At 37.0% G+C, this 144179-nt stretch overlaps 5 protein-coding genes, 1 long non-coding RNA gene and 1 pseudogene across 9 annotated transcripts; 4 read left to right on the forward strand and 3 right to left on the reverse strand.

Moving 5' to 3' along the window:
* The first annotated feature begins 24211 nt into the window (after positions 1 to 24211).
* LOC104243921 (phototropic-responsive NPH3 family protein NPY1) lies at positions 24212 to 31116 on the forward strand. Its single transcript, XM_009799202.2, has 4 exons — positions 24212 to 24537; positions 27027 to 27096; positions 28655 to 29821; positions 30349 to 31116. Exons 1-4 carry the CDS (start codon positions 24476 to 24478, stop codon positions 30892 to 30894), a joined length of 1845 nt encoding a protein of 614 aa, XP_009797504.1. The 5' UTR covers positions 24212 to 24475; the 3' UTR covers positions 30895 to 31116.
* Positions 31117 to 31915: 799 nt separating this feature from the next.
* LOC104223734 (ABC transporter C family member 2-like) lies at positions 31916 to 64276 on the reverse strand. Of its 4 annotated transcripts, none has more exons than XM_070165128.1 (29): positions 64191 to 64218; positions 63119 to 63208; positions 62377 to 62814; positions 61977 to 62155; positions 61245 to 61284; positions 58870 to 59026; positions 56914 to 57028; positions 56693 to 56773; positions 56545 to 56569; positions 55393 to 55449; positions 54295 to 54360; positions 53657 to 53731; positions 52678 to 52785; positions 50907 to 51041; positions 49673 to 49779; positions 49490 to 49583; positions 48968 to 49135; positions 47708 to 47848; positions 45700 to 45900; positions 45483 to 45581; positions 45223 to 45375; positions 44655 to 45037; positions 38302 to 38482; positions 37812 to 38135; positions 36575 to 37331; positions 34958 to 35079; positions 33474 to 33719; positions 32870 to 33290; positions 31916 to 32279 (listed from the first exon to the last, which is right to left on the reverse strand). In XM_070165128.1, the coding sequence occupies exons 3-29, from the start codon at positions 62707 to 62709 to the stop codon at positions 32182 to 32184; spliced, it is 4866 nt and encodes a 1621-aa protein (XP_070021229.1). In that variant the 5' UTR covers positions 62710 to 62814; positions 63119 to 63208; positions 64191 to 64218; the 3' UTR covers positions 31916 to 32181. The 4 variants fall into 4 exon arrangements, with proteins under 4 accessions (XP_070021229.1, XP_070021231.1, XP_070021232.1 ...); XM_070165130.1 differs by having other exon boundaries at positions 63074 to 63208; XM_070165131.1 differs by lacking the exon at positions 63119 to 63208 and having other exon boundaries at positions 64191 to 64276.
* Positions 51148 to 51541, forward strand: LOC138884164 (histone H4-like; annotated as a pseudogene).
* A 4799-nt stretch (positions 64277 to 69075) lies between the features above and the next one.
* On the forward strand, positions 69076 to 73911 carry LOC138882789 (uncharacterized). Its single transcript, XM_070163422.1, has 11 exons — positions 69076 to 69306; positions 70089 to 70916; positions 71022 to 71225; positions 71415 to 71546; positions 71629 to 71734; positions 71823 to 71903; positions 72020 to 72100; positions 72233 to 72569; positions 72677 to 72803; positions 73472 to 73845; positions 73905 to 73911. Exons 1-11 carry the CDS (start codon positions 69076 to 69078, stop codon positions 73909 to 73911), a joined length of 2508 nt encoding a protein of 835 aa, XP_070019523.1.
* Positions 73912 to 75258: 1347 nt separating this feature from the next.
* Positions 75259 to 77883, reverse strand: LOC138882790 (protein FAR1-RELATED SEQUENCE 5-like). Its single transcript, XM_070163423.1, has 5 exons — positions 77538 to 77883; positions 77161 to 77365; positions 76461 to 77011; positions 75675 to 76285; positions 75259 to 75471 (listed from the first exon to the last, which is right to left on the reverse strand). Exons 1-5 carry the CDS (start codon positions 77881 to 77883, stop codon positions 75259 to 75261), a joined length of 1926 nt encoding a protein of 641 aa, XP_070019524.1.
* A 5893-nt stretch (positions 77884 to 83776) lies between these two features.
* LOC104223732 (uncharacterized) lies at positions 83777 to 88141 on the reverse strand. The gene is made up of 3 exons (XR_710191.2): positions 88056 to 88141; positions 84949 to 85035; positions 83777 to 83878 (listed from the first exon to the last, which is right to left on the reverse strand). It is a non-coding gene; the product is annotated as an uncharacterized lncRNA (long non-coding RNA).
* Positions 88142 to 97431: 9290 nt separating this feature from the next.
* Positions 97432 to 99563, forward strand: LOC138882791 (uncharacterized). The gene is made up of 4 exons (XM_070163424.1): positions 97432 to 98140; positions 98252 to 98938; positions 99086 to 99316; positions 99442 to 99563. The coding sequence occupies exons 1-4, from the start codon at positions 97432 to 97434 to the stop codon at positions 99561 to 99563; spliced, it is 1749 nt and encodes a 582-aa protein (XP_070019525.1).
* Positions 99564 to 144179: the final 44616 nt, after the last annotated feature.

Consider the following 144179-nt stretch of genomic DNA (forward strand, 5'->3'; position numbering starts at 1 on the left):
AGTAGAATGAATATGTACAAGAGGGGATTTAGATGAATATACATAAGGGGGAATGAATATATACATCAGAAAGTAACTTTATTTACAGACCAAAGTTGCAAAGTACGAAAAGTGAACTAAAATGGTAAAATTATGTACATACCAAAAGTAAAAAGAAAGCACAATAAAAAGAAAGTAATGTCATATATACAACCCAATGTCATAAAAATAGGGCCTATCCCCTCAAATGAGAGCTAGCATTGTCCTCAATGCTAACCAACCAAAATAAGATCAATAAAATAAAGAGAGTAAAGAGAAACTCCCTATTGGCCCTCTGTCTGCATGGGATCATGAGCTTGGGCCCCTGGGTCCTCGGATTGCTCGGGAACCTATGACTGGATCCCTGTATCTCCACTGGGACCTGGGCCTATACTAGGTCCTAGGCCTGAGGCTAGCTAGAGGAACCTCCCTGCGGGTCCTCCAGCTCTATCACTGCATCATCAACTCGGGGGATCACCCTCTTCTCTTTGCTAGCCTCTCTGTCTCCTGCTCCGGCTCAGGCTGGGCTGTTGGAATCGGGTCATGAAATAAAAGGTCCAAAGGCAAGTGATCAGCCTTCAATTTGTTTACCTCCACCTTCAACTCTTTCACCGACTCCTTGGAAGCTCGAGTCTTTCTCAACTTCTTTGTCTTCTTTTCAAGCTCTTTCAGTGTTTTTCCATGTGTACCAACAGCGTCCAATATCAACTGCTGGTTCTGTAGGAGCTTCTTCTGGTTGTCCAGAAGCTCCTTGAGAGTGTCCTCCATTGACTGTGAGACCTGTGGCTGGGGGGTACCGACTGGGCTGCCACCAAGGTAGAAAGTACAGACAGCTTAGAAGTGGCTGTCTGCATCCAGTTATTGATACTAGCAAAGGTCTGGTTTAGATGGTGGGCAGTCAATGGGTAGGCTGAAGAGTAGGGGATATCTGTCGCAGCGGTAGTAGAGGGACCTGGGGCCATATCTGGGGTAGCTGAAGGAGGCTGAGTAGGAGCTACTACTTCTATTGGATCTTCAGACTGGCCAATAGAAGTAGTGTATTTTTTTAGGATCTTTGCCTTTGGATTTGTCATTACCCTGTAGGTTGTACCAGGAAAAGGGTGCCTTCGGTTTCACCTTCACATCGAATCTCTTTTTTTCTACATCATGATCCTCAAAGTACATAGTAAGGAAATTCGGGAAGGGGTAGGATCTATCACCTTCATTCACCACCCATGTAATCACCCTGGACATAACATTCCCGATATTGATCGGGTACCCCACCATGATAGATGCCACCAGTATATCCCGGGAGATAGGGAGAGAGTTCTCGTGAGTGGTGGGGTCTAGCATGCTGCACACAAATGTCTCCCACCCTTTCGCCTCGAAGTTCAGGGTTCTCCTCAAAATTTTGACCCCCGCTGTCAACCATGTTGTGGTGGTACCTGGGATTGTCAAGTACTCTGCTAACCAAGGACGAGAATCCTCCCCCAATGCTACATTTTCTAAGTATAAAGTCTCATCCTCCTCCGGGAAGCCCAGGTAGTCATTGAGTGTTTTTCCATCAAACTTAACTTTCAAATTTCGTACCTTGGTCACTGTAGTTCCCTTTTTGATGTGGGCAACATTAGTGTAAAACTCCTTCACCAAGTGCTTATTTGCATCCTCAACATTGCTTATAAAATAATCCTAGTTTGGCCTCTCTCTGAATTGCCTCTGCACATTTGGGTAGTGAGGCAGAAGATCCTTGTCAATAAATCTTCGTTCAGGTATTAACTTCCTCTCGAGCCACCATTCCCTGAACTTATGATATGCCACTTCACTGACAAACCTATCTTGCCAAGCCTCCGGTTTCCTTGTTCTCTCCACCCCTCCTACTTGGGGCTCACCCCCTCCTTTTTCTACGGGATCCTCGTCGGGTGTTGAAGCTGTAGGTGAGGTAGAATAAACATCATCACCGCTCTTAGCTGAGCCCTCAGACAACTCAGAAGAAATTTCCACTGAAGCTTGAGCAGTAGGAGTGCCCGGAGGTGTATCTCTCAATCTTTGCCTTTCCGGCCAATCAAGAACATACTCTGGCATGGAATCTGAGTTGAATGCCTCCTGGGAGGGCACATACTCATTTCCCGAATGGGAAGCAGCTCTATCCGCAACCCTTATAGATTTTATGGTGTCCTTAATTGCTTGTCGGACTTGTGGGGTCAATCTGATCATGCCTCATCCCTTACCCCGGGAGGACTCTCCTTTGCCTTTCTCTTTATCACTTCCGCCTCGTGATTTTACCATTATCTGCAAGGAACAGTCAGTTGAAGCTTGTTAGTATCACAAGAATCAGTGAATGACATAAATGCAGGAAACAGAAGAAAATAGATGTAGACAGCAGACGGCGGACCGCACAAAATGTAGTGCGGCCGCAAAAAGACCACCGCGGACCGCACAAAATAGAACCGCGGTCCGCATTGAGGTGGGGGTCAGACTACCCACTCTTTGATAAAGGCCACCGCGGACCGCACAAAATGGTACCGCGGTCTGCATTAAGGCACCGCGGACCACACAAAATCCACCGCGGCCATGGTCCTCAATATTTGACTTTCTAAAGTTTCACCACCGCGGTCCGCACAAATTGGCATTGCAGACCGCGGAGAAGCACCAGCGGACTGCAATAAATCCATTGCGAACCGCGGTAAGCCACAAGCAGTAATACCAATCTAGGGTTTTAGATTTTCCTCATTTTAAGTATAAAGGCACATATTGTGAACCCACTAGGTAGTTAATCATTGTATTTAACTAGTTAATCCTAATTTAAGCACATTATGTAACCCTAAACTAAAAATTTAAAGAGAAAGGGAAGAAGAAGACGTATAACTAATCAATTAAAAGAAAATAAACACAATTAAAGACTAAGGGAAGATTAAAAATACCAGTAATAGGATGCAACACAGATGAATGAGAGTGAATGATTGAATTCATGCAGTTAGGGCTTTAGTGAATAGTATTTTTTTTACTATTGAGAGCAAAGGATCGAAAAGTTTTAAATGAGGGCCTCAAGTCCTATTTATAGAAAAAGGACCTGGGGCCCGCTTCACCTACCTACCGCGAATCGCACAAAATTGCACCGCGGTCCGCGGTACTCACAATATTGAAGCACTGGGGAGACGTCCACTGCGGACCGCAAGAAATGCTCTGCAGCCGCAGTGGTCCATCGCGGACCGCACAAAATGCATTGCGGTTGCGGTGGCAAACTTCAGAGAACCCCATCCTTTACGAATCAACCTTGCAGACCGCATTGAAATGTTTCTCCCGCACTAAGGCCTTTGCGACCGCAAGAAATGCAATGCGGCCGCAGTGCAAACTTCAGAGAGTGTACATTTTTCCCAACTTTGTCCTACACTGCATCAAAACAATCCGACACACATCTCACAACCAGTTAGTCCAAAAGCAAATACTACACTACAAAGAAAATCAAAGAAAAACAAAAAGAAAGATACATGGGTTGCCTCCCAAGAAGCGCCTGATTTAACGTTGCGGCACGACGCAGGTTACCATCAAATCACTTTAGATGGAGTAGTGCCACCACGTGGTTGTCATCAATTTTGCTCAGGTAGTGTTTGACCCTGTGCCCGTTAACTCTGAAAACCTCCTCATTTTTTTCTTCAAGTCAAGTGCACCAAACGGAGTCACAAGTACCACCTCAAAAGGTCCACTCCATTTCGACTTAAGCTTTCCCGAAAACAGACGTAACCGAGAATTGAACAAGAGAACCAAATCACCCACTTTGAACTCCTTGCCACGAGCATATTTATTATGAATGTACTTCATCTTGTCCTTGTACAAGGACGAACTGGAGTAGTCATGGAATCGAAATTCTCAAGTTCATTAAGCTTCTCCACACGAAGATTTGCTGCCACATCCCATTCAAGATTCAGCTTCCTCAAAGCCCACATGGCCTTGTGCTCTAACTCAACCAGTAGATGGCAAGCTTTCCTAAACACCAACCGAACGGAGACATACCAATCGGAGTCTTGTAAGCAGTCATATAAGCCCATAGAGAATCATCCAACTTCTTTGACCAATCGGTCCTATTTGCATTGACCGTCTTTGACAATATACTCTTGATTTCCCTTTTTGAGACTTCAACTTGGCCACTCGCCTGAGGGTGATAAGGAGTAGAAACTTTGTGATTGACACCATACTTTGCAAGCAAAGTGTCAAAAGCTCTATTGCAAAAATGAGACCCCCCATCACTTATGATTGCACGAGGAGTGCCAAACCTAGTAAAAATGCTCTTCTTGAGAAATGCAACAACACTTTAGGCCTTATTGTTGGGTAAAGCCACGGCTTCAACCCATTTTGAAACATAGTCAACCGCCATAAGAATGTATGTGTTCCCACACAAGCTAATAAACAGGCCCATAAAATCAATGCCCCATACATCAAAAATATCAACTTCAAGAATGGTATTGAGAGGCATCTCATCTTTCTTCAAAATTCCACCCGCTCTTTGACATTCGTCGCATCTCTTCACAAGTTCACTTGCATCTTTGTACAAAGTTGGCCAATAAAACCCACAACTAAGAACTTTTGAAGCTGTCCTCGTCCTGCCATGATGGCCACCATAGGGAGAGGAATGACAAGCCTCTAAGATACTCAATTGCTCCTCCTTCGAGACACACCTTCGGATCATACCATCTGTGCAGATCTTGAACAAGTACGGCTCATCCCAATAGAAGTCTAAACTATCCCATTTGAGCTTCTTCCTTTTGTTAGACGAGAGCTCACACGGGATTATACCAGTCACCAGGAAATTAGCAACGTCCGCAAACCATAACATACCATTCACCGACACAGAAAGGAGTTTCTCATCGGGAAATAAATCATTGATCTCTAGGCCATCACGAGGCCTCCCCTCCTCCTCCAAGCGGGACAAGTAGTCCGCCACTTGGTTTTCACTACCCTTCCAGTCCACAATCTCCAAATCAAACTCTTGAAATAATAAGACCCATCGCATCAGTCTCGCTTTGGAATCTTTCTTCGTCATCAAGTACCGGAGTGAGGCGTGATCGGTATGAACTATGACCTTGGCACCCATGAGATACAGCCGAAATTTCTCCATTGCGAACACAATAGCCAAAAGCTCCTTCTCAGTCACCGTGTAGTTCACTTGAGCATCATTCATTGTCTTGCTCGCATAGTACACCGGATGAAACATTTTGTTCACTCTTTGGCCCAAGACCGCCCCAACTGCTACATCACTCGCGTCACACATGAGCTCAAAAGGTAACCTCCAATTGGGTGCGGTAATAATAGGAGTGGTGGTCAACTTGTGCTTGCGAAGTTCAAAGGCTTGCATACATCTCTCATCGAACACGAACTTCGCATCTTTTTCCAATAACTTGCATAAAGGATTTACTACTTTCGAAAAGTCTTTAATAAATCTCTGGTAGAACCTCGCATGCCCAAGAAAACTTCTAACTCCCTTGACAGAAGGGGGAGGGAGCCTTGAAATCACATCAATTTTTGCTTTGTCCACCTCTATACCATGCTTTGAAATTTTATGCCCAAGAACTATGCCCTCCTCAACCATGAAGTGGCACTTCTTCCAATTAAGAACAAGATTGGTTTCTTCACAACAGGCCAACACTCTATCAAGATTTTTCAAACATTCATCCAATCAGTCACCCACAACACTAAAGTCCTCCATGAACACCTCCAAAATATCTTCCACCATATCGGTGAAAATGGCCATCATACACCGTTGGAATGTAGCCGGTGCATTACACAACCCAAAAGGCATCATAGAAAAGGTAAAGGTGCCATATGGACAAGTGAAGGTCGTCTTCTCCTGATCTTCAAGAGCAATAAAAATTTTGTTGTACCCAGAATACTCATCCAAGAAACAACAAAAGGGACGCCCAGCAAGTCTATCTAACATCTGATCAAGAAAAGGCAATAGAAAGTGATCCTTGCGGGTCACTTTATTCAACTTGCGGTAGTCTATGCACACCCTCCACCCGGTGACAGTCCTTGTTAGAATCAACTCATTCTACGAATTTGTAACCACGGTCATACCACCCTTCTTCGACACACATTGCACCGGCGAAGTCCAAGAGCTATCAGAAATGGGGTACACAACCCTGACATCCAACCACTTGATTACCTCCTTTTTCACAACTTCTTGCATTGTTCAACCTCATTTGATGTTCCAAGGAGGGCTTTGCATCATCTTCCAGAATAATCTTGTGCATATAGAACGCGGGGCTTATCCCCCGAATATCAGCTAAGGTCCATCCAATTGCCTTTTTCTGCTTTTGAAGCACCTCCAATGTGGCATCAACCTGCATGTTAGTAAGACGAGAGAAAAGAATAACTTGCAAAGTTGAATAGGTCCTAAGAACTCATACCTGAGGTGTGGAGGCAATGGCTTCAACTCCAACATGGGAGGTTCCTCGATTGAAGGTTTTGTTGGTGGAGTCTTCCTATTCTCAAGATCCAAAGAGAGTTTCCTAGGCTCATAAGAGTAAGAGCCCATTTCATGCAAAGCATTCACACACTCCACTTGGCTTTCATCCTCATTTACATCAAGATTCAACAATACTGCCTCTAGAGGGTCCTCCACATTGATCATTGCACTAGTATCATCAACTATCACTATCATGACAAGGTCCACAAAAGAGCACACTTCAGAACTGTTGGGCTGCTTCATTAACTTGCACACATGAAAGACCACTTTCTCATCACCCACCCGAAAGGTGAGTTCCCCTGCTTCCACATCAACTAAGGCCTTCCCAGTAGAAGGGAAAGGTCTTCCCGATATGATCGGAACCTCATAATCTACCTCACAATCCAAGATCACAAAATCAGCTGGCAAGATAACTTTGTCCACCCAAACAAGAACATCATCAATAATACCCAATGGTCTCTTCATAGTTCTATCTGCCATTTGCAATCTCATGGAAGTCGGCCTTAGTTACCCAATACCCAAAGTCTTGAAAACTAAGTAAGGCATCAAGTTGATACTTGCCCCCAAATCACATAGAGTTTTTCCAAAGTCCGCACTCCCAATGGTGCAAGGGATGGTGAAAGCATCGGGATCTTCTAGCTTCGGGGCCATTGAGTGCACTATTGCACTAACTTGGTGGGTCATCTTGATAGTTTCACAATCCATGGATCTTTTCTTTGTCACCAAATCTTTCATGAATTTAGCATAACCTGGAATTTTCTCTAGAGCCTCCACCAAAGGCACATTAATGGATAAGCTCTTCATCATGTCAATAAACTTCTTAAATTGATTCTCATTTTTTTGCTTCGTGAGCCTTTGAGGATAAGGTGGAGGTGGCCTTGGCAAAGGAGCCTTGGCTTTAGGCACAACAGTTTCCGTCATGTCTATTACGTGTTCCATAGATGGGTTCACATCATTCTGAGTTTCCACCTCGGCATCTTGAATATCAATCCTCACTTCCTCATTCACGTTCTCATCAATCATATTTTCAACCACCAAAGGGATCTCATCCTCTTGCAACTCAACTTCATCACTCAAAATTTCTTTTTGTTTGGAGGCATTCACATCACCGCCTCATCCACTTCTTGTAGTTACCGCCATTACATGCCCGGAATTGTTCCCACCCTTCGGATTTACTACTGTATCACTTGATAGAGCCACCTTAGGGCGAGTATTCAAGGATTGTGAGATTTGGCCTAATTGAACCTCCAAGTTTCTGATTGAAGTATTGTGGGAAGCCAACTGAGCATCAGAGCCCACATTCTTTTTCATCATATGTTCAAACATCATTTCAATTCTCCCCATTTCATTATTGGAAGAACTAGGGCCTTAGGATGGAAATGGGGATGGATTGTTCGGTTTTTGATACATTGGGGTACTTTGAAAGCCTTGCCCCCGATTCCCTTGATTGCCATTGTTCAAACCACCCTAATTGTCGTTACCACCCCAGTTGTTGTTGTTGTTACCATTCCAATTACCCTGATTGTTCTTATTATTGTTCTGATTGCCCCAATTGGAATTTTGGTTGTTGTTCCCCCAATTACTATTACCTTGTTGTTGTTGATTGCCCCAATTGACTTGGGGTCTCCATTGTTGTTGGTTGGAAGAATTGCCCTGTTGGCCTTGATAGTTGTTCACGTATTGCACCTCTTCATTCTGCCCATTATAACCATCATCTTGGAATCCACCACAATCATTGTCATATTGATCCGAACTACCTTAGTTCTGTTGACCTCTTTGTCTTTTTTTGTTCACTAGCATGTTGACACCCTCCATAGCATTTACTTGGTGCGGATTTTGAACCTGCTGTAACTGTGCCTTTGATAGCTGGTTCATTATTGTTGTGAGCTCTGCTATTGCCTGCCCATGATTATGTAGCTCTTTGTGCAAATGAGTGACCGTGGGGTCACCATATGGCACATTGGCTCTACTTTGCCAAGCAGAGGATGTGTCAACCATTTCATCAAGAATGTCACAAGCCTCATCATAAGACAGCTTCGTGAAGTTTCCCCCGGCAAGTTGGTTCACTATGCACTGATTTGTTGTGTTAATGCCCCGGTAGAATGTCTATTGTACTATTGCCTCAGTCATATCATTGTTGGGACATTCCTTTACCATGGTTCTATATCTCTCCCATATCTCATGTAATGGTTCGGTGGGCTCCTGCTTGAAAGCTAATATCTCATCCCTCAATGTTGCCATGTGCCCCGGCGAGAAAAAATTTGCAATGAATTTATCCGCCAACTCATCCCAGTAGTGATGGAATGGTTGGAAAGTCGCTCAAGCCAATCCAATGCCTTCCCTCTAAGTGAGAAAGGGAATAATCTCAACCGAAGTGCATCCTCTGACACATTAGTTTGCTTGCTCCCCCAACAGGTATCCACGAAACTCTTGAGATGTTTGTAAGCATTCTGATGGGGAGCACCCGTGAAATACCCTCGCTACTCCATCAACGTCAGCATCACATTTGTAATTTGAAAATTCCCCGCCCGAATTCGGCGTGGGACAATTGCACTAGCATATCCTTGGTTGGGAAGCACTCAAGGAGCCACTCTTGGAGGTGGCGGGGGAGGCTCTGGAACATTATCATTGGCCTGGCGGCCTCTTTTTGTCCTTGAGGTACAATAGGAACCTCATCATCAATATTGTCATCTACCTCCTCCCCCGACGGAAGATCTCCAAGAGGTGCGTAGTTTGCTGCCATTTTGTACCTGAAGTTGCGACACACACAAATTAGTAATGCGGAAGGAAAGAAGAACAAAACACAAAACTATTTAAATAGATAGCTAAAACTGTTAGCTCCCCGGGAATGGTGCCAAAAAGTGATCAAAGCCAACCCTATACCATTACAAAGTGGCGAGAGCGGTTGAAAGCTTTTACCTGAGATGGTCGGGATCGAATCCACAGGGAGCTAGAAGTGAGAATTGGATTCCTATCTAAACAAGTAGTGCGTAGTACGCTTAATTACTCTTCCAATCATCTTTTGGTTGGTTATTACTTCTAATATTTATGCTAATGATAAGCTAAATTAAACTAAGAATGATTGTTTGTAAGGTTTTCTAAATAGTTAAAGAGGCACTAGGGAAGTGACTTTCTCCTAGGTGAATACTTGATGGGATCTAAAGCCTAAGGCAAAGACGTTATGTTGGAGATTGTGATATAGTCAATGCACAAAATTACTCACTCTATACCTCTCGGTAGCTTGAGTGACTTTGCCCTAATTGACTTTCTCAAGACCAATTGGGTGTCAAAATTATGCAAGCAATGTAGGCTCAAGTCGGGTATTACTATCTCTAGATTTAACCCTTTAATTAGGGCTATCAATCTCTTGATTACACCTCAATTCCTTGTTTGACTGATTTTTCTAGAATCAAGCTCTCTTTCTCAAGAAGAACCCAAGTCAAATAGGCACAAATTAGTGTTTGCAACCACTAATTCAACATGGAAAACACAAATCAGTCCAAATATCAACTACCCATAAATATCTAAGCCTTAAATCAAAAGACCCATCAAATACCCACACTAGGGTTGAGCCACAACCCTAGCTAATGGGTCTAGCTACTAATAATAATGAAAGAAAACTGATAAATAGATGAAGAATAACCCATATGATTTAATTACAAGCTAATAATTGAAGATTCAATGATAAACCCGCTATAAAATTACTCAAAATAGTCAATAACCATTGTTCACGTGCTCAGCTGAAAGTTAGATTACAAAAGATACCCTAAAAATGTGAAAAGAAAGTATTTATACTAGGACGAATTTTCTGGACAAAAATACCCTTGACGAGGTACTGCGGACCGCATAAAATGCACTGCGGACCGCAATGAGGCTTATTGGCTTGATTAATCATTCTCTAAATCTGGCCACCACCGGCCGCATAAAATGCACGGCGGCTGCGATGGCTTCAATTGCGGTCCGCACAAAAAGGACCGCGGACCGCATTGGACTTGATCTCCAAACTCCCAACTCTCTGAACCCCTATCTTTGCGGACCGCACAAAATGGGTTGTGGCCGCAAAGAGGCCACTGCGACCGCACAAACTCCTTCGCGGTCTGCATTACCTTAGACTCTAAAAGTGCACCTCTCTGAATCTCCTCACTACGGACCGCATTAAATGGCTTGCGGCCGCGGTGGGCCTGTTGCAGCAGTGCTTTGACTTGTTCTTGGTACTTATGCATGTTTCACTCCTTTTTGAGCTGGTTTTGACTAATTGTCACCTTTTTGACCAAACCCTGCAAACAAATACAACATGTAAGCCTTTGGGACTATTTTGTATACATTTTTAATCAAAACTCAAGTAAAAAGGAGTGTAAAATGAACTAGAATCCCTAGTTATCAGGAAGGACCTTCGATTTCTAAGATAAAGAGAGATAATAAAAGAAAAAGGTCCTCGGAGGACGAGGATCCCCACAACAAAGCAGGATCCACCCGGAGGCGCGAGGAGGATGTTGCCGCTGACGAAGGCTTCATTTTTATTGGTCACTCTGTGGATATCAATGCACCCAGAGAGGATGACTCTATATTGAAGGCCCAAACTAGGAGGCCTCTCGAAACTGTTGAGCCAGTTGGGCTCGAGGCCCCTAGTCTCGAGGGAGAGATTCCACAAGCGAAGAAGGGTGGAGGTCCTTCATTACCTGATTTGCCAACTGGTTCTCAGACATCGGGAAGTACTTCGAGAGGAATGGGCTTTGGCGTGTATCTGCCTAGTCAGAGCACCTCGGGTTACTCTATCGGGGCCTATGAGACCGAGCCGGTAGTGCGAAGTCGATCTTTGAGGAAGTTTAGCGGCTCTGCTCTATGGTGAGTTTTGAAGTTATTATAACTTTTTCAATCTTCATATTTTATCCTCTTTAACTAAACTTTTCTTTCTCATAGGCCTTCGATAAGCTCAATTCTAAGCTTCTTCGCTGTGAGACTAAGTTGCGTAAAGCCTTGAATGGGGAGAGATCTCTCAGGCTTCTTTGTGAAAAGAAAATAAGAGAGCTGATACATCTTTGATCGGAGTTGGACCGAAGCCGAGATTATGAAAGCAACCTCGAGAAATAGGTAGCTTCTATTTTGAGGGAATATAGGCTTCTTCTCCCATTTTCGGAAACTAATATTTCGGTATCCCAGTTGTAGAAAAGACGGAGACGATAGAATGCCTTCGAGGCGAAGTCAACCATGTCAATTTTGAATGCAATGATTTGAAGGCACATGTAGATGTTCATGTTACGACCAAAAAGAACGCTTTAGATAAGGCCTCCACCCTCGAGATACAACTTCGTAATGATCGAGAAGGTGACTCAGTCCAAACGAGCAAAATTGCTAAGCTTGAAATAGATCTTTTGAAGATGAAAGTTAAAGTCATTGACGCTCGAGCCGAAGCCGAGGAGGTCCAAGCAAAGGCTGATAAGAAGGTGGCCATCTACCTGAAAGATACTGCTGAAACTCGTATGAAGTTGAGGAGGGATTCCGATCGAGAGAGGAGAAGCAATAAATATGCTCGATGCAAATCTTGGAGGGAAACTCTCAAGGAGATTCATGGCAAGGGCTTCGATCTCTCGAAGGAGATAGAGCAGGCCAAGGCAGATGAGTTCGATGCCCAGTTCCTCATTTCCGATGCTGAAGACAATGAGGAGGGGCCGGTGAGGGAGCTGGTCCCGATGGAGCCGATAGTGACATAGTCCCCGAGGGGGGAAAAGCTAAGTTCCCGAGGGTAGACTAGGTTTTTCTTTCTTGTTCTTTGTATAGCGCTCCCTGCGGGGTTGTTTGTAAATGTATCTTTGTATCATTATTCATAATAATAATAAAGGAAACCTTTGGTTTTCCCTTCATATGAATTTCCACTAGCTTGTGCCTTTGTTTATGCTTCGAGCGTTGATGCTTGTCGGTAATTAGTCCGATATGTTGGACTTTTAAGATAGGAACCCTTAGGTTATGCTTGATGAGTAATTGATAATAGTTGACCGTTTAGGGCTCGGTCCTCCAATCAAGTTTTGACTCAAGCTTATTGACCCTTAGGTTTTCAAAATATTGGCCCTTAGGCTCTTACGTATTGGCCCTTAGGCTCTTTTAGGCTGGCCCTTAGGCTCTTACGTATTGGACCTTAGGCTCTTTAGGCTAGCCCTTAGGCACTTTTTAGATTGGGTCGATGCGACCTTTAATATGGTTGTAGTTTTTCCTATTTCGGCTGAAAACTTTGAAGTTTTGATTATGCCTTAATATGTTTTGTGTTCGTCCGACTCTTCGACGGCTCCAATAAGAACCTCAATTATGAGTCAATATGTGACGATAATTGAGTACCTCATGAGGTTCTCTTGAAGGTTGATTCTTTGAAGCCTTTTGTTGAAGGCTGATTGTCTCGAAGCCTTGTCATTGTTTGGAGCTGATATGATCGAAGCTCCTTTGCTTATGCCGGGGGTAGCCTGATTAACCGGTTCTGTTCGAAGTGTTTTCGAAGTATTTGGAGGCCTTTAGTTTTATGGTGGTAGTCGGACATCTCCAAGCTACATTAATTTGGCCAGAGCCTTTTGATATGACCGTAGTCGATAGTACCGTGAGATGACCTCGGCGTCTATATCGAGGGTATGCCTTTTTAGTGGTCTTACAATTTCGATATATAGCCTTGGTCTTAATATTGGGGTTATGCCTTTTTAAGGTCTTATAATTTTGGCATGCCTTGTTGAGGTCTTACAGATTTGGTGTTTCCTCACTAAGGGCTTACGAGCTCAAAGTTGCATGATCGAGGTCTTACAAATTCGAGTTTTCGATGGCTCGATGAGCTGACTGTGGATGACAGTCCTCGAGTGTTCCAGAGTTCTCTTTTGGCCCTCGAGCCGTCTTATGAGAAAGTAGTGGGCTTCTTCGAGGCACAAAGTGTTTTGGTAAGCAAAAGGGCTTCCTCAATTACTTGATATATACGTGCATATTTTTCGCTTTTGGAGATTCGATTATTATACATAGACACGGTTCATTTGACCATTTGGCCCAATACAACATTCTCCTATCGAGGTTCTCCTAGGCATAGTTCGATTTCTATGAAGAGGTGACCCCTCGGGGTGATGCCCCCCCAGTATTTGAGGTTGATCGAAGAAAAGCTTCGAATATTTGATAAGTTCTCCTTAGGTAGCATATGGATGTTACCTCGTTAAAAAACCTCACTGGAAAAACCTGTTTGGGATAAAACCCGATCTGAGGGAAAAAGAGCGCAACGCATGCTTTAAAACCCAAGGTCTTTGACCTGGAGGGTGCTTTGATTCCTCGTAATCGGACACCTGCAATAAGTTAGTACAAAACATAAATGAAAAGGGAGAAGGTTGTACCTTAACATTGATAGTGTTAGATCCTCTATTCGTTTTAATTATTTGCCCCGAGGACGTGGTACGGTCCTTTATTCACTCATTCGGGTGGAGCCAAGAATGTAGGTTGTGGTTGCTATTTGGCTGTTTTCTTATCTTTTGGCTTCTTCGATGTAGAGGGCATAGATGGCGGCATTACGTTATGCACCGCGAACATCTCTCTTGCTGCGTGCTGCTCCCCGTATACTGCTTTTACTCCATCCTTGGTTGGAAACTTTATCATTTGATAAAGGGTTGATGGCACTGCCCTCACACTGTGTATCCACGGCCTTCCAAGTAAGGCATTGTATCTCATGTCACCTTTGATGACATGAAACTTGGTATCTTGGATTGCACCGGCCACGTTAACCTGGAGGATGACCTCTCCTTTTGTTGTCTCGCTTGCCATGTTGAATCCATTGAGGACTCGAGAGGTGGGTACGACCTGGTCGAGCAATCCGAGCTGCTCCACCACTCTTGACCTGACTATGTTGGTCGAGCTACCTGGATTTATGAGCACACGTTTAATTTGAGACTTATTCAAAAGAAAAGAAATTACCAGTGCATCATTATGAGGCAGAGACAAGATCTCGATATCCTCTTCGCTGAATGTGAGAGTGTCCTCTGGTACGTGAATGTGAGTTCGCTTTTCCCTGGTGATTTATATTTTCGTTCGCTTGACAACTGATCCCTGTAGGGCGTCGGCCCCCAACGATCATGTGGATGACATGTTGTGGTTCTTCCGGTTCGCTCTTCATGTTAGCCTCTCTTTCCCGAAATTGATTTTTAGCTCGGTCGCTGAGGAACTCTCGAAGGTGCCCTTTGCTGATCAGTCGGTCTACCTCTTCTCGAAGCTATCTGCAATCCTCGGTTCTATGATCGTGAGTGCCATGATATTTTCATACCAAGTTAGGGTTTCTCTTTGAAGGGTCTGGCAATATAGGTTTTGACCACCTAGTATCTTTGATTTTACCTATGGCTGATACGATGTCCGAGGCATCGACGTTGAAGTTATACTCGGACAGCCGGGGTGCCTCTACAGGCCTAGTGTGCCTATCAAACCCGAATTTACTCATGATTCCTCGGGAGCTTTGACCTCAATCTGTCCTTCGATCACCTCGAGGTATATTACGCCTTGGGGCGTTTTTTCGATCTTCCATATATGGCTTGTATCTTTCCTTGCTTAGCCTCGACTCCCTTTCTGTAGGCCTTTGTTCCTTCGTTAAGAGCCTGCTAGGATATACTAAGCCCTAGGGGGCGCCTAATTGATCGTCTTCGACCCTGATCTTTGATTGATACTTGTTGTGCACACCCGCCCAGGTTGCTGCAGGATATTCGATCAAATTTTGCTTTAGTTGTTTCAAGGCAACCGAGCTTCGTTCATTCAAGCCTTAAGTGAAGTCCTGGACTGCCCAGTCATCAGAGACCGGTGGTAATTCCATTCGCTCCCTTCGAAAGTGAGATACAAATTCCCTTAGCATCTCATTTTCTCTTTGTTTGATTTTGAAGACATCGGACTTCCTGGTGGAGACCTTGATGGCACCAGCGTGCGCCCTCACAAAAGAGTCTGTCAACATGACGAATAAATCAATTGAATTTGGGGTTAGGTTATGATACCACATCATAGCCCCCTTTGACAGTGTTTTCCCAAATTTCTTCAACAAGACGGACTCAATTTCGTCGTCCTTCAAGTCGTTCCCTTTTACAACACAAGTATAAGCGGTAAAGTGATCATTAGGGTCTGTGGTCCCATTATACTTCAGGACATCGGGCATTCTGGATTTCTTCGGGATGAGCTTCAGAGCCGCACTTGATGGGAGTGGCCTCTGCACGAACTTCTTTGAATCTATACCCTTCAAAATCGGGGGTGCTGTTGATACCCAATTTTTCCCTATATATTTTATATGCAAATTACCTTTCAAATAGCATATGTATGCATATATAAGTATGTCCAACGGTTTTCTTATTTTTTAAAGATATTTTAGATCAATTTATTGCTCTATTTTATCAAGAAAAAACCAATAATTATTCCCAAAATTGTTATATTGGAAATTCACTTATTAGATTCTCATATTTATACTAATATATAGCTAACACAATTTTTGCATAATTTTACAAATTTATTTCGTATTTTTAAAAGCTAAATTGCATATAATTGCAATATTAGCCTATTTTAAGATTTAATTGTGTTTATAATTATAAAATTGATTCCAGTATTTTTATTTTTATAATTATATATTATTAATCATTTTATTACCTTTAAATTATTTTCAAAAATTATTTTACTATTTTTTATAAAATAAATAAGGGAAAATGTCTATTTAAATGTTAGCCCATTTGTATTTCAATTTTGGCCAGATTGGGCACCCCTAATTGAACCCAATTTTAGATCCCATTACCCGGCCCAAATCTTAAATTTACCCGACCCACAACCCTCTTAATAACCCGCCGGATCCCCCTTTCAATCCCATCCATTGATCATTTAGATCAATGGCTCATACTCACCCTTTCCTTTTTAATTTTCCAATACCCCCCAAAACCTAATCATTTATCACCGGTAGCCGCCCCCGGATTCACCCTCTCCCAAATTCTCTCTCAGAAACCCTAGCTGCCTCCCTCCACTTCCACCCTAAAACCACCGGAATCCATGGCTTCCAAGGCCATAGAAGTCCTATATCGGCCTCTTATTACTCCTACACGTTTGGTTACCGAAGTCTCATGACCTGACCATAAAGAAGTTGGGTCCAGACCTTGCTTGATTCAAGTTCCATGGCCATCTCCAGCCTTGCTCTGGCAAGCCATGTTTGTTCGAGCCTGGCCTCGACTCCTCCTACTTAGATCAACGACTATCCAAGCCTTTCTCACCATTTAGGTTCCTCTGAAAACCTAGCTTTTGAGGTTCTTCTGATTTCTTTAGATCTGTTCTAGATCCATGTTTTCCCTAAACTTTTAAACGATTTCTTGATATTTCTTTCAAAACTATGCCTTCAAAACCTTTATCTTTCCGATTTAGGGTTTTTGTTAAGTTATTTAGATGCTTCTCTGATTTTCTTTTTCTCTTGTGGGTTTATTCTACTATGTTTCTTATTAGTTTCTTCTACTGTGATTTATGTGTCTCTCCTAGTGTGTTCTTACGAGTTCTTCTAATGTGTCTTCCTATGTGTTTCTTCTACTATGTTCTTATGAGTTCTTCTACTATGTCTCGCATATTGTTCTTTTACTATGTTTCTCATGAGTTTCTTCTACTAAAAGATGCATGTTAAAGGTCTCAGTTCCTTTCTGAGACCTCTGAACCCGTCTCGATTAGTATCTTTTTCTTGATTACTTGTCCTCTCATCTCTGCACTCGATTGATGGCAAAAACCCTAGAATTTGGGGTTCATCCGAGTTTTGAGACCATTGGCTATATGATTTGCTTGAACTTGTTTGATTCCAGAAACCCTAACTCTTTTAGACCTATTTCGAGTCTCTGAACTGAGTCTTGAAATCTCTGTTTTTTTAAGCGATTCTGATTTTCTACTAAACTCTTCTAAGGTCCTTATACTGGACCCTTTGTATGTTATTTGATATTATCTCTTCTACATTGCTGACCTATATGACTACCATGATCTTACAGTCTATTACATACTGATTTTGCAATGGCGTGACATTTTTTTTTCTTTGCCCTAAATTCAGCCTAGCATATTTGTGTGCTCTTTATATGTGCTGAACTTCCCTCTAAAAATGGCTTTCAATTTTGATTGATTTCAGACTTCCTTTGTATAAGTTTGATTGATTTCTTTCCTTGTCTGCTGACTTCCCTATTACTCGATTTGAGTCAAAAACTTTCCTTAGCTTTTCTGACTTGGTTCATTCATGGACCAATGATTACAAAAATCTCTGACCCATTGATTTACTGTATGCTGATTGATCCTTACCTTATTTATTTTAACCGTGTATTTCAAAATTCTTCCCTTAATTAAACCCTTATGTATTTACCCTTAATTGCCTACTTTGCACAAGATGCTTATTTGATTTCTTTCCTTAAATAACTTTTACCGTTTAAGTCTGAATTCCTTAATTAAAGGAAGCCTTGTATTGATTGATTTTTAATTGATATCCAGTTCCTTAATTGTTTTCTTACCCTATTTCTGCCTATTTTTTCACACTATAAATACACGACTCTTTCATTAGCAAAAACATCCATCACTCGTAGTCTTTCTGAACTTACACTTACACTCAAAAGTATTCTCTCTTGTTGTTTGTATTGTGGCCTGTTCACAAGACCTACTGCCTGCCTTTCTTTATTTGCTTCTTTGAAACTGCAAAAACATCCATCACTCGTAGTCTTTTTGAACTTACACTTGCAATCAAAAGTATTCTCTCTTGTTGCTTGTACTGTGGCCTGTTCACAAGACCTACTGCCTGCCTTTCTTTATTTGCTTCTTTCAAACTGCAAAAACATCCATCACTCGTAGTCTTTCTGAACTTACACTTACACTCAAAAGTATTCTCTCTTGTTGCTTGTACTATGGCATGTTCACAAGACCTACTGCCTGCCTTTCTTTATTTGCTTCTTTAAAACCGGTATGTCCTGATTTAAGCTTTTTTAGCACCATAACAATGTATTTATTTACTGCTTCTGTATCCCTGTCTGCTTACTGCTTCTGTATGGTTCAACACTACTGATTTCTTTATGTCTGTCTGTTATGAATCCCAAACCCCTACCCCTATGTGTTCATGTTATGGTTTGAGGCACGGCAATACTGCAAATTATTGTCCATGAATCAAACTTGATCCCCTGGGATCCTAGCCTCTAATAATGTGTGTTCTAGCAGGCTTATAGGTATGTTAGCATTCTCCATTGCTGGGCATGCCTAAAGCCTGCCCTTGCTTAAGCAATAGGCTCTTCACAATTTCCCGTTCCCATGAACCCCCCTATGTGTGTTTATTAGTAGTTGCCTCCCTCTCCTTTTCCCCTTTAGCACTCTATTCTGCATTTGCACACTTTCTTAGTCTTTAAGATCTGCCCCCCTCTTGTGAGCCTTGCCTTGGGACCCTTTGAGTTCCCTCTGAACTTGGACACTTGAGGTTTGGCCCTTCCACACTACACTTGTCCTAATCTGATTATACATTTGGGTGTGAGCATTGCTCGGAGTCCTTTGAGGCTCTTAGGAAACTTTGACACACTCAAATGGGAGAAAGGCTTTGGATCATGATCTCATGGAGTTGGTTTACCTCATATTTCAGACATGAAGTCTGAATCAGGCTCTCCTTTGGTTGTACTTTTATTTATATTTTCTGATGTATTTTCTTACTTTATTCTGGGCTGTAATAATTTGTAATAAACTCTTGGAAATGGTTAGTGAAAAAGGTGCAGGCAACTATGTATGCAAAAGGGTAGATACCATGTCTATAGGAATTTTGAATCTACATAAAGAAATCATGCCTATAGGTGTTTGGAAATCTGCATATGTGAATAGAAATCATGCCTACAGGATTGTCTAAATTTGCACGATCAATTGTACCTAGATATCATGTCTATAGGTCTTAAACAAATTTCTGCACCTAGATATCATGTTCATAGGACTTAAACATCCAATTGCACATGGATATCATGTTCATTCAGCATCTAGATATCATGTTCATAGGTTTAAAAACGAGTCTTCTGCATTTTTATACCATGTCTACAAGGTTCAAAAATCAACTACGCGAGAAAGCATGTCTATAGGAATTCATAATCGAATCTGAATCACTTCATTCACGTATAGAGCTAAAACCAGTAATAACAGGTACCATCAGTTGCAGAACTTATAACCTTCGTTAAAACATGCCTTTCTTTTGATAATCTGACTACCACTTTTAACCAGTACGTATTCAGTTTATTTTGCTTTCTGAATTCAGTAGATACCATGCCTATAGGATCTTTGTCCAACACTTAGGCAAGTCTTAGGGTAAAGTTATAAACTGAATCTGTTCTATTAACTACAACCAACAGATCTGATTCGGGTTTCTTATCTGAACTATGTAATAAATCAGTCTGCCTCAACCTTTAAAGTTCTTTCAAGTCTAGTATTTAATCAGACCCTAAACAGTATATGTAAGTCATGCTAATTACATGCTTCTTTGTGTAAGGAGGTATATCTGAGTCTCTGCTTGTTATGTGCTTTCCTTAACTTGCAATACGTGTTTTGTATGTTGCCTTAGAATTTTTGCCTTTGAAACTACAAATAAGCCTAATATCCCTCCCCTTTAGGATTAGTAGTCCTAAATGCCTCCGGAACTGATTGGATTGAGACGGGTAATAGCATGCAATAAGTAATCGAGATCATCTCGCGCTTTAAATACCTTAATAGGGTGGGAATGGTAGATATGGATATGATGACCACGCGATAATGTCACGTGTAGCCCCTCATTGAAGAGTGATTACCGGATGTTGCATGGGGTGATCCATATTTTTAGTAAACCTAGGATCCCCCCCCCTTTCCTTTACTCTTATTTCTTTAACATTTTCCTAGAATCCGCTTCCTCAAATTGCTCTTTTAAACTTTGTCTATTTTCAAACCTTTATATGTGAATCCCCTCCTATTTGAGCTTTATTTATCCACATGTTAATTGTACCCTAAACTCACAATAATTGTCTGGCCGGGAACCACACTAGTGGATTCTGAGGGGTGCCTAACACCTTCCCCTTGGAATAATTTCAAGCCCTTACCTAATCTCTGGTTACCCAAATCAAACCCCTTTGGTGTCCTAATGCACCCTAATCATTAGGTGGCGACTCTTCAAATCAAACCCAATTACCAAAAGGAATGAGTTGTCCCTCCAAATGTCATAAACCCGTTTCTACGAGGAAAAAGGGGACGTGATAGGTGCTCCGGGGATCTGATCGACCCTCGAGTTATAAGTCTCTACTCTTTTATCGTTATCTTCTATATTTTTTCTCATGATTCAATTCTTTTGGTGAGATCCTCGAGTATCTTCATAATAGCGGGGTCTATTGCTGACTCGTTGTTGCTCGATCTCTTTGGTACCTGCTCGACTTGAGGAGCTGTTTCCGGTGCTACTTTGCTTGGGGTTTTTTGTTGACTTTGTAGCTGAGCAATAGCCACTTGTTGTGCTTGCAACATTTTAAAAATGACTTGGAGGCTGACTCCTCTTTGTTCCATTCCTCATGCTTCTTGGCCTCCAGCCTGGTCTTCCCTGCATCCGTTCCTTACGGGGTCTGTGCTTGCTTCTGTGTTTAGAACGTTGCTCAACTGGCTCCATATTTGGCACTCCCTCAGGGTTTACGGGTGGTACACCCAGCCCTATGCCGCTATTTTCTCCAAGTTCTTCACTGTTGTGAAGAGGTGCATTTTGTGTGCTAGACATGATTAAGCCTGAAATCAAAGAATCTTTGACAAGTATGAAGAGTAACATGTATTATTAGAAAACTAGCACCAAAACAATCACTATTATTTTTAACCCCATGGTGGGCGCCAAATTGTTTACCTTGAAAATGGTAACTACAATTATATTTGATTTTATGGTTCTAAAAATACGTGATTTATTTCAATGATAGCCGTTAGGCAGTAGATTCTAAGTGTAAGTAAAGAAAATGAGAAATACAAATCAATAGGGTCACATGGCTGAGCCTCGAGCTGGCTGGAGCAGAGCCTCGAGGTCTAGATGGGGCTAATAGCAATGAACAATTGATAAAGAATCAATGACAATGAGGGCCTCAAAGATGGCCTTTTGCGGTTAATAATGAGCAATAAATGAAGAACAATAAATGAATAATGAATGAGTAATCAATAAATGTGTAGAGCAATTGTTTAAGCAAAGAGCAGAGAATGTTGTCTTGTATTCAATATGTTATGTAATAATCTGAATCCCTTACAAAATGACAAAGGTCTCCTTTATATAGGAGGGGGAATCCCAACATAGTACATGTCTAATAATAACGAGGAAATGCTATTGGTACAGCTGTATAATGACTTGGTACAGATTCGTATTATTCTTGCAGACCTGGTCAGCTCTAAATACGTATATTTGGGAGTTTTCCCGCCTTCCCATGACGAACATCGATTGTACTGCCTCGAGATCGACCATAGTGGGCCCTCGATGTGCTCCCTCGAGGGACACATCTCGGGGCCATACCTCACGTTCTGCTTCGGGCTTCTCGAGGTTGGGCGTGGGGCGGCATAATAGCCCCAAAGTCGAACTCCCCAATTTTAACCGTATACAAATATCTTTTTCTTAAAGGTTGTTTTTAAGAAGCTTCCAATTTTTGTTCTAAAAACTGATTTGAGAAAAATGATTTTTCTAAACAAAAAAAAATGAAGAAGAAGGGAAAAAAAAAAAAAAAAGGAGATTATGTGGTCGTAAAAGTTGTCCCTTTCAGACGGGCGTGCATTAGCGGCATAAAGCTTCTGGAAAAGTTCTCCAACCCCATCCACAACCAGTTTTTGCAATTTACACCCCCAATATATGTGTTATTTGACATTTTGCCCGTTCTTTAATTTTTTTCCAATTAACCTTTACCTCTTTATATTGTTAATAAATATTTAAAATGTTAAGTTTTTCACTAGTATAATTCTCTTGACAAGAGGTCAAAATAAATTATCATCTCTTAGACAAAATCGATCAGTAATGACGTTACTATCTTTCTTTGCAAGTGAAGAGAAAAATATAAAGAGTGTATCTCGATTCATGATAAATTCATAAAGAAGTAATATCTAAACCTTTAGGATATATTCCATCATTCAGAAATTGATTGACCAGTAAATAAATATATACTTGATGTCTCGCCCAAGAAAGAGACCAGAATCTTAATATCCCTGCCAAATGTATATTTGAGAAATCATTTGGTTCGTGGGATAAAAAAATGTAATCCTCAAATAAAATATTTGTTACTTAAAAAATTAAGAAGACATCAATTACTCCATCTGATTCTGTTTACTTATATATTAGCCCTTTTCACATCTTAATAAATTTTTAATGATAACGTTATTTGGTTAATTTATGCTTATATATTTTTTGAGCTTTCACTATATTAATCTCTCTCCAATAAATGCTCACTCTACTAATTATAAGGGTAAAACGAAAAAAAAATCACTAATTCATTAAATTTTTATTAATTTTTTAAAATAACAAGTAATCGAACAATTATTTCTGGTAAACATAACTAGTAAATAGGAACAGAGGGATTTTTTTTTTTTTTTATATTCCAACTTACTATTCTAAGAAGATATATAATTATTAGTTACTCATTTAAGAAAGTGATAAAATTAATTATATCCAATACCACTTACAATTATTATTAAAAAATTTCCTTAAGAGTACGTTAAAACTCAACCCCATACGAAAATGACACGACGAGTCAATAACATGCTCTCCTATAATAGAGGGAGTATGGACGCATGAAAATACGAATTAGTAGATCTAGTGAACTTCCGATATTGAATGACTAAAAGAAAATTAAAATCAAAACTTATGAAGGAGGAGTTTTGGCGTAACATTAAGTTATTGCTGTTTTATCTGAAAATCAAGATTCTAGTCACAAAATCAGCCTCTTAAAAGAATATAAGGTAAAACAACCTTCACATGATTCAATATGATATTATCAGGAGCGGATTTATGAGGGCGCAAGGGTGTTCATCTGAATCCCTTCGCCTGAAAATTATATTGTATATATAAAGCAATTTTTTTTTATCTCTATATATTATATTTTAAATTTCCTTGATACAATCCAAAAGCATAGCTTAGTAGTTAAGGGGTTCAAAATATTTAGTAATTTTTTCCTTGTTTGAAATCGTGTCTCCACCACTGGTATGGTCTGTTTGAACCCCTCTTATTTGAAATCCTGTCTCCGTCACTAGTACCATTTATTTAACTCGCACTCATAATAATATATCGAACGGCATTTTATATAAGAAGGTTTCCTTGTTAAAAAATAAAAAATAAAAAAATTTCCTTTATTACCACACCATTCTCCTCACCCCTCTCCCCAACCAGGCTGGTTTCTGTCGAACACAGTCCCCTACTACTAATCTACAAACAAAGACACTTCTACTTTCTTTCTTCTGACACTTTTCTCTCTCATATTATCTCTTTTTTCCTGCAAACATTTCAAAGATTGGACGACAACTTCATCAGTGTATTCAGTATATACATACACACTACCTCCCCCCCCCCCAAGTATATATCTATATACAGAGAGAGAAAAAGCTGCAGAAGTCTTTGAGATTTGTGTCTATGGTTATAGAGTTACTCAGTGAGTAACTAAGAGGCTAGCATAGGGCCGAAGTTAATTCAAAGGCGGCTACAAATTTAAGACTCAACTAATTTTCTCTGCATGTGGGGTTGGTTTAATTTTTAGTTTTATTTTTTGCATAAAATGGTAGAGTATCAAAATTATGAATGTGATTATTATGGGAATTGAAATTGTGTTTATTGTTTTGGCTCAAGAGTCGAGGTAGTTGTGGGAACAAAATCAAGATTATGCTCTGTTAGTGATCAGTTTGTTTTTTTCTGCTTGTTTTGGTGTTTAGAATATGCTTCTTCTCTGCAAATATTCTTCTTCTTGAGTCATAAAAATGAAAGTTTTAGAATTTCTTGGATTAGTTAGTTGTGTCTAAAGTTGGAGTCTTTTAGCAGAGATTTTTGGTTTTATTTATTGAGGAGAAAAAAATATGAAGTTCATGAAGTTGGGATCAAAACCCGATACATTTCAAGATCAAGGAAAAGGTGTAAGGTACGTAAATTGTTTATTATTTTCTTGTTTTATTTTGTATATGCACTTGAATTTATGTTCCCTTCTACTGATCTACTGGTTAGGTTTTTTTTTTCTTGATAAATTCTTGTTGTATATCTATTCTTCTTCTCCATACAATTGCAGGGCTTTACTGACTTTTTTTTTCTCTTTTTTGCGTCTCTCTCTATGTATTTTCTCTCTCTAGTTGAACTTCTATATTCTAAGGGCTCGTCTGGTTTAATGGATAAGTGATAATTAATCTCGGAATTAAATTTGAGACGAGTTTATATAAAATAGTTGTATAACTAATTCTCGAATCATTAATCCTGGGATATCTTGTTTTTACACTATCGTCAAGTAAACTAAATACATTTAACTAACCATAAAAGTCTGATTAGTAACTTGGAAAATGAGAAAGATTACCTGTTACAAAACGTTAAAATATACACTACACAGTAATTTTTTACACTAACAGTGTATATAAGTTATAAACATAAATACGTACATTATTATGCATGACAGGAAGGTAACTCCTTTGGATTTCCGTACTCTTTTTTTGGAATTTCCTTAGGTTAATTTTTTTTATAGAAAACAAAAATAGTATTATTTGGGTTTATCTTTCATCTGTTATTTGGATATGAGCACCACATCTTATGCAGTGTGTCTTCCACTTCTTGCACATGTTACAGACCAATTTTTGATATTGCTTTGCAAAAAAATAGAGACATCTATTAAAAATACTGGATTCTTTTTTCTAATAAATATTTTAGAAGTTGTGGGTACAAGAATCTAATTTAATACTCCTACTATTGTTGCTAACCTTGAAAGCAGGCTTTTTTTTATTTATTTTATATATATATATATACATATACGGTGCCCCATTTGAAAGAAGTCTTGGCTTAACCGGTAAGGTTGCTGCCAGAAGGTCACGGATTGGAGCCGTGGAAATAGCCTCTTGCAGAAATGCAAGGTAAAGCTGCATACAATAGACCCTTGTTGTCCTACCCTTTTTCGGACCCTGTATATAACGGGAGCTTAGTGCATCGGGCTGCCCTTTACTGGTGCCCTATTTATTTGCCTATTTTAGAGTTTATTACTTATTACAGCTTTTTAAAAATTTTGATGGTGGCTTGCATGAGCACATTCAAAAAGGTGGTCTTAAATCTACTTTCTGCGTTTGATTATTAGGTGGTCCAATATTTACTACTCATATAGTAATGGACTTGGTGGGGTCAATAATCTTCAATTATTTGAATTCATCTAAGTTTTGTTTACATTTTGTAACATTAATTAATCTACCTACTATTTGACATACATTGCCTGGACTATAGTCTGTTAGAAAATGTTGGAACCAAAATGGAAAAGGATTTAAGTTATATTCACGGGTACAAATGAGTTTTACTGTATCAATGCATTTTAGCTAAGTTATAATAAGTTATTGAGTTGATCCTTTTTGTTGACTAAATTAGTAATTATGATTACTAGACACACTTACCTGTTGTTATAAGTCTACTCGACTTAATCTGATGGTGTAAAAAGATTATATACTGTCGTTGCACAAAGTTAAAATGCAGTGAAGAAAACTGTTAGGGGTTGTTTGGTTTGAAAACAAGTTATGTTATGATTAGTTATACTGGGGTTAGTTATATAGGGAAGTTATGATGAGATTAGTTATGATGGTATTATTTCTTGTTGACTCTTTGGTATGTTATATTAATCCCGGGATTATCAATTTTACTGTTTTATCCTAGAATAACTTGTCCTGGGATTACTATTCTATCCTTTGGTTGGTATATTTCTAATTCAGGGATAATTTATCCCAGGATTTATAACCACACAACGAATAAGGCGGTACTAAATATTTATCCCAGGATTAATAACCACACAAGGAATAAGGCAGTACTAAATATTTATCCCAGGATTATATTTGCTTATTCATCATACCAAATGACCCATCACAACTAGAATTTGGATTCTGTGATTATGTTTTACAAGAAACTTTTTTAGTTAACACAAAGCTAAAATTAGATTGTTGAACTGCAGTTAGGTAATATACATTGTTCTTGTATTTGCAAAGGATTATGAGAATATTTTCTATTGATATTCAAGGAACTTCAGTTGTACATTACTTATAAAGTTTAAGGAAAAGCTGTCTATCGCATGGATCTCTGATATCTTTTCCTTAAAAAAAGAAGATTTTAATTTAACTTTCTGTGCACTTAACTACTGGCAGAAAATTCTTGTTTTGTTCTTTACTTTTGCCATTTAGATAACTTAAGTAGCAGAAATTTAACTACAAAAACAGATAAATGAGATACAATTAGTTACTGGCTGAATAAAGCTTAGTTAAAATTCTTAATCTTATGTTGATAAGCCACAACTTCTTTTATGTTCTCCCTTTAAAAATCATTGTGTTGTTTCTTTCAGTTACTTGCTGTACTCTGATCACATTTCTTATGTAGCATATGAATTTTGATTAACTGATGTAGGTACGTGTCATCGGAACTGGCAACAGATGTTACCATCATTATTGGTGAAGTGAAGTTTTATCTTCACAAGGTAACTTGATTTTTCATGCCAAAGGGAATATTGCTACAATGTCCATTAAATTATACTATGTATGTAACATGTCCATCAGTTGGGAGATGCAAATTTGTTATCCTCTGTAATATAATCCAGATATGGAAAAAACATTTGGAATCAATTTGTCTGTAGAGTGCCTATCCTGTCTATGTTCTTCTTGGATTCAAGTTTCATCGTGGTCTGTACTTTAATCTAAATATGCATAAAGCATTTTGAATCGATTTAGTTGTCAAATAGTTATCCTATCTAGCCTATTTGTTGAGAGAGAATACTTATCCTCTCTATGTTTCTTCGTGTTGTTGGTAGTCAGGAGCGGAGCTAGTATGTATTTTATGGATTCAGCCGAATCCAGTAACTTTGGTCTAAACTTTATATTTATCTTAAGAAATTCATTAAATATATACAAATTCTTAGCTTAGAACCTAGTGACTCAAAAGGACTGAATCCCGAAGGACCAAAACCTAGACCTAGTAACTTCAAATCCTGGCTCCGCCTCTGTTTGTAGTGCATTACCTGTGCCCATCAAGTATTATAATTATAAGATTGTAGTTCATAAAAACACTTAAAATGCAGCTGTGCCGAACGGCTCTTTCCCCAGTCCAGAGCTTAGAGACATAAGGGACTGTGTGATGTCGAGAAGAGCTTAATGGGAATGAAACGGAGGGAGAAGGACCGAACTTGCATAAAATTTAGGAGTAAGTTTGTGAACAAGTGAGCTGTGTTCTTAAATTAATTCCGGTGGTACGTTTGGTCGAGCCAAGCTACACGTCCACCTTAAGTTCAAAGAAGCTTGGTGCTTGTACTTGAAAGTGAACCTACATGTGATGTTCCAGGAGAGCCTAAAGGGAATGAAACAGGAGGAAAGGGACTCAACTTGCCTAAAATTTGTAGAAGCAATCGTGATTTCATCAATAAAGAGGGTAAAAAGGGCAGCCCGGTGCACTAAGCTCCCGCTATGCGCGGCGTCCGGGGAAGGGCCATATCGCAAAGGTCTATAGTAAGCAGCCTTACCCTGCATTTTTACAAGAGGCTGTTTCCACGGCTCGAACCCGTGACCTCCCGGTCACATGCCAACAACTTTACCAGTTACGTCAAGGCTCTCCTTCCATCAATAAAAAGGGTACTTGATTGTGATTCTTCAAATAAATTCTATTGAACTGAGAGAAGGTAACAAGCAGAACTTGTTTGCTGCTGTTCCTCAATGATCTTGAGCTAGGGATACTGAACATATTTGCATGTAGAACTAAATTATTTGTATAGAAGAGAAAAAATTCTGGTTTGATGAATGTGCCATGTGATCTGGTTTCATCTCGTTTCTTTGTGTACTGCAATTGTTTATGGAAGAACTTTAGACTAAATTAACACCGTGAGGTTACCAAATCTTTCCTCGCACATCCGTTTATAGAACTTATTTGCTAGGCTGTTCTTGACATATCAATATAAGCTATCTCCAAACCTTTACAGTTTATACTGATTTTGTCATCTGAGTCTGAGTCTATTTGATTTACACTTTACGCTGATTTTGTTTTGCCAGTTTCCTCTGTTGTCCAAGAGCAACAGGCTGCAAAGGCTTGTTTCAAAAGCAAATGAAGAGGATTCTGGTGAAATGCAGTTAGTTGATTTTCCTGGTGGACCTAAAGCTTTTGAGATTTGCGCCAAATTTTGCTACGGAATGACAGTGACTCTCAATCCTTACAATGTTGTTGCTGCACGTTGTGCGGCTGAGTACCTTGAGATGACTGAAGATGCTGACCGTGGAAATCTTATCTTCAAAATCGAGGTATTCCTTAATTCTAGCGTTTTCCGCAGCTGGAAAGATTCGATCATTGTTTTACAAACCACCAAATCTCTTCTGCCGTGGTCTGAAGATCTGAAGGTGGTCGGGAGATGTATAGATTCTATTGCATCCAAAACTTCAATGGATCCGTCGACTATTACATGGTCCTACACTTATAACAGAAAAGTGGCAGTCTCAGATAGGATCACAGAAGTTGGGGTAAAATTCCCTGTAAACCTTGAATCTGTGCCTAAGGATTGGTGGGCTGAAGATATATGTGAACTTGAGATAGATCTTTACAAGCGAGTTATGATCGCGGTTAAAGCTAAGGGAAGAATGGATGGCAATGTTATTGGCGAGGCACTAAGAACTTATGCAATGAGATGGTTGCCTGATTCTATTGAAGCTTTGGTATCTGAAGCCCACAGTAGGAGGAACAAGTCCTTGTTAGAGACAATAATCTGCTTATTGCCTTCTGACAAGGGCGTTACTTGTTCGTGTGGCTTCTTGCTTAAGTTATTGAAAGTCGCTATTCTTGTGGGAGCGGATGATTCATCACGGGAAGATCTTATAAGAAGTATCAGCTTAAAGCTGGACGAGGCTTCCGTCAATGATCTTTTGATTCCATCAAGGTCTCCTCAAACTACTGTTTACGATGTTGAACTAGTGAAGTGCCTAGTGGACCGATTCATGGCTCGTGAAAGAAGCCGGGATAAGAACATTTCTGCAAAGAGCACCAATGATTTCGTCTTGGGGCATGGGTCATGGTTGAAAGTTGGTAAATTAGTTGATGGCTATCTTACAGAAATTGCACGTGATCCAAACGTCAGTCTATCGAGTTTCATTGAACTGTTGCAATCCGTTCCAGACTCAGCAAGACCGATCCATGATGCATTATATGGGGCAATTGATATCTATTTGCAGGTTATTTATTTATTTATTTAATTATTTATTTTCCATCATAAGTTCTCCAAGTCCTTAATGTGGTCCAAAGTTTTCGGAAGTCTCTCATTCAGTTGAACCTAAACCTATGTTGCTCGGATCCTCCAAAATGTGGCTGCACCCGAGTTGGATCCTCCAAAAATGCAATCACTTTGGCACGCACCCGGCAACATATTTCGAGGATCCGAGCAATATAGACCTAAACAACACAGCGGCGGAGCTAGGGACTACAATACATTGTCATTGTCATTTAATAGTACAAATTATTAATTTAGAACCATTAGTTTAAAATGGCTAGGATCCTGAACCAATAAACTTCAAACCTTTAACTCCGCGTATGAAACAATACTTCTTCACAGTGATCTAATATAAGCAAGTACTGGCCTTTGCCAATGTATACATTATATGTATACATACAAGGATAAATTATATCCTTGTATATAATGTTTTGGACGCTATTTTTGAAGCTTATGGTTTTATAATGTACTAACGGCCTCTCTTCACTGCAGGAGCACTCAAGCTTGACAAAAGCTGAGAAAAAGCATTTATGTGGCCTAATGGATGTGAGGAAATTAACAATGGATGCATCTATGCATGCAGCACAAAATGAACGGCTGCCTCTCCGAACTGTTGTTCAAGTCCTTTTCTTTGAGCAAATTAGAGCAGCTGCTGGAGTTCAAGCCTTAAACAACAGAAACAGTAATGCCTTAGATTCCACTAGGAAGACTGAAGAATATTGGCAGAAAACATTGCCAGAAAAGCACAATGTGTCGAAACCATCGAGTGTAATGAAGGTAAAAGATGAAAATCCACAAAAGAACATGAAGTTGGTAAAAAAGGGTAGTAAAAACAGAAGTAGTGGTGCACAGTTGCTGCCTTCAAGATCAAGAAGAATATTTGACAAGCTGTTTGTTGTTGGTAAGGTGTCTGGTAACGTCGAAAACCGGAGCTCTGAGACATCTGGTAGTTCTCATAGTCCAACTTCAATGATTATTAAAGGAGAAATTAAGTCTTCTGGTTCATCTTCAAGAAACAGGAGGCATTCAATTTCATAAGAAATCCTTGTAGATTATGTAGTCTTAGATCCTTTGTGTAAGAATCCAATTTGTGTAAAAAGTGGTAAGCTTCTAGTTGCTTTAGTTAAGGTGTTTAATCATCATAATAGAAGTGAAGATGCAAATAACATATATTTCTTGGATGCTCTCTCTTCTTGTGGTATCTTATACTTATTGTACTCTTAGTTTCACCCATTATGTAAGTTCATTTTAATTTCTTGAGATTTCTTTTAATAACCATATGAGATTTCTTGAATTTAATTGTCTGGCATATCCAAATTCGTGTAAACCGACTAAAGAGGAATCGCTCCCTATTAGAGGTTTCTCCAATTTCAGTGGTTGAACTTGACCTTTAGTTAAGGATCCCATTCATCCAACTACATCCTTTGGTGATTTGAAGAACCTTAAATTTCAGCTTCTCTTTTTACCTTTACTAAATGTTGCTTGACTGGTGACATTGTCTAGTTTTAAACCTATCACTTAAAAGGAAAAATACCTAGCTCTATTTTAAAGGAAGTACTCTACTTAAGAATATTTTTTCTCTAACAAGTATGGTGCGATTAAATAATATTGAAGTGTGTGATCATCTCATCTAAAAACTTAGGCTATTAGAGAGAGCACGCTTTCATTTACAAACTCTCCTCGACATGTCCCCCCTCAGGTGCAGGTTTCATTCATTTCATTTTTCATTGGCCAAGCAGGTGACACAAGGCATAGCTAATACCATATTAACGCGTGCCTCACTTAAAAGTTTAAACTATTACAGAGCACACTTTGATTTACTCAGTCTCTTCAACAAACAATACTAAGGGAAACAAGGTATAAAAAGTCAAGAATATAAACCACCCTTGGCTTGTATCATTTCTCGATTTGTTCGTGCCACCTTAGAGCAAAACTATCACTAGCTTGTAGAAAGAGATCACCAACGCTACTATCAGTGGTGCATGGATGTGTGTGTGTAGATAGAAGCTGGATAATAATATATGATAGGATCCAAAAATAAGTTGTTTTAGCCATGCAGTACAGAACTCGGAGATCTCTTATAATAATAAGCCACTCTAATGCCATTTCCCTGTATCTGTGGTAGTTGCACTCAAAATAACATTTCTCCTTAATTTTACAACAAACCTCATCATCATCTTCAGAAGAGGCACAGCAAAACTTTCTCACGGGATAAAAAATCAATGTCACAACTAGTGTTAAGGGGTAGACAAAAAATCTGTAAAATCTAATAAAATAAGTTTTAAAAAAGTCCCATTCCATAATCTGCTGCAGACTGGAAGACTTCTACATCTCAGCGCGATCCCAGTTAATTGCTTTTTCTTCAACCTCAAGTTCTGCTTGATGAAGTCTATTGCGCGCCAGCTTACTCATCATCGCGAGACCTGAAAAGTGTAAAAAGCCCAGAACCATAAATAAAACCAATATTTGATCAACAAATAATGCAAGATGAGAACATTATACTAACAGCACTGCTTCCTTAAAGAGAAACCATTGGAGACCAAGTAAAGGCCTCAAAGACCACACAAAGACATACTCACCCAGATAACAAAATGCCTAAACCAAAAAATGAAACCAAGGAGTGTGGTGGGATGGTTGGAATCCCTCTACCCTTAACCAAAAGTCTCAGGCTCGAGCACCGGAAATAGAGGAACTCCTAGTTGGGAGCACATTATCCCCTCTACTGAGCCCTACCCCGCGCGAATCCAGATTAGTGATCCAGTGGATTTCAAACACCAGATGCCTAAAGCATAAAAAATGGTGGCAAAGGGAAGTGGGTGAAGTTATAGATTTTATCCATGTACATCCTATTCCTTTGTTCGGGCGCGGGTGTCTGTCAACCTGTCTCTGTCTAAATCTTGTTCCTCATCAATACTGACTATAATGGTGACCATGAAAAATAACGGTTCTCAAAGAAGATGACCATGAAAGTAATTGTTTGCTTTTGAAAAGTTTAATTTGCAGAAGTCTTTACCTTCAACCATCTTGTATAAAGAAGACCACCATCTGTCTCTGGAAACCTGGTACTGATCCAGGGTATCTTCGATTTCTTTGTCGTGCTTACCCTCTAATACTCCCTGCAGAGTGATTACGGCATTCTTTGTTTTCTTCAGGATATTATCCTCATCCTCAATTTCTAACTGCACAAGGTCATTTTGGGATGAGGTAAGGGTAACAGCTAGTGCAAACTGTGCTGCAGCAGTCCAACGTGAAGAGGCAAGCCATCTCCTTTGCCCATCTAGCTGTTTATCCCTCCCTATACTGTTACCCTCTTCCCCTCCTAATACTAAGCTTCGTAAGTATTGAGCATTTGCAGCTCCTGTACTCTGAACCATCCTAGAAAAAGCAGTTTCTTCCTTTTGTAACAATACTTCTGGAGTATCATATTCCAGTACCTGAAAAGAGACAGACAACAGGTAAATTGAAATAACCCATAGAGAAAAGATGGTTAAAGAAAAAATAAAGACGCAATCCCTCTTTTGTATTAGAACCCCAAGTAGACCCTCAAACCTGCAATCAGGCATGACCTGTTATCAGAGTGAGTTCACAAGACTAAGATTGAAGGGTGAGCACTCTACCTGACCAGCATCAAGCAGAAGAATTCTGTCACAGTCGATGATAGTGTTCAAACGGTGAGCAATGATGAGCATGGTGCATGACTTAAATTCTTCACGTATAGTTTTTTGAATAAGAGCATCAGTTCTGACATCAACAGCAGCAGTTGCTTCATCAAGAACAAGAATCTTTGACCGGCGAAGCAATGCTCGAGCAAGACTTAAAAGCTGTCTTTGTCCAACACTGAAATTTTCTCCAGCTTCCGACACCTTAATACATCAAAGTAATGTTTTGTTAGCTACAGCTGAAATTTGTTTGACTAGGATAGCATAGATAGAAAAGTCAAGAGAATAGAAGTAACGGAATTTTCATTTTTTTAATTTATACTAACACAAAGGCTTGAGCCTCTAAGCTATCTAGTTAATTCAACAAGTCGGAGTTAGTTAATAGTGCAGCATGCTACTTTAACTAAAAATAGGTGTTTAGGGTTTTCTTTCTACCAAAAACAGTTACTATTTGAAACGTGCTTTGTAACTTGTAATATGGTGCATTTGGATAAAGCATAACCATTATACAACAAAAACAAAGCATAACAAATATATGTCCAATTTTTCCTCTTTGATAAGTAATAATCCCAGCCAATCAGTATTATCAAAGGCGAAAAGTGCAAAAAGCTCTAAGGTCCGTTGGGGCTTTAAGCACAAAGCGCAAATAAAGCGTGGGCTTTAATAAAAAATGCGCAACTGAAGAAAAAGTAAAACTATGTATATGTAGTCTAAGACTAATAATTATAAGCATGAATAACAAATACATGAACAAAGAAATTGGAAAAAATTTACGATAAAGTGAAATATTAATTGTTTAATGTTGCCTTTTCAGGATTACACTTACTGGCAAGTAAAAGTATGCCTAAGAGCCTTGATGCAATACTAAAGCGCCCACAAAGTGAGGCGAAGCGCTCAACATGTTTTGAGCCTCGCTTCAGGGCTTAAGCACGCTTTAAGCGCGCCTTTGACAACACTGCAACCAATAACATAGAAACTGACTCTACCATAAAAATGAAAAGTCTGCTTTTCCATGTGTTTTACAAGTTGTTCCCTTTAGTTGTAGTCCTCATGCTTATTAGTGATACTGCCCCTGTATTACATTTTATTCAACAAAGTTCACTTTACAGAGTTTAAATAGACTTTATATTGCCAAAATATTTTAAAGACACTTTGTACTAATGTTTCACATTTTTAGAATCATATATTCCATTGTTTCACTTTATCACATGGCATGAAGTTCAAATTTTATATTGACTTATCTATTATGCTAGTAGTATAGAAAGAAAATATTAAAGTAGTCGATGAAATGTTAGTTTGATAGAGAAAACATCATATCAAAGTTTAAATTAAAATAACTAAATGAATTTGAATTCTTGAAAGTTGTGAAAGTCGTAAAGAGTAATATTATTAGCGGAACAATGGCAAACAATTTGAAACAAGTCAAAACACAAAGAACAAACCTCGGCGTCGAGACCCAAAGAGTTCCTCCTGATAACTTCCTTAAGGTGCGCCCTTTCCAAAGATTCCCAGAGGTCAGCATCATTGTGCTCATGGAATGGATCAAGGTTAAATCTCACGGTCCCTGGCCAAAAAACATGAGGACTATTGAGATAAACTCTTTTTAATGGTAGGTTGGTGAGTTGTTTTTTTAGTTCAGGTCAACACCAAAAATGCAGGACATATTTAATATGACATAAAATGCAGGCCAAAGATTTTGATAGTATCATATGTTCTTATATTTATTCTTTTAGCATTTACCCTCTTCAACTTCTTAAAGATTGTCCTGGAGATATTTCATTTAACGTTGTCTGTTAACTGTCAGATGGAGCGAAGGAGATAACGCAAGAAAAGAAAAGCTACAAGCGACTGTTAAGATAATAACAGATCACCCAAGGCCCATCAGAAGTATCTTCCATTCTTTTCCCCCTACTTCTTACTTCTCTCCCCTCCCGATTCCGCAGCTCCTTCTTCTCCCATGTCCATCATGTTGATTACAACCCATAAGCAAAGTTTATGCTAGGTACTAAACACTTCTACAATAGGACTAGATTTGTGCAATATACACAAATATTATGAGTAACCATGGTCTTTTTGTTTATAAATTATACATCTCTTGTATGACCATCTGCACCATCAAATAAAAGACTGGTAAAAGAGCAGACTGATTTGTCAGCAAAAGTCGAAAGAAAGAGAACAACTCAGATTATATGAAGTTGCTTGTGGCTAAGCTAGAAATGTGAGATCAGAACCAGTAGCAAATGAAGTAGGCAAGAGAGAAATGAATTAGCATGTTATAGCAACTCTTTGCAGAATTCTCAAAGCTTTTTGCGAGAGGGACAAATGAGGAGGCGAGGGGTCTGATAGAGCTCTCTGTCTATTATTTTACCATTAGCCATTTAACAGAATTTACAGAAGAGTTTTTCCAAAAAAATGTTAAAAAGTTCTCAAAGCTTTTTGCGAGGAAGAAGAACAAGAGGTTGCGAGGGGTCTGATGGACTCTCTATCTCTTTGATCTCTTCTATTGTTCTACCATTAGCCATTTAACAGAATTTACTAAAGAGTTTTTCCAGGGAAAATGTTAAAAGAGTTTGAAGGGGAGATTCATTTGGTAAATGTACATAGTAGCAAAAAGCTATTTAGGGCTCGCAGTGCACTTTACCCCCCTCATCAAAAAAGAAATATTATTTTCAACAAGAATCTTACTTTGGCATGAATTTCACACCCTGCTCTCTGCTACAGAGAAAACATCAGACATAATCTAAGTCCATCCCAATATATACACTAATTGTTAAGTACAGTCAACCTTCAGTTAACCTCAAAGTCATCAAAGCGTATCCACTAACTAAAATTATTTGACAATGTCCATGGACTTTGTGGAGCAAGATAGATTCCAAAGTCAGATGGGCAACAGACAGAATGTTCGGGCATGTTACTCTCCGAACATCTGTTCACAGTTACAGTAACAAGTGCCTCCACCACTATAGCAGAATCACATGTGCATGATTATCTCGATGCACATCTATAAAGACAAACCTCCATCCCAAAAAATGGAGATCAAAAACAAATTCAAAAAATACCTGAGAACAAAACTGGTGCTTGCGGTATAATACCAAGAACCTTCCGAAGATCTGTCAGTCCAAACTTTGAAACATCGCAATCATCAATTAATATCCTTCCTCTTTCAGGTTCCACAAGTCGGAATAAAGCATTAAACATGCTAGATTTTCCAGCTCCAGTCCTGCCAACTACTCCGACTTTGTCACTCGGAGGAATTGTGAAGGATATACCATGCAGAACAGGAGGAAGTTCGGGCCTGTAACGTAAGACAACGTTCTCAAATCGAATGGATCCTGCTGAAGGCCATCCAGGAGGAGGACGGCTGCCCTCAATTATGGCGGGACCTTCTGATGGTAAGTCTATATACGTTCCAACTCTCTCGACAGCATTTAAACTATTCTCAGCCAAACTTGCAAGTCTCAGTACAGCAGTTAACAAGCTTGTGATATTTAGGGCGTAACTGAGAAGCAAACCCATTGTTGAGGCAAAGGCCTGCTGGTTTTCTGCCCTTCCATTCTGCACCACAGCAAATGTTGCCGTAAGCCAAATCATAAGACCCCCTACAGTCTCGAGACGGATCCCAAGCCATCGATTTCCACCCATGTTCACAAGTGTAAACCTAATATTGTTATCCACTGACTTCCCATTGATGTTGGCCATTCGATCATAAGCTTTATATGCACGAATAGTTGCAAGACCATTTAGCGCTTCACCAAACTGTGCATAGACAGGAGATCTGGAGATGGAATCCAAGCGCTTCACCTCACGAGCAGTGCTCTGCAAGAAGCAGGTTGTTTTGAGCAAACAATAAGTAGAACTAAAATAGAAAAGGGACAAAATCAAAGAGAAAAATCCAAAGGGGAGGCTTAATTGAAGTTAATCCATTCACCAAATGAAATCAGCCAGACACAGGTTAAGGTAACAGATCCATTTTCGTGAGCCAAAATTATTTTCATTCTCCTCCACTAGAGGACTCGAATATGGCACATAACATGACTTGGACATGCCAGGTGCATTTTTTACAAATAATATGCGCAAAGAATTAAATACGTTATGGATAAAGTATGTACTATGCATCCTAAGGAATGACAATAGCTTGTTTTGTTTCAGAAAGAGGTGGACCACTCGACCCCATGCTTAGACCTCAATACAATTAGTGCAGGGGCATATCAGATACATTATTGATAGAGCAGTTCAGATTATATCTAAGAAACATGAATTACACAAAACAAAATAAAATAATAGTTTTCCACATACCTGATAATATAAATAGGCTCCATAAAACAAGACCAACAACGGCATTATTGCCCATAAAGACATGGTACTCACTATACCAATCAGGACAAATGTTGAGATAAGCTGAAACACCTGGCCCAGGAACATGCTTACAAAGGGTGCAACAGTTCTATCTATGTCCCCTAGATCCTTGGCAAACCTATTGATAATCCTCCCCAGTGGATTTGTGTGAAAGAAGACCATTGGAGCTCTTAAAATAGAATTAAGCATAGCATCATGCAACCTCCTGGCAGCATAAAGGCTTGACGTGATCAACCAAAATGAATTTGTCAGAGTTACCATAACCTGATATGCAGATAATATAGACAGTAATTAGAAGTCTCCTTTTCTTTCCCCTTCATCAGATGAAGAGTTCCAGCGTCTTATTCAGCATACAAGGATATCAAATATCTTGGATCAGTGGGGAGAAAGCAGCAAGCAACAAAAGCTAAGAGAGATAATAATTACATACTTGACCAAGAGATAAAAGTGAATAAATCAGATTGTAGAAGCCAGCACTATATCTCGTCGAACTGCTTTGATCAGTCCAAAAACTTAACCATGTGCTACTTCCAACACGGAGAGCTTCTATCAAGAAATAGCACAAAAATAGTATCACAACCACCCAAGAACCTCCCAAAGCATTTTTATACCTGCAACGTATGAGTTAAAAACAAGTTAAATCAGTAAACAAAAGCATGTGACAAATAATAGGCTTGGAAAATGCTTTCATATAAAGCATTTCAGTTCAAGGAATGCCCAAATTCTCTTTACTTCCCAGCATGCTGTAGAAGGCTAGCATTCATGAGAAACGAAAAGGAGAAAGTTGCATCAGCTAAAGGAAATCCCAATTGGATGAACACAAGCGGACACTAAATGTATCTTATCGATTTAGACCTACAACTTGATCAAGAGCATACTCTCCTGTAAAAGAAGCTATCCACCCTACAGAAAGAGTAGGGGGAAGGAAAGAGTAAAGGTTGCAAACTCATTTATCCTTATTTAAACTAGAATGATTTGATGTCAAACATGTTGCGGAAGCCAAATGTATATAGTGTGAATAAGTCACAACTACTATACCAAAAATTATGACAGCCACCAAATAATAAATAAGACAATAAAGCAACAATAAAGGGAACACCAGAATTTACGAGGTTCGGCTAATTTTGCCTACTCCTCGGACACAACCAATATTTTATTCCACTCCAAAAATACAAGTGAAATAATACTAAAGAGAGAAGATACAAATGCCTTAAACAGATGAGAAGGCAAATGAGAGGTGTGTTTAAATCCTAAACATTAAGCCTTCTTTTATAGGGGGAAAATCCCCCCAACTTTTGTTTTCCCACCGATGTGGGACAAACATTTTGCCAATTTCAACAAATCTCCACCTTGGCAAAATTCCACATCTTCAATTTTCTCTCAATAACAAATTTTGGTTGTGTCTTCATCTTCAATCTTCAGTGTTCAACAATGTTGATCAAATCCAAACAATGTTGAAACTTGATCGCAGTCACCACCTTTGTCAGCATATCAGCAGGATTCTCCGTAGTATGAATTTTCTTCACCGTGACTCCTCCTTCTTCTATGATTTCTCGTACGAAATGATACCGAACATCAATGTGTTTCGTCCTTGCATGATAAACTTGGTTCTTCGCTAATTGAATAACACTTTGACTATCACAAAAAATTGTGATACCTTTTTGTTCAACACCAAGCTCCTTTAGCAATCCTTGAAGCCAAATTGCCTCTTTCACAGCCTCTGTAATAGCCATGTACTCTGCCTCTGTTGTAGACAAAGCAACTGTTGACTGCAAAGTAGACTTCCAACTAACTGGTGCCTTTGCAAAAGTAAACACATAACCAGTAGTTGATCTTCGTTTGTCCAGATCACCCGCAAAATCTGAGTCACAATATCCAACTACAGACTGATTGTCTTCCTGCTCAAAAACTAACCCGACATCTACAGTATTATGAATATACCGTAGAATCCACTTCACAGCTTGTCAATGCTCCTTCCCTGGATTGTGCATATATCTGCTAATAACTCCAACAGCTTGTGAAATGTCAGGCCTTGTGCAAACCATTGCATACATCAAGCTACCAACAGCATTTGCGTATGGTACCTTTGACATATACTCTCGTTCAGCTTCATCCATTGGCGACATAGTAGTACTTAGCTTAAAATGGGAAGCAAGTGGAGTACTAACTGGCTTAGTCTTGTCATCTATGCCAAAACGTTGAAGTACTCTCTTCAAATATTCCTTTTGAGATAAACAGAGTTTCTTTGAACGTCTATCTCTAATTATCTCCATGCCAAGAATTTTCTTTGCCTCACCCAAATCCTTCATCTCGAACTCCTTCTTCAGTTGAATCTTCAACTTATCAATTTCTTCCGAATTCTTGGAAGCTATCAACATATCATCAACATATAGGAGAAGATATACAAAGGAACCATCTTTAAGCTTGTGCAAATACACACAATGATCGTATTTGCTTCTCTTGTACCCTTGCCGCAACATAAACTCGTCAAATCGCTTGTACCATTGTCTAGAAGATTGTTTCAATCCGTACAACGATTTTTCAAGTTTGCACACCATATTTTCTTTTCCAGCAACTTTGAATCCTTCTGGCTGAGTCATGTAGATTTCCTCCTCCAAGTTTCCATGTAAAAACGCAGTTTTTACATCCATCTGAACTAGTTCCAAATCCAATTGTGCTACCAAAGCCAACATAATTCTAATGGAGGAATGTTTTACAACTGGAGAAAACACTTCATTGTAATCAATTCCCTCCTTTTGAGCATATCCTTTGGCCACCAATCTTGCTTTGTAGCGAACATCTACTTGGTTAGGAAATCCTTCTTTCTTTGCAAATACCCATTTGCACCCAATTGCTTTCTTTCCCTTCGGGAGATTGGCCAATCTCCATGTATGATTCTGATGAAGGGACTGTATTTCATCATTCATGGCAATCCTCCACTTATCTTCTTCTGAACTTTGGACAGCGTCTTTATAAGTAGTAGGAACATCATCAGCTACAATTGAGGTTGCACAAGCAACCGTCTCTATGAGACGAACAGGTTTCGTTATTGTTCTTTTTGGCCTGCTGGTTGCTATTGATTCAAGTTGTTGTTGAGGTTCCTGAGTTGGAATCTCCTCTACTGGCTCTCCTTCCAGAGGGTAATCTTCATTTGTTTCCTCCTCTGCTTCTTGTGTAGGAAAAATAAATTTTCCCTCAAACTCCACCTGCTTAGAAGCACCTTTATTTTGTTTGGTATCTTCTGTTACCTTATTTACCATAGCAGATTCATCAAAGGTAACATCCCTGCTGAATATTACTTTCTTTGTCATAGGACACCATAAGCGATATCCTTTGACTCCAGAAGTAATTCCCATAAAAATAGCCTTCTTTGCCCTTGGATCCAATTTTGACTCCGTCACATGATAATATGCAGTTGAGCCAAACACGTGCAAAGAGTTATAATCTACAGCAGGTTTTCCGTACCATTTTTCAAATGGTGTTTTGCCATCAATAGCAGCAGATGGTAGACGATTAATGAGGTGGCATGCATATGTAATTGCCTCAGCCCAAAATTCTTTGCCCAAGCCAGCATTGGACAACATACACCGTACCTTCTCCAGCAAGGTCCGGTTCATACGTTCTGCCACTCCATTCTGTTGTGGTGTATGTCTGACAGTGAAGTGTCGGACGATGCCATCATTTTGACAGACCTTATTAAAATGATCATTTTTGTATTCACCTCCATTGTCTGTGCGAATACACTTGATCCTCTTGCCTGTTTGATTCTCCACCATCGTCTTCCATTTGAGAAAAATTCCCAACATTTCATCTTTGCTCTTCATTGTATACACCCATACTCTTCGGGAAAAATCATCAACAAAGGTTACAAAATAGTGTTTCCCACCCAATGAAGGTGTTTTGGAAGGACCCCAAACATCAGAGTGTACATAATCCAAAATGCCTTTAGTATTATGGATCGCTGTACCAAATTTAACCCTTGTCTGTTTCCCTTTAACACAATGCTCACAAAACTCCAAGTTGCAAGCCTTTACTCCTTTTAACAATCCTTGATCTGATAGAGTTTTCAAGGATTTTCCTCCAGCATGTCCCAAGCGCATGTGCCATAGCTTGGTTGCTTCTGCCTCTTTGTCGTCACTGGATGTCACTGTCGCTGTCCCAATAACTGTACTGCCACGATAGCGGTACATATTATTATTCTTCCGATTAGCCTTCATTACCACTAGTGCACCGGAGCATACTCTCATCACTCCATTTTCTGCAATGATTTTGAACCCTTTTGATTCTAGGGCTCCCACAGAGATGAGATTCTTCTTCAAATCCGGTACATATCGAACATCTGTTAATGTTCTGATTATTCCATCGTGGTTCCTTAATCGTATTGAACCAATCCCATATGAGGTAAGAGGGCTGTTATCCGCTGTGTGAATGATTCCATATTCTCCTTCTTGAAAATCCACGAACCAGTCCCTGTTGGGACACATATGATAGCTACAAGCCGAGTCCATCAACCATATGTCTGATGATGTTGATGACTCTGTTGTAACTAATGAGAAGTCTGAATCATCACAATCAGCTACATTTGAATCCATAATGGCCTTTCCATTATTATATTTGGCCTTATTCTTCAACTTCGGACAGTCTTTCTTCCAGTGCCCTTTTTCTCGACAAAAGGCACATTCATCTTTGCTGGGTCTGGATCTTGACTTGGATCTTCCCTTCTTTGTCCTCGTTTGATTTTGAGGACGACCCCTCACAAATAGTGTTTCTCCTTCTCCGCCCTTCTGTTTTTCTCGCTTTCTTTGTTCATAGCTGTACAAAGCCGAACAAACTTCTCTGAGAGAAACTTCGTCATTTCCATGGAGTAGAGTAGTTTCAAGGTGCTCGTACTCATCAGGAAGTGACGCCAACAACATCAAGGCCAAGTCACCATCATCATAAGTTGTATCCATATTTTGCAAATCTGTGACCAACTTATTGAAACTGGTGATATGTTCATTCATCGTGGTACCAGGAACATAGGTGAAGTGAAACAGTCTCTTCTTCATGTACAATTTATTTTGACTGTTTTTCTTCAAAAATTTATCCTCCAGTGCTTTCCATAATTTACTTGCAGAAGTTTCCTTTGTGTATGGATATTTCTGCTCTCTAGCAAGGTAGGATCGAATGGTACCGCAAGCAACACGGTTGATAATTCTCCAATCTTCTTCTCCAATAACATCTGGTTTCTTTTCTTCAATGGCCAGATCTAGCCCTTGTTGAAAAAGGACATCTAGAACCTCGCCTTGCCACATCCCAAAATGCCCGGACCCGTCAAAAATTTCTACCGCAAATTTCGCATTTGACACAATTCTTGTCATAAGCGAAGATGCCAATGATGACGTATTGTTGACACTTGATGTAGATTCTTCTTGTTTATTGTCTCCCATATTTGACACAAATATTATTTAATAGCTGACGACACAAATCAAGATTATTTCCTTTCTGATGTAGAAGATCAGACTAAGCTGCAACCACAGAGCATACTCAGACAGAACCTTGACTCAGTTACCAAGATAAATCTTTTCTGATGTGGAAGATCAGACTATGCTGCAACCACAGAGCATACTTAGACAAGTACCTTGGCTCTGATACCAATTGTTGCGGAAGCCAAATGTATATAGTGTGAATAAGTCACAACTACTATACCAAAAATTATGACAGCCACCAAATAATAAATAAGACAATAAAGCAACAATAAAGGGAACACCAGAATTTACGAGGTTCGGCTAATTTTGCCTACTCCTCGGACACAACCAATATTTTATTCCACTCCAAAAATACAAGTGAAATAATACTAAAGAGAGAAGATACAAATGCCTTAAACAGATGAGAAGGCAAATGAGAGGTGTGTTTCAATCCTAAACATTAGGCCTTCTTTTATAGGGGAAAAATCCCCCCCAAACTTAACTCCCAACCAATGTGGGACTTTGGCATTTTGCCAAACTTCAACAAATCTCCACCTTGGCAAAATTCCACATTTTCAATTCTCTCTCAATAACAAATTTTGGTTGTGTCTTCATCTTCAATCTTCAGTGTTCAACAATGTTGATCAAATCCAAACAATGTTGAAACTTGACCGCAGTCACCACCTTTGTCAGCATATCAGCAGGATTCTCTGTAGTATGAATTTTCTTCACCGTGACTCCACCTTCTTCTATGATTTCTCGTACGAAATGATACCGAACATCAATGTGCTTTTGCTAGCCAATAGCTTCAATCTATTGCGAACTATTGCGGAGAAGATCTCCTTGTCTCACGATAAGGCTATGAAGATAAATTAAGTCTTCATACTAGCCAATAGCTTCAATCTGCAGTTCTCATTCTTGATATAAAGCAGGTTAGGCTAGAAAAGCATGATAGCTCTTTGTGTTAAGCCTAACTACAACTACTTTATACAAAACAGACTCCACCACTTTCAGGTAAACTAGTTTCACACTGAAAGATTGGATATGGAACTCATTCATAATTAAGCAAATTTATCAGTCAAAATACTAAATCTGGGAGATAATTGACTGTGAAACCTTTCCTACAGGAGTATCTCAGTATGGAAAGGTGTTAGCTACCTCACCACACAAATTGAAACCTCTATATATGAATACACATACATACAATGCGTGTGTGTATATACATATATAATAATTTAGAAAACGGAAAAGCTTGTTTAAACTTTAGCCATATATAATAATTTAGAAAACGGAAAAGCTTGTTTAAACTTTAGCCAGATCATTGTATTAATCTTACCTCGTCAAAACTTTCCAGCTCACTACACCAGTTTCCCGTTCCTCCTGCTTAATAAGAACAGATTTTCCTCCTTTCTTACTATCTTTTCCAACTTTCTTAGATACCCCATTGGTCTCACCATTAGCAACAGGTTTTGAAGATTTGTCATTGTCATTGTCATTGTTTTCCTTTTCTTCTGTATACTCTTCCATTTTCCCCGCATTTTCCATCAGCTTCTGAAATAGTACCCCATTATTTGAGAGATATTCAAAGGTTCCTTCCTCTTTAACCATACCATCATGCACCAGTATGATTCTGTCTACTTGTGACAGGAAGTGTAGCTGGTTTGTGACTAAAACTCTGGTCTTTCCTTTCAGTTCTCCCTTGATGCACCTTTCAAAAACCTGGTAATAATACATTACAACGAATGTTATACAAAAAATTTATTTTCCACAAAATTATGCGAGTCAGAACATTTCGGTAACATATTGCATCATGAAAATGTAACAAAACCAACAAGTGAAAGAAGCTTGCGTTGGATGCTGGATGGAACTAAAAAGAGCACATTTCATCAAAGTAAAATGTTTACCTGGCGGCCTACATCAGCATCCAAAGCACTTAATGGGTCGTCAAATATGTAAACATCTGAACTGGAATAAACAGCCCGAGCCATGGATACCCGTTGCTTCTGCCCTCCACTAATATTCACACCCCGTTCACCAATTTCAGTGAGATCACCACCCTAGAACAAAGGCAATTAAAAATTGAGCTACACTTTAAAGAAAGATCATAAAGCAGAATAAACTGTCTAAAATATATTGATTACACAACTTTTGCAGCTATGCTTACCGGAAGCAATTCAAGGTCATGCCGTAATGCGGTCACATCGATGGCCCTATCATACCTTGCAGCATCAAATGCAGAACCAAACAGTATATTTTCACGTACCTGTAGAACATAATTATGCACTTCCAAGTCATCCATGATACCAAATATCTTTAATCAAAGGCAGCCACATGATCAACCTCAATGCTTATGTATGTAACGAATAAACATGGTTACTTACTGTTGCATTAAAAATCCATGAAACTTGTGGTACATAAGCAACTGTTCCCCTTATGACAACCATTGAATCCGAAACGGAAGGAACCTCTCCAAGCATTGCTGAGATTAGCGATGTCTTTCCTTCTCCAGTGCCCCCTACAACAGCTACTAAACTACCAATTGGGATATCCAAGTTGATATTTGACAATGTTGGTTTCTCTACCTGCACATCAAGATAAAAGCTGAGTTTCCCAGCTCCTGTATGCCTTGAAAAGAATTGACAAGCCCATTAATTTCCAAAATTAGCAACTGCATAGAAGATTAAACAGGAACAAGGTATTTAAGAGCCGCCTTCTTTATTAAAAGTGTATCTGTTTTTCTTTATTTGATTATTTTTTCTTTTTTTCTTCATAAATAGAAACTTCTACACTTTTTGATTGATAAAGATAGAAGCAGAAGAGAACTCCAGAAGAAATCCTGAAAGGAACTTAGCAACTCAATCCAATAAGCTGCTCAACACTTTTGTAGGTCAGGACAGCTGGAGATTGTGTTCTAAACCATACACTCCATAGCAAGTTATACAAAATAAATCAGCACTTCAATGGCTGTGGAAGATTATAGAATGTTTTTTCAAGCCAAAAGTACACTTAGAGCACTTCCAAGGGATCATGATAGTTATTCCCAGAACCAAAATATTACAAGAACTGATTCCTCAGAGCTGCTGCAAATATGTATTGTTCCTCGATTTAGGAATATTCTCCACCATACATCTCTTGCAAAGAGGCATTTTTGGATCAGCTGGGAGTAAGTGACATTGTTCTGTCTACACACACTACATCAATCAAGTGACAAATGAACCCAAAAGAAATGCTCTAGATACAAAAGAGAGACCAGCTAAAAAGATTTATAAATTAATAAACCAAGTAGTCCAAAGTCCAACCTAATAACCAGATGATGACAAATAGAAGCTCGAAAAAGAACCAACAAAAATGCAAGTTCTTCAGCTTCTATGTCTTTCAGATTCCTCAAAAATGAAAATACTCTTAACATAGAAATTCCTTCAGACATAAGTTGAAGTAGGAGCATGACAACCTTCTGAGAAACGATATAGACATAAGAGAAGAATTGAAAGATGACTATGGTGGATTCAGAGATTTTCCAAGAACCTAGCAGAGGTACCATTAGCTGCCAACACAACCCCTCATACTAGGCTAAAATATTTCTAAGCCTGTCGGCGCAAATTATTCATTCCACTAGCCGCATCCTTGTTTGTCAAATAATTATGCAACAAATTGTACATAAATCGTACAGTTACATAATTCAAATTTCCTATGCTTAGCAGATGTGAGATAAGACCACACTAAACTGGGGCCATCCAAATATCCTGCACCCAACTAATGTGGTAAAATATAGCATCACTGTCCTTTCTCTTAGGAAACTATGGTTTAATCACAAAGCAACAAGCTATCTGCTCAAGCATACTCCATTTGCATCACTACCCAAGCATACCAGATCCCTTTCAAGGGACTACAGTACCAAGTTTTAGACCACAGATTACTTTCACAGTTATTTGTGCCCCAAATAATGACAGAAACCAAATTCACCATTAATATGTAACGTGCTACCAAGTAATCAAAATTGTGGCAGTAAAAAGTTGAGGTCCGAGTACACTTTTAAAGAGAAGAAAGAATTAAACTACCTGGAGAAGAATCTTTCTGGAAAGCAATAATAAATATGCAAGATATATAAGGTTTCCTGAAAAGGATGGGATTTCTCATTTATGAACAGATTCTTTAACGAGTGAAATGAAACAAGAAAAAAGGAAAAGAGGGAGGTTTACCTATTAATGACAAATGCATATCTACATAAACTTTAACTGTTCTTTTTTCCCTTCTGATAAGTATATGTTATGCCTTTACCCACTTCTGTTTATATAAAAACGTAAGAGGAGGCTAAAGGCTACCGCATTTATGTTTGCATGGCTAAGTGTACTTATTCTGGCAAAAGAAGATATCGACTAATGTGCAAACCTTTGATTCCCATGAAAAGCATCCATTCTTGATTGAAATGGCTGGAAGTCCAGGCTCAAGAGGTGGATTGGGTAGAAGTATTCTTTCTTCTGCTAAGAGAAGCTCTTCTAGACGTTTCAACGATACGTTTGCGTTAACAACCTGCAACAGCAGAAAATAGGTGCAACCATGTAAGTTAAGCAAAACAGCAGAATGAAAGAAGATCCCATAGATAGATTATGTTCTCTTGCTCACATAGAAATTTAAAAAAAAAAAAAAGGAGGAAAAGGGAAAAAAGATGCTAGTCTCTTTTTTCTCAAAATGCATGGAATGTTTTACTTTAACGGTAAAACTCCGGACCTGAGACTTAATGACGTGCTTATAACTTTTTCCTTTTTGAGGTACAAAGTGCATACCATATATTATCCACCACAATGCTTCTTGAGTAAAATAGAAAATAATTGACATTGTCAAAAAATTAAAATCAAGAAATTTTACAGAATAAAAAGTTAAAAGTCAAGAAATAGGAGGTGGCATATTTAACAAGCCAACTTTGGGTGATAAGGAAGAATAAATATAGACAAATTGGCCATTCTAGCGAGTTTTCAAAATGACATATTTGTTGCATCTGGGGGATGCTGATGTGATTAAAAATAATCACTTTAACTGGAGAAATATATTACTTTAGAAAGTAATTTTCTCACATGATAACCAGATTAACAACATTGATTTAATCAGAAACGAAATAATAATCAAAGAGAACAGGCCCTAAGATTCTGCTTAGGATGTGCTAATATTGAAATGCTGAATCCACCTGTCCAGAAACTGAATGTCACATGCTCCGGCAATGAAATAGACTTAAGGATATTGTGACAGTTATACAAGAATGAACACACTTAAATGTTATTCACCTCACCACAAAATTTTAGTATCTGATAATGTCATCACTGCTGACTAATTCTAGCTATTACCTTCAACTCAGATGGTTAGAAATGATAATGAATTTGTTTCCTTTTCCTCATTTTCTTTATTTTTCCTGGGGAGAGTGGTTAGGTGAGACATTTGACTGTCAAGTGTCAATTAGAAAATGAAACAATACTCAAGCACGACTAATGAACTTCCGAGGAAGTAATCTTTCTTCTCTCTAACAGCCTAGAATAAATGCTACAACAGCGATTCTTCAAAGACAGATATCAGCAAATTGAGGGTTCTTCAACAATTGAAATAGGCAGTAAAGCTATTTATTATCAGCATATGAGATTGTGAAGAAACATTTGAAACCTGTGTTATTATATTAGGAAGCATGAAAAGCGGAAAACGCAACACCGCGAACAAGGATAAAGATGTAAATGCCCTTGCTGGTGTTAGATCTCCTCCAAGTAACGAGAATACCCCAAATGAGATGACAATCACCACAACAGGAATACTGTTCAGAATGAAGCTATTCAACTGAAACAGATAAAAATGAAGAGGATATCAAAGTCAGGCCAAGAGGAAAAAATGAAGGAAAAAACAAGAACGACAAGTAAATTTTATATTGCAGCATTGGTGTCCTTTCTTTCTGCCCGCGGTCCCGCATAAGACAAGGTGAAGCAAACTGTTTTCATTCATGCAGTCTTGTCCATATATATAAATGTGTATGTGTATGGTCTTAGGTTAGGGGCATGAGAGTTAGTAAAATTGATTCAAGCTTTATTCTTGCGCCAATACAATATAATGCAACTTTGTTTTGACATCCACGGAAGGAACAATAACATTTCCTTCCAGAAAAACACAATTCATGCTTCTGGTAACATAACATACCGCTGCTAGTAATTGTGCTTTCCTATACCAAGTCAGCTCGTCATTCCGAACACCCTGAACCTTAGATTGGAAACTATTCTCCCATGCATAAGATCTGAAAAATACATATCACTAGAGTCACAAATCATTAAGCTGGGTAGTATATTTAGGGGTTACAAGCATGCTTCTGCGAATGAACTATACTTTACTGTGTCCATCGCAGCCAATACTTCATTCATGAGACCAATTCTCTTGTCTGTTCGCTGTAATCCTTCTTTTGTCAGTTTCTGCATCTTGCTTATAACATATGTCTGCATAACCCAAATATTTTTTCATTAAGACAATAGCAACAGTAACTTATTTAAGCAAGAGACTCCTGTGACATGAGAATGGAAGATATTAAGAATAGCTGTGCACACTCTAAGCAGACAAAAAAATGAAACAAGTAGAAAAAGAAAACAGTGTCAACACAACCACATGGGAAAAATGGACACTGACTTCACAGAATAAATAGTTTGATACCCAAACTCTATGCAGTCTCCCCTGAAGCGACATTAGGCAGGTGAATCCTTTACCAGTGAAATTATGGGTAAAAGTTTCCAAAGTCCAGGTAATGGATATACTAGTGCACAGGTTATGCTAATGGATGTTCTATATCTGCATAACAACACCCCCCCCCCCCCCCCCCCCAAAAAAAAAAAAAGAAATAAAGAAAAGGAAATTCTTCACTTCTTGAATACTCCAAAACAAAAAATCCATCAAAACCAAACTATCAGCACCTTTGATTCCAGTCAAAATGGAACATATAATGGTTATTTGTGGCTATCGCTATCCCTCAATAATTTACTTTTTTGGGATTATTGAGGGATAATGATAACCACAAGTAATTACCCTCAACATCAAGTACTCATATGAGAACCTTCTTTTTATACTGCATAGGGTTGCATCAGACCAGTTTTCTGGAGCACATGTGATACTCCAGCTGTTACAAACATGTGTGTGCCTTAAAAGTAACTACCATTACTTAAATGATTTTACTCATGTACTTTAGGAGCACATGTCATACTCCAGTCATGATTTCATAACGACCCATGTTGTTTAAGATTCTCTATCATCTTTATACAACTTGTATTAGCAGTCTTCCATATTATATAATTATATTTATTAACCTCATCAAGAAAAATCTTGTATTTGTTAATTGAATTAAAACCATTTTGGATAATTCTATTAGCATAACCACTAGCTCCAAAAGAACTTGGCGTAAAAGCATTTGCCTTTAATTACAGAAACAACTCCCTTTCTTCTTGTTGCTCGAAAGTGCTCTTCCTCAAGCAAGCAGTAGATTCCATTATCAGGTATATAACAAAAAAGAGGAAATATATTCAAGAAAATTGTATAAAAGTTTTAAAGTGAGAAGAGGAAGAGAAAAGCTTCTTACCTGTACTGGAAACATAAGAACCAACATAAGTGCACCAAGAAGTGCTGCTACCCCCAATTGCTGGTAAAGAAGAACCAATGCAACGGTAATTCGAAGAGGAGCTGACCAAATAGTATGAAGTGACTGACATATTTGCTGGAGAAATAAAAAAAGGCACCAACGTCAACACAGCAAAAATTACATCTAAAAAAGATTTTTTAAACAGGATTTTAATTAATCTAGGCACTGAGAAATTCATAGAATAATGCTTCCGTTTTGTAAAAAGGTCGTTCAATGCCATCTCTGGTACTCTTCGAGATTCAGAAGCTTCCAATTGCAGAGAATTAGTGGTTGATCAAAATGTTAGGTCGTGGGAAGGGGGGGAAAGGATTTCAAAGGAAGGAGCAAAACGATATTGTAAGGTCCTCCATGATAACATTCAAGCTATCACAAAGGCGGCCATTAGGCATTTGGTTCGTAGAGGAGTGAACCGTATCAGTGGGCTTATCTATGAGGATACACGTGTGTTTTCTAGAGAATGTGATTCATAATGCTGTTACCTATATCGAGCATGCTCGTAGGAAGATGGTGACTTCTATGGATTGTTGTGTATGCGATCAAGAGACAGTAGGACTTTCTATGGTTTTGGGGGTTAAGGGGATAATTGGTTCCGGCTTTTGTTTCCGCTGCAAAAGTCTTGCTGTCAAGATAAGGACAAGAATGATTACTATGGTTGATAAGGGATATGGGTTTTTCTTTAGCTTTTTTTTTTTGGTGTGTGGGGGCTCTACTTTGGTGTAATTAGTGTGGTCTCCTATAGAGGACAGAGTTTATACTACTATTGGTTGTTCTGTAAGTTGGAATTGGTGAAAGTTGTTTTAGAATTTCCAATATTTGCTCTATTTCAATGAACATCACTGACTGATTCAGTTTTTCTTCTTCTTCCTGAAAAAAAAAAAAGTCATTCACTGGTGCTACGAAAATGCATCAAATAGTAATAATACTATGTTCTGTAGAATGGTGGGTACCATTTCATCTCAAGATGTTAACTTTTCATGAAGGGAATTTTATAAATTTATATATCCTAATATGGCCCCGACATATGGATCTGATTCTTTTATCTTAAGCACAGTATTTTCACCAATGTATTCGGTCAACCTTTTATGCTCCCGAAGGAGAGTTATCATCAAGTCTGCAATCTAGAAAATTACATACCAGATAGCCCAACCAAAGTAGTCAGTATCTTAAGATACAGTATCTTCGGTGCCATATATCTTATGACCTTATGTATTTAGTGCGTAAATTCAATTGTATCTTGTGATACAAATAACTATTCTGCGACCCTTGTATAATACGTTCAGGATTCTGAATTTTGTTGGATAGCATCTGATTCAGGTTGGTTCATGCAGGATATGACGGTGATATTGATAGTGAGATGAAAACAAAATTACTTTAAAGTCTTTAGTTTAATTGTCATTATCCTTTTGTTGCACTGTTGTAACTCGAATTTTCTACATTATCTTATTAAAATTGGGGCTTCTAGCATGTGTTTGGTCTCTCATTAATAAGCAATGATTGTCCATTCCTAAGCATTTTTTCCACGCATCCTTTTTAATGATGTTATGTATCTTATGATACAAGTATGGTTCAGAAATGGGCATATCAATAGGAGGAATCCATTCCTTAAATCAGCAAAATCTCTTCATCAAGCGAAGAAAGTAATGCTATAGAATATTCAACTTGTAGAAGATTGCAGAACTAAATAATATCAGCAGTAATGCAACCGACATGCCTGAAGTGCTTCCGAGTCTGTTGTCATCAAATTGGTTATCTTTCCTGATGCAAACTTTTTACGACTTTCATGGGTTAACCTCAAAGACTTCCGGAAAACTGCTGCAACCTACAAAAGCAATTGGGGTTAAAACATAACATAATCGTACCATCAGTGAATCAACAATGATTTATAAAGTTAAATAGTTGATGAGCTTTATATACCAGCAAGGACAGAGACTGATGGAGCTGAACATATACAGAGCCTACAAGAAGCTACGAGCAGCTAAACTAACTCCACAGAATAACTTTAAAACAATAAACACGACAATGCACAAATACAAGTCAAATTACGAAATCACTTTGACTCATATCAATAGTCACTCAAAAGAGAGTTTTAACAGACAACCTAACAAAGTATTTCCAATATGAATCAAATTTAATGGTTAGTGTAATAATTGATCTCCGGCCCTTCTGCAATGCAAGTGTAGAACTAGCAAAATTGAGCATACATAATTTGGTTTTAACGGGTAAAAGAAATTCCCGGCTGCTAACATATACCTATATATATTTTGTGTTAGGTGATCGTAAAATATTCTATCCAGCAGGATGATTATTGTCATGAAAATTAATGCAAAAAAACAAGGACTATGGCCAAAACATAATTACAAGTACAGGAGCCAGCGATTCAAACGACTCCTGATAGCTATTAAAAATAAGACAAACCTGAGATCCAAGTCATGCATGTTAGGATAAAACAGAAAGGGAGAAGAATAAACCTCATAGAGAAATATCAGCTATCAATAGAAATTGTAGTTCATACATAAGCGAACACAGAAAAAGGAAAAAAAGAGGATGAAGAAGGTTGGTGATATATACCCATTGTATTACATAATCCCAACATTACAGAAATTTATGTCACCTCTAAATGTAATCTAGGAGGCTTGGACAAACACTAGAAAGAAGAGAGGACGATAGAATATAGAAAGAATCTGAATTACCAAAGTAGATCTGAGGCGAAATCCAACACGCATGACATTCTGAAAATACTGAGCTTCACACAGAACTCCAAACACCTAGAAGAGAATTTGTGCTTAAATAATGTCAGTTTCACAGTTGCATATCAAACAGAGCCAGCCAGAGGCCAATGGTGGAAGAAAGTTAATTAAAGTTTATTGAAAAGAAAAAACTATAAGGTTCTAATCACACTCTCAGTAGGTGTCACAGGAATAGGCGAAAAGAACACTAATGTTAAATTAGAAAAAGGGAAGAAAAGGCAGATTTTATATATGTCAAAAGAATATTTCTTTTGTGTGTGTGTGTGGGGGGGGGGGGTGTTGAGAGAGAGAGAGAGATTAAATATATGGCCTCCAGCTAATTGCATAAATTTTCTTCAGTCAGACCAAAAAGGCCTCAAACATATAGCAGCTACATATCAATGTCCACTATAGGTTCACCAAACATAGGTACTAGGACCTTTATGCATGCCAATTCAATTTGACGTAACCACTGCGTAAGATTTGGTTTTTCAGAGTTAGTCCAATATGCAAGCAGGCTGAAGACATTTTCTGAAATAGTCAAATACAGAGAGACCAGACTATAGTATCTTGGTATTCACAGGTTGGCATAGAATTCATACCACTCCAACAAAAATCGTGAATGCATAGATGTAGCCTATCCATGCTGGATCACCTCGTTGCATAGACTGTTGGATGGAGATAAAAGAGATAATGATCAGATGTCAGAAAATTTTAAAAGATAAAAGAACAAGAGTGAAATCAAATGGAAGGAATTCTAACAAGCCATTATCAGATCATCTCCAAACATTATGATGTCAAGCATGGACATTATTTGTATTGAAAACTACCACTTTTAAAGGGTAATTTTCACATCACGATCACAATTGACTTTGTTAACCTAATTATGCACATCAGAGAAATGTAAACAATGAATAAGAAATATCACTACTTTTGGATAAATATTAATTCATCTTGGTGTGGCACCAAGGATGCAACGATGCATATCAAATACAAACCAGATGACTTGCAATTCAGAGAGTATAAATTAAGATTTTTTTATAAGCATATAAAATAAGATTTGTACTCAACCAAAGCAAAAGAGAAGCTAATGGCAATGATGGTTACCAAAATAACAATAACCAAATGGTAGTCTTAGGCTTCAGGAAAGTTGCTAATCCCTTCAAAACTTTTCCAAACTCCTCCATATAAAGTTCCAAATAAAAACCAATATGGAACCACACCTCACAACAGGCCTGCTGCATGATCAGAAAAAGATAAGGATATCCTTATTCCTTACCACATCCCTACTTGCCTCAAATACATGAAGCACCAACTAAAAACTATAATTGTGCTCCTTTCGTATCCTATCATCTAGGTTGCAACCTTTATCCCACTTTTCTTGTCAAAAAGAAAAACTATGTACTTACTGCTGCATTCCAAAGGCCAATAAATGATAATTTTGGTGGAGATCATTTTAAGAAGTTTACAGGTGCAGGTATAAAAGGACAAAAGGAAGAAGGTACCTAAAACTAGTTGGGAGTTACAAAAACCTCATCACCGATCCACAACTACTCTAGCCATCAAAGCAAGTATAAAATAAATTAAGATGCCAGAAGATATTGGTAAACCATCATTTTTTCAGGACACAAATGCGGTCTGAATAAAAGTCCTTACAAGCATCAATTTACAGAATGTGCAATACTGCAATTGCTTTTTACCTGTAAGAGTTGGTTTAGAATAAGTGGTCCAATGAACTGGGAAGCATCATTTCCAATCTACATGTTGGAAAAGAAACATAGAGAAGTTACAAATTTGGTATTTCAACTAAATACACATGATATAAGAAAACAAATGTTACTTCAAAAACATGTCTTCAGTATGCCTTATAGTACTACCGGTAGATAATACATAAAATTTGTAAGACCACACATGCCTAAACGTTGGTGTTTACAAAGTCAAATTAACTAAAACACATTTATCTTATACACGTATTACAGAAAGCAAAAAGTTATGTAAGGTAGAAGAGAGAAGGGAAAAAAGAAATGTACAGATATAGAACTATGAATGTGTGCTGCATACATAAATTTATACATGTGCGCACGTGAATACATCTCCATATTATTGATGCAAGCAATGCAAACTTCTACATACATCTAAATAGCAATAAGAGCTTATCCTCCAAACTAGTTCAGAGTTGGCTATAGAATCCTCTATATCCATTTGGCCCCATTCAGCCTGTTTCATTTTACTACTTAAAACTTGCATAAATTCATTATGGATACAGATATGTCAACTTCCCATCTGAAGCAGAACTTTCAGAAAGAAGGTTTTTTGACAAACAGACCACTCTTAAGAGGTGGTAAAAGTCCAAAACTCTCGTAAACATCTACAAGTGCTCCCATGTAAAGCCGAGCAATCATGATATATAAGAACCCCTCTCTCTATCTAACTATATCTCCCCCTCTCCCTCTACATCTTTAACTCTCTTTCTTCCTTTCTCTCTCTCTAAGACCTGCAACTTCTGCGGGTAGTTTCAGAAAGCATACCTAATGACACTATGCTTCACATATAGTGTACTTCTGGACATCAGTTTCCATTGACGATGAAAGGAACAGTTACTAGTATATACGCATATGCCAATATTCAATCATGCAACATATTCTAGACTTCAATCTAATAACGAGAAGATACGAATATGGTTCCAGAAGTGAGCCTTCTAAGTACAAAGAGCAAGCTTGTCCACTTCCTTAAACTTGTAACATAAATTAAAGATCAAGCATAAAGCTTTTACGTGATGCATTCTGATTATGATCTGATTAATTCAAGAACTATTAATAACCAGCTAAGATGTAACAGGTGAAATCAACTACCTTCCAGAAGCCTCCCCACCAAAACCTGCAAACATAGAAAGATGGAAAAATGTTTAGTAACAACAAATATCAACTGATCGAGCAATGTATATCTTTGGTATGAAAAATCAGCAAAACAGAAGTATGAAACATAGGCAAACATTTTTACCTTCCACCAAGACTACGGTTTAAAGCTCTTAAAAGCCATGGTTTAGGTCTTTGAGCCTCCTCTGCCCAACTCTTTTGAAACCTAAATAGTTTATCAGAATGTTAATATATCTGCTTCACCAAATTCGGTTTTGACTTTCTTTTCCCCAATAAGGTAGTCACTTTCTGGGATTTAAACTAAATCTTAAATGATGAAAAGAAGAAGGAAGGGAGCACACTTACGAGTTGTTCAGAGTTTCAGTGCGATCCCAAGTATCCAGTTTCCACACATCCTTTTCTGTTAATGGTCTTTTATAACCAAGTTGCATAAGAGGATTCATCCATGAAAAAGTAATTTCTGCATAAGAAAGTGAGTGGCAAATATCAGGTCCCTTGCAGCTGGATGCTGATCAAAAGGAAAATAATTGATTACAGATATGCTATTAATTTCTCCTCTCCTGAACAAGTTATTTCGCGAATACTTTTCTTTCTTAAAAAAGTTAAGGTAATTTCATCAATAGGCACACCAAGATGGAATCAAAAGCTTTATACTACATTGATTTAGCTGAGAGCTTCAGAAGAATCTAACTATTAAAATACAAAGTAACTCTTCACACTCTATGGAGAAACTGTCGACAGCTTTAGAACCTCGTTGCTCTTCTCTTTCCGAACTAACCATTAAGCGCAAAGGGTAGGCCTACTTTCCATGCTTCCTTACTTCTATCTTCTATCTTCTATCTTCTTCAACCTCCACTCACCAGAGTAAGAAGAATACAATACCCTGCTATACTGAATAAGAAAAAGAAAAATCTACAATTCATTTGTACATCTGCAGAGTACCAAAGCAAATACTCTATCTTCATAGTGAATTTACACATAAAGTGCCAGCTCACGACAGTCCTCTTCTTACTTAGATATTTGCTACAACCATTTCTGGTAGCCCATTCCAAAAAGAAACATCCATTGGCCCCTGTTTCCAGATGGAATTCCATATACATCTTGGGTGACCTGCTTTGAAAATGCATGCATAAAAAAGATTTGGCTTCGAGCATCTTCCTCTTAGACCTTTTCCATAGCATACTCTTCTTTCCAATAACGCAAGGAATAACAGATGCATGATCACAGAGATCCAAGGGCACGAATCTTCAAAGTTGCCAAACCACATACATCGAACCAAGTGTGAATGCGGTTACCCCCCTCCCCCACTTCAAAGTAACTGAATTTGAGAAGATGAACTTCCCTTACATTATCCCCTTCCACAAACCCATCCAAAGCAAGCTTGTAGCTTCCTTCAGCAATACACAAATTAAAGCCAACCTTTGATTTTATTACCTGTACAAGCATATTTGTGTCTAACTCTTTAAAAAAATTAAAGCCAACCTTTGAATTATGGATTTTCGGCCATCTCTGACTAACTACGTTACCATCAGGTACACCAATTGTATTACCAGGAAGGACATACTAAAAAAAGAGTTCCCCATATAAGTGGAACTTTGATGCCCCAGGAACCATCTTTGGAGAAAAGTAATACTTAAACTTTTGAAAGACACGGCTTGTTGGCACCACAGTCCACAGGCATGGATTTACACACCAGCTTTTCCTTCTGCAAGAACTGTTATGTAAAGTTCTTTCCTTAATCAATCTGGGATTGTAGAAGTCCTAGAATTCTCCATATTTACTTTGCTTACCCTTTTAAGTGTCTCCTTCCTCCAACTTGTTCACCGTCCCTTTGTCTGTGCCAATCTTATATCCAACTCTTTCTACACTTGGAAGCTAATGTTTGCCCATATGAATAGACATCTGTGCATGATGAAACTACCAATTTGGGAGCTAATAACATATTTGTAGTCTCCCATCAGACCAAACACTAATTTAAAACTCCCCATACCCCCTCTCACCAAAGAAATAAGAAATGAAGAGGTCAAAGTAGAATTTATCAACGAGACGCAAGTGTGCTGAAGTTCATAGGTGGACATATACATCCATAGATAGATATCACATTACTAGACGGATGTTATTTTTCATAAATATGATGCATCAGTGATTTGGTCAAGTACTCAAGTTACCAGGATCTGGCCCCAGTTGGGAAGTAACTGAATTCCATATCAGCCGAAATCTGTGCTCATGTCATAATTAAACTTATGAAGGACGTTAAAACCTAAATTACTAAGTGCTTAAAAAAATTATCTAGTCACATACTTGCAAATATGTTGACATGCCTCTCCGGACAAATCTGCTCTGCTCCAGGAAGTTCTTCATATGCAGTGTCATCAAAAGATTCACTTCGAAGTGGGGAGTAGCCGGGATAAGGATCCATATTAGGAATATAAAACAGCAGCAACAATCCAAACAATACCTACACATAAGAAACAATAAGACTGGACTCCGCTTAATCCTTTACTTAAAAGTTAAAACCATGCGATCCAATAATTCCCTCATAAGAATGTGCCCTTAACTTCAAGAGTGCAAATTGGCAATCAAATATTGAGTCAATCCCATGCTTAAAAAATGACTACACTATCTTACTAATGAAAAGTTGAATTATCTATTTAGCCTCAGGGATAGACACAGCGCACTCCAAACATAGAGTGCCTACATGGAATGATGGATTTGTCTCCTCTAGTTTTCAACTAAGTTGCTCCAACACGGGTGAGGGTGTTCGACACGGGTGCATATCTAGAGGTCGGATCCTTCTAGATGTAAATCCTAAGATTCGGAGATACGGATCCTAGCACGGATACGGGTGCGGGGATCCGGCTAAAAATAATTTAAAAACATAAAAATATCTCTAAATTATGAGAAGTTTTGTGTAAATGATTGATTTCTTAGATAAAATATGCTATTTCCTTCAAAATTACTCTAGTTTTGGTTCTGATTTCGGGAATCAAATTGTATCTCGTCTCGAATTTTTCTGTATGTAGTGGTCAAAGTACCCAAAATTGTTTAACCAGATCCGGTATGGATCCCATACCCACACCCATACTAGTATCGTGTCGACACGGGTGCGGCACCTAAACTGCCATGTCGGAGCAACTTAGGTTTCAAGCTTCATTCAATTCAATCTTCATAATATTTTGATCCAGGTTTGTGTAAAGAGAATTCATAAATTGGGCTTCAATTCAATGGCATCATTCTGTGAAGTCTTGGTAATTTCAAGCATAAATTCAAATTAATCGAGAACAATTTTTTATTATTTAATAGTTTAGAATGACAACAAGTGTCAATTTATATCAAAAGTAGGGAACGAGACCTAAAACAGTCTCACAAGAATTGGTAACTAAACAGTCACTGCATGGTTTGGGACAATATATTGGCAATGCTGATAAGGAATATCAAGGAACACCGATTAGTCAACATATACCCCACATCCAATATACCATCCATTTCATTTTATGTGTCTTAGTTTGACTAGGCACGAAATTTAAGAATGCAAAGAATATTTTTGAAACTTGTGGTCTTAACGAAAAGTGTGTTTAACATACCAAAATTATCCTTTGAATCTTGGTCCTAGACATGTCATGTCATTCCTATAAATCATTAAGGGTAAAATGGGAATGTTGGAATAAAAAGTTAACAAATATAAAAATGTGGCGTTCTTTTTGAAACAAATCAAAAAGAAAAGACTCAAAAATTGTAAGCGATAACAATTTTAAATTTGGCACATCAAACTTCAGAATTTGACTATGTAAAAAGATGTATAGTTTGTGAAATTACACACAATTGTAGCATGAGTAGAATGTCTGCTACTCATTGCTTATAACCAACTTCAAGGGGAAAAAAACTTTACTTTGATAGTATTGGGACCTTCTGGTGACACCATAAAGGAGTTGTATTGCAAGTCACATATTTTATTCTCTCATGCTCTTGGTCCTATTTGATGAACTTGTGTTTTATTTCCCTTTTAAGTAAATTTATCACAACACACCAAGAAAAGCTTTAATTCTGAGGGAAAAATAACTGCTAATGTACTCACAGATTCCAAATTTTCCTATTTCACCAGTAATACCAAAACCATTCACAAAAATGGAGTTTCTTCACTATGCAACTATTTACTTTTAACACAAAGACCAGAAAAGGACTAACCCTACCATCTTTTCGAATTCAGGAATATTTCATGAACTATAAACACAGGAAGTAATAAAAATTCCTCTGTTCTGGGAAAATTCCAGAAGCATGAAATACAAAGAAAATTGTGAAATGAAAGAAGATAAAAGTAAGTTAGATTAAGACTCCAATAAGGTAAAGCAACTTTTGCTCCACGGTGAGTTCCAAACTCCAGTCCAATCATTAAGCTTACTTTCCCTTGTTTTTATTCCAAGGTCGGATTCGGGTAGGTAGCTCGAACATAAAGTTATTGTCGGAATGGTGGGAATTATTGTAGAACCAGGACTTAAAGATAAAGTTATAAGAGGTAAAACGAGTTGGGAATATGACTATTGCATTATGGCTTGTACGAGAAAGGAGACAATCAATGTAATTAGTGCATATGCTCCACAAATACGCTCAAGTAACATTTCTTGACTATTCACATGATATGAACTCTAGAGCACATGAAAGATGAGAAAGCAACAAACCTGGACAGCAACCTCACTGATGTACAAATACAGTACTGATCTGCAGATAAAGATAACAGCTTTGATTAGCAAGAAAAGAGAAAGATGTGAATGAGATTGTTCAAACGGGTGAGTATATCTGTTCATATCAGAATTTTAAGAGCTTTAAAACTCAAATCTACAAAGAAAATAATGACCCCTGATATGCCACCTAAACATCAACCGGAAACGGCAGGCATTGAGCCATTGACTAGTGATATTGCTCAGCTCCCACTATTTTTTAGCTTGTATCCATAAAGACCTTCATCAGAACTAGAGCAGCAGCTTATATTCAGGACTTGTTCTTTTTTATTTTCCTTTTCCGTGAAGGAATTATTGTTGACAAGCAGGGACCATCCTCAACTCACAATGAGATTTTACTTATACTTTTAATTATTTCCCCTATTCTTCTTTTTTTTCTTTTTTCTTTTTTATTTTTGGTGTTAGGGGTTTCTGTGTGGGGGGTTGGGGATAAAATCATAGCCCATGAATGAGAAAATATACTCATGGGTGACTCAGAAGATTTTGCTAAGGATGCAGCTATAACTCTAATACAAAGCACGCTCACTAAGAACCGTAACTGGGGGCGGGCGTGGCGGGGAAGGGGAGGGTCAGAATAAGAAACCCCCCCCCCAACACACACACACACACAAACGCAAAAACCTTCATAAATTGTATCAGTTCAAGAACTATCTAAGTGGGGGAACAACATACCCATTATAGTACTCTTTCACAGTCAGGATAAGATTAAGCATCACCACGTCCCCTACCAAACTGTATATTACTCCAAACCGAACAGACCACCTGGCCTCACGGATATATACCTTCGTCTCGAGAACAATCATCACCAGCATAGAGCACCAAGCAAGAGCCTCGATAGTCAAAGAAATTATCTGAAGAATGATAATATGGCAAGAAGTTAGAAGTGGCAAAATTCAAACATAGATATCTGTATACGTCCCCTCTGATAGAAAATCTATTTATCTAGGTACTAGCATACCGGACTCATACCCTTAAAGGAATTTTAAAATTCATAATATGCAATTCCAATGTATTAGCTTCACAAGCCGCATATTTAATCTAAGCACACACTATATCATAGAAAGAGACCTACCTCATATGGGGCAAGACCAGGTTGTCCATCTACATTCAAGGCTGACATTCCCATGACCAATCTAAACAAAGGTTCAGCAGTGCAATAAGCAGCTAACAGACCCAGCATGTAGTTATAGTAATTTGACCTCAAGCGGAACCTTTGGACTGAGAGGTCTTTTGTCATTTTCCATAGTCGGTATAAGCACAAGGCTAAAAGGACTAGATGACAAACAGAGATAACCAGAGTGTTTGTTCCGCATGGGGTATAAGCACCAAAGGCATTTTCGACAGCCTTTGACCACACACCGTTTGCCACTGGTTGGCAGTACCAATCCAATGGCTTGAAAACCATTGTTAATGATACCCCGTGTAACCCTCTACAAGCCCAATACTTTCTCGTACTCTGCCTCTCCTTCAAATGAAAATCATGTACCTCTGCATCACCTCTGTATTTGGCCTGCAAGAATATAAGCTTATTGCTCTCAGCGTATCAAGCACATTTCCCCTATTCAGAGTCATGAAATAATTTGACAATGACAAGTGCAGTATAAATTTTTCAGCTTTATTTGCAAGATATAGGTCAACTCATTAACATGAGCGAATGCAGAGTTCAGGCAGCAGGTAGGTTCACGCCCAGTCCACTGCATTCGGCTATAATTACGCATATGCAGTTGAAAATTTTTTGTACAACTTATATACTTAAACTGGATTTGTACCAATTGCTAGAGAGTTGTGATGGGTATCATGTACTCCGCACCCACCTAGTTAAAATCTTGAATACACCTCTAGTCATTAATTAGTTGCTCCCTGAGTATATCTTTCAACGAAGATCAACCTTTCCCAATACAAACCTAACATGAGAAGTTAATTCATGAATTATCTTTGTCTATATCTTTTCGTTTTCCACACAAATAGGAATCTCACAACATCAATTTATTTTCAGCATTTAACATCACTTGGGGAAAAAAAAAATAGGCTAGATTGAAATGTACAGACTTAAAAAGAAAATGCAGAAGTCAACTGATTCGTAATTGTAACCTCAAAGCAACACAAATAAAAGTTCAAAGGATCCGTAAATGCAAATAAAAAAAAATCCTCCCAGTAGTGTAGTTACCTACTAGCTTCTAAGCAATAGAAAACAGTTTACAGTACAATTAGCATAATCACACATGTGTGGCCGAGTGGTCAATAGAAAACAGTTTCCCGTCAAAGGCAAAAAACAGGGAGTAATTTCTTTCCATTTGCCTTGGTAGAGAGTTACCCGGTACCTATGCGGGTGGGAGGTGGCAGGTACCGGGTGAAATAGTGGAGGTGCGCACAAGCTGGCTCGAACACCATCATCGTTAAAAACAAAACTAAAAGGCATAATCACGCATACCGTAAATCACCTTAAAATATGAATCCAGCAAAAGGACAATTTCTGAAATGGGAACTACATAAGTCATAACATCTATATTTCTAGAAAAAAGGTAAAAGATTAAGCTAGATTTGAAGTCTTGGGAAGGAAATGTAGAAGTCAACCTCTTCAGAAATATCAATCACAAAAAAGCACAGCAAATTTCTATATTATTCAAGTCCAAAAGATCAACCAAAATCATCCCAGAAGCGGCTACTCAGCCATAGTTAATAATACAATTAACATAAGTAATAAACTGATATTAGATTACCTCAAAAAATGAACCAAACAAAAGTATACTTTTTGAAACTTCTTCACAGAGAAATCAGTAAAAAAAAAAAAAAAACTTACCAAAGAAATAGGAAAAATAAAGTAACCAGATTTGTAGGAAAAGATAGCGTCAAACAAAACGGCGAGTGGAAGAGAAAAAGAGATACCTTTTGGATGCTTTCTGCGGAGAGGACGAGAGCGAAAAAGTGTTTAGATTCTATGCAAACTTTATATATTATTCGGTGTTCAGTGTTGTCTCATGATAGAATAATGATTTGTGGATCCAAATAAATTTTGGAATTTAAAAAATAAAATTAATAAATAAAAAAAAAGTACTCCACTAGTTGTAGCAGTAGTAGTATAATTTTGAAAGTGGAAAAATGGAGCTTCGTCAGCGATGACGATAATTTTCTGAAAAATTGGAGGAGAAAAGTCAAAATTACTTTATAGGAGGCTAATTCAGCGAAATTGTTTGGTGAAGGCTGAAGAATATAAAAAGGAAATATTTAAAGGATAATTTAGAGGGTGTTTTGGGTAAGCAGTGAGGTAACAATAACTTGTTAGATTTATAAGTAGGCGTTTGGACATTAATATTATAATTTTTGAGAAAAAAATTAGTATTTGAAGTTAAATAAAAAAATAATATTTAAAATTTAAAATTATGTTTATACATGCATTTCACTTGAAAAAATGTTACAGTTTTGTGAGTGGGGAAAAAAATTCTAAAAATTTAGAAAAAGTGGTCAAAACTACTTTTTCGTCCTTGAAAAACTCATTTTCCAAAAATTTCTAAGAACTTGCAACATTTCATAGACAAACATATTTTTTAAGAAAAATTTAAAAAAATATGGACAAACGGAGTCTAAGTACTTTTCTGGTTTAATTATGGGTTTGCTAAACACTAAAAGCTTTTAATAAGAAAATCAGTTGAAAGTAATAAGTTGACCATTTTTAATTAACTTATATTTTTTTTAGTATATAAGCACATTTGTCCTTTCCCGGCAAGGATATTTTTAAACGTATACCTTATCTAAATAGTTTTAAGAATATTCAATCATTTTAGTAATACTAGTCTTACGATACGCGCGTTACGCGTGTACCTTATCTAAATAAATAATATATCTTTAAATAATTATGCAAATATTTTATTAAAATTATGTCTGAGTTATCATAAATAAAAGTGTAAGTTTGTAAAATTGAGAAATATTAATTCTGTGTACCTAACTGAATAAAGGGAAGAAATTACTATATAAAAATTATCAATCATCGGCATATTAAAAGTATAAGCCAATATATAAATACTGAAAATGTTTAAAAGAAATCAAGCGATCATCATTTATAAAAATAATATTTTTTTCAAAAAAATTTGTTGGTGGTGGAGGGGGGTGTAATTCCTAGTTTTTTATTTTCTTAAATCTTATATTTTCTATCATGAAGTTTTATCTCTAGATTACTCATCAAAAGTTTCTCAATTTTAGTGAACATGTTCATATGATAAATATGGAAAATTATTTAAATCTTATATTTTCTATCATGAAGTTTTATCTCTAGATTACCCATCAATAGTTTTTCAATTTTAATGAACATCTTCATATGATAAATATGAAAAATTATTTTTTCATAAAATATATTTCTAAATATATCTAATTGAGTGGATAAAAGATTAAATTTTTGTATATCTGTAAATTTATAGGCTTTCAATATTATTTATTTAGCCTCCTTTCTATCTCTTTATTTTAGAAAAATAGGTCAAAATTGTAATCCATAGACGTGTCTATGGATCCACGCAAGATAATATATTATTTTTTCCGACATTTTTACATTCCTATATACTATATCAAACTATATTACCCTCTCTACTCAAGTTTTACTATAATTACATTTTATATACCCAATTATAATTTATGTATATTTTAAGGGAATTAATAACAATAATAATTAGTGTCCTAAAATTACTCTAACATATATTCCACTCCCCCACGTTTTTCTCTTCACATCCCATCCCCTCCTACAGGTATCTTGCACTCACCCACGATATCACCGTTGACAATCATTAAAAATCTTTGAAGCTTTGAATTCTAATTTGGATTTTCAAAAAATACTATTTCCGAATCCGTTGTTGTTCACCGTGAAGTTTTGGGGTATATTCTATGCAGTCAAGGAATTAGAAAAACAAAAATTATAAATAAAAAAAGAGATTTAAAAAAAATGTGTAACAGAATTGCATTGAAGAACACATATTCCGATGAAATGGAGATAAGAGAAAAAATAGAACGGGAAAAGAAAAAGAAAACAAAAAAAAAACTGAAAAGAAATTAGCAAATGCTTTCGTTATCTAAATGCTGAAACATTGGCCATGGGTATACATTAGCAAAAGCTCTATAATATTATTGAACTGCAAACAGCAATTGTTGGTTTTTCCTTATAGTTAGATTAAAAAGATTAAAGAGATAAATAAAAGTAATTCCTATAGGATGTAGAGCAAAATTGACGACTTAAATTAGTGAAGTGCATACAACTGCGGTATTAAGAAATTGTATGTTTAAATTCACTTCTATGCAAGATCTATAGCTTCAATATGGAGAGAAAGAGAAAAGAGGGGAGAGAGAAGAGGAAAAAAGAAAAAGGGTATAATTAAATCCCTTAATTGAAGGCACAAATAATGAATTGGGAGTATTTTAAGGTGGATTGTATATATTTTATAAACAAAACTTGTTTATGTCGAGTAATTAACTAAACATGGACATCTGTATATGAATGAAAAAATCCTTTTTTCATTGATTTCAATTGACCTAACACGTGATATTTAAATAACTTTGTTTAACTTCAAAATATGTGTGGAGAAAAGGGACTCATGAATCGAAAAGGACTCAAATTTGGGCGAAGGTTATAATGTAATTTTCAGGTGTTATTATCCTTCTTTTATAAATTTATTATATTACACAGTTCAAATAAAAAAAAGATTTATAATACAAAAGCTAGTTGATTTTGAATTCCTAAATATTCGGAAAATAATGAACTGTTCTTTTCTAAATATTAGGAGATTAATTAAATTACTATTTTGTCTAGTGTGAATGTAATTAAGACGAACGACATTTCGATAAGGACTTCGTGCTTTAAATATAGTATAGGTAAAAAGAAAAGTACTTATTAGTGTTTTTTCTTGTAAGAGGGGAAATTCACAGCCGTTATAACCTTTGCCACAGCCTCTGCCCTTCAGGTGAGCACTTTGTGCGCACTAGGTAAACCTCTCTTTGTGTAATAGCCTGCAAACTACACAAAAAATGTAGATCGCACTAGACAAGCTCTGTGCGACAGGCTCAACCCAGAAAATATTGGGGGGGAGGGGGGATTCGATAAACCAACTGGACAACCCCGAAGGGTTGTACTTACCAGTGTTGTTAGACCAAACAAACCAACTATTTACTATACTAGTCTTAAGGTACGCGCGTTGTATGTGTTCCCCGTGTCAATAAGTAAATAATTTTTAAAAACTCACATATGTATTATATTAAATAATATCTTATTTATAATAAAAATAAAATGTATAACTTTCTAAAAATATATATAGGTTGATCTCAAATCCAACCCAATGAAAGCCCTTAAGTTTTGTAAGAATATCTTACGAAAATTATTGCTATTTTTATGCCTTAATACAGAACAAACAAGTAAAAAATATTACTTTTATCACAATGACGTTGCCATGTAACTCCTATAAAATTTAATAAGTAAAAATATATGTTTTAAAAATGACTAATGTTGAGTCAATGATTTGTAATAATGAATTAATATATATTGGGATTTATCATTTGTTTGAATATTTGTAAAAAAAGAAAAATAATTAAAAATAACTCATTACAATATATTTTATCTTCTATTATTTCATCCTTATTGTTTCAAGTTTACATACGTTAATAGAAAAATAATTATTGATTGTATGTTATTTTATAATTATTGAGAAAATTCTGTACATTTAAAAATATTTTTCAAGTCAAAATAATTATTGAGTGTAGCTTTAAATATTATATAAAATTTTAATTAATTTTAAAATTCTAAATATTAAAAAAAATTAACATGGAAGGTATTACAATTATGGTACAAACTTCATATAAGTAAATAATATATTCAAACTAATTTCTTCATTGATTTAAAGTTTAATATATTAGAATTTTCTATATAATTCAAATAAAGAGTTATTTAATAATTAAAATTTTAGTTTATGTAAAAAGTTTTAATATTAAAAAAATAATTAAATATAGTGAACAAAATTTTTATCCAAAAAATATAAAATAATTAATAAAGGAGATAAATAAATATTAAACTAACGTTGATATACGTAGAATGGATTTTGATGCCCTAATATATTAACATTTCCCGTGTAATCATGCAAATAAAAAAGTTTTAATAAGTAAAGTTTTAGTTGACTTCAAAGTACTAAATATTAGGGAAATAATTAAATAACTATTTTATCTAGTGTAAGTTTTATTTTAAAGGGATTTTTACCTATCTATACCATATATCAAAACTTATTACCCTCAATGTTTAAGGTTTGTATTTATTACATTTAAGCATACCAAATTACCATTTCTATACCATAATTCAAATTAGGGATATAATTAAGGGTTCATTTTTATTAGGCATAATTATAGGACTGTATCTTCACGTTATTTGGTTTACCCGCCCCTCTCTCCTCCCCCCCACACCCCCTACGATTTACCTTCAGTTCCCCACCCCCACGATTTACCTTCAGTTTTTTCTCCATTCTCGTACAATCTCTTCTCACCCACAATTACCATCACTTTCTTCTCCACTTAATTACCTTTAGTTTATAGTATCCCCACGATTTGAATTCACTTCCATCTTTGTCTTCAACTCTTAAATCATGAAAAAAACCAACACTCCCCAAAAAAATCATCAAAAGCTATATTAGCTGATATTCCAACCTTTAATTTGGGTGTTTTAACACCAAAATCACCACCAAAAAACCCACAAACGACGCATGCAAGTGAAAAAACTACTGGTATTTCATCTCCTAGACAAATTCGTGCGGAAATGAGAAGCAAGCATTTGCACGATGTTGATGTTGGTGGAGTTGATAAACTAGTCGACAGTCAACTGAAACGCAAGGGGAAAGAGTTGAGTGTAGATGACGATTTTGTAGATGATTCTCCCAAAGTTCCATCTATGAAAAAACACAAGGTCTCTCCTTCTTCATCAAAACCAAAGAAGAAGAAACCCTCAAAAAAAGTACCAAAATTGGTTAAGGAAAAAATTTCAATAAAGGTAAACACTATTTATGTTTCCTCACTGTTTTGTAGTTTGATTTTGGTTGTAAAAATCTGTTGTTCAAGTGTTAATTTAGTGTTCAAGTGTTTTTTGGCCAAATGTGGTATTGTCCTAATTTTGTAGATTATTTTTCGTAATTTTGTAGGTTTAATGGAACTGTGATACTGTAGTTAGTTTGTAGTTGATTTGTAGTCTGATCGTTAAATTGTAGAGATGGTATTTTTCATTGCAACCTGTATTGCTGCTACATTTAACTTCATTCTAAATACAATTTATCTACATGTTGTGAGTTACTTGAAGTAACTGTTACATTCTGTAGATAATGTTTACAAGTGCATTGTTCTTCTTTGATTGTTCAAGTGTATTTTGGTAAAATGTGGTGTTGTCCTAATTTTGTAGATTCTTTGTCTCAATTTTGTAGTCTAATTGGAACTGTGACTCTTAGACAGTGTATAAATGTAGTTAGTTTGTAGTTGATGTGTAGTCTGATGGTTAAATTGTAGATATGATATTTTTTATTGTAACCTGTATAGCTCATATATTTAACTTCATTCTAACTACAGTTAATCTACATTTATGTGAGATACTTGAAGTAACTGTTACATCCTGTAGATAATGTTTACACGTGCATTGTTCTTCTGTTATTGTTTTGTAGTTATAGGTGTGGGTAGGCTATTCTTCTTCTAGTTATATTTTGTATTTGTCATGTAGTTATATGTAGATTACTGTTTCCTTTTTATGCAAACTACTAATGTTCATTAATTTTATATTTTCTACAGAATGGACCTTACTTTGCACAACAAAATGTTGATTATGGTGTGCTTAGATTCCACAGTTTGTGTGATCCTAGCATACCTAGCCAGATACAAGCTTTACTCTCTCCGAATGCTTTAAGGGTTTTCAGAAAAACTTGTTTTGGTTACTTATTAGGTCTCCCCAAAATCTGTATGCAAAACCAATCACTTCATCTTCTGATGAAGTATGAATTGACAAAGTCTACTGACTCATATTTTTCAGTACTATTTAAGGGTGAAAAATTGAATTTTTCCTTGAGAGAATTTGGGTTGATAACTGGTCTTAATTGTGTGAATAAGTTTTCAGACTATGGTTACACTTCCACCTATGTTAGCCCTTTAATGAATACATATTTTCCGAACAAAGAAAGGGTTGAGAAATGGCATTTGAAAAAAGTAGTGACTAATAAAGCATGGGCAAACGATGTGGATGCGGTGAAGTTGTGCATTCTTTATATGTTGGAATTTTTTGTTTGTCCTTCTGATAAAGACCATGTGACTTTCATAGACAAGTTTATGTTCTTTCTAATAGAGTCTGGTAATTTTGAGTCATACCCATGGGGTATCAAATCCTTCAAGCAGGTTATTGAATCTGTCCGACATCGTCTTAATCCCCATGTACATTCTTATCTGATACGGGGATGCTCATTAGCCTTGCAAGTGTGGCTATATGAGTGTTGCTCGTCCGTCAGCACCGAGCTTGCTACGAGATGTTCTGAATCTATACCTCGCATTTTAAGATGGTCAGCTACAAAGGGGCAGATTTGGTTAACTGCAATTGAAGAGAAGATGATCAAGCCTGAGTGGATCAAGGTATTTTTTTCCACTTTTGTATGATGCTACAATTACATTCATAATAACTACATTGAATCTACATTTTTTTTGTCACTTGAATTAACTGTTATTTTCATCATTCAGTTCACAAACATGATTGAATCTGGAGAAGAGCTTGGAGTGCTTAATCTGCCAGACAAGATTCAATATGAAGATGAACATGGTGCTCAACCATCACATGTTCCAACTGCTGCTTCTCCATCATTTGAACCCAAATATACAGATTGTCAAGAGGACATTGAATCTGTCAGTAGCAAGCTCATGAAGTTGGAAAAGGGGATTGTGCAGGTATTATGAATAACTACAATATATTGACATAATTTGCTACATTTTGACTTCATTACATAACAATTATAGTATGTTATACATTGTAGTTAATTTGTGGTATAAATCTATAACAATTATAGTTTGTTGAATTGTAGTGTAACTGTAGCAGTTAGAATAAGATTACCAACTAATTATATATTTAATTTTTAGGTTGATGTAAAGTTAGATGCCTATAGGAAGGATGTTTTTGAGGAACTCTCAAGCCTTCGAGAGTTCATAGATCAATCTTTGAAGGGTGTTATGAATGTGATAAACAAGAGGTTTGATTTGGACGAGTCAAAGGTAAGAATTTACATATAATTTTGTACTAAGACTAATTAAGACATATGAATAAAGTAGTCTCAAATATTCCCCAAAATTGTAGTTTGCTGGTAGTTCAACAAAAAATAATTACCAACATCAAGGAGATAACAACCAGCAATTCCAGTTCAATGCTGGTAATCAACTGCATGGAAGCACAAGCAATACATGTATCTACAAAATTCCTGCATACATATCTACAAATTTCAAGACAGCATTATTAAATTATACTAATCATTTTTTTACTATGTGTTGCAGCTACAATTTCTCCAGAACATTTTCAACCACATGTTGACTTATATCCTGACTTCCAAGAAGCAGCTGAGGCATATAAAGCAGGTACAGAACCATTCCTTCATTACAATAAGGTTTTTATGCAAAATTTTAATAATTTACACCTTAACTACATATTCCTACATATATCTACAATTCTCATTCCCAATTATTCATTCAAGCTGATGTTTCACCAGAACATCTACAAGGAAATATTGTGGAAGAACCAGTAATTGATGAAGTGGCTGAGCCACAACAAGCAGGTAATATATTCTCTATATTCTCTATAACTCCATAATACTGTTCATATCTACATAGATCTACACTTATCTACAGAATGTGAAGTTCCACAGTCGCCAATTCACGGTGTGACAGTGACTGAAGTTGTCCTGAAGGCATTGATAAAAAAGTTGTTCCTGAAGGCATTGAAAACAAAGGTTTGACATTGGATGACTTTGAGCTGCCAGAAAACTTATCACAGTTGGTCATGTATGGCGAGCCCATACGAGATGAATCAACCCCTGTTCATCCCGGTAGAACAAGGCAACCGGGAAAACATGCACGATCACCTTTCACATCTTTGTATAGTTCTGGAGGCAGCACATCTGTTGGACCTAAATTTTTTTACCTCAAGCACCCCTTCACAAGTGTCATAGGTGAAAATGTAGATCCTGAATTGACAGAAAGGTTCACCAACTGGTTATACATTCGTAGTGATAAAGTATCTAGGAGGTATGAATGCTTCATTTTACACTGTCTGTTCACCATTTTTATACTTTAAAATTGTAATTCATTTTGTAAATTTTTTGTATTTGATCATCTTTTTTTTGTTATTACAGGAGGAAATATTACTTTTCCAAGAAGGATAACCAAATCAAGCCTTGGTTGGATTTTGGTTGTGAAAAGATTGATAAGAAGGACTGGTTTTATGACCTTGCTCACCCCGGACAAGTCATCAATAACACAGTAAGTATAAAGAACATAATCATTCACAATATCTGTTTTGTCTTCAGCTGTGTAGTGTAATTGTAGTTTATTTTTCAGCTATGATGTGTAATTGTAGTAATATTGTAGACAACATATATATGTTACTATATTTATGTCTCAGCTGTGAAATTTTGCTTTTTATGGACCTTATGTATCATATGTGATGATGATTGTATGTACAAACTGGAATTTTGGTACTTTTGACTGACTTGGAATCTCCGTGTACCACAACTGTAGTTACCTTGTAGTAATATTGTAGAGCTTGTGATTGTGCCTATTAATATTAACTGTAGGTTGAACTTGCTGATTATTGGGAGCTTAAGTTAGGTGGTATGTTTCATTTGTTCCTCTGTATAGTGAATAAATGTAGACAGTGCATAAATATAGTTAATGTGTAGTTGTTTTGTAGTCTGATGGGTCAATTGTACATATAGTACGTGTTCACTATGGTTCATACAAACTACAATTAAACTACATTTAGTGAGGAACTTGGATTAACTGTTATATTTCTGTAGTTATAGTGTAGCTAATTTGCAGCAATCAGTTAGAGTTTTTAATAAATTCAAATTGTAGTTAATTTGTAGCTGTCTTGTAGACAAGTGTGGTTACACCGTACCTTATTGTATATGTTTATTCTATTTTGGCAGCACATTGATGTTATTATGTATTATCTGCGAAAAAGAGGCAAATATGGCCCCAACAATAATACTAGGTTCACAACCACGGATTGCTTGTTCAAGACAAAGATTGAAAGAATCTATGACAAGTTCATAAGTTCTCCACCGGAACAAAGGTATTCGGTTGTTAAACCCGAGGATGATGTTGGAGAATATATTCTTGGGTACAGAATTCTTGCTAATGTTGCCTGGGATCTTGTTGACTATGTGCTCATGCCTGTGAACCTTGTAGAGAACTTCCATTGGTTGTTGCTAGTTTTTGACATAAAGGACAGACAACTTTATGTTTGTGATTCCATGGTGAGAGCAAACCGTCATAAAACAGTAGAGACATTGGTTGACAAGTTTTCAATCATTATCCCTCTGTATTTGTCATGCACTGGTTTCTATGGTAAACATAAAGACATTAACTTCAAGAGCACAAAGGCATACATCGAAAAACCAGTTACGGACCCTCTCGACATACAATGGATGGTTGCTGAGATTCCACAACAAAAGGAAGGCTCAGTGTAAAAAAATAATCTCCCTTTCTATATGTTTAATTTTTTTATTTTAATCATTTGTTATATAATGAAAAATTCTCATCTTATGCAGCGATTGTGGTGTATTTGTGGCTGCATTTGCGGAGTATGTTAGCCTTGGAGATTTGGCAATCCCAAAGGAAGATCTTTCTGATATTGACCAACACCGTAGACGCTATGGAGCTCTACTGTGGGACTATGCAACAAAGAAGCAAGAAGATGGGTCAATCAGTGAGAGTGAGGTTACTGGCAGGCTAGCAAGGAGGAAGGGTGCTCCGGCAAAAAACGAGAGGACTAGAGTGCAACGAAAGAAGAAATAGACTATTGTGTTCCTAGTTTGGTCTGTGAAATTTGGTAGTTGAATTGGAAAACAATGTAGGAAATATGTCATTTTGGTTTTCTACAACACTTTTTGTTGATTACATTATACTCGAGTACTCTGATTACATTTTTACAGCAACAGCTTTGTCTTACAATTTGACTTTAATCTTCAAGTTATTTTTATAAATACCTTCAAGTGCCAAGTAATATCTGTATATAACTGTCATTTGTTACACAACAGAAGGATAAAATAAATACAGGAATCATATAAGTAATTTAGCCATTTTTTATCAACAAGGTTTATCAAAAAAATTCAATTTATCTACATTTAAACTACGTCAAACTACATTTTAACTACAACTCCTCTACATATGAATAACAGGACTACAGTTCTAACACAGTTAAACTACATATTCACTACAATCTGGATACAATTTACGTTGAATGCATTCTTTATTAATATCAGTTTTTTTGTATACAGTAAATATTAAAGTTTAACTATTCTATAAAAAAAGACAACTTTAGATGCTTGACAGAATACATAAAAACATAAATAGTGCAGATACACAAATTGATGTTTATACTTCTTATTCATCTTCAAAAACTTAAACAATTACACAAGAAAATCCGATAATTTGAGCTCACTAACATTTATTTTGAATAACTATTCTAACTACATGATATTCATTTCTTTTTCGGCGCATTCTTGCAAGTTCTTTTGTTATGCCCTTCACCTCCACAATTACCACATGACACCTTGTATTTCTTTGACTTTATTTCATCAAATGTTTTATATCTTTCCTTGTGAGGTCTCCCTGGCTGCCTTTTATCTCCCGCCGGTGGCTTTACTACCTCATCCAAAATATGTTGTGGCACTTCTCATTTGCCTTCATCAGGAAGAGGATTTACTGGCATTTAATAGGTAAGCAGAAGGCTCTTCCTTGTGTAATACGGAGAGCAATAGTTTTCGTATGTTTCATTCCTATGCCTTAATGCTGCCAAAGCATGCGCACATGGAAGTTCATCAAGTTGGAATTGTCCACAACTACATTTCTTGTTTTCTAGACACACAATGTACCGCTTCACACCATCTAACACAATATGTATATGATCTGTTGAAGCCCTCACCTACAATTGAAGACCAAACAGAAATAATAATACATCAATCATTAAAATGGATTATCAACAATTTACCTACAAATCAGCAACAAATATATTACAGCTCATCTACAAACTATTATTACCGACAATTTGACTACAGTTTAACTACAATCTGGAAAAACTGCAGCTAGTACTTTTTTGATTCTACTGCACCAAAAAAAATATCTTACCCTTAGTTTCTGAGATAATGTACTGTTGTCTTCCAATTCTTTGTTGTATTTGTGACCAAGGTATGTGAAAGTAACCTTTGCCTTCGATAACTTTTCTTTTGTCCAACGTTCAAGAAGAGTCCTCATATACTCAAATAGATCAAGTATTGGAAGCTCTCTTGCATCTTTTGTTACAGCATTCAACGACTCGGCAATGTTTGACGTCATAGTAAAAGTTCTATTTACCGTTGCATGTACTCTTGACCATCTATGATAGCCAATATCATATAGGTAAGACTTTACACGCAGGTCTACCTCTTCAATCTTCAACATCCTTTCATTAAATTCATCCATAGTGTATGACCGTGCTGTAGCAAAGTACAATTCATGTAATTGTAGATGTCCCTTCTTGAATTTTGACCTTATATTTGTCCATATATGCCACATGCAAGAGTAGTGTGCCAATCCCGGATAGACAACTGATGTTGCCTTCAGTATACTCTCATGCCTATCTGAAACAACACACATTGAAGGTCTTTCACCATATGCCTCCTTGAATTGCTCAAAGAACCACTTCCAAGACGCGTCGTTTTCAGAATCAACCACAGCATATGCCAAGGGAAAAATAGTACCTACATTTTTAAGACATAAAATATGATTAAATAACAACTACAATATATATTGAGAAATATAGACATGTTAACTACATTCTTTTATATAACTACAAAATAACTACAACATAACTACAATTTAACTGCATTTTAAAGACTGTCTACAAAATAAGTACAAAATTATTCCATTATTTACCTGTTGCATCCATGGTGCTTGCTGTCAGCATAATCCCCCTGTAGGCTGACTTTAAGAATGTCCCATCAACCACTACTACCGGCCTACAATGTTGCCAACCATTTATTGATGTACAAAGAGCAACAAATGCGTATAAGAAGCAATCATCTGCTGCCTTCTTCAATTTAACAACAGAACCAGGATAATTCTTCTCAAGAATATAAAAATATTTGGGTAATTTGTTGTAGGAGTCACACGGATTCCCTCTCAAAAACTGTAAAGCTTTTTCCTTTGCTCTCCATGCTTGCATGTAGCTTAGGTTCAGTCCATGTTCGGATAACATGTCAGTTTGTATGTCCTTTGGTGTGTAAACAGTCTTAGGATCACAATACTTTGGAACGACCATGCTACCAAGTACTGCTGCAGTACGTTTGCGCTGTATGAATGTTTCGTCCATTAGGCAGCATGTGTGTTGACGACTGAAACTTCTTATCTTGAATATTGCCGAATCATTAATTGACGTTGCCTTGAAATGCCATTTACAGCTTTCAGCAACACATATAAGCCAGTAGCTACAAAAGAAATACAATATTTACACAAATTTATGAAAAAACTACAATTAACTACAAACTGACTACAATTTAACTACAATTTATAAAACCCACCTATCTTCAATCATACACTGATTTTGCTGATATATTATCCACAAATAACTACATACCTTCTATGACTAGATCTTTTTACTCTGAACTGGAACTTGTGCATCACTGAATAATTCTTCATTGCAGCAGCTACTGTTTGCTTGTCCTGATAAACTTGTCCTTCTTCAATATATGTTTGCGTAGATTCAGTTATTATTTCACTTTGATATTCCTCTATAGCTGGTGAGGATGGAAATTCAAGTAAGTTTAGGGATCCAGACGAACCTGCAAACAATAAATTCATAAATGTAGTTTCTATGTAGATAATTTTGAAAGCAACATTGCTTTATCCTTTTCAGTACTATGTGAGCTTTGTAGTTTAATTGTAGGTAATTGTAGTAATATTGTAGATAACATAGTAACACCATAACTCTCTGCAATGTCGAATCAAACATACCTGCACTGGTGCTTTCATTGTTGATTGCCAATTCCATATTGAAATCTCTTACGCTTATACATAAAGGATACGAACCTAAGTTTTTATTCTCCTTTTTGGTTTCCATGTAAGCACGAACCCCCATATCATTCCTAATCTCCATTGGAGGACAATTCTCGTTCACAATGTATTTGATTTCTATAATTTTATCCGATGTATCAATCGATAATTGTTCTGCAATTGTAGAACTGAGAATTCCGTAGTTTGCATTATCATCTACCACAATGGCATCAACTTCAAAATCTCTAAATCTGCCATAGTTATCCCAATTACCATTCGATTTCAGCATTATTGGGATTTTTGACATGATTTCGTGTAGTTGATAGGAAAAAAGACGAAGAAGAGATATAGTTTCTACAATTTGAATACTGATATCGACGAAGAGCAATTTTGTACAATTTGAGACGAAGAACAGATATAGTCTCTCTTCAGTAATTGTACAATTTGATTGCGTTTTTTGTGAGATCTCTTTCTGTTGAGGAAGGAGAGAATTACGCAACTGGTGCCTTCATCAGGAAGAGAGATCTCCTTCATTTCAAAATTGGAATAAAATCCTTGACAGAATCACATCAGATTTGGTGCCTTCATTTTAGGGCTTTTTTAATGGCAAAATCTACCTATTTTTGGATTGGTGTATAATTTGTAGTAAAAGTGTGGACCACATGGGTAAATAACAAATTATGAATATTTTTGGTAATAATGTTTGATATATGGTATAGATAGGTAAAAATCCCTATTTTAAAAGGGTAAAAAAAAATAACGGTATTTCGCTTAGGGCTTTCGTATTTTTAATATAGACGAACGATATTTTGTCTAGTGTAAACTTTAGTCTTATCATACACGCTTTGTTCATGTACCCAATATTAATATGTACATAACTTTTATGAATTACAAGAATTTTTTTACATGACGTATTTTGGCTATAAAATTAAAATTAAATTTTTTTATGTAATGATGAATGTTGATCTCATTTAGTTAGCTCATTATGAAAAAACCATGCCATAGAAGTCCTCAAATGCCTTATTATGATTTCTGAGGAATTCTTTAGTTATATCTTATAAAAATTATTGCTATTTTGTAACTTAATACTCGAAACAGACAAGTGACACAAAAATAATTTATTGCAATTCTCCAAAGATTTGTCAAATAAAATAAATTAAAAAATTAAAGAAAAGTGACAATGTAAAGTTTAAAATGACCAATATTAAGTTAATATTTTATAATAAATAACTTAATAAATAAAAAGTATAGGAATTTATTATTTGTTGGACAAATGCAAAGGAAAAAAAAATCAATAATCACTCATTTAGAATATATTTTGTCTTCTACTATTTCATCTTTATTACTTTAAATTTATATTTTTATCAATTTAACTCTGTATTCTAACTACTTTTATTTTCTTATTATTTCTGTTACCATCAATACTATTATGTACTCTACAAGTTTTGCAATACTTATATTACGAATTTGTAAAATAATTGAATTGGATTTTCTAACTAATTTGTTGATTCAAAACTTATTTTGTCAAATTAATTTAAAAAACTTAATTATTCATTTTGAAAATTAGAGGGAATAATTTTTCTTCATTCAAATTCTTATTATTAGCTCATCCCAAGTTTAATAGTTAACTATAATTATATTATTATCTAATAAGAATTCTATGTTCAAAAGATTAAAATATCTTCACGTAGAAAATTCTAGTTATTTTTAAAACTTTAAATATTAGAAAGATAACTAAACTATAGTGAGTAAAAATATTGACCAGCATATGATTATAATAAATTCTAAAATTTATATTTTTAACCACTCTATTAGAATGTAAAATTTAAACCCCACCCGCTAGTTTAAGTAAAATACCCGAATAAAAAAGTGACTACAAAGTCATAATGTTAACACGTTTAGGACAAAAAAGTTAGGGTGGGATTAATCTACATAATTAAAATAAGGAAAAATTTACTAATAAATCAAGTTTTAGTTGATTTCAAAGTCTTAGATATTAGGAAGTTAATTAAATAACTATTCCTAAATAGTGGGGAATTAATTAAATGAATATTCCTAAAAATTAGAAAAATAATTAAATGACTATATTGTCTAGTGTAAACTTTAATTTTGAAGAGCAAAAAAGGCGAACGACATTTCGCTAAGGGCGTTCGCGCTTTTAATATAGTACTAGTCTTTATGTACGTGTGATGCACGAATATTCTTAGAGGCGGACCAAGGTTGAAGAATGGGGACTCAAATAAATCTCATTCGTATAAAATTATACTGTACAAAGAGCAATTTTTTTTTTAATTATATATAAGCTGTTAAATTCCCCTGACGTAAGAGAAAATTCAAGTGAAGAGACAAAATGGTTTAAAATATCTTGTATCAAATATTACAAAGGACGTATCAAAAGTAATAAACTTTCAATTGAATAGATATTCTAAATTGTTGCTCAAATATAAAATTTAATGATTGATTCCTCAAAATAAAAATACTGATTTTTTGGTACCAACATTGAATAATAGTCATTAATCAGATGTACCAACACTAATAAAATACTGCATTTTTGGTACTTGCCAACAATGAATAATCATAATAAAAATCAATCAAACTACTGAAGAAGACAAACGTTGTAATGAATAAAACATAAATATCAATCAAGCCATACAAAAAGGCACGATTAAAAAAAAATATATAAAAAAAAGACAAAATATACATCAGTCGAGAAAATTATATAGAATTTAAGCACTTTATACGAGGCATAGAAGTAGTAGAGTCTCAAAGATAGAGAAGAGAGTCGTTGTATTACTCCGTTTAAGTTGTTATTTATGAACGAACTTTATATTCCTTTTACCTTGGATTGAGCTTCTAGTTACCCACCTTTAGATCTTCTATTGTTATTTAAATTTGTCTTCTACTCAAGTTTTAATTAGTCGATTCTACAACTATTATACGTGATCAAGTGCACCTTTAATCATAAGTTATCCTTATGCGAATATTTCAAATTGATTAAGCAATATATTTGGATGCAAATTCCAAGTTAGTTTGACCCAAAATCAACTTTAGGCTTACCGTGTGTATGTGTAGTTCAAATGAGAAAAAAGTTCCAACCTTAGCTGATTTCTAATTATATCCTCAAATTAGTTGCTCTTGAATTTTTCTTTACCAGTTGCTCACGGATTGATAGTCAATCTAGATGAATCAACACTCTATATTGTGGCTAATTGGTGACATGGATAATCAGGAACATCTATATCAATTTATAGGCATACTTGATTTTTCACCATTCGCATAAAAAATATTATTTTCTAAAAAAAAATATTTTCTCAAAAAAGTGTAAAGGTAATGAAAGGATTGAGTTATTGTTGCAACCAATCTGAATACAAGTTAAAACGTTTGTGCTACTTAGCCTACTTTGTCTAGGTGTCTCAAACGAATACATAATATTGTTTTCTTTATTGAGATTGTACTAAATACTTTTTCATTTGTCCTGTAAACTCTCAAATTAATTAAGCGTTATATTTGGTTTCAAATTCCAAGTTAGTTTGACCCAAAATCAAATTTTGTATATGTAGTTTAAATAGGAAAAAAATTTCAGGCCTAGATAATTTATAATTATATCCTCAAATTATATAAATATTTAAGGTTAAAAATGTCTATCAATATTTTGAGGATAGTTTGATCGTTCAACATTTAGTATAAATTATTCGTGCTTTTATAATAATATAGATATAGATATAGATAAATAATATAGTATAGATAGATATAGATATATGTATATCAGCGCTTTTATATAAATACATATTCAAAAATCAATTTTAACACTTAAAAGTTCTTTCATATTTGTCGGCTACTTTTAATTAATTAAGTGAAATAATTAAAGTATTTTCAATTAAGAGTACGCTACCATAAGATAAATGGCAATCAGGTAGGAGAAATTCATGTATGGAGAATAGGAAATATTAATTCGGAAATAAAATTGCTTTAATTCATATTTCAGTACTTAGATTATCACCCACAATACATCTCCACCGAAAATAATACTCTTACCTTTTGGGCAAAACTTATTATTCCAAGTTGATGAAGGATTCAACATATTGTAATAATTAAAAAGTTTCACAAAATGGCACTCCATATCGAATGATAAAATTCAACATATTGATGTGAATGATCTTTGATAAAATAGTACGGTCATTGTCCCTTTAAGTGATTTGACTTTCCGTTGCTATTTCTTGAAATTGACCTTTCATTATTAACATTCGAATGATAGCTCTAATTTAGGTTTACTCCAAATTTGTAGAATTATATGAAATTAATGCACATTTAGTCTTGTAAATAGTTATTGATACTTCAAAATATTCTTCTCACAAACTACATTGTGTACATAATGAGTTTTGTGATGTGTCTTATTCAAATTATCATTTAAAGTGTTGTACTACAATTTACCTTCTTTTTGGCAACCATGCTTGACGATTGAAAATAGTTAAAATCGCGCTTGCGCTGGAACGTGGCAGGCTAAGGTTCGATCCTATGGTATATCAGACCGTGGTGTAAAGATAGATTGTCGAGCTCGAGACCCTGAGACCGATTAAGATCGCGACCGACCAAAACCGAGATCGACCAAGATTGAGACTGAATAAGAATGAGATCGGGGGAAGCTTACTGGGTTGAATTATAGAAAAACGAAATATCCGTAATCGGGCGAGGATCACGGTGCAAATTCCGGAACATATCAAGAAGATGCCGATTAATTAGCCAATCATGTGATTTCTTACTATATTTGAAATTGTACCAAGAGTGGGACTCCCGTACTATATAAAGGGTGTTTGAGCATTTATAAAGAATATATTCACGTTACATAAAGCAATATACTACTTTTCTCTTAAGCTCTCAATACTCTGTTACTTTATTTATATTTTTCAGTCAAATATTTGTTTGATTCGAAGGCGACTTAGCTCAAAGATCAAGGCTATACATTTCCTTTGGTTTGCTTTATTTCTATTTGCGGCTAATTTCAATATCAATTTGCGTTTTTTTCTCAGTTTGTGGCAAGTAAAATCACGTGTCCTTAAAATCACAATATAAATTCAATTGTTATCCGTTTTTAGGATAAACAGTTTGGCACCTACCATGGGGCTAAGGATAATAGTGGTTGCCTAGTACAAACTTTCATAACACACACAATTTTACACTAGTTCTTTGAAGTATCTTTGATTACAGGATTAAAAAATATCAAACTCTCAGTTAGCACCTCAACACATTGACAATGATCTCAGCCACCATGGCGAAAATGAGAACATTGCACCAGGAAACATTGTATCCCCTGCCGGCCTCGATGGAATTCCGGCTGTAGATCCTATCGACGTCAGTTCGCATGTAGCTATTAATGGAAATTTGGCAGTCGATCCCGAAAGTAGTGTTTGCGGGGGTACCCGATCAACTACTCAGAACACACATGGCGGTGAAGATGGCAGGGTCAGCCTGCAGGTGATCTTTGAAATGTTGCAGACCCAACAGGCAGCAATAACCCAGCTCCAAAACCAGAACCACACACCAGCAGGCACTACAACAAAAATGGGCTTTAGCGGCAATAGAAAAGGTCATTTGCGGCAATAACAATTGCAGCTATATCCTTTACCGGCCATTGGTCTTTAGCCGCTGAAGTCGGGGTCGGCAAAGCCTTTAGCGGCCATTCTCACAAAAGTTGGTAAAAGGTATGATTTATTCCCGCTAAAAATCATTAGCTTTAACGGCAATTGTTTGCGACAATTATGATGGCTGCTAAATCCATTTCTAGAAATGCTTAGTTTGCTCTTTTAGCGCCTATTTTTATTACCGGTAAATTAAATTAAATTGCCTCTAAAATTACATACTTTACCGACTATTATAGTGGTTGCTAAATTCATGCGAAAAGTAATTAAGTTTACACTACGTTTATTTTTATTATCTATAAATCCAATTAAATTTTTGAGAAATAATAACCCTTTTAGCGGCAGATGAAAGGTACAATTTAACAACCTTTTAATTGTCATTAAAACTATTTTTGAAATGGCAAATACTATAAAATAATTCATAAAACACATAATATTTAATTAAATCTAGACAAAAAAGTACTAATCTATATTATTACTGTATAAATGACATAAAAGATAAAATTACATTGTTTGAAGTAAATAACTAATATTATTAGAACTAATCATATTGAATGCCTACAATAACAAAATAATAGATACATAAGTCCACAATAAATATTTGCAACTCTTCATTATATTGAAATCTTCCAAATGCTAAAAGTTTGGACATCATTAATGTATGACCTAAAATAATAATAAATGTATATTAAAAGATGAAATCAAATGAAAAAAAAAATTAGTAATTCTATACGTAAATATATTCTGAAAGGAGCTGCCAACTTCAACAAATTAAAATGGATCCCAACAACTGAGAAAACATTGAAAAAAATCATTTAACAAAACTCACAATTGCTCAACATTTCATTCATTATGTCGTGATCAATTAAGGGAACAAACAAATAAATGAGAATGTTCATTTAACAAAATTCACTAATCCGTAGAATTATACTACTCAGGTCAGCGGGGTATCGAAAACAGTCTCTCTATTCCATCGGGGTAGGGATAAGGTAGTGCGTACGCGTACGCACTACCCTCTCCAAACTCCACTTTGTGAGATTTTACTGAGACGTTGTTTTTGTTGTTGTTGTTGTAGGCTAGAAAAGTTGGATCCTTTAGTTAGTCTAGAAATTGCTTCAAAAAGCAACTTTTTAATTCTCCTTTTCAATAACACACATAGTACCATAGACATATCAGATAACTTAATTTTATTACTATATTTATAGATCAACTTAGCATAAATTTAATCATGTAAATAAGTTGATCAGAAGCAATTGGAAAAAGCTAGCGGTATAATAGCAGATAAGCATTTTTTTAAAAATAACAGAGAAACCTATTTGACAACACAAATTGAGATACAAACCAAACATTAAGATACAACCAAGTTTGACACTTCATGCCATAACAAAATAATTATTCTAGATAATCAAATTATCAAACATTTCCCTCATTCAATTTCAAAAAGAATGGTGTCATACCTAGAATAGAACAAGAGTTGTAATTTCCCGAATATTATTATGTTGAGCATGACAATGGTAACTACTATTCCTTAAACTTGATGAGCTGAACAACTTCAATTTTCCCTAGGCATATTTTTTCTATAGCAAAACCTTTACCTATTTGGACAATATTCTAATTAGTAAACTGAGAAATCATAACAATATTTTTATTGCTAAGTGTGTTGTTTAGCAACATCTATCTATTCTTGTAGAAATTTATTTTAAGAATACTCAATAAAGACAAATAAGGATATTTACTTGGAAGAAATATGGTAGACACAGAACATCCTTTGATCACATAAAACATAAATAAAACATATTCCAACCCTTTCCATAGAGGCAAACCTATAACACAAGATAAAAACTTGGGTCAAATAGATAGTCAATCTCAGATATAAAATTCCTATACAGATAGGAAGCATCTAAGAATTAGTACTAAATTTGAGCAACTTTGGCTTTTACGATATGATCTGCACTATCTTTAAGGGGGGAAAAATTAATCAAACATCCATTAAAGGAAAAAAGTATCATTTTTAAGAACAAAAAAGGGAGAAAAGAATTCAATTTCCTAGGAGTGGTTGCTTTCTTAGGCGGCAATTAAAAGTCTATGATGTCTAAACATATAACACAAGGGTGGTAGAGTATATTTCAATCACGTTCGCTTGACAACTTTCACAACCAAAATTTTCCAACCACATCATGTCTCTAAAATGTGTGTTCTTTGCTAACTCGTGCATAATTAGATTAGAACCAGAATCAAATTAGCCTTGAAAAATTATGTAAAAATGAGAAATTATTTACTTTGTTGACGACTTACCTTTGCAATAAAAAGAACAATCTTTCTTAGCTGTGCAACTTTCAAGTCTTCCTCTTCACTTAAGAAATACTAGTTTTAGCATACGCGCGTTGCGCGTGTCCCTCGTGTTAATGAAAAATAAAATTTTATAAATAAAATAAATAATATTCAAAAATATGTTTATGTTATTATATAAAATTAAGAGTAGTTCTTCCTTAGGAGTTTAATCTAGTCTAATAGTTCTTCCTTCAATTGTTTCTCTTGCTTGCTTTATTGTACAAAAAAAGTTATAGGAATAGCGTTTGATTGAAAGGTAAAAAAGTCATTCAATTTTACTTGAGGACTCGGGTACGTACATTGCATGTATATTTCATGTTACTTCTTAAAAAATTTATGTAAGATAGTTTACCAACAATTAATTTTTTTTATCTTTACTTATTTTACGGTACTGCTAAAGTTGTAACCTTATTCTATTGATAACTTAATAATCATATAGGCATCCGAACTCAATTATTATTATCAATTTTTATATTATTTTTTTGCTCAATTATTATCTTATTTTACCTATAATTTCTTTCTAAAGTACTTTTACTCGCGACCAATTACATATATATGTTCTTTTTTACAAAATATATATTGATCAACTTATTCTACCATTTAAAATAATGTCACATTTAAAAATAATTATCATTTGATTATTTCTTAATATTTAGACAATAAAAATGGACAAAACTTGTAAGTATATTTCAAATTCTACGTCCTTATTGTTAAAAGAAAATAGAATGTCACAATTGCTTTTTAAAGTCTAAATTCATGCCACCTTAATATGAATTGTCATTAATGTTTTCATTTTTTTTAAATCAAAACTATGACTTAAATGCACTATTTCTTACGTGCCTTCTTAAATATTAGGCATAAAATTGATGGATCAGTTATTTACTTTAATTTTATTTAAAACACACGTTATTTACTTTTTTTCACAGAATATATATCCATGAAAGCAACATGTAAGAATTATAATTATGTGACATATATAATTCAAATAAGGAAAATATTTAAGTTAGGTAAAGTTTTAATTGACTTTAATGTCCTAAATTTTAGGGTTTCCTACCTAGTTCAATGGAAAATAATTTAATAACAAAAATTTTAGTCAATTTCAAAGAACTAAATATTAGGAGAATAATTAAATGACTATTTTGTTTAGTGTGAACTCCAATTTTAAAGGGTAAAAAAGACGAATGACATTTCGCTAAGGGCCTTCGTGCTTTTAATATAGTATAGATTATAAAAGAAAAATAGACCATCATAACAAAGAGATAAAGGGAAAGAAATATAATTCTCATATGATAAAAAATCCAAGGAGCAGATATTAGAAATTTGAGCCCTTACCTTTAGAATTGCTCACATGAATATGTTGTTGTCTTATTGAGAAAGAGCGAGAAGAGTTCATTGTTGTGAAAAAAATGAGTCACAAAATTGCTTATTACTCTATAAAATGGAAGCTAAAAGCTTTCTAAGATGATAAAGTTACAAGAAAATAACATAAAGTGATTAAATATACTGTAACTGCAAACCGCTATTATAAAAGAAGGTACTGTAGCTACAAAAATAAACCTGCATTGTGAATTTCAATTCTATTAGAGATCCTAACATCACTACATGATTTTGGGTGATATAGTATTCAAGTTATTTACCAGGTCATAGTGACTAGGGAAGTTTTAAGAACAATTGCAAAGATGTTCTAATTTGAAACAAGTGGAATGAAATATCCAACAGGCTCTGTTGAGTAAAGTCATGAAAAAACTTTAACATATGAATAGAAATTTCAATTTCCTAATTTCTTCATGGTAATAATTATGTCAATTATGTCTAAAAATCTCTTCACGTGATCAAGGGGGCTATCCGAGTGATCCACAAACGACGAAAATCTCTCCTTTTCATATACTTGTTCATACTAGACCTTATGACTAATTCTTTCAAATCTCAGTTATTTAGTAAATCTATAATCAGGTTGCCTTGCAAATAAAAATTAGACAATTTAATTTATCGTATAACCTTACAATTCACGAAACTATTGTTTCAAAAGTTCCATCTCTGAATTACCTTTTTAGTTTGATTTCTTCTTTCTAATTAACTGAAAAAATTATTTGAAACATCCTTCATAAGTCTAGATTCATCTCCATTCTCTACATTTTGGGATCCATCAAGCCTCAACAATTAGACCTTTCAAAAACTAACTTTTCTAGAAAATATATATATCATTAGCACATTACAAATACAATTTTCTATATAACCCAACCATGTCACCGCCTCCGTCTCCCATTACACTAAGATTAGGTCTTAGATGATTAACCTAGAAACCCTTCCACATCTCATCAATCATGAACTCGTGTAAATTGCATTCCAATTTCCTTCTTCAAGTTTCTTTACATTCTCCGTCAAATCTTATCTAATCAAACCCATAATATAAAATCAATAGATCAAGAGAGAGAGAAAGAGAGAAAATGGGCGAGTGATACTAAGAGAGAGAGAAAGAGAGAAGGAGAGAGAGAAAGATGAGTTGGGTTACCGCGGGATGGTGGTCGGCGATGATCAGAGAAAGATGCGATTGGCAGCGACGTGGCTGAGAGAGATGAAACCTTTTTGCTTATTTCTTTTTTAATTGAATATATTTAATTTACATGGAGATTATTTGGAGGGAATGGGTGATTATGTGGAAAAAATGGGAGGGAAAGATGAAATAATAGAAATTGCGTTCAATTGTTGAATTTTGTGGCCGATCCACTTAATTGCCAATAAAATAGCACCTTTTCCTGTAAATGTTGATCTACCGCTAATATATCAATTTTGGGATTACTACAAGTTTATTACCGCTAAAAATTAGTCGGTAAAAGCTATTTTTGTTGCAGTGGGGTCGAACTTGAGCCATCTCAGGAAGTCATACACTGGGTGGAATCGGCCTCAAGGAAATTGAATGAGAAGGAATCAGAGACTAATCCTGCTATCATAAAGATGCTCAAAGAATTGACAAAGCGAATCGAGACAGGGAAAAAGAAGATCGAGGAAAACGATAAGAAGGTGGAAACCTATAACTCCAGGGTCGATCAAATCCTCGGGGCACCACCGATATTGAAAGGACTAGATTCCAAAAAGTTTGTACAAAAATCTTTCTCCCCAAGTGCAGCTCCGAAGCCAATCCCCAAGAAGTTCCGTATGGCCGAGATTTCTAAATATAATAGGACGATTGATCCAAACGAACACGTCACCTCATACACATGTGCCATCAAAGGAAATGACTTGGAAGATGGCGAGGTTGAATCCGTCTTGCTGAAGAAATTCAGGGGGACTCTATCGAAGGGTGTTATGATATAGTATCATAATTTACTGTCTAATTCTATTGGCTCGTTTGCTATGCTTGTAGATTCTTTTGTAAAGGCACACGCTGGGGCCATCAAGATCGCAACCAGGAAGTCGGACCTTTTCAAGGTAAGGCAGAAGGACAACGAGATGCTCAGGGAATTCATATCTCGATTCTAAATGGAACGGATGGATTTGCCACCGATCACTGACGATTGGGCGGTTCAAGCTTTTACTCAAGGTCTCAACGTTCGAAGTTCGGTAGCTTCACAACAGTTGAAGATGAACTTGATCAAATACCTAGTTGTCACTTGGGACGATGTACACAATCGGTATCAATCGAAGATCAGGGTCGAGGATGATTAACTAGGGCTCCTTCTGGGTCCGTTTATCCTATCAGGCCCGTAGATAGAATCAAGAGAGATATTGACCAGGAACCAAGGTCAAATAGAGATCGATATCAACCGTATAATGGGGACCATAGAGGTAGCGGATTTGGGCGAAATTCTGCATGGAATGAGAGGAGAAATGATCGAGGTCAAAGTTCACGGGGACTTGGTACTAAAGAAGGTCACATTAAGCTCTCGGAGCCCATCCACATTAGCTAGGCACACAAACTCGACCCTACAACCTCAAAACTCCATCATCTCCTAAGGTAACCTGCTTGGCACCTCCATGCTACACCGTGTCTCTAAGGACACACAAATGGGGATCATCATACTGCCGATCACGGATACGCTCCAATAATGAAGAACGAGCGATTGTGCAAGCTAACACACGGTTGGGATCAGAAACATCCAACCTCACAAACTGATTGGCCAAAGCCTGAATATCCAAAGCAAGCGGTCTCTCACCGACCGGAATATAACCAAGACTGCCCAAGCTGGCTGACTTCCTACTCAAAGCATAGGCCACCACATTGGCCTTTCCCAGATGATATAAGATGGTGATATCATAGTCCTTTAACAACTCCAACCACCTTTTCTGCCTCAAATTAACTCCTTCTGCTTGAACAAGTACTGCAGACTCTTGTGATCCGTGAACACCTCACATGCCATGCCATACAGATAATGCCTCCAAATCTTCAATGCCTGAACAATGGCTGCCAACTCCAAATCATGAACCGGATAATTCTTCTCATGAATCTTCAATTGGCGCGAAGCATAAGCAATGACCTTGCCATCCTGCATCAACACCGCACCAAGCCCAATACGAGATACATCACAATAAACTGTATATGGACCTGAACTTGTGGGCAAAACCAACACCGGTGCCGTAGTCAGAGTTGTCTTGAGCTTCTGAAAGTTCGCCTCACACTCGTCCGACCACCTGAACTGGGCACCCTTCTGGGTAAACCTGGTCATCGGGGGTGCGATAGATGAAAACCCCTCCACGAACCGACGATAGTAGCCTACCAACCCTAAGAAACTCCAAATCTCTTTAGTTGATGCTGGTCTAGGCCAGTTCTTGACTGCCTCAATTTTCTTCGGATTAACCTGTATACCCTCTACTGATACAACATGACCCAGGAATGCAACTGAACTCAACCAGAACTCACTTCGAAAACTTAGTATATAACTAACTATCCCTCAAGGTCTGAAGGACCACTCTAAGATGCTGCTCGTGCTCCTCCCGGCTGCGGGAATATATCAAAATATCATCAATGAAGACTATCATGAACGAATCCAAATAAGGCCTGAACACTCGGTTCATCAAATCCATAAAAGTTGTTGGGGCATTTGTTAACCCGAATGACATCACCAAGAACTCATAATGCCCGTACCGAGTGCAGAAAGCTGTCTTAGGGACATCAGATGCCCTAATCCTCAAGTGATGGTAGCCAGATCTCAAGTCAATCTTCAAAAATACCTTGGCACCCTGAAGTTGATCATAAAAATCATCAATCCTCGACAATGGATACTTATTCTTGATTGTAACCTTGTTCAACTGCCGGTAATCAATGCACATTCTCATCGATCCATCCTTCTTCTTAACAAACAATACCGGTGCACCCCAAGGCGAAACACTGGGTCTAATGAAACCCTTCTCAAGCAAGTCTTGCAACTGCTCCTTCAACTCTTTCAACTCAGGTGGGGCCATACGATACGACGGCATAGAAATGGGCTGAGTGCCCGGAGCCAAATCAATGCAGAAGTCAATATCTCTGTCGGGTGGCATACCCGGCAGGTCTGAAGGGAATACCTCAGGGAACTCACGAACAACAGGCACATAATCAATAGAAGGAACCTCACCACTAGAATTACGAAGATATGCCAAATAGGCCAAACACCCCTTCTCGACCATACGCCGAGCCTTCACATACGAGATAACACTGCGGGTAGAATGACCAAGAGTCCCTCTCCACTTTAAACGAGGTAAACCCGGCAAGGCTAAGGTCACAATCTTGGCATGACAGTCCAAGATAGCGTGGTAAGGTGATAGCCATTCCATCCTCAATATGACATAAAAATCAACCATATCCAATAGTTACAAATCTACACGAGCCTCAAGACCCTCAATCACAACTATGCATGAACGATGGACACGATCCATAACCATAGAATCACCCACCGATGTAGACACATAAATAAAAGCACTCAAAGAATCACTAGGTATGACCAGAACAGTACATGTACCTCCACCTCTAGCACCTCTACCTCCACCTCTAGCTGACTGAGCGGGCTGAATGAGTCCCTCAATGAACCTCCTCACTCTCTCTCTTAGTGGGAAGTATAAGAGGAGCATGAGGGGTCAAATCATTAAACCTGGTCTCGTACCGAGTAACATTCATAGAACTCTACTGGAGATGCTTAAACTACCTCGAGTAGATCTCTCTTTGAGTGACAGGATGAAACTTATCCAGAAATAACTGAGAAAACTGATCCCAAGTCAAAGCCGGTGATCCGACTAGTCTAGCCAAGCAATAATCTCTCCACCAAGTCTTGACAGATCCAAACGAGCGAAAAGTAGCAAAATCGACCCCATTGGTCTCCACTATCCCCATGTTCCTGAGAACCTCATGATAGCTGTCTAGATAATCCTGGGGATCCTCAGAAGATACATCGCTGAAAGTAGTAGTGAAGAGCTGGGTGAAACCTATCCAACCTCTGCAAAGCCTCCAAAGATATAGCTAATCTAACACCGGTCTGTGCTGTTGTTCGGTTGAAGAAGCGGTATGTGACTTCTCCATTTGTGAAAGGACAAGAGTAAAGATTTCAATTTAGCGTTAAGAGAACCAAAATCACACGACCGAGAAGAATAGAAGTGAAACTTTTCCTAAATCTGTAGCCTCTGGGGATAAGTACAGACGTCTCTGTGCCGATCCCTCAGACTCTACTAAGCTTGTCCGTGAAATGTGAGACCTATGTAACCTAGAGCTATGATACCAACTTGTCATGACCAGAATTTCCTACCATTGGGAGTCGTGATGGCGCCTACTCGTAGAAGCTAGGCAAGCCGCGAAATAAAGAATCACTAACTCTTTCATTTTAGCCCTTTTTAACAATTTGAATTAATAAGTAATCATCATTGAAATATTAACGATAAATAAAATCAAGCGAAAGACTTAATCTGATAAAATAACCAAAACCAGTACGACAATGCTAACATACGTCTCTACCCGGAATCCGGTGTCACAATATCACAGACTGTCTACAAATACTACAACAAATGTTTGAAAGGAAAGTACAATTTGTCTTGGAAACAAATAAAAACAGAATACATAATAAGATAGAAGAGAACGTCGGGCCTGCAGACACCTGCAGGACTACCTTGGGATCTCTACCTGGACTGAAGGCAGCCACCCAAATGCTACTGGCTAAAAGCTGCTCCGGGATCTGCACATAGTGCAGAGTGTAGCATCAACACAACCAACCTCATGTGCTGGTAAGTGCCTAGCCTAACCTCAGTGAAGTAGTGACGAGGCTAGGACTAGACTACCAAATAAACCTGTGCAGTTAAATCATATATAGTGGAAAAGAAGAACAATATTGTACAATTAAGTTTGGGAGGGGTTAACATGCTGCGGGGACATCGAATAATAACAGAAGAACAACAAATAAATATGAGGATCACCGCAGTTCAATTAAAAATAGAAAGGGGGAATCATGCTGCGGGGTACAACAAATATCAACAGGAAACCAACAATTAAATGTAGAGAAACCGTAACTCAGTTATCAATAAAAATCAAGAAATCAAAGATAAGTGCATGACATCACCCTTCGTGCTTTAGCACTCTCTCACCAAAACAATACATGGCATCACCCTTTGTGTTTTAACACTCTCTCACCAAAATAATGCACGGCATCACCCTTCGTGCTTTACACTCTTCCTCACCCAAGCAACAATCACAAGGCAAATAGGGTAAGGAAATCTATAACATCGAAATAAAATCAAGTAACAACAGAAAATCAGTAAATGAACGTAAAGGACAACATAACTCAATTATCAGCAAGAATCAGGAAAATCAAGGACAAGTGCACGACATCACCCTTCGTGCTTTTACTCTCGTTCTCACCATAAGAATCAATATAAACTGCACGGCATTACCCTTCGTGATTTTACTCTCATCCTCACCATAACATCAATATAATCGGCACGGAATTGTACATCGTGCGACACGACATCACCCTTCGTACTTTACACTCTTCCTCACCCAAACAACAATCACAAGAAATAAGGGCAAGGAAATAAATGAAATCACAATAAAATCTCGGTAAGGGAACAATAGTACAACAATCAAATCCTGGCATGGGAAACATTATCATGATTCTCTCTCTCCTTTCTTCTTTCACATTTACTTCACAACTTGAGCCAATGCTCTACAATGTTCAACAATTCAATTCTCAACTTGAGTCAATGCTCTACAATGTTCAACAATTCAATTCTCAACTTGAGCCAACGCTCTACCATGTTCAACAATTCAATTCTTAACGTGAGCCAACGCTCTACCATGTTCAATTAACAATAATACTTCCACAAGTCATATTCCTCCATAGAAATTATCATATAGAGCATGAACAATACGAAACAGAGTCACATTAATCATAGTATAAAACTCACGGTCATGCTTGACACCAACGTATAGATACTCGTCACCATGACTATACGTCGTACTCAACAAATAACACATAGCAAATAGGATACAACTCTTAATCCCTCAAGCTAAGGTTAGACCAAAAACTTACCTCAAAGCCACGAGCACAATCAAGCTTCACCTATTGCTTTACCTCTTGGTTCCACTTCCAACTCGCTTGTATCTAGCCACAATTTACTTAATAACATTAATAAATGCTAAATATACCAATTCTAATGCATGAAAATAGGTTTTCTAGTGTTTTCCCCAAAAAGTCAAAAATCGCCCCGGGTCCACATGGTCAAAACCCGATTACTCATTCAGCCCCGAGCCCGGATATATAATTGATTTTATAATCCGACCTCAATTTGAGGTCTAACTCCCCAAATTCCAATATTCTTAGGTTTTCCCCAAAGTTCCCAATTCCACCATGAAAACCCTAGATTCTAGGATGAAATCTTGTAAAAAGAAGTTAAGGAGTAAAGAAAATGAGTTAGAAATCACTTACCAATGTTTTGGAGAAGAAAGGCTGTTTGAAAAATCGCCTCTTATGTTTTTGGGGTTTTGAAAAATGAAAAATAACTGAATATCCCGTTTTAATATACCCCTCTCAGACCCCCTGTGCGGACCACACAAAATCGAGTGCGGCCGCACAACTCTCCATGTGGACTGCAGTGACACGCTTTAGTATTTTGGCCATAACTTTCTCTACAGATGTCCAAATTGTGATATCTTTACCTTTCTGGAAACTAGACACGAAGGCTACAACTTTCGTTTTTGAATTATCTCAAAATTCCTTGTATATAAAAAAATATAGGCTTTCGAAGTCGGACCAGTGAACCTGTGCGGACCGCACAAAATCGAGTGCGGCCGCACTGCCCCCACCGCGGACAGCACCAAAACCAATGTAGTCAGCACTGGCGGGTTCAGAGATTTGCACTTCTCTGAACCTGCAGCATCCATGTTTTAAGCCTAAGACATCCCGGAACCTACCCGAAACTCACCCGAGCCCTCGGAACTCCAAACCAAATGTGCACTAAATCATAGACATCATATGGACCTACTCGTGCGATCGCATCATCAAAATAACATGTAAAATCATGAATTAAACCTCAAAACTCAACATTTTCATCAAGAACTCTCAAAGTTCATAACTCTTCAACCGAAAGTCCAACTCATGTCAAATAAACTCCATTTTCACCAAATTTCACAGTTATCTTTCAAATAATATAACAAGTTTGTACCGGGCTCCGGAACCAAAATAGGGGCCCAATAACAATGGTTTCAAACATTAATTCTTTTCTCCTTAATTTCTTAGATAATTCAGTAAAATAATTTCTTTCAAAAATTGATTTCTAAGGCTTGGGACCTCAGAATTCATTTCCGGGCATACGCCCAAGTCCCATATTTTACTGCAGACCTCCCGGGATCGTCGAAATACGGATCCGGGTCCGTTTGCTCAAAATATTGACCAAAGTCAACCATAATCAAATTTTAACTCTAGAAATTTCTATTTCTCATATTTTCACATAGAAGGCTTTCTGGATATAGGTCCGGACCGCGCACGTAAATCAAGGTGAGGTAGAAAGGAGGTTTTTAGGCCTTGGAACACTGAATTCACTTGAGTCATCACATTTTCGTATGCTTAGTTCTTAAAATGATAAAAAGATAACCTTATTTTCTTGTGAGAAAATAATTTCTATCTTTACAATAAAGAAAATCTCCTTTATAAACTTTCTCATATTATGTGTATAATTTAAAGCATATTCGAAAGTAGTAATATTAATAACTATATAAATATATATATATTTTTTAAACTATTTTTGCAAAAAGTGTTCCACTCAAAATACCATATCAAATATATATATAACGGTATCAAGGTTGTTAAACTCACGGGGTCTTATAATGACATAATCACAAATCCTCTATAATCTCATAAAGGGTCTTAATCCCTTCAAGCTTATATGGATTACTACGACCCATCTTAATATTAAAGTACGGGATGTAACAGTTTTTTATCCCAATCAAGGTTTTTAACGAGGCAACAGTAGATCATGCTAACTTAGAATCGAAGGCCGATCATGAATCGGTGTCAAAGACAACAATAACAGTGTCCGAGGTTCCCCTACAATCAACCTCGAATACTGGGGGGCATTTCCCTTGGATGTCAACTTTGTTGCAAAGAACTTACTTCATAATGATAGGGTTTCAATAGGGCCAAACGATCGAACAAACGATGCCCACATAGGTTTCTCGAGCCCTAGCACAAAACATGTACGCATGTGTGATGGGTTTTCAATATATTTATATTATGCTTATTATGTTTTGATGATCTAATAAACTTATTGCGAAGATCCAGATAGAGAACCTGACCCACATGGTATACATTTCAAATGAATAATATCTAGTCTGATCTCCAGCAAATGAATAACAACCACAGGGAGGAACATAACAGGGACCTGAATGACCTGGTCCCTTAAGGTTCTCCAACAGAAGTACAAGTCAGTGACCGTCCGCAACTATTACAGAAAGGAACACAACTGGGACCTGTTCCCTTAATGTTCTTTGACAGAAGTACAAGTCAACTGTACAGCTGGAACGTAATAGCAGAAAGTGACTATCTCGCAACTGTTACAAAAGAGGAACACAACTGGGACCTGGTCCCTTATTGTTCTTTGACAGAAGTACAAGTCAACTATACAGTTGGAACGCAACTGCACAAAAGTGACTATGCAGCAGACAGTGCAACAGTCACTTCTCATTGGGAAGAAGCATGTACCAAGAATTGACATCACTATCCATTGTGATGTCTTTTGCGGTATAACAACATGGTGCAAGGCACATAAAATTCACTTGTGCATTTAGTGATATTCTCTCAAGCATAATAGTGTTCATCCGGTATTGAAGTCACTAGTGTGTCAAGAACAAGAAGACGACTCCACTAAGGATCAATTTCGTAATGAGTTTATGTATATCGGTAGTTGAGTTGTAATCTTGTTATTTGTTCTTCATTGTATCTCCTATCTTGCTTTTGAGTTTATGTTGTAACTATGATTAGTCATAAGTTTAAAGTCTTTGTAACTAGGAGAGTTATAAAGTGGCTTGTGGTGAGAGCATCACAAGTTAGTTGAAGTATTTGTAATAAGGTTATTACAAAGTGGCTTGTAATAGTGAGATTGCAAGTTAGTGAAGTTAAAAGCCTACAAGTGTAGGTCGTGGTTTTTTGATCCCCTTGTGTGGGATTTTTCCACGTAAAAATCCCTTGTCTTCTTTACTTACAGCTTTATTAGCATTCTTTGCTTAACCTCATAGAGGGCCAGGTACTCTACTGTTTGGTAGACTCATACAAACTAACAATTGGTATCAGAGCAGGTTCTTTCTAAAAGGCTAACACCTAGAAAGGATCTCAATCACTGCTCCACCCAACTTTGAGGAAGGACAATCAACCTACAGACCTCCTAGATTCGATGGTCAATACTATGGCTGGTGGAAGACTCACATGCATGATTTCATAATGGCCGAAGACTCAAAACCATGGGACATCATCTGTGATGGTCCACATATTCCTATGAATAAACTTGAAAAAACTGGACCAATGGTGCCGAAAGACAGAAAAGAGTACAACGACATTGACAGAAAAGCAGTAGAAAAGAACTATCGTGCCAAGAAAATCTTGGTGTGTGGCATAGGACCCGATGAGTACAACATAGTCTCAGCTTGTGATACTACCAAAGAAATATGGGAAGCATTGCAAACCGCACATGAAGGAACTACTCAGGTTAAACAATCCAAGATTGACATGCTTACCACAGAGTATGAGCTCTTTAGGATGAAGGATGATGAGTCTATACAAGATATGCACACCAGATTCACCTCCATCATAAATGAGCTTCATTCACTTGGAGATGTTATTCCCAGAAACAAGCTTGTAAGGAAAATCCTCAGTGTTCTACCTAGTTCATGGGAAAGTAAGATAAATGCTATCACTGAAGCTAAAGATCTACAAACTCTAACCATGGATGAGTTGATTGGTAATATGAAGACATACGAGATGAAAAGAAAGAAAGACAGTGAAAGGAGAGAGCCGAAGAATGAAAAGAACCTGGTGCTCAAAGCTGAAAGTAGTGACTCAAGTGATGAAGATAGTGACATGGCCTACCTTACTAAAAGATTTCAAAAGATGGTTCGAAGAAATGGTGGTATACCAAAGAGGGGCAGTTCAAGTAAAGCAAGGAACAATGATCTATGTCACAGGTGCGGAAAGCCAGGGTATTTCATCAAAGACTGACCACTAGCGAAACATGAGCAATACAAACAAAATCCTGACAAAGCAGCAAAAAGGAACCTGGTTCCAAACAAACGATTCAATCGAATAAGTGGTGTTGACAACATTGTGAAACAGGCTCTTGCTGCTTGGGGAGACTCCTCCAGTGAATCAAAAAGGGAACCAGATGTAGAAAGCAGTTCCATGATGGCAGTGGAAACTGAAGCAATGAAGTATGACTCACTGTTCATGCTGATGGCTCAGTCTGATGAGGATGAAGAAGATGAAGATGATGAGGTGAATTTCAGGGATGTTAAGAGAAATCTGAAATCCTACTCTTCTAAGAAGTTAAGGTCATTAGCCAATATTTTAATTGATGCCTATTATAGCCTTGATAATGATAAGGAGATCCTGACCTTAGAACTAGGAGAAGCCGAACAATCTAGAGATGATCTGGTGGTCTGTGTAGTGGACCTAAATGAGACCATAGCTAATCTTGAAAAAGAAAAGGAAGCTCTAAATGAAAAGATAATTAGTGTAAAACATGAGAGAGATGATCTGATGGTTGTGGTGGTTGACTTGAAGGAAATAATAGAAGGTCTCAACAATGAGAAACACACTCTAGAAGAAAACATTTCGGCTACTGAGCAAGAGAGGGATGATTTCTTAGTGATAATCACTGACCTAGAGGAAACCATTGAGGGACTCAATAGAGGACATAGGACTGGGAGTCTCAGGAAAGGGAAGAAAGTAGCTAGTGAGACATACATCAAGCTCAAATAGGAATTAAATGATGTGAAAACTAGTCTATGTGGTGAACTTGAGAAAAATCGGCAACTTCAAGCTGAGTTAAAGAAAGTAAAACTTGATCTTGAAAAATCTCTAAAGTGGACATGTTCCTCAGATGCTGTCACTGCCATGTATTTGAATAATAGTGGAAACAGGCAGGGAATCTGGTTCCAAAGGGAGAAAACTCCCTACAACCCTTACAACAAGTACGTCACTGTTCTTGATAACTGGTTGTGTACCTACTGTGGGAACAATGGTCACTTTAAAGAAAATTGCCAGGCCAGGGTTCAATATGTTCAGAAAAACAAAGTGTTTACTGACAAAGTGACTACTAACAAGGGACCAGGTACCGGTCGCAAGAAATGACTGTTGCCTGCATGGACTAGAAAAGCCCTTATCCATCCCCTTTATCATAACAATGGACCCAAACTTGTTTGGGTTCCTAATCTAACCTATAATTTGCATGTGCAGGGAATGATGAGAGGAAGCGAACTGCAATGAACCAAAGACAGTGGATGCTCAAAGCACATGACTGGAAGCACCATAGATTTCTTCTCACTGAAAACCCTGCAGGAAAGGAATGTATCCATTGAAAAAGGAAAGGGTACATTCTCAGTGCTAGAAAAGTTAGAAAATCTCTATGTCACTCAATTGAGAACGTGTACTATGTGGATGGCCTGAAGTACAGTCTCCTAAGTGTCTCTCAAATCTGTGTTGAATGGAACAAAGTAGAGTTCTTGTCAAAAGAGTGCACAGCTACCAATCTGGTGACTGGCAAGGTGGTCTTAGTGTCCAAAAGAAACAAGAACATCTACATTGCTGATTTTAAATCCTTACAAAGTTGTGATATAAGATGCTTGAGAAAGACCTGGTTCGTGGTCTGTCAAATACAAGATTCACCTGGGCACTGGTTCTTAGAACAAAGTATGAGACTTTCAAAATGTTTAAGGGCCTCTGTCAAGAAGATCCAAGTGAAGGTAAATTGAAGGCAGTGTGCATCACATCTGACCACGGGACAGAATGTGACAACGCCAAAATTTGATGAGCGTGTAACAAAAATGGAATCACATACAACTTCTCAGCATCAAGGACTCTACAACAAAATGGTATTGCTGAAAGAAAGAACGGAACTGGAAGACATGGCATGGACAATGCTCATCGAAAATGGAATCGCCAAGAGTTTCTGGGCAAAAGCAGTAAATACTGCTTTCTACTTGGAGAACAGGTATATGATCAGGTCCCTCCTGAATCAAAACCCTCTATAAGCTGCCAAATGGAAGAAAACCAAAGACAACTCATCTGAGAACCTCCTTGACTGAAAATGACATGTTCTCAACAACGAAAAGGACCAGTTTGGGAAGTTTAATTCAAAAGCAATGAAGGAATCCTTCTGGGATACTCTCCACAAAGAAAAGGCCACAAAGTCTACAACAAAGGACACACTAAGTGGAAGGAAGTACTCATGGGGTATTCAACAAGACAACTTCCTCTCACCAAGGAAGGAACAATAATGATCACATAATAAACCATCTCTGGTCCCTGGAAAATATCTGAGGTTTCAAATAGGGAGGCTGATATGATGAGTAAGATGAAGGAAACAGGTGAAAAACAATGCAACATCATCTTCCACTTCTCACAAGGAACCTGGTACTTCACTTACTGCACTGAAACTGAAGAAAGAGTGGAGATACAGCTTATGGCACTCCTCATGTGATGACCCAAAATATCATCTTTAAATTAAATAATCATCTCGGTTTTTTAAGACCTTGAAAAGCGGTATCAATAATTTCTCGACTTGCGTGCGCAGTCCGTATAATTTTTCGGAAGGTTTTTATGTGAAAAGGGATTAAATTGTGAACTAGAGCTTTAAAACTCAATTGAGTTGACTTCGGTCAACATTTTGAGCAAACAAACCCGGATAAAAGTTTTGACCATTCCGGTAGTTCCGTGTCGTGAATTGGGACTTGGTCATATGCCCGAAAGCGAATTTGGAGGTCCCTAGATCAAATTATCACCATTTAACGGAATCTAGAAATCTAAGGTTAAAGATTTCTTAGGTTTGACCAGAGAGTTGACTTTTTGATATCGGGGTCGGAATCTAGTTCTAAAATTTTTCATAGCTTTGTTATGTCATTTATGACTTGTGTGCAAAATTTGAAGTCAATCGGAATAGGTTTTTGCATCGAATATAGAAGTTGGACGTTCTTAGTTTCATTAGGCTTGAATGGGGATGTGATTCACGGTTTTAGCATTATTTGATGCGATTTGAGGTTTCGACTAAGTCCGTATCATATTTTAGGACTTGTTAGTGTATTTTGTTGAAGTCTCGAGGGCCTCGGGTGGATTTCGGAAGGTCAACGGATAGAAAAAGCTGCTGAAATTCTCTTTGGGAAGTTGCTGTCTTTTTTTTACAGCATCATGTACACTAGCCTCGTGAATAGTACCGTGTATAGTACCCCGTGAACGGTACCCCATGAACAGTACCATGTATAGTACCCCGTGTACAGTACCGTGTACAGTACCCCATGAACAGTGTTGTGTACAGTACCCATAAATAGTGCCATGTACAGTACCCCATGAATAGTCGTGAATAGTGTGAACACGTGAATAGTACCCGGAATTTTTCTGGACAGAACATTAAGTTCTGAAAATGGGACAAAGTCCCATTTTCCATTTTTAGCGAATTGGAGCTCGGGAAGAGGCAATTTTCGGGAAATTTTCAGAGAAAACAACAGGGTAAGTGTTCTTAACTTAATTTTGGTTAGATTACCCGAATCTATTACTAGTTTTGGCATTTAATTGGTGATTTTAATTGGGAAAATCTTGAAAACCCTCTTGGTTTAATTTGAAGATTTGAGGGTCGAGTTGATGTCGGATTTTAGTAAAATTGGTATGGTTGGATGAGGTTTCATATTCCGTAATTTTTGTCGGGTTCCGAGATATGGGTCCTACGGGCAAATTTTTAGTGCAATTTCTGATTTTTAATGGAAAATGTAGAATTTCATATAGAATTAATTCCTATAATTTTTATTGACTGAATCGAATTGTTTATGACTAGATTTGGGAATTTCGAGCACGAATTCGCGAGGCAAAGGCTTGTTGGAATTTTGAATTGGTTGCAAAGCGAGGTAAGTGTTTGGTCTAACCTTAGCTTGAGGGATTAGGAGTTGTGTCTTATTTGCTACATGTTAATTGTGGAGTACGACATATAGACATGGTGACGAGTATCTATACGTTGGTGTCAAGCATGCGCGTGAGTCTTGTATTATAATTGTTATGACTCAGTTGTGATTTATTGCGCTTCATATGTTATTATCACCATTGTTCCCTTACCGGGATATTTGTTTTATATTATTGTTCCCTTGCCGGGATGTTTGTTTGGTATTATTGTCTCCCTTGCCGGGATGTTATTGTTTTGATGTTGTTTCCCTTGCCGTTTATTTGATTGTTGTATTATTGTTCCCTTACCGGGATTTATTGTGATTTCATTTATTTCCTTGCCATTATTTCTTGTGATTGTTGTTTGGGTGAGGAAGAGTTTTAAAGCACGAAGGGTGATGCCGTGTATGATTTTGTGAGAAAGAGTGTAAAGCACGAAGGGTGATGCCGTGCCTCACGATGTACAATTCCGTGCCCATTATATTGATTTTATGGTGAGGAAGAGTGTAAAGCACGAAGGATGATGCCGTGTAGTTTATATTGATTCTTATGGTAAGGACGAGAGTAAAACCACGAAGAGTGATGCCGTGCACTTGTCCCTGATTTTTCCCGATTCTAATTGAGTTATGTTGTCCTGTATGTTTATTTACTGATTTTCCTTTATTACTTGATTTTATTTTGATGTTATAGATTCCCTTACCCTATTTGCCTTGTGTTTGTTGCTTGGGTGAGGAAGAGTGTAAAGCATGAAGGGTGATGCCGTGTATTATTTTGGTGAGAGAGTGTTAAAGCACGAAGGGTGATGCCGTGTATTGTTTTGGTGAGAGAGTGTTAAATCATGAATGGTGATGCCGTGTATTGTTTTGGTGAGAGAGTGTTAAATCATGGAGGGTGATGTCGTGCACTTTCTGTTTGCTGTGTTTACTTGTTATTAACAATTCAAGTGTATTAACTGTTTAGATCCCTTTACTGTTGTGATCCTTTGTGTAGGAATCCATAGTGTTTACAATACCTCGACTTATTTTTTTTAATATGTTCAATACTTTAAATTTCAAGAATTGTTACATTTTTAACTCAATTGATTTCTCAACTAAAGTTTCCTTAAACCGTTTGAGGTTGTACTTTACTTAAAAAGGAATTTCTTCTATGTTTTGATTTATTGATTTCTCGTATTAAAGGTAATGACTCATTTGATATTGTAATTTAATAGAAAAGGGTATTTTCTTTATCAAATGATTTCAAAAAAATAATAATAACTTCATCTTCTCTTGTTGATTTCCTAATTGGGTTGGAAATTGTACTCCACTTTATGTTAAGTGAATGAGGCTCCTTGAACATTCTTAATTGTGTTGGATTATGGAACCTATGAACTAAGTAATATGAGAATATTGTTGTGCAATATGAGACAGAAATATGTGGGCACGAGGTGCCATGAAAATATGAAAGTGGGCTGAGACCTATATTATTATTTATAATTATGAAATGAGGCGTCATAAGGTGACCTTTACTCGAAAGAATTATATTCTAAGGATGCTTATTTGAAAGATACTTATTTGAAGGAAATATATTCGAAATATATTTATTGAAAAGCATATTGTCTTAGAGATTATTACTTGAAAGATTTATAGGCGAAAAATTTATATTGAGGGACTTGATTAATTGATTGCACTTGTATTTATTATTTGTTGAGAAGCATTTATGGTGTTCTTGTTGCATGCTATTTATATCACTGGTTGATCATTGTTGCCATCATTGTTATCTACTTCCTATTATTTTTGTACGCTATACTGCACAAGTTTATTTGGTAGTCTGGTCCTAGCCTCGTCACTACTTCGCCGAGGTTAAGCTAGGCACTTACCAGCACATGGGGTCGGTTGTGCTGATACTACACTTCTGTACATTTTTGTGTACAGACCCAGGTATTTGATTGATAGTAGCTATTCGTTGCGGTGGAGACTCAAGGTAAACCTTCTGCAACGTTCGCAGTCCTTAGAATCACCTTCAATTGCACTTATATCCATTTGTTCCCTTTGTTTCGGAACAATGATGTATTTATTTTGTATAACTACTCTTAGAATAACTTGTGACTTGTACCACCGATTTTGGGAATTATAAATTGTTAAGAGTTATTGAATTTAAAGTTGGCAAATATCAATGCTATTTCAGTTAATGTTAGGCTTACCTAATTTAGAGACTAGGTGCCATCACGACTCCTTCGGAGGGATTTTTGGGTCGCGACACCTCAAGTAACAGAACAAAGAGTGTATGGAAATCAAATTAACCTCCCAAGTTCCCCTACCAATTAAGCCTCAGTCTCAAATTGGAAACACAAAAGCTCTCATCTATCTGATAACCTAATCACTCCTTTTTTATCTCTCTTAGTCCCTTCTGTATCTCTACTCCAAAATAGAATCCAAAATCAAGTCCTTAGGAATCCTACTTGAGGGCCGCCAAAAGAAGTTTGAGATATATTAACAGATCTTAGTAACTTGTCCTGTATTACCCCTCAGGTGACAGTTTTAATCCTGTTGGGTATGATGATCTTAACTGTGCAGGTTTTCTTGTGGATATAAAAAGCACTTCTAGAATGGTTCACTTGCCATTTTCATGCATTATCCCTTGGGGGACAAGGAAGCAAAACTCAATGGCCTTGTCAACAACTGAAGAAGAATGTGTAGCAAAAGCACCCTTCTTTGCTCAAACCCTATGAACTGAGCAGCAACTGGAAGACCTTGGGGTACCTTCTGATGGTATATCTTCTCTATGCAGTTCAAAACAAGAGAACCAAGCATATTGAAGGGTGGCATTATCTTCTGAGGGTCAATATGGAGAAAGGGTTGATCTGTGGAAAGTCTTGCAGAACAGAAGACCAAATTCCAGATTTCTTCATCAAAGCCTTGAGTAGAGAATATTCTGGAACAAATAAGGTAAAGATGGGGTCATGAGAGTGTAATGAAGTACCTAATTCTCCATCAGTTGGCTATGCAAGACACCGTCAGGTAAAGTTAGCTAAAGTGTTTTCTAACCAAGCCTAACTCACATCAATACATTGCAGGTAAACACACATGACGATCATAGAAGCTAAAGGTACAGTTATGAACTGCAAAAGAAGAGCTGCTAAAACCTTTTTTCAAAAATGTTCGGGCATCAGGTTCATGTACCACAGGTTAGTGGTAATGTGTTTTTTTGCATGCTGTCTCAAAATGGTAACATAATTAACTCAACTGCCATATCATCCGACTTTTCAAAGTCTGCATGACATGTCTTGTCTTTCAAATCCCTTCATCGCCTCTACACGGTAACATTTTCCCACAAACCTACCGACGTTTTCAAAACTATTTAGAACCCATTTATCTCTCCTCTCATCATTAGTCCATTTTCAATAAAACTTTCCTTCTCTCTCACAACAAGTCATGAACCTTCATCTCTTCTGTGTAGCTGTGATCCTCTTTTTATCTCTCTCTCACACTACTTGTCTTCCAAACATTCCTATAATGGCTATCGAATGATCGCTTCCTTCTCCCACAGATAAAACCGCTTCCTCTTCCCTATCACTCTTAAAATCTTCCCCAGAGATTCACTATTTCACTTCTTCCAATACTACTGTATCCACACCTGGTTCCTCCTCTTTTCCTTTTCTGACAAACCCTGTTTTTCTCCCATGTGTTGAGAACTCTATGTCTCGTCACTCCTCTGATCTCTTCAAAGAACACTCTGGAGGTTTCACTTCTCAAGTGTCAGGGGTTTCTGAGGATGATCCTGATCAGTATCTGAACTCCTCCATTTTGGACTTAGTGACTCTCACAGAGTCACCAAAAAAGGAAGCAGCTCATAATATCATGGCTATTACTGCTGAGAGTCTGATGAATGAGGGAGCATATCTCTCGTCTGAGTATCATGGGAAGACACTCCATTCCTAAGCGATGTAAGAACCATAGTACTCATCGAGTCTTTGGCTCATGAGACGTTCCCAGAAAAACCTACTGAAGAACCTAGTTCGCTTCCAGGCAAACCCACTTCTGCACCCCCTAATCATTCTAAGCTCTTAGAATCCTCTTCCAAGTCACCCACTATCAGGTCACAACAAAAAGAGGGTTTTGAGTCTACAGTGCAGAAAAGTAGGAGGAGTGTCAAGATAAGGAAAAAGAGGTTGATGAATCAAAGGGAATTTGTTACTGACAAGAATGTTCCAGAGAACGAGATTGACAAAAATGCTCCAAAGGAACCTGGCTCCTCAGTGCAACAATCTATGAAAACTCAAAAGTCTGTGGATAAAGCTTCTGATGAAACTATTGAGAAACAAAATGGTGCATCCGTGAAAGGCAGCAACAAGTCTAAAAGGAGTCAAGTTGAGCAATCCATGTCTGAAGATGATACTGTGGGGTTTGTAAGCTGGAAAGGAAAGTCGGTTGAAGGATCCAACAAACGAAAGCGGGAAACTGATAGAGAACCTGGTGCTGTGAAGACCACCCCCAGTGATATTGATCTATGGCAGCAGAGATTAAGAACTCAAAAAGTTCTGTGGGGTCGTACATTTGACCTAGCAATTTCAGAGATGGCCGATATGAGACAAATTCTAAAGATAGTGAAATTTCAATAATGGGAGCATTTGTTTGAAGGGAGCAAGCCTCTGGTGTACGAAGATGCGATACAAACTTTCTACGCATCTCTCTTCACTGTTGAGGGGGATCATATTTGTGTGCTAGTAAATGGAGTAGACATCGTAATCGACGCTTCAGCATTGGGAAAAGTTCTCAGAATTCCATGTGAAGGGATGCCCTTAGTCAAGGGTGTCTGTGATGTCAACTTTAGGAGAGCCATTATGAAAGAGCAAGCTATTCAGTAGGGGGAACAGGTGCATAAGAAGGTATTACTTCCTGAATATCAGCTTCTTTTTGAACTGGTCAATAAAGTGCTCTTACCTCGTTCTGAGAGGCGGTCTATTGCTACAAAATCGGATATAGTCTTAATGAAAGCGCTTGATGAGTTTGTTCCAATCAATCTGCCAGCAATCATGATAGATTATATGTAAAAGGTGGCAAACTTTAAAGGTGGATGTCATGGGCTACCATATGATTTTCTCCTAACTCAAGTTTTCAGATTCTACAAAGTCCCCTTGGGGAATTCCAGAGTGGGCACACGCAAGCAAACCTTCTCTAAAACCACTTTAGAAGAATGTGAATGTATAGAAAGAGTTGGTGGAAGAATCTCGACCATTTCTCAACTGATCAATGCTCAAAATGTGGCTTCTGAAGAGATCAGAAGGTTCAGGGCTCAAAATGCCATACTGGAAACTCAGCTCAGTCAAGTAGTTAATGGACCTGATTCTGTTAATGAAGAAGTTGCCCGACTGACAAAGGAAAATGATAAACTTCGGGCACAACTGCTTGAAGAACAACTATCTGCAAATGCTCGATTGGACCTGGTTCTCAAAACCATTGTTGTCTCTTTTTCCAAGCCTCCTTCTTCTAGTGTCCCCTAGGTTCCTCTTAGTGTCAAGCTATTTTTGCTCTAATATTTTGTGGCTGCTGTTTTATTTTTGTTTGTTTTTTTGGTGATGGCATGCCGAAATTCTCCATTACTTCTCATGTCTTGCTTAGTCCATTGTAAATATTAATAAAATAGCTCTTCTTTTTACCGGTACAATGTTGTGTTCCTTTGGCTTCTCTTTTCTATCATGATGTGTGCACATATGTGGCATGAGCTAGCTGTGTTAGACTTTTTTATGCTAATTACCTGTTTGTGCTCTTTTTAATGATGCCAAAAGGGGGGAAGAATATAAGATTTAAGGAGAGCTCTGAGATTAAGAGGGAACCTATGTAATTTCTGGTATCTTATCTGGTTGTTTCTGCTCTAAACAAATACTATCAATGCCTAAGTTTGTCATCATCAAAAAGGGGAAAATTGATGGGTTTTCAATATCTTTGTCTTATGCTTATTATGTTTTGATGATCTAACAAACTTATTGCGAAGATCCAGATAGAGAACCTGACCCACATGGTATACATTTCAAATGAATAATATCCAGTCTGATCTCCAGCAAATGAATGAACAACCACAAGGAGGAACACAATAGGGACCTGATGACCTGGTCCCTTAGGGTTCTCCAACAGAAGTACAAGTCAGTGATTGTCTGCAACTATTATATAAAGGAACACAATTGGGACCTGGTCCCTTAGTGTTCTCTGACAGAAGTACAAGTCAACTGTACAGCTGGAATGTAACAGCAGAAAGTGACTATCTCGCAACTGTTACAAAAGAGGAACACAACTGGGACCTGGTCCCTTAATTGTTCTCTGACAAAAGTACAAGTCAACTATACAACTGGAACGCAACTGCACAAAAGTGACTGTGCAACAGACAATGCAACAGGCACTTCTCATTGGGAAGAAGCATGAACCAAAAATTGACATCACTATCCATTGTGATGTCTTTTGCGGTAAACAACCTGGTGCAAGGCACATAAAATTCACTTGTGCATTCAGCGATATTCTCTCAAGCATAACAATGTTCATCCAGCATTGAAGTCACTGGTGTGTCAAGAACAAGAAGATGACTCCACTAAGGATCAATTTCATAATGAGTTTATGTATATCCGTAGTTGAGTTGTAACTTGTTATTTGTTCTTCATTATATCTCCTATCTTGTTTTCTTAGAAGCTTTGTCTTAGGAAAACCGAAAATTCGTAAACTTCCGAGTTTATGTTGTGACTAGGATTAGTCATAAGTTGAAAGTCTTTGTAACTAGGAGAGTTATAAAGTGGCTTGTGGTGAGAGCATCACAAGTTAGTTGAAGTTTTTGTAATAAGGTTATTACAAAGTGGCTTGTAATAGTGAGATTGCAAGTTAGTAAAGATAAACGTCTACAAGTGTAGGTCGTAGTTTTTTGATCCCCTTGTATGGGATTTTTCCATGTAAAAGTCCCTTGTCTTCTTTACTTACACCTTTAATAGCATTCCCTGCTTAACCTCATAGAGGACCAGGTACTCTACTGTTTGGTGGACTCATACAAACTAATAATGTATAATCATTTTTCACAAGAGTAAAGAGAAGTATTTTTCTTTACAATTATCTCATGTCTTAGAAATTTTTTTTCTACTTTACAATTCCATATTTTCAATCTATTATGGAAACAAGCTCAAGGGCCGATCATAACCAGAGTTTGGATAATCACCCCCACACTCGGGGACTGCCGTCCGAAAAATAAAACTCGAACATATCAAACTATTGAGCGTCGAGGGCATAAGACCTTTCGCAACCCTCGAATTTTAAAAGGCCACGGCCATACCCACTCGGGGACTGTTGTCTTAGGCAAGCCTGGATAACTTGGGGAAACAAGCTTACTGGGCTACACCCCAACTAAAAGGCTGCTGCCAATTTAACACGGCTCGGAGACATCCAAAATCTGTAACAAAATAGGCCTTCAAAAAATGAAAAAATTCTTTCACAACCGGTTCTAAAGGCTACCCTCGGCAGAATCTTAAACTTAAGATATTTCTGGAAAAAACTTTGGTAACACGAACCCCGATAACGCCTTAATCCGGAAAGGCAATAAAGGCAAGGTTTTTTTCGAACCCTCGAACACAACCTTATTATTTCATGCTAAGGCATTCCAACCTTTGTAAGCACGAATCATAAAGCAAAGTAAAAAATTCGAGAGCCGAAAAGGGTAGAAAGCCTTATATATATATATATATATATATATATATATATATATATATATATATATATATATATATATATACACGATCTTTTTACAAAGTCTGGATCGGCCAAATATAGAATTTACAACGGCCAAAATGGCTTCGAAAAAGACACACAAAAAAAGCAAAAATACAAAGCCTAAGGGCTACCTTATCTCGAGTTCGAGCAAGTCCTCGCTCGACCATAAGGCCAAAGGGCTACTTTTTCTTCGAGTTTGAGCAAGTCCTCACTTGACCATAAAGCCTAAGGGCTACTTTTGCTTCGAGTTCGAGCAAGTCCTTACTCGGCTACAAAGCCCAATGGCTACCTTAACCCGAGTTCGAGCGAATTCTCACTCGCGAACTATCTATCGAGCCCAAGGGCCACCTTATCTCGAGTTCGATCAAGTCCTCGCTCAACCATAAAGCCTAAGGTCTATTTTTATTTCGAGTTCGTGCAAGTCCTCACTTGACTACAAAGCCCAAGGGCTACCTTAACCCGAGTTCAAGCAAAGTCTCACTCGGGGACTATATATAGAGCCCAAGGGCTACCTTATCTCGAGTTCGAGCAAGTCCTCACTCGACCATAAAGCCTAAGGGCTAATTTTACTTCGAGTTAGAGCAAATCCTCACTCGACTGTTAATCCTAAGGGCTACCCTAGTTCAAGTTCGAACATTCACTCAGGGATTACCGATCAAAAATGGTCAAGGGAAGTACTTACTATCGGTCCTTACCATCTCAAACCTTGGACCTTTGAATACAACTTCATAATTTTATGCTAAGGCGCTTTGACCCTTGCATAAATTAATAAAAAGACAAAAGATTCAGAAGCCATGGAAGGGAAAAAGTTTTATATATTCATCAAAACATTTTTACAAGGGCAACACGGCCCGATGAGAATTCTTTACAAAAGCCGAAACGGCCTCGACAGAAACACAAAATATATGAAATCCTAAAAGGCCTAGTCATCTCCAGGAACAACATCTTAACCCTCAGGGTCTTCTCTACTTTCGGATCCGCTCAGACTCTCAGAATCATCCTCAGTAGGGTAAGCTAACCCCCTGGCTTCAGCTTCAAGCTCCTTAGCGCTCTCGATCTCGGTTATAAGATTGAAACCCCGAGCATGGATCTCCTCAAGTGTCTCCCTTCGAGACTGGTATTTGGTATGCTCGGCGACCTAATTTACTCGAACCTGAGTAGCCTCGGTGACCTCCATCGCTCGGACCTAAGCAACTTCAGCATCGGCTCGGTAGATAGCCACCACCACATCAGCATTGGCCTTGGTCGCTTCGAGCTCTGTGACCAGTTTCTCTCGATCGGGAAACTGCACCAACAGAACATTTCGATGACCTTTAGTTGCTTGCATCATTATTTATCGGAGTAAAGATTGAGGTCTCATATAATTTCTTGTCATTACTCTTCAAAAAATGAGGGGACTATCTGTATACGGTTAAAATTTATCTTGCCCTGGAACGTGGCAGGCCAAGGTTTGACCCCATGCTATATCGGACCGTGGTGTAAAGATAGATTGCCGAGCTCGAGACCCTGAGATCGATTAAGATCGAGACCGACCAAAATCGAGATCGACCAAGATTGAGATCGGCCAAGATCGAGACCGAATAAGAAGGAGATCGAGTGAAGCTTACTGGGTTGAATAACGAAAAGATGAAATATCCGCAATCGGGCGAGGATCATGGCGTAAATCCCGACACGTATCAAGAAGAGGCTGATTAATTAGCCAATCATGGGATTTCTTACTGTATTTGGAGTTGTACCAAGAGTAGGACTCCCCTACTATATAAAGGGTATCTGATCATTTGTAAAGGATATATTCACGCTACATAAAGCAATATACTACTTTTCTCTTAAGCTCTCAATACTCTTATACTTTGTTTATATTTTCAAGTGAAATATTTGTTTGATTCGAAGGCGGCCTAGCTCGAGGATCAAGGCTATACATTTCCTTTGGTTTGCTTTATTTCTATTTGCGGCTAATTTCAATATCAATTTGCGTTTTTCTCAGTTTGTGCCAAGTAAAATCATGTGTCCTTAAAATCACAATATAAATTTATTGTTATCCGTTTTTAGGATAAACAACGATGTAATTGACCCTAAACATTAATTATTAAATATTACAATGGTTTCTTTATTCTTGGATTCGAATTTAAAACCTCTTATTAAGAATAAGAAATCACTTTCATCCAACCATGCCCTCAGATGGTACTTAACTTAAGTTGTTGAATGAATCAACATATTTGTATATTTAAGTTCCTTAATATGAGTTGTGAATGATTCAACATACCAATGTCAACGAGTTAATTGTCTTTCTAAAAGAGAAGGCAACATTTATTAATTAGTTAGCCAAATACCATGTATTCATGCACACGGCTTGGATTACCAGAGTGTGATTAATTAAGATTAGAAATGATGATCATGTTTATCATAAGTTATAAGTATCATATATACATTGATAATAAAAATAATTAAGACAAGGCCTCATAAGATAGTACAGCAAAACCATAGCGAGTGAAGATGTGTCAAAACAAAACGAGATAAACCTAAAGTCATATGACGGGAAACTGTCTTGAAAACCCTACAATCTCTTGTAATCAATGTTGATTTACGAAAAGAAAGATATATGGAAGACAAAGATCTATATATGCGATGTCATTTAATTGAGAATCTATTTTACTCATGGTAATATGTTTACATTATTAGGTCCTATGCTTCTTGAAGTCTTTTTGCGCTATGAGAGATTTTTACACCAGTAAGAAACAATAAAGAACTTCTAGCACTTTTTATTTTTATTTTATATAATGCTAACATGAGATGCATTTAAATAAAATAAACATGGTAAGTTAATTTCTAATTTGTTTGAGACTAAAATATAATTATTATTGTTTTCTTGTTGTTATAGATTGCACTCCAAAAATGGAGACATATTTCCATAGGCAACTCCTACAATTCGAGGCTGGCTGTAATGTTAAACAAATTCGAATATTTTTATTTTGTGTCTCACACAACTGACACTAGTTGTGTGAGACCTTTTTTTTGTCTCATAACTGTGTCCCAGAATTTTGTAGACCCAGATATGTAAGATATGGGTCCACAAATCTATCTATCTATCTATATATATATATATATATATATATATATATATATATATATATATATATATATATATATATATGGGAATGCGAAAAGTGATGTGGCATCTCTCATTAGCTAGGAGTTGTATTTTATCTTTTTTCTCTTGATTTTTCTTCTATTATAATTGTTTACCGCATTAACTGAAAAGGCACCAAAATCACTTATTGAGGAAACCTAATGGTTTCTTCCTTTTACACATAATTCAATTTCAATCAAGTAACCGTTTCATTTTAACGGTTTATTGAGAAAGCCTATCAATTTCAATCAAGTAACCATTTCATTGTGGATGAATGTACTTTTCAATTGCTTGAATTCAATGAATCATAAATGTGATATATTCATTCTGAATTTATAATTTAAATTATGTAACTCTTATCTATACAATAACATCCAATATTATCAATATAAATACGGGAGTTACATCTGCCTATATAAATTATCCATGAAGCCGGAGGCATTCATGTTCCCTACCTAATCTCCAAGTACTTCTTTTTGTTTTGTTTGTTTCAGCAGAAGAAGAGTAGCAAGTAGAATTTGTCGAAACAATAGATGACTTACATAATGCAGTTTCAAGTTTTAGTTGTTGATTAAAAGGATTTTCGAGAATTCGTTCAATCAAGGTACTACTTTTAATTTCTTAATTTTGCTTCAATATTTTTGGAATATAAATTGACCGAAAGCCGTATCAAGATTTCATCCAAACAAAAGGTACTATTTATTTGATCTTTATTTATTTATATATTTTATAAGTATTTCAGATTTTGGATATTAGAAGACATTTAAGTTCAATGTTGCTGATCTCAATTTTAATTCATTCTACAAAAAGTGTATTAGCTGAATTATATAAGAAATAAGAAGAAGCTAAATAGAAAAAATTAAGGATAAAAAAATTAGTGTAGCAATTTAAATGAGATCACAAATCCATGTGTTTTCGAGTAAAAATTCATGTACTTTGGAGAACATTCTAATAGTATGTATGAACAACTTCCTTCTTCAAACTTCAAACTCAATAGGGGAAGAGTTAGTATAGGCATTGCCCCGAGGAGGTTGCTGAGTTCTTATTTTGAAATTCATAAACGCATAAATAAAATGATCGAATTTCATTTGATGGTAGCTTCATTCACTTAGACATTTCTCTGAGTTTTTTTATCCCTTTTAATTTGATATTTCATAATATTGACCTTCCTTAACTGTTATTCTCTTTATATCTGAGCATTTAATGAATAAAAAGATTTAAAACTTTGTAATGTTTAGTCTCTAGAAGTTATTAATATATTTCTGGAGAAGGCACTGGGGTCGTATATTTATGTATCATACTCTTAGGAGAAGTGAAATGACACATCTTTTAGACTAGAAAAACTTTGAATCTTTTCTATTTCTCTCTTTTATTTTATTTTTTGCATTTTTCTTATTTTGTTATTACCTTATCCAAAAAGTCTAAAAGTGCCTAATACAAGATAAGAGAAAGAGTCAAGATAATTTATAATGTTGCAAAGCTAATAATCACGGTAATATACTAATGTTATAATAATTATATTTATTGTAAAATCTCTTTTACTACTCTAATATTATACTGTACATTGTATTTGATAATGTGGTATTTTTTTGTTGAATAAACTTTTGATCTCCCCTACTCTACTTTAATTGTCAACATTTGGCATGATTTCTCTATTTTTCTGTTTCTAGGTTATGAAACCAAATAGGAATCTTGATCAAGTTGTGGATGAGATTTGATAGCTAGAGTGATCCTGGCTTCTACAAGAACTCTAAGTTCTATGAAGTTACTTATCCAATTTTATTCATCCATATAGTCTTTGGCAAATTCTTTTAGAAGAAGAACATAGTGACATATTCAAAGGACCTTAGAGCAAGTTGTTAGTTTATATGAGTCCTCCAAACTATAGAGTACCTGGTCCTCTATGAGATGATACGTAGAATGCAGTAAAGACTGAATGTAAAGAAGGCAGGAGATTTTCTACGTGGAAAAATCCCACACAAGGGGATCAAAAAATCAAGACCTACTCTTGTAGGCTTTTAACTCCACTAACTTGTAATCTACCTATTACAAGCCACTTTGCAAACACTCTATTGCAAAGATGTCAAACTAACTTGTGATGCAACCACCACCAGCCACTCTATAATTCTCCTAGTTACAAAGGATTTAAACTTATGACTAGGAACCCAGCAAGCAGATCAACAACCCAAGTACCAAACAGGAAGGAGAAATTGACCAAAACAGCACTAATGCCAAACAAACGAACTCAAATGGCATCCATAGACATCAGCAACCGTCAAACTCCAATAAATCCCAGTTTAATTCAATCCAAAATGCTTAATAACAAACCAGCATGGTCCAGAGCACTCTAACAATCAAAGGAGAAGAAAATCGATCAAAACTAGGTCCCAAAACCAATGTAACAGTGATTTGTATATTTGCTGGGATTTTATCTACTTTCTTTTGGGTTTTTTCTCGAATGTACAGGGAGTTTCAGATCCAGTATTTCTAATCTGAGATTCAAAACTAACCTGGAAAGCTTAGACTAAACTTTTTTTTTGAGGGGATTTTGGGGCTCTCAGCTGAAGGAAGAAGACCCCTTCCCTAAGGCATTTCATGCCCTTTTATAGGCAACAAGAGAGAGTAGATCAGATTTTAGGCCTTCTTTTTTAGTCCCTCCCTTATTTTCAGTTTAGTCCCTCTATTCTTGACTTGCTAAACAAGTAAATGCATCACAATTATTGAAATCTACACTTGTACCCCATTCTAGAAGCCTCTAGGATGCTCTTTTAGCTAGGCAATTCCTATACTACCCTTACTCCGGCTTTGAAATTACCAGTCCTTAAAGAAACTACCCCTTTCATCCAACTAAAATTACTATCTTGTTTTCAGCTATAACCATACTGCTCAAACAACCGAGATTTAAACAAAACTTCAAACATTTACCCCAAATCAAACAAAATTCCGAACAATCCAACTATTAAAACAAACTACTTAGCATGAAGCCACCAACCAAAGAAGCCCCGATTGATTCAGAGTTTGAACTAATCGACAGACAAGCCCACGCCCAATATTGATAGGAATATATGAAGAATAAACAAATACACAAACTATTCTAATCGAATTCACTAGCTAAACCCACAGACAACAGAAAGCGTGAGGCCATGACTTCTAATCCTAACTGATTGTTCAACAAACAAGGTTATGAATTAAACTTATTGACATTCAACTAAACTAATCAACACAAAACAAAATTGAATAAAGCGATGAACAAAGAAACTCACCGATGGAGGGAAAACTCCGGCCAACCACTGCCATCCGAATCTTTCCAGTTTTTTGACACGTAGCATCCCTAACCATGTGTTTTCACAAGAAAATACATGGTTAAGGATATTACGGTCCAAAGTCACAAAGATTTTGCGTTAGGGTTTTTTGGCCGGAAAATTTAAAATTGATATTTGAACCAATCTAGGAAGATTCGAGACCAACGGGTATGGGGATTGGGTAGAGTAGGTTCCGGCGGTCACAAGGTATAAATTTGATGGTGATTGGGTTACTTTGAGTTTTGGCCGGAAACCTTTGATCGAAGATTCGATGAGCTAGGGATAGATTTGAAGGAAACGGATAGTGGATTCATGACTAGAGGAAAGAGGAGGTCTCGTGATGTTATTTTGGTGGTCGATGGCATAAATGGCGTTTCCCGCCGGCGAGGATTCTGGCGAGCTCAAGGCTGTACGAGGAAGGAGGCATTTGTCTCTAGGGTTTGTGAGTGTCCTTCAGACACTTTTATTCAAAAGTTATATGGACTCTGAACCGTTGATACAAGGCAGATGAACGGTCAGGATCGTATCGCTTACAAAACGACGTCGTTTGGGTTAGGATAGGGGTAGGCCGGGTATTGCAGCATTGGGCCTGGATCTGGTTGGAATGGTCTAAGGGCGTTTGGGCCTGAAAATTATCAATGAATTGGCCCAAATTTGGGTCTTTATTAAGACCACTTTCCTACTCTTATTTTCTTTTCTCTTTTATTTCCTTTTTCTCATTTTTAAATTTTTATAATTTTTTCTAATTTTTATAAAGATGTAATACCAACATGAAATCCTAATTATTTCAAAACAAAGACTAATTAATTCCTAAAATTGTTTAAAAAAACTATTTCATGACAAATTCACAATAAAAATCATTAAAAAATGCAAAAGTGAACTAATTTTGTGATTTTTCATGTTTTGTCTAAACAAATTAACCCTTAATTGATACTAAAATATAAAACTAAAACCTAAATGCAAAATGCATATTTTTGTATTTTATATAAACTAAAATGCGACAATTATCAAGGAAATGACACCGAAATGCACAAAAATTGTAAAAATAAAGGAAAATTATTTTGTTGGAATTTTTTGGGAATTATTAATATATAGGGAAAAAATCACGTGCTCATAGCTGCCCCTCTTTGCTCGGAAACACGAAAGGTTTTCGGGCAAAGATAAGTGAGCAAATACGAGCGATTTTTGCCCGTACAAATATTTCGTTGTGAAGCAATTTTGAAAAGTTTGACCGCATCCTGCTTCAGAGGTTGCCTACATATCCTGGGCTAAATAGAAATCAGGTCAGTGTAGTTCGGGAATGACCGGTAGCTGGGACTACCGGGAGCTGTGATTTCACTGCGATTGCTGTTGCTGCTGCTTGCTGACTTCCCTTATTACACCGTGTAAAGATAAAAGAAGTTAGACTAAGCTATGACCTATGAATTACAACAGTCCTATCTAGATTCTTCAAACTTGCTCTTGTACTTCCTTGTTGCCTTGTTGTCTTGTGTTGCCTTGTTGCCTCATTGTCTTGTGTTTTCTCGCTAAAATTCCCTGTTGCTATTTCAACTGGTTAATTGAGATGTTATTCCCTCTCCCCAAACTGCTGAACTTGAGTAATCTTGAACTCTAATGTATTCCTCTGTTATCCAGGCGGGCTCCTGACTTTGACTACTTAAAAATTTAACACCTCCATTCTTCAGGCGGGCACCTGACTTTGACTACTTAAAAATTTAACACCTCCATTCTTCAGGCGGGCACCTGACTTTGAACTTTGAAATTGAATGTATCACCTCTGTTATTCAGGCAGGCTCCTGACTACTGAACTTGAACTGAATGTATTCCTCTGTTATCCAGGCGGGCTCCTGACTTCATAAAAATAAACGAACCAAGAAAACTTTCCACCCCAGTTTGGAAACTGGGTACATGTTACTTGATATTAATAAGAATTTGATTAAAACTTGACTTGAAATACCTCTGTTATACAGGCGGGCTCCTGACTTCCGAAACTTGAATTGTATGCCTCTGTTCTTCAGGCGGGCTCCTGACTTCAAAAAAAAGTCGATTGAAAACTAAAATTTGAATTGTATCACCTCTGTTCTTCAGGCGGGCTCATGATTGCTTAAAATTTGAATGTATTCCTCTATTATCCAGGCGGGCTCCTGACTTCACAAAAAATAGACAAAACAAAGAAAACTTTCTGCCCCAGTTTGGAAAACTGGTTGTTTGTTACCACATACTAATAAGAACCAAAACTTGAATTGTGATAAGACTAGAATGCAACTTTTTAAAAAATTTAAAGACTGCAATGTATCTTAAGATTTAAACTTTATCTTAGGTGAAAAATTCACCAGACTAAGATTCTCATCTTAGGTGAAAGATTCGATGGACTAAGATTTATCTTTATCTTAGGTGAAAAATTCATCAGACTAAGATTTTCATCTTAGGAGAAAGATTCAACAGACTAAGATTTTTGTCTTTATCTTAGGTGAAAAATTCATCAGACTAAGATTTTCATCTTAGGAGAAAGATTCAACAGACTAAGATTGTGACTCTAGGAGATAATTCATCAGACTAGGTCCATTTTTGTGTGATCTCAGGAGGAAGATTCATCAGACTGAGATTTTGACTCTAGGAGATAATTCATCAGACTAGGTCCATTTTTGTGTGATCCCGACTTTCTTAATTTTCCAACTTCCAACTTCCTGTCTTTTCAAATTCTGCCTTCCTTTCTTGTTCCCAAATTACGCCTTCCTTTTTTTTCGACTTCTGCTTTCCCCTTAGTTAAATTATGCCTTCCTTTCTTTTCCTCAAATTCTGCCTTTATCTAAACTATGCCTTCCTTTCGTTTTTCCAACTTCTGCCTTTATCTTAGGTGAAAGATTCACCAGACTAAGATTTTTATCTTAGGTGAAAAATTCAACAGACTAAGATTTCTTTATCTTAGGTGAAAGATTCAACAGACTAAGATTTCTTTATCTTAGGTGAAAAATTCATCAGACTAAGATTTTCCTTTATCCATTTTCCTTCAAAATTTGTTTTATCTACCCACTAACTTGAATTATCTTCCTTCGGAACTGCTTCCCTAAAAACTAGTGTTGTCCTCCTTAAAAAAAAACCACTTCCCTAAAAGCTAGTGTTTCATTTCTCCAAAAATTACTTTTCTTAGAACTGGTGTTTTTTTCTTGAAAATTACTTCCCTCTCTTTTTCTCTCTTTTTAAAAACACTTGTATTGACCTTCATGTTCTTCAGATAGGTACCCGACTTCAAGAAAATTTTCAACACGACAAAACATTTTCTGCCCCAGTATGATAATCCTCCTATAGCATATCTTTCTGCCATCAATAACATTTCCATGCCCCTGTTTCAAATCAAAGAAAATTTTGTCAGTTTAAAAGTGCGGTGGTTGGTTGTGGTACTCCCGCTGGGATGACTTTCCTTTTCTCCTTTCCATGCTTTGCGTTCTCCGACCATCTTTGAAACTTGGCTGATAACTTCCGCCCTTCTTGACGACTATCTCTCAATTATTACTTCTAGTCTTCTTATCTGACCCCATATGTTTTGTGACAACTGATTCTTCTTGAAGGTCTTGCATGTTTACTGATTAACCGCTTTCCCCGTCATCTGTGTCACTGAAATACCCTTTTTCCCCGTTCAATCCCAATACCCTCTATCTATTGCATTATTCCTGAACCGACATCTACCAAACTTTGTGTTTCATAAGGATCCCAAAGTATGTTGATTATTACCAGCTCAGTGCTCTTGTCATTTTTCCTGACTTGTGACCCCATTTTGTGCAATTGGAAAGCTGGTGGAAAATTTTGAAGTCATTCCTCACTTGTTACGACCAAAAGACTCAGAAAGGGGAAATAAACAAAACAAAAGGTACAGAGTAAAAGACAATAGAAAGAGATGATTCCTAACAAGAAAATTACATAGTAGAAACCTATCGGATGTGGATACCGACGATAATGACCTTGACATGCACCTGCTACCTATTCTGTTAAGCAAACCTGATGGTCGGCTCTTGTTGTTCCTTTTTGCCGTGAAACTGGGCTTCATTGCTCCGCTTATCCAATTTGATTCGCATTCCTTATTCGGCTTGTAGTTCCCAAAGGGTTTTCACCATCAAACCTCTCTCATTTCATTCTTTCTCTCAACTTACTGTCGCCTAAAGGTGCCCGTGAAGGTTTTCACCAATAAGACTCTCTCATTTTTTATTTCTCTCAGCTTTCATCACCTTGCGATACCCATGAGGATTTTTTTCAATAAGATTCTCTCATTTTCATTTTCCTTGTTTGGACCGGAGTGTTGCCCCTCACATGAATTACCTTACCTGCTTGACTTGGCATTTCTCAAAGACTGATCAGCAGGTCTTTCTTTAGACCGTAATGTAGGCTTTTGGATGAGTTAGAAAGAAAGGGTATAAAAGGCTCAAAACAATTTCAAAATGGATTAAAATTACAACTTTCGGAATCCAACTTCTCACAACAACCACAATTTCTGCCCCAGTTTCTTGCTTGGGGACTTTTGGATTTTTGTTTTGGTATGACTGAACCTCATAGAGGCTGCCTACGTACCCTTTTGGGATCAAGTCAAACGTAGTTCACTACATAGAAATTACTTTTTTGTTTTTGTGATTTTTCTTTCTCTTCTTTTCTTTTCTGTTCTTCTTTTCTTCTTTTCTTTCATTTTCCTTTCTTTTCTTTCTTTTCTTTCTTTTATTTCTTTTCTTTCTTTCTCCTTTTCCTTTCTTCTTTTTTTTCCTTTCCTTTTCTTTTTCCTTCTTTTTTCATTTGCGTATCTCCGACACTTGCATTTCTTTAATTGTGTCGTTGATTCCGAAAGAGGGGTATGAAAGAAAACAAATAAGGCTCAAAGAGGTTGACAAAAGGGTAAAGTATTTAGATAGCAGAACAAAACGCCTTTGTCATTTCAAACTTCAAAATATGCCAAATACAAACAAGTACAATCAGAATAAAGAAACTATACATATCATCTCTTGACCGCATCGGAATTGACGGCCATATCCACATATTTTCCTTCTACATCTGTCAGATATAATGTGCCATTCGACAACACTCTTACTCTTATTACCACGACCGGCCCCCTGTCAATTTGGCCACCTTGCTTTTACGGGGATTTTTATGTTTTACTTGCCCCAGTTTCACATGGTTCGGGCAAACAATCTCAAAATGTCCCAATCTGTTCTTATTTCCTCAAGTGTCCTTATCGTTTTCAAAATGGTCTCATTGCTTCGCAACTTTTGAAGATCAGACTGAGAATTATGCGTGCATGTCATGTCATTAGAACCTGCAAAAGGCAAAACAAAAAGTTAGAAAAGAACTAAACAAAGAAAATGATTGGGAGTAACAACAGACCAGAATTTGCATTAGACAAACGATGAAACAGTTCGAATAACAAAACAAAGACAAAACAAACTGGATTGCAGCCCTAGAATAAACTGAAACAAACCGAGACAACCCTAGACAAACCACTACGACTAAACAAGCTAGACAAAAATGAAAGGTTAGGAGGGTTTGAACACAAGACAATATCCGGATTACAACCCTGCAAATAATCCGGACAACAGAAATGACAGCCAAATGGACCACCAAAGCTCCTCCCTAGCTGACTCAGGATTGGAGCGTCTTTCCAATTACAAGCACGGCATCTTAGCCACTAAACTTCGCATCCATATTGCCATGACCACTATCTGCCTCAGTATCTTCAACTTCAGTCAACAAGTTCCCAAGAGCATTCTCATACCCCATGTCACCGGGCATCATCCCCGCCAAGTGTGCCTCCTCATGTAAGGGATGCATCGTGATATTCTGGGTGCCACTGTCTTGAAGCAAATTTTCCTGGATCATCCTTTCTATTTCTCTTTTCAAATCCCGACAATTTTCCATATTGTGCCCCAGAGCATTGGAGTGGTATTCACACCTTTTAGATGAGTCAAAGCTTCTCGCACGTCGATCCACCTGATTTGGAGGAATGGGTGCAATCATGTCATGTTGTTTTAACTTCTCAAATAAGCTTGCATATGACTCTCCTATTGGTGTAAAACTATCTTTCAACTTTTGTTCCCTTCTATACCCCTGGCTTGGATGTGGGTTACAAGGTAATTGAAAATTTTGCGGAGGCTGGTGAGATTTTGTGATACTCGTGCTCGCTTTCTTGGGTGATTTGGTGGCGAGTATGGGGCGTTCGGAGGTGGATAGTAATGCTTAGGGGGGTCATGGAAAACCTGATGAGGCTGCACATACCTTCGGGATGTTCTCCTAGGACCTCTTCTCGACCCTGATATCACCATGATTTCTTCATCCCTCTCATTCGTGTTACCAGATTCAATTTGGACAGCTTGAGCTGCAGCTTTGAGAGCTGTTTGACTTATAATTCTGCCTGTCTTAAGACCGTTCTCCACCATTTCTCCCATTTTGATTGCTTCCGGGAAGGATTTACCCACTGCGGATGTCATGTATTGAAAATAATCTGGCTCTTGAGCCTGTAGAAAGACAGTGATTAACTCGTGGTCATCCATGGGTGGCTTAGCTCTAGCTGCCTGCTCTTTCCATTTGATGGCATATTCCTTGAAACTTTCGATTGGTTTCTTTTTTAGGTTAGAAAGGGAAATGCGGTCTGGGGCGATGTCGATGTTGTATTGAAACTGTTTGACAAAGGCCCGTGCCATGTCATCCCAGACGTACCAGCAAGATGTGTCTTGATCCAAAAACCATTCAGATGCTACACCCGTGAGGATTTCCCCAAAATAAGCTATAAGCAATTCTTCATTTCTTCCAACACCTCTCAATTGGTTGCAATACCTTTTCAGGTGGACTATGGGGTCTCCATGTCTATTGTACTTTTCAAATTTGGGGATCTTGAAGCCAGGCGGCAAGTGGACATCGGGGAACATGCATAAATCTCTGAAGGCAACACTCTTTTGTCCTGCCATTGCTTGCGTGTATTTCAACCGTTGTTCTAATCTTTTCAATTTTTGGGTTATTTCTTCCTGTACCCTCTTTCGGGCAGGCTTCTCGATGTTTGCAGGAAGATCAAACGAGTACGAGTGGTACTCGGTATAGTGGTACTGTTCTTGCTGTGTAGCAAATTGTGACTCGTGACAAGGCTGTCCTTGGCCATTGGCCCAGGCTTAACGTATTTTGGTCATTTGTTGTTTCAGTGTTCTATTTTCCTCAACCACAGTAGACCCTTGTTGAACCCTCTGACCCTGAGTCTCTTGAGCACTCGTAACAACTTCGATGTCAGTTATCATTTTCCTTGGATCCTGTGTTTCCAGCTTACCACAACCGACCACCTCAACTTTCTTCACAATTCAAAACAAAACATGTTAGAATGGATTGGGTCGGTCCTCATTATTCACAACATCTTTTCCCATTTTTTTCAATTCTTCTTTTCTATTTTTCACTTTTCATTTTTTTTTGGTTGCAGTCGAATCTTATGGAGATAGCCTACGTATCATGACCCCGCATGAATCAGACCGTGCGTAGTTCTTGCAAATAAAAGGTAAACGACAATAAAATATTTTTTGGAATTTTCCATTTTCATAATAACGACAAAACTGACCAACTTAACGATGCAATACAGACTCGAAAATCAAACGACCCATATACTCTAATCAAAAGAAATACAAACCCAAAAACAAAATGACAGATTCCTTCCCTTATATGCTAACTTTGACCCAAAAATCCGAACGGTATTCACTTGACCACTGACTCTTTTCTTGTTTTTTCAAAATTAAAATAAATGACCGGGTATTGCAAACACGGCCTTCCTGCGCCTCGGGGGCGAAGATTTTAAGGCTGTGAGGGTCAAAAAATCAAAATACGACCAAAGGCGGCTGTTTATGCAAAGTCAGCCTTCCGGCGCCCCGTTTGGGAACATTTGGCTATTTTTGACAAAAACGGCATCACCTGATTTATTTATGACAAAAATTAAAATTTTGATATTTTTTGGTTATTTTTGCAAAGGGGAGGTTGGACCCGATGAGAGTTGCCTACGTATCTCACGCCCTGTGAGAATCAAACCATGCGTAGTTCGGGCAAATTAACCGAACTATTTTAAAACATGACTCTTTTTCATTTTTATTTTTGGCATTTCATAAGCGGATAAAAACTATTTTTAGAAACAAGACTCTCTTTTTTCTTTTTTCTTTTCCACAAATAAAACAGCCTATTTTTCCAAGCTAAAAATAACAGACTCTTTTTCTTTCCTTTTTCAACAAAATAATGAAACAACTTATGTTTTTCAAACTAAAACAAAGACTCTTTTTCTATAAACATTTTCCTTTTTTTTCATTTTCTCAAAATTTCGGCAGAGTTTCGCCAGTAATTGGTCATTGATTTTTTATTTCTAAAATAATCAATTAACTCCCTAACTGATATTTTCTTTTTTTTTCCTCTTTTCTCTTCTTTTTTTTCTTTTCTTTCCAACATTCTCAAGATTCAAAAACCAGTCAACATGCAAGTTCGAAACAAATATATGTACAGAGCAAGTAGGATGCATCAGGATGGTCTTTTCATTTCAGGTTGCTAGTCCTAGACGGACCCAACCCCTGTGTTGAGTCCCCTAAGTCAAATGCAACGTGATGCAAATAAGCGTTCCTACTAGGGATCCGGCATGAAGTCACGTTATTCTATGTTCAAAACCTGGGTCAGTGTTCTAGACTGTGTACCCGAGCGGACAACTCGAGTCGAGGAGGGGGCAACTTACCGGGAACCAAAAGGCCATCCGGCTTCGTAACTTGTCCGGCCTCTTTCTTATTTCAAGGTATGACACTAACAGAATAGGGAGTCTCAACCAGTAAGCACATCCCCGGAGGTGAAGAGAGAAGGGTGTCGGGACAGTTTATATACAGTTTAGATAATATCAAAGCGGTAACATTTAGTACATTCAGCACAAAACATGTAGGAAAACCAGATATAACCAAACACAACAATTTATCTAAGCTCGAATTCTGAACCCTGAACAAAAAGTTCTGGGTTCTTGTCCCCAGCAGAGTCGCCAGAGCTGTCACACCTCCTTTTTCACTTACACCCGCAAAGGGCGTAAAGGAGTTTTTCCAATTAAAGGACAATCGGAACGGGATTTAATTATTAATTATTCAGAGTCGCCACTTGGGAGATTAATGGTGTCCCAAGTCACCGGTTGAATCCCGAACCGAGGAAATTTATGACTCTGTTAACAGTCCGCGAACCAAAAATCCGAGTAAGGAATTCTGTTAACCCGGGAGAAGGTGTTAGGCATTCCCGAGCTCCGTGGTTCTAGCACGGTCGCTTAACTGTTGTATTTGATTTCAATTGATTTTAATACATGCTAGCTTATGTGCCTTTTATTTGTTAACCACTTTTTATCATTATTTATTTTAAAAGAATTGCGACGTCGTAAAAACGCGTTTCGAACCAAGGCGCAATCAATGCACCCGTGGTTGTCGACACATTTCGAATTCGTCGAGAGTTGGATTTGAGTCACATCAATGCGCACCCGAGTTTAAGAAGGTAATTTAATTAAAATCGCGCCTAAAGATTCTAACGTAATATTATTTTAGGGAAGGCCGTGAAATTCACTAAACGACCCTCCCGAATTCTAAGAATTTTAATAACTATTTATCGAGGGCCCCACAATCTATTTATCTATCTAGAGAGGCTCGTCTCATTTTGTTTTAAAGGCCGATCCTAGAGTGGCTATGATTTTCTACTATTTGTTTTTGTCTCGGAAAATAATAATTGATTAATACGTCGGTAACTTTCTTTATAAGAAAGACTGTCCCCAACATATGGGCCTACATGGACGCTAACAGTCCCAATGTCAAAGAAGGCCCAATTCTCACGCAAACACATACCAATGAGCCCAGGTTCGAACCTAGACGGAAACAACACGACGTTCACCCCAATCGATCCAAAACACCAACTCACTATTTTTAGCATTACCTCACTTCGGGTCTCAGTTTTAACCAATCAAAACACAAGTGAATAATTATTTTTATTTAGCTTACTACCATATGAATCGTAAAATAACACGAACATAACGAAAGTGCAGTATCAAATTTGAACAACAAACTTGCAAACAAAAGGCTGTTTTCGACTCTAGCACCAGAAACGTTAATATTAAACTGAGATTCGTGTATTGACTCAAACTTATCATTTTTATGCATTTCAAAATTTAAATCTAACCACCAGCTTCACACTTCAATTACTTCCTGACTTTTAAGAAACAAACTATTGCTATTTTTATTATCAACTATTTGCACAAATCACAGTTGTTATACAAATACGTTCATAAGCTAACAATAATCAATCCAAATGGACCTATCTGCTTCACTGATTGACTGGGTCAACAACACCATATTAATTCGAATATGAGCTTAAACCAACATTTAATAACATGATCTAACAAGAGATAGGGATTATCAATGACCAATTCCAACTGCCCATTGCCTAAACCAATTAACAACCCACAAATTAACCACAACATCAGTCCTATTATTACATATCCGGTACAGATTTAATCATTCCAAATGAACACCAAGGAAACAATGTATGACTTAAAGTAACAACACAATACTTGCACTTCAATCTCTTTTTCAATTCAGTTTTATTCAGCTTGTAAACACATACACCACTTAGACTATTTTTTTTTTAGGGGATTTTGGGGCTCTCAGCTAAAGGAAGAAGACCCCTTCCCTAAGGCATTTCATGCCCTTTTATAGGCAACAAGAGAGAGTAGATCAGATTTTAGTCCTTCTTTTTTAGTCCCTCCCTTATTTTCAGTTTAGTCCCTCTATTCTTGACTTGCTAAACAAGTAAATGCATCACAATTATTGAAATCTACACTTGTACCCCATTCTAGAAGCCTCTAGGATGCTCTTTTAGATAGGAAATTCCTATACTACCCTTACTCCTGCTTTGAAATTGCCAGTCCTTAAAGAAACTACTCCTTTCATCCAACTAGAATTACTATCTTGTTTTCAGCTATAACCATACTGCTCAAACAGCCGAGATTTAAACAAAACTTCAAACATTTACCCCAAATCAAACAAAATTCTGAACAATCCAACTATTAAAACAAACTACTTAGCATGAAGCCACCAACCAAAGAAGCCCCGATTGATTCAGAGTTTGAACTAATCGACTGACAAGCCCACGCCCAATATTGATAGGAATATATGAAGAATAAACAAATACACAAACTATTCTAATCGAATTCACTAGCTAAACCCACAGACAACAGAAAGCGTGAGGCCATGACTTCTAATCCTAACTGATTGTTCAACAAACAATGTTATGAATTAAACTTATTGACATTCAACTAAACTAATCAACACAAAACAAAACTGAACAAAGCGATGAACAAAGAAACTCACCGATGGAGGGAAAACTCCGGCCAACCACTGCCGTCCGAATCTTTCCAGATTTTTGACACGTAGCATCCCTAACCATGTGTTTTCACAAGAAAACACATGGTTAAGGATATTACGGTCCAAAGTCACAAAGATTTTGCGTTAGGGTTTTTTGGCCGGAAAATTTAAAATTGATATTTGAACCAATCTAGGAAGATTCGAGACCAACGGGTATGTGGATTGGGTAGAGTAGGTTCCGGCGGTCACAAGGTATAAATTTGATGGTGATTGGGTTACTTTGAGTTTTGGCCGGAAACCTTTGATCGAAGATTCGATGAGCTAGGGATAGATTTGAAGGAAACGGATGGTGGATTCATGACTAGGGGGAAGAGGAGGTCTCGTGATGTTATTTTGGTGGTCGATGGCATAAATGGCGTTTCCCGCCGGCGAGGATTCCGACGAGCTCAAGGATGTACGAGGAAGGAGGCATTTGTCTCTAGGGTTTGTGAGTGTCCTTCAGACACTTTTATTCAAAAGTTATATGGACTCTGAACCGTTGATACAAGGCAGATGAACGGTCAGGATCGTATCGCTTACAAAACGACGTCGTTTGGGTTAGGATAGGGGTAGGCCGGGTATTGCAGCATTGGGCCTGGATCTGGTTGGAATGGTCTAAGGGCGTTTGGGCCTGAAAATTATCAATGAATTGGCCCAAATTTGGGTCTTTATTAAGACCACTTTCCTACTCTTATTTTCTTTTCTCTTTTATTTCCTTTTTCTCATTTTTAAATTTTTATAATTTTTTCTAATTTTTATAAAGATGTAATACCAACATAAAATCCTAATTATTTCAAAACAAAGACTAATTAATTCCTAAAATTGTTTAAAAAAACTATTTCATGACAAATTCACAATAAAAATCATTAAAATGCAAAAGTGAACTAATTTTGTGATTTTTCATGTTTTGTCTAAACAAATTAACCCTTAATTGATACTAAAATATAAAACTAAAACCTAAATGCAAAATGCATATTTTTGTATTTTATATAAACTAAAATGCGACAATTATCAAGGAAATGACACCGAAATGCACAAAAATTGTAAAAATAAAGGAAAGTTATTTTGTTGGAATTTTTTGGGAATTATTCATATATAGGGCAAAAATCACGTGCTCATAGCTGCCCCTCTTTGCTCGGAAACACGAAAGGTTTTCGGGCAAAGATAAGTGAGCAAATACGAGCGATTTTTGCCCGTTCAAATATTCCGTTGTGAAGCAATTTTGAAAAGTTTGACCGCATCCTGCTTCAGAGGTTGCCTACTTATCCTGGGCTAAATAGAAATCAGGTCAGTGTAGTTCGGGAATGACCGGTAGCTGGGACTACCGGGAGCTGTGATTTCACTGCGATTGCTGTTGCTGCTGCTTGCTGACTTCCCTTATTACACCGTGTAAAGATAAAAGAAGTTAGACTAAGCTATGACCTATGAATTACAACAGTCCTATCTAGATTCTTCAAACTTGCTCTTGTACTTTCTTGTTGCCTTGTTGTCTTGTGTTGCCTTGTTGCCTCATTGTCTTGTGTTTTCTCGCTAAAATTCCCTGTTGCTATTTCAACTGGTTAATTGAGATGTTATTCCCTCTCCCCAAACTGCTGAACTTGAGTAATCTTGAACTCTAATGTATTCCTCTGTTATCCAGGCGGGCTCCTGACTTTGACTACTTAAAAATTTAACACCTCCATTCTTCAGGCGGGCACCTGACTTTGACTACTTAAAAATTTAACACCTCCATTCTTCAGGCGGGCACCTGACTTTGAACTTTGAAATTGAATGTATCACCTCTGTTATTCAGGCGGGCTCCTGACTACTGAACTTGAACTGAATGTATTCCTCTGTTATCCAGGCGGGCTCCTGACTTCATAAAAATAAACGAACCAAGAAAACTTTCCGCCCCAGTTTGGAAACTGGGTACATGTTACTTGATATTAATAAGAATTTGATTAAAACTTGACTTGAAATACCTCTGTTATACAGGCGGGCTCCTGACTTCCGAAACTTGAATTGTATGCCTCTGTTCTTTAGGCGGGCTCCTGACTTCAAAAAAAAGTCGATTGAAAACTAAAATTTGAATTGTATCACCTCTGTTCTTCAGGCGGGCTTCTGATTGCTTAAAATTTAAATGTATTCCTCTATTATCCAGGTGGGCTCCTGACTTCACAAAAAATAGACAAAACAAAGAAAACTTTCTGCCCTAGTTTGGAAAACTGGTTGTTTGTTACCACATACTAATAAGAACCAAAACTTGAATTGTGATAAGACTAGAATGCAACTTTTTTAAAAATTTAAAGACTGCAATGTATCTTAAGATTTAAACTTTATCTTAGGTGAAAAATTCATCAGACTAAGATTCTCATCTTAGGTGAAAGATTCAACGGACTAAGATTTATCTTTATCTTAGGTGAAAAATTCATCAGACTAAGATTTTCATCTTAGGAGAAAGATTCAACAGACTAAGATTTTTGTCTTTATCTTAGGTGAAAAATTCATCAGACTAAGATTTTCATCTTAGGAGAAAGATTCAACAGACTAAGATTGTGACTCTAGGAGATAATTCATCAGACTAGGTCCATTTTTGTGTGATCTCAGGAGGAAGATTCATCAGACTGAGATTTTGACTCTAGGAGATAATTCATCAGACTAGGTCCATTTTTGTGTGATCCCGACTTTCTTAATTTTCCAAATTCCAACTTCCTTTCTTTTCAAATTCTGCCTTCCTTTCTTGTTCCCAAATTATGCCTTCCTTCTTTTTTTTTCGACTTCTGCCTTCCCCTTCGTTAAATTATGCCTTCCTTTCTTTTTCCTCAAATTCTGCCTTTATCTAAACTATGCCTTCCTTTCGTTTTTCCAACTTCTGCCTTTATCTTAGGTGAAAGATTCACCAGACTAAGATTTTTATCTTAGGTGAAAAATTCAACAGACTAAGATTTCTTTATCTTAGGTGAAAGATTCAACAGACTAAGATTTCTTTATCTTAGGTGAAAAATTCATCAGACTAAGATTTTCCTTTATCCATTTTCCTTCAAAATTTGTTTTATCTACCCACTAACTTGAATTATCTTCCTTCGGAACTGCTTCCCTAAAAACTGGTGTTGTCCTCCTTAAAAAAACCACTTCCCTAAAAATTAGTGTTTCATTTCTCCAAAAATTACTTTTCTTAAAACTGGTGTTTTTTTCCTGAAAACTACTTCCCTCTCTTTTTCTCTCTTTTTAAAAACACTTGTATTGATCTTCATGTTCTTCAGATAGGTACCCGACTTCAAGAAAATTTTCAACACGACAAAACATTTTCTGCCCCAGTTTGATAATCCTCTTATAGCATATCTTTCTGCCATCAATAACATTTCCATGCCCCTGTTTCAAATCAAAGAAAATTCTATCAGTTTAAAAGTGCGGTGGTTGGTTGTGGTACTCCCGCTGGGATGGCTTTCCTTTTCTCCTTTCCATGCTTTGCGTTCTCCGACCATCTTTGAAACTTGGCTGATAACTTCCGCCCTTCTTGACGACTATCTCTCAATTATTACTTCTAGTCTTCTTATCTGACCCCATATGTTTTGTGACAACTGATTCTTCTTGAAGGTCTTGCATGTTTACTGATTAACTGCATTCCCCGTCATCTGTGTCACTGAAATACCCTTTTTCCCCGTTCAATCCCAATACCCTCTATCTATTGCATTATTCCTGAACCGACATCTACCAAACTTTGTGTTTCATAAGGATCCCAAAGTATGTTGATTATTACCAGCTCAGTGCTCTTGTCATTTTTCCTGACTTGTGACCCCATTTTGTGCAATTGGAAAGCTGGTGGAAAATTTTGAAGTCATTCCTCACTTGTTACGACCAAAAGACTCAGAAAGGGGAAATAAACAAAATAAAAGGAACAGAGTAAAAGAAAATAGAAAGAGATGATTCCTAACAAGAAAATTACACAGTAGAAACCTATCGGATGTGGATACCGACTCTAATGACCTTGACATGCACCTGCTACCTATTCTGTTAAGCAAACCTGATGGTCGGCTCTTGTTGTTCCTTTTTGCCGTGAAACTGGGCTTCATTGCTCCGCTTATCCAATTTGATTCGCATTCCTTATTCGGCTTGTAGTGCCCAAAGGTTTTTCACCATCAAACCTCTCTCATTTCGTTCTTTCTCTCAACTTACTGTCGTCTCAAGGTGCCCGTGAAGGTTTTCACCAATAAGACTATCTCATTTTTTATTTCTCTCAGCTTTCATCACCTTGCGATACCCATGAGGATTTTTATCAATAAGATTCTCTCATTTTCATTTTCCTTGTTTGGACCGGAGTGTTGCCCCTCACATGAATTACCTTACCTGCTTGACTTGGAATTTCTCAAAGACTGATCAGAAGGTCTTTCTTTGGACCGTAATGTAGGCTTTTGGATGAGTTAGAAAGAAAGGGTATAAAAGGCTCAAAACAATTTCAAAATGGGTTAAAATTACAACTTTCGGAATCCAACTTCTCACAACAACCACAATTTCTGCCCCAGTTTCTTGCTTGGGGACTTTTGGATTTTTGTTTTGGTATGACTGAACCTCATAGAGGCTGCCTACGTACCCTTTCGGGATCAAGTCAAACGTAGTTCACTACATAGAAATTACTTTTTTGTTTTTGTGATTTTTCTTTCTCTTCTTTTCTTTTCTGTTCTTCTTTTCTTCTTTTCTTTCATTTTCCTTTCCTTTCTTTCTTTTCTTTCTTTTCTTTCTTTCTCCTTTTCCTTTCTTTTTTTTTTCCTTTCCTTTTCTTTTTCCTTCTTTTTCCATTTGCGTATCTCCGGCACTTGCATTTATTTAATTGTGTCGTTGATTCCGAAAGAGGGGTATGAAAGAAAACAAATAAGGCTCAAAGAGGTTGACAAAAGGGTAAAGTATTTAGATAGCAGAACAAAACGCCTTTGTCATTTCAAACTTCAAAATATGTCAAATACAAACAAGTACAATCAGAATAAAGAAACTATACACATCATCTCTTGACCGCATCGAAATTGACGGCCATTTCCACACATTTTCCTTCTACATCTGTCAGATATAATGTGCCATTCGACAACACTCTTACTCTTATTACCACGACCGGCCCCCTGTCAATTTGGCCACCTTGCTTTTACAGGGATTTTTATGTTTTACTTGCCCCAGTTTCACATGGTTCGGGCAAACAATCTCAAAATATCCCAATCTGTTCTTATTTCCTAAAGTGTCCTTATCGTATTCAAAATGGTCTTATTGCTTCGCAACTTTTGAAGATCAGACTTAGAATTATGCGTGCATGTCATGTCATTAGAATCGGCAAAAGGCAAAACAAAAAGTTAGAAAAGAACTAAACAAAGAAAATGATTGGGAGTAACAACAGATCGGAATTTGCATTAGACAAACGATGAAACAGTTCGAATAACAAAACAAAAACAAAACAAACTGGATTGCAACCCTAGAATGAACTGAAACAAACCTAGACAACCCTAGACAAACCACTACGACTAAACAAGCTAGACAAAAATGAAAGGATAGGAGGGTTTGAACACAAGACAATATCCGGATTACAACCCTGCAAATAATCCGGACAACAGAAATGACAGCCAAATGGACCACCAAAGCTCCTCCCTAGCTGACTTAGGATTGGAGCGTCTTTCCAATTACATGCACGACATCTTAGCCACTAAGCTTCGCATCCATATTACCATGACCACTATCTGCCTCAGTATTTTCAACTTTAGTCAACAAGTTCCCAAGAGCATTCTCATACCCCATGTCACCGGGCATCATCCCCGCCAAGTGTGCCTCCTCATGTAAGGGATGCAGCGTGATATTCTGGGTGCCACTGTCTTGAAGCAAATTTTCCTAGATCATCCTTTCTATTTCTCTTTTCAAATCCCGACAATTTTCCACATTGTGCCCCAGAGCATTGGAGTGGTATTCACACCTTTTAGATGAGTCAAAGCTTCTCGCACGTCGGTCCACCTGATTTGGAGGAATGGGTGCAATCATGTCATGTTGTTTTAACTTCTCAAATAAGCTTGCATAGGACTCTCCTATTGGTGTAAAACTATCTTTCAACTTTTGTTCCCTTCTATACCCCTGGCTTGGATGTGGGTTACAAGGTAATTGAAAATTTTGCGGAGGCTGGTGGAGATTTTGTGATACTCGTGCTCGCTTTCTTGGGTGATTTGGTGGCGAGTATGGGGGTTTCGGAGGTGGATATTAATGCTTAGGGGGGTCATGGAAAACCTGATGAGGCTGCACATACCTTCGGGATGTTCTCCTAGGACCTCTTCTCGACCCTGATATCACCATGATTTCTTCATCCCTCTCATTCGTGTTACCAGATTCAATTTGGACAGCTTGAGCTGCAGCTTTGAGAGCTGTTTGACTTATAATTCTGCCTGTCTTAAGACCGTTCTCCACCATTTCTCCCATTTTGATTGCTTCCGGGAAGGATTTACCCACTGCGGATGTCATGTATTGAAAATAATCTGGCTCTTGAGCCTGTAGAAAGACAGTGATTAACTCGTGGTCATCCATGGGTGGCTTAGCTCTAGCTGCCTGCTCTCTCCATTTGATGGCATATTCCCTGAAACTTTCGATTGGTTTCTTTTTTAGGTTAGAAAGGGAAATGTGGTCTGGGGCGATATCGATGTTGTATTGAAACTGTTTGACAAAGGCCCGTGCCATGTCATCCCAGACGTACCAGCAAGATGTGTCTTGATCCAAAAACCATTCAGATGCTACACCCGTGAGGCTTTCCCCAAAATTAGCTATAAGCAATTCTTCATTTCTTCCAACACCTCTCAATTGGTTGCAATACCTTTTCAGGTGGACTATGGGGTCTCCATGTCTATTGTACTTTTCAAATTTGGGGATCTTGAAGCCAGACGGCAAGCGGACATCGGGGAACATGCATAGATCTCTGAAGGCAACACTCTTTTGTCCTGCCATTGCTTGCGTGTTTTTCAACCGTTGTTCTAATCTTTTCACTCTTTGGGTTATTTCTTCCTGTACCCTCTTTCGGGCAGGCTTCTCGATGTTTGCAGGAAGATCAAACGAGTACGAGTGGTACTCGGGATAGTGGTACTGTTCTTGCTGTGTAGCAAATTGTGACTCGTGACAAGGCTGTCCTTGGCCATTGGCCCAGGCTTGACGCATTTTGGTCATTTGTTGTTTCAGTGTTCTATTTTCCTCAACCACAGTAGACCCTTGTTGAACCCTCTGACCCTGAGTCTCTTGAGCACTCGTAACAGCTTCGATGTCAGTTATCATTTTCCTTGGATCTTGTGTTTCCAGCTTACCACAACCGACCACCTCAACTTTCTTCACAATTCAAAACAAAACATGTTAGAATGGATTGGGTTGGTCCTCATTATTCACAATATCTTTTCCCATTTTTTTCAATTCTTCTTTTCTATTTTTCACTTTTCATTTTTTTTTGGTTGCGGTCGAATCTTATGGAGATTGCCTACGTATCATGACCCCGCATGAATCAGACCGTGCGTAGTTCTTGCAAATAAAAGGTAAACGACAATAAAATATTTTTTGGAATTTTCCATTTTCATAATAACGACAAAACTGACCAACTTAACGATGCAATACAGACTCGAAAATCAAACGACCCATATACTCTAATCAAAAGAAATACAAACCCAAAAACAAAATGACACATTCCTTCCCCTATATGCCAACTTTGACCCAAAAATCCGAACGGTATTCACTTGACCACTGACTCTTTTCTTGTTTTTTCAAAATTAAAATAAATGACCGGGTATTGCAAACACGGCCTTCCTGCGCCTCGGGGGCGAAGATTTTAAGGCTGTGAGGGTCAAAAAATCAAAATACGACCAAAGGCGGCTGTTTATGCAAAGTCAGCCTTCCAGCGCCCCGTTTGGGAACATTTGGCTATTTTTGACAAAAAAGGCATCACCTGATTTATTTATGACAAAAATTAAAATTTTGATATTTTTTGGTTATTTTTGCAAAGGGGAGGTTGGACCCGATGAGAGTTGTCTACGTATCTCACGCCCTGTGAAAATCAAACCATGCGTAGTTCGGGCAAATTAACCGAACTATTTTAAAACATGACTCTTTTCCATTTTTATTTTTGGCATTTCATAAGCGGATAAAAACTATTTTTAGAAACAAGACTCTCTTTTTTCTTTTTTCTTTTCCACAAATAAAACAGCCTATTTTTCCAAGCTAAAAATAACAGACTCTTTTTCTTTCTTTTTTCAACAAAATAATGAAACAACTTATGTTTTTCAAACTAAAACAAAGACTCTTTTTCTATAAACATTTTCCTTTTTTTTTCATTTTCTCAAAATTTCGGCAGAGTTTCGCCAGTAATTGGTCATTGATTTTTTATTTCTAAAATAATCAATTAACTCCCTAACTGATATTTTCTTTTTTTTCCTCTTTCCTCTTCTTTTTTTTCTTTTCTTTCCAACATTCCCTAGATTCAGAAACCGGTCAACATGCAAGTTCGAAACAAATATATGTACAGAGCAAGTAGGATGCATCAGGATGGTCTTTTCATTTCAGATTGCTAGTCCTAGACGGACCCAACCCCTGTGCTGAGTCCCCTAAGTCAAATGCAACGTGATGCAAATAAGCGTTCCTACTAGGGATCCGGCATGAAGTCACGTTATTCTATGTTCAAAAATCTGGGTCAGTGTTCTAGACTGTGTACCCGAGCGGACAACTCGAGTCGAGGAGGGGGCAACTTACCGGGAACCAAAAGGCCATCCGGCTTCGTAACTTGTCCGGCCTCTTTCTTATTTCAAGGTATGACACTAACAGAATAGGGAGTCTCAACCAGTAAGCACATCCCCGGAGGTGAAGAGAGAAGGGTGTCGGCACAGTTTATATACAGTTCAGATAATATCAAAGTGGTAACATTTAGTACATTCAGCACAAAACATGTAGGAAAATCAGATATAACCAAACACAACAATTTATCTAAGCTCGAATTCTGAACTCTGAACAAAATGTTTTGGGTTCTTGTCCCCAGCAGAGTCGCCAGAGCTGTCACACCTCCTTTTTCACTTACACCCGCAAAGGGCGTAAAGGAGTTTTTCCAATTAAAGGACAATCGGAACGGGATTTAATTATTAATTATTCAGAGTCGCCACTTGGGAGATTAATGGTGTCCCAAGTCACCGGTTGAATCCCGAACCGAGGAAATTTATGACTCTGTTAACAGTCCGCGAACCAGAAATCCGAGTAAGGAATTCTGTTAACCCGGGAGAAGGTGTTAGGCATTCCCGAGCTCCGTGGTTCTAGCACGGTCGCTTAACTGTTGTATTTGATTTCAATTGATTTTTATACATGCTATCTTATGTGCCTTTTATTTGTAAACCACTTTTTATCATTATTTATTTTAAAAGAATTGCGACGTCGTGAAAATGCGTTTCGAACCAAGTCGCAATCAATGCACCCGTGGTTGTCGACACATTTCGACTTCGTCGAGAGTTGGATTTGAGTCACATCAATGCGCACTCGAGTTTAAGAAGGTAATTTAATTAAATCGCGCCTAAAGATTCTAACGTAATATTATTTTGGGGAAGGCCGTGAAATTCACTAAACGGCCCTCCCGAATTCTAAGAATTTTAATAACTATTTATCGAGGGCCCCACAATCTATTTATCTATCTAGAGAGGCTCGTCTCATTTTGTTTTAAAGGCCGATCCTAGAGTGGCTATGATTTTCTACTATTTTTTTTTGTCTCGGAAAATAATAATTGATTAATACGTCGGTAACTTTCTTTATAAGAAAGACTGTCCCCAACATATGGGCCTACATGGACGCTAACAATCCCAATGTCAAAGAAGGCCCAATTCTCACGCAAACACATACCAATGAGCCCAGGTTCGAACCTAGACGGAAACAACACGACGTTCACCCCAATCGATCCAAAACACCAACTCACTATTTTTAGCATTACCTCACTTCGGGTCTCAGTTTTAACCAATCAAAACACAAGTGAATAATTATTTTTATTTAGCTTACTACCATATGAATCGTAAAATAACACGAACATAACGAAAGTGCAGTATCAAATTTGAACAACAAACTTGCCAAACAAAAGGTTGTTTTCGACTCTAGCACCAGAAACGTTAATATTAAACTGAGATTCGTGTATTGACTCAAACTTATCATTTTTATGCATTTCAAAATTTAAATCTAACCACCAGCTTCACACTTCAATTACTTCCTGACTTTTAAGAAACAAACTGTTGCTATTTTTATTATCAACTATTTGCACAAATCACAGTTGTTATACAAATACGTTCATAAGCTAACAATAATCAATCCAAATGGACCTATCTGCTTCACTGATTGACTGGGTCAACAACACCATATTAATTCGAATATGAGCTTAAACCAACATTTAATAACATGATCTAACAAGAGATAGGGATTATCAATGACCAATTCCAACTGCCCATTGCCTAAACCAATTAACAGCCCACAAATTAACCACAACATCAGTCCTATTATTACATATCCGGTACAGATTTAATCATTCCAAATGAACACCAAGGAAACAATGTATGACTTAAAGTAACAACACAATACTTGCACTTCAATCTCTTTTTCAATTCAGTTTTATTCAGCTTGTAAACACATACACCACTCAATGCTAGAGATAAGTACCTGGAAGAAACGAAACAAATGGGGAATAAGAAGGATCAGCAGCAGGCAACAGAAATAATTGAACCGTAGTAATAGTTTCAACCCAGCAAGCAGATCAGCAACCCAAGTACCAAACAGGAAGGAGAAATTGACCAAAACAGCACTAATGCCAAACAAACGAACTCAAATGGCATCCATAGACATCAGCAACCGTCAAACTCCAATAAATCCCAGTTTAATTCAATCCAAAATGCTTAATAACAAACCAGCATGGTCCAGAGCACTCTAACAATCAAAGGAGAAGAAAATCGATCAAAACTAAGTCCCAAAACCAATGTAACAGTGATTTGTATATTTGCTGGGATTTTATCTACTTTCTTTTGGGTTTTTTCTCGAATGTACAGGGAGTTTCAGATCCAGTATTTCTAATCTGAGATTCAAAACTAACCTGGGAAGCTTAGACTATTTTTTTTTAGAGGATTTTGGGGCTCTCAGCTGAAGGAAGAAGACCCCTTCCCTAAGGCATTTCATGCCCTTTTATAGGCAACAAGAGAGAGTAGATCAGATTTTAGGCCTTCTTTTTTAGTCTTTCCCTTATTTTCAGTTTAGTCCCTCTATTCTTGACTTGCTAAACAAGTAAATGCATCACAATTATTGAAATCTACACTTGTACCCCATTCTAGAAGCCTCTAGGATGCTCTTTTAGCTAGGCAATTCCTATACTACCCTTACTCCTGCTTTGAAATTACCAGTCCTTAAAGAAACTACCCCTTTCATCCAACTAGAATTACTATCTTGTTTTCAGCTATAACCATACTGCTCAAACAGCCGAGATTTAAACAAAATTTCAAACATTTACCCCAAATCAAACAAAATTCTGAACAATCCAACTATTAAAACAAACTACTTAGCATGAAGCCACCAACCAAAGAAGCCCCGATTGATTCAGAGTTTGAACTAATCGACTGACAAGCCCACGCCCAATATTGATAGGAATATATGAAGAATAAACAAATACACAAACTATTCTAATCGAATTCCCTAGCTAAACCCACAGACAACAGAAAGCGTGAGGCCATGACTTCTAATCCTAACTGATTGTTCAACAAACAAGGTTATGAATTAAACTTATTGACATTCAACTAAACTAATCAACACAAAACAAAATTGAACAAAGCGATGAACAAAGAAACTCACCGATGGAGGGAAAACTCCGGCCAACCACTGCCGTCCGAATCTTTCCAGATTTTTGACACGTAGCATCCCTAACCATGTGTTTTCACAAGAAAACACATGGTTAAGGATATTACGGTCCAAAGTCACAAAGATTTTGCGTTAGGGTTTTTTGGCCGGAAAATTTAAAATTGATATTTGAACCAATCTAGGAAGATTCGAGACCAACGGGTATGGGGATTGGGTAGAGTAGGTTCCGGCGGTCACAAGGTATAAATTTGATGGTGATTGGGTTACTTTGAGTTTTGGCCGGAAACCTTTGATCGAAGATTTGATGAGCTAGGGATAGTTGAAGGAAACGGATGGTGGATTCATGACTAGGGGAAGAGGAGGTCTCGTGATGTTATTTTGGTGGTCGATGGCATAAATGGCGTTTCCCGCCGGCGAGGATTCTGGCGAGCTCAAGGCTGTACGAGGAAGGAGGCATTTGTCTCTAGGGTTTGTGAGTGTCCTTCAGACACTTTTATTCAAAAGTTATATGGACTCTGAACCGTTGATACAAGGCAGATGAACGGTCAGGATCGTATCGCTTACAAAACGACGTCGTTTGGGTTAGGATAGGGGTAGGCCGGGTATTGCAGCATTGGGCCTGGATCTGGTTGGAATGGTCTAAGGGCGTTTGGGCCTGAAAATTATCAATGAATTGGCCCAAATTTGGGTCTTTATTAAGACCACTTTCCTACTCTTATTTTCTTTTCTCTTTTATTTCTTTTTTCTCATTTTTAAATTTTTATAATTTTTTCTAATTTTTATAAAGATGTAATACCAACATGAAATCCTAATTATTTCAAAACAAAGACTAATTAATTCCTAAAATTGTTTAAAAAAACTATTTCATGACAAATTCACAATAAAAATCATTAAAATGCAAAAGTGAACTAATTTTGTGATTTTTCATGTTTTGTCTAAACAAATTAACCCTTAATTGATACTAAAATATAAAACTAAAACCTAAATGCAAAATGCATATTTTTGTATTTTATATAAACTAAAATGCGACAATTATCAAGGAAATGACACCGAAATGTACAAAAATTGTAAAAATAAAGGAAAATTATTTTGTTGGAATTTTTTAGGAATTATTCATATGTAGTGCAAAAATCACGTGTTCACACCTAATCACAACATAAACTCAGAAGTTTACAAATTTGATTTGTTCCTAAGACAAAGCTTCTAAGAAAGCAAACTAGAAATTACAATGACGAACAAATAACAAGATTACAACTCAACAATGGATATACATAAACTCATTTAGAAACTGATCCTTAGTGGAGTTGTCTTCTTGTTCTTGATACACTAGTGACTTCAATGCCGGATGAATACTTTTGCTTCTTGAGAGAATATGACTGAATGCACAAAGAATGGTGTGTCTTGCACCAGGTTGTTTTATCACAAAAGATAGCACAATGGATAGTGATGTCAACTCTTGGTGTACGCTTCTTCCCAATGAGAAGTGACTGTTGTACTGTCTGCACAACTACTTCTGGGCAGTTGCGTTCCAACTGGATAGTGGACTTTGTACTTCTGTCAGGACACACCAACGGACCAGGTCCTAGTTGTGTTCCTCTTCTGTGACAGTTGCCAGATGGTCACTTTCTTCTGCTACGTTCCAGCTGTGTACTTGGCTTGTACTTCTGTTAGAGAACCCTAAGGGAGCAGGTCCCTGTTGTGTTCCTCTTTATGTTGATTGCGTACAGTCACTGACTTGTTTGTGTCAGAGAACCCTAAGGGACCATGTCCCTTTTGTGTTCTTCCCTGTGGTCGTTCATCCATTTGCTGATCTTCAGACTTCAACCAGTTCACATGAAATGTATCCTGTGGGTCAGGTTCTCTATCTGGTCCTTCACGACAAGTTTGTTAGATCATCAAAACATAATAAACATAAGGCTAAGACATTGAAAACACATCACAAGTTATTATATTGTATATGAGCAATTTGAGAATTGGTTCACCTCTTCATTTGCTATTTTCTAAAATGGTTTTATAGAACTGGTATTACTATCATGTTATGGAAAGATGTTACAGAGGGTAAAGAGAGGGGCGGACGCTCTCTCTTTTCTGGTGAGCTCTATTCCAAGGGTGGTGGAATAAACATTATGAAGATGCTAGAGACGTTTCATAATTTCTTTTTTGTCATTTCTTCCTTTCACTGTAATGGTTTATATTTTATTTTTTTATGCAAATATTTCACGTCGCATTTACTATCAGTTTTGTCCTTTTAGTACGTACAAAGGATGAAGTGTGGATTCTAAGTTTAAATTGTAGTCACAAGAATATCTCTTAGGAATTTGTTGCATGAGCTCAATGGGGATCATAATTTAAATAGTGTTTTTTTTAGTTTAAGATGCTTAGTTGATTATTGATCAAGTTATATCAAGGAATAGATAAATGATGTTTTTATGTAATAGCAAGCTTAACTGATTATTATAAAGCGTGGTTTTCTTTTAAAAAATTACATGCTCAAATTTATTTTAATTTTTTTTATGATCGTGCAAAGCACGAGCAAGTACACTAATATGTGAGATAAAAAGAGGCATCACACAACTTGTGAGGTACAAAATAAATTAATGAACTCATTTATAATTTTCACACATCTGGAAGGCGATATGCGTCTTTTTTCTTTTCTCATTTAAAAAAAATTAATGAACTCATTTTCGGTTTAAAAAGACTTTTTTTGGCTGCTGCAACTTTAATGGCTGTACTCATCGAAAGGGATTGAAAAGACGACTAGCCTTTATTATGCGAACTTTTCCATTAGCGTTTGAACAGTCTCTGTTAATACTTTTGAAACACTTTTTGTTTGGACGATAGTATTTGGGAAAAAAACAATTGTTACTGAAATTAGCAAATTTTCGCATTATTCCCATTGTCTGGGTTTAACTTTTATTAGCGGTGTTCTTATTTTTATTTTTTTAAAAATATCTTTAACCGTCTATTACAAACACGTAGATAAGGTTTTTCTTTTTTCTTTTTTTTACAAAATTAAATTCAACCAAATTTGACCCCCGCCCACCCTCTCTATGGTTCAAAATCGTCATCTTCAGTACCAAGTAAAAGCATTAGTTTTTTAACAAATAGCTACTATTTTATCTCATTTCATGTATGAAAATGTTGCTTTTGCGGATAAATGTACATAGAATTGAGCAAGTAAGGTAATTTAATACCAAATCGGTAAATGAAATTATTTGTGATGATGGCATTTTTTGTTTTAAAATAAAAAGTAAAAATTTGTGTGACTATAGATTATTTTATTAAGATTAAAATATTAAGTTCAAAGTTAATTATTTCTAAATATATAAATATATTTTTTTTAAAACAGGTTAAAAAGGAAATAGCATCAAATTAATTAAAATTGAAGGAGTCTATGAAAAGATCAATAGTGTGCTTTCCCACTAGGGGTATTAATTAATGTAGGAAGTCGGGTGCCTTTATTAATTGATAATTCCCTTCGAATAATGAGCAAAGCAAATGGCAATGGAATAGAGGATCTGTCCAAATCTTTGGTAATGTTTTAAAATTAGCACAAGCATTTGCATCTATATCCGTTTTTTAGGTCACGTTTTAACTTGTGCTCGCTTTGCAAAAAAAATTGCAAGTGTACCCACTTTTTCGCGGTACTTCACATACGGGGCTGAAGTAGCAAAGACAATCACGCAAAACTTCAGCATTCTAGTAGTCGGGCCTGAAGTAAACCAAGTGTGCTGAACTTAAGCATTCTAGTGCTGAAGTTTTATTCTCTATTTGCTGAACTTAAGCATTCTAGTGCTGAAGTTTTGTTCTCTATTTGAGGAACTTATTTTTGTTTGTAATTGCCGAACTTAAACATTCTAGTGGTGAAGTTTTGTTCTCTATTTGCTGAACTTAAGCATTCTAGTGCTGAAATTTTGTTCTCTATTTGCTGAACTTAAGCATTTAGTGCTAAAGTTTTTTTGTCATGGATAAGGTTTTTCAAAAAACTTCAGCAGAAGATGTTGAAGTTATTTAGTTCATTTATAAAAACTTCAGCACTAAATAAGCTGAAGTTTTTTTTTGTCCTGGATAAGCTTTTTCAAAAACTTCAGCAGAGATGCTGAAATTATTTAGTTCATTTGTAGAAACCTCAGCTTATTTAGTGCTTAAGTTTTTATAAAAAATGAAAATTTTAAGACAACTATGTGATTGAATAGGGTTCGTATAAGTCATAGCGATCAGTTTTCTAAGCAACAGTCTTTCTGTTACAAAATTCATTTAGCAGCTCAAAGTGGTTCTGAAAATATAATCAAGCAAGATTCATCTGTTGATGCTCTTTATTATATTTTAGGTGCCAGTTTAACGGAATTAGTTTGTGAACCTATATATAACCTTTTAAATGTACCCAACAAAGTTGCTATTGCTCCATGGACCAACTGATCATGTCTTCACATATAATCAGTTTCACTTCTACTGTTTAGAGTTTATACATCAAATGCTAAGGCTCTATAGATCTCGTCTAGTTGATAACTTATCCTTGCATGCTCCTAGTTTTGCTATTGTGTTTTTGTGGAGACAAAAGATTTAAGCATATTACTGTATCTTCATAGCAGCACCAACAGCAGCAGAAGAAAGAAGAAAAAGAACACGAAAGAGGAGAAAGGGGCTGAAGTTATTTTAAAAGTGGTTA

This window comes from Nicotiana sylvestris, chromosome 12 (genome assembly GCF_000393655.2).
Source record: "Nicotiana sylvestris chromosome 12, ASM39365v2, whole genome shotgun sequence".
Lineage (NCBI taxonomy): Eukaryota > Viridiplantae > Streptophyta > Magnoliopsida > Solanales > Solanaceae > Nicotiana > Nicotiana sylvestris.

Coding starts and splice junctions, on each gene's coding strand:
- LOC104243921 (XM_009799202.2), top strand. CDS start 24,476: ATGAAGTTCATGAAGTTGGGATCAAAACCCGATACATTTCAAGATCAA. Junction 24,538..27,026: donor GATCAAGGAAAAGGTGTAAG/GTACGTAAATTG, acceptor TAACTGATGTAG/GTACGTGTCATCGGAACTGG. Junction 27,097..28,654: donor TGAAGTTTTATCTTCACAAG/GTAACTTGATTT, acceptor TTGTTTTGCCAG/TTTCCTCTGTTGTCCAAGAG.
- LOC104223734 (XM_070165131.1), bottom strand. CDS start 62,709: ATGGTTTTCAAGCCATTGGATTGGTACTGCCAACCAGTGGCAAACGGT. Junction 35,080..36,574: donor AGCACCAGTTTTGTTCTCAG/GTATTTTTTGAA, acceptor TTTTTTGGCCAG/GGACCGTGAGATTTAACCTT. Junction 33,720..34,957: donor CTTTGGGTCTCGACGCCGAG/GTTTGTTCTTTG, acceptor TGATGTATTAAG/GTGTCGGAAGCTGGAGAAAA.
- LOC138882789 (XM_070163422.1), top strand. CDS start 69,076: ATGAGAAGCAAGCATTTGCACGATGTTGATGTTGGTGGAGTTGATAAA. Junction 69,307..70,088: donor AGGAAAAAATTTCAATAAAG/GTAAACACTATT, acceptor TATTTTCTACAG/AATGGACCTTACTTTGCACA. Junction 71,904..72,019: donor AGCTGAGGCATATAAAGCAG/GTACAGAACCAT, acceptor TATTCATTCAAG/CTGATGTTTCACCAGAACAT.
- LOC138882790 (XM_070163423.1), bottom strand. CDS start 77,883: ATGTCAAAAATCCCAATAATGCTGAAATCGAATGGTAATTGGGATAAC. Junction 77,012..77,160: donor AAAAGATCTAGTCATAGAAG/GTATGTAGTTAT, acceptor TTTCTTTTGTAG/CTACTGGCTTATATGTGTTG. Junction 75,472..75,674: donor CATTATCTCAGAAACTAAGG/GTAAGATATTTT, acceptor CTTCAATTGTAG/GTGAGGGCTTCAACAGATCA.
- LOC138882791 (XM_070163424.1), top strand. CDS start 97,432: ATGGCCGAAGACTCAAAACCATGGGACATCATCTGTGATGGTCCACAT. Junction 98,141..98,251: donor ACCAAAGAGGGGCAGTTCAA/GTAAAGCAAGGA, acceptor CTGACAAAGCAG/CAAAAAGGAACCTGGTTCCA. Junction 98,939..99,085: donor GAAAGGGAAGAAAGTAGCTA/GTGAGACATACA, acceptor CATGTTCCTCAG/ATGCTGTCACTGCCATGTAT.